The sequence below is a fragment of the Hemiscyllium ocellatum genome, chromosome 18, assembly GCF_020745735.1.
Source record: "Hemiscyllium ocellatum isolate sHemOce1 chromosome 18, sHemOce1.pat.X.cur, whole genome shotgun sequence".
NCBI classification, from domain to species: domain Eukaryota; kingdom Metazoa; phylum Chordata; class Chondrichthyes; order Orectolobiformes; family Hemiscylliidae; genus Hemiscyllium; species Hemiscyllium ocellatum.
In genome coordinates this window covers 49,547,167-49,673,127 of record NC_083418.1, presented here as the reverse complement: position 1 = coordinate 49,673,127, position 125,961 = coordinate 49,547,167, and the positions used below count along the sequence as shown (strand labels likewise).

Genomic DNA, 125,961 nt, shown 5'->3' with positions numbered 1-125,961 from the left:
GGACAGAGGAAATTTGTAGCGGTGTTCAGTAAAGGAACAATGCGACTATAGAAATCAGGGAGAAGGACTGTGATATACTTGAAGAAATTAGCATAGCCAGAAAGGTGGTTCTAAGTGTCCGGCAGTGTTAAAAATAGATAGGTCTCCAGGGTTAGACCATAAGACATAGGAGTGGAAGTAAGGCCATTCGGCCCATCGAGTCCACTCCGCCATTCAATCATGGCTGATGGGCATTTCAACTCCACTTACCCGCATTCTCCCCGTACCCCTTAATTCCTCGTGACATCAAGAATCTATCAACCTCTGCCTTGAAGACATTTAGCGTCCCGGCCTCCACTGCACTCTGCGGCAATGAATTCCACAGGCCCACCACTCTCTGGCTGAAGAAATGTCTCCGCATTTCTGTTCTGAATTGACCCCCTCTAATTTTAAGGCTGTGTCCAAGGGTCCTAGTCTCCTCGCCTAGCGGAAAAAAATTCCTAGCGTCCACCCTTTCCAAGCCATGTATTATCTTGTAAGTTTCTATTAAGTCTCCCCTCAACCTTCTAAACTCCAATGAATACAATCCCAGGATCCTCAGCCGTTCCCCGTATGTTAGACCAACCATTCCAGGGATCATCCGTGTGAATCTCCGCTGGACACGTTCCAGTGCCAGTATGTCCTTCCTGAGGTGTGGGGACCAAAACTGGACACATTACTCCAAATGGGGCCTAACCAGAGCTTTATAAAGTCTCAGTAGCACAACGGTGCTTTTGTATTGTTGGATGAAATGTATCCTGGACTGTTGAGTGCGGCAAATGAGGAAATAGTAGGGGTGCTGGCAATAATTTTCCCTTTCTTTCTAGCTACGGAAAGGTGCCAGAGGTCAGGAGGACAGCCAGGGTGATACCATTACTCAGGAAGATAACAGGATCTCATCCAGAAATCTGCAAGATAGTCAGTCTCACCTCTGTGGCAAGGAAACTTTTGGAAGCAATTCCAAAGAGCAGAATTAATCTGCACTTGGAGAGTCAGAGATTAATCAAGGACAGTCATGATTCTGTTAAGGACTGGTTATAGCTGACCAACTTCATTCAATTTTCGAAGAGGTGATAAAGTGTGAGGTTGAGGGCAATTCATTCAACATAGTCTAATTGGACTTCAACAAAGCTTTTGATAAGGGTCCACATTGAAGATTGATAATTAAGGTAAGGGGTCATTGGTGCCAAAGAAATTTGGCACATTGGATCCAGAATTGGCTGAGTGGCAGGAGGCGGATGGTGATGGTGAAGGGGTGTTTTTGTGATTGGAAGCCTATGTGTCCAGCGAGATTCTGCAGAGATTAGTGTTGGGGTCCTTGCTGTATGTAGTATCTATAACAATTTAGACTTGAAGATAGGAGAGTTGATCAGTCCATTCACAGATGAAGCAAACATAGTTGAGATGATAAATAGTGAGGAGGATTGCCTCAGTAAAGGAGGATATAGGTGGACTGGTCAATTTCAAATGGAGAAAAGCAAATTACTGCGGATGCAGGAATCTGAAACCAAAAGAGAAAATGCTGGAAAATCTCAGCAGGTCTGGTAGCATCTGTAAGGAGAGAAAAGAGCTGACATTTCGAGTCTTACTGACCCTTTGTCAAAGCTTTGACAAAGCGTCAGTTAGATTTGAAACGTCAGCTCTTTTCTCTCCTTACAGATGCTGCCAGACCTGCTGAGATTTTCCAGTTTCAAATGGAATTCAGTCCAGATAAATGTGAAGTCACTCACTTGGACAGTGCAAAGAAAGCAAGGCAATACATGACAAACAGCAGGATCCTGGCAAACACAGAAAATCAGAGGGACCTTGATCTGCATGTACATCGGTCCCTTAAGGTAACAGACAGGTAAATAAAGTGGTTAAGGAAGCATTTAGGATACTTGGTCTATGGTTCCTTTATGGTGATCAGTAGCAGGATTCTGAAGGATCAAGAAATGGAAGATGCACCCCTTCTTTCCTGGAGGAGCTAAACTGGAGACCTCATAGCCAGCAGTGGAGGTCAACAATCTGGAACATTTGAATATTCTCCACAAATGCAGAAGCGATTTGTACTGGAGCTCCAACAATGCAGCTTGGTTGCACAGGGGATCTGACTTGTGTTGAAAGAGTTTAGTAAGGACAAATGGAACATTACCCTCACCAATCCAGTACCTGGATTGATACCAGGTGCTCTGCCCAGTTTCATTTCCTGTTTGAAATTTTGTAGTAATAGCTTGCTAGGCCATCTCAGAGAGTGGTTAAGAGTCAACCACATTGCAGAGAGTCTGGAGTCATATGTCAGCCATACTAAGTAGGGACACAGATTTCCTTCCCTAGACAGTATTAATGAAGTAGTTGGGTTTTTCTGACAGCAAACAGTGGTTTATTGGTCATTGTTAGATTCCTAATTCCAGATTTTTAAATTTAAATTCCAATATCTATCATGGCAGAATTCAAACCTAGAATTAATGGTCTAGCAATAATACACATTGCCTCCCTGTGCATTGCATTAGAGTGATTATTTATGAATTTAGTGAATCCCTGGAGCCAAGAATATCTTCTTTAGTTGTTGAGTTTAAAGTGTTTAGTCCCTGATATTGTCTGCAGAGAGAACACTCAGTAAGGTGCCATCTTGTTTGTCCCTCTCCACAAATGCAGAAGGGATTTGAACTGGAGCTCCAGCACTGCAGCTTGATTGAACGGAGGATCTGACTTGTATTGAAACAATTTAGCTACCACCCCCACCTTAATTGAAAATCTGCCATTTGACAGATGACATCTGTGAAAGGAACTTGCAGTGACCACCTGTGTCTCCCATTCCTCCATTCAGAAGATAGCTGGTGGAGCATGCTCAAGAAGGTTGCTCCATATGGGCCACTGAGATATTTTTAAAAAATGGGTGGTGGGTTCTTCATGCAGTATCTTCTCAAGGTATCGGTTCTTTCTGCATGTCATAAATACTTTTCTGGGTAAATTGATTCCTCTGCAGTTGTTGCCTTTACTCCAGTCTCATTTCACAAGGTTACTGCTGATCATCATTTTGGCCCTTCTTTACTATAGTTACAAGCAGCTTTTCCACGGAAAGCCCCTCCCGTGATGACAGCAACCCAAGAATGATTTCCTGACCAGGAATTTTGTTCCCCAAGATTTCCGATTCTGAAGGCTGTAAGCTTCATGCTTTTCAATTCTGAATGACCTTAACCATGTTATGGCATGGCTCTGTCAGTATGATGTATGTACAGCCAAATGCACTTTGCATCTGAGCAAAGCCAGCCATGTTGCTAAATCCTACTGCCCAGGCTGCAGCACTGACCTCATCATAAGGATATGTGATGAAACAGCGCAATCTGGCACAAATAGCTTTGGTAACAGCCTTAATAAATTCCTGATTGGATGGTTGAGAGATCCAACAGGACCTCAGTGGTTCCTTGGAAGGAGACAGTCACATAAAAGTGCAACACAGCTTACACCTTGATTGTCACCCATTCTGTCAGGTTAAAGGTCCCAGTTCTGTAGTAGCCATAAATCTTTGGCAGTGACCTGGGAAATGGTTAGTCTGTGCCAACACTTTAACTTGCTTATCTGGAGGAAATGGCCTTGAGAATAATTAGCTCTGGGCCTCCGGTAACTCCTCTGTATTCTGAGGGACCCTTCAGCTGTGACCTGTTCTTGTGAAGGCTGGAGGATGCTGTTGGTCCTGGGTTTCATGATACATCTGTTCCTCCTCCATTTCTCTGTACCTTCTTTGCACTGCAGCAACAGTGATGAAACCTCTGCTGTGGCTCAGTCCATCAGTTATGCTGCCAGTGAATCTGTGTGGGGAGCTGGAGAAGTAGAACAGATCCTTAGTTATGTAAACTGTCAACATTCACATCACTCACAAATGATATACTCCTCCTTACAGTGCGATGTGGAACATTCTGACAAGGAATTACTCACATTAAGGTCTCATTCTGATTAATTCATCTCTGACTATATCATAAAATTACAGATTAAAAGGGTGACATGAGGACAGAACCTTTCTCCTCCCAGTCCTACATCACGGATTAAAAACATCATAGCATATAACAGCCAGTTGCATTCTACTTACAATTCAAATTGAGATGGATTCAGTTCCTTTCCCTGTGCAACCTCTGAGGTCTTGCTATGGTTTTGTGTTCTTTGGCCCACAACAGTCTCTTTTGAGGTCACCTGGAATTATTTTGGTTTCACAGAGATGTTTACCTTCAGTCTACAAGGACCAGTAACATGGTCAAGATTCTTTGGGACCAGTATTTGCGCCGCACACAGCGGTACGCTGCGTGCATTTCACATGCATGACGCTATGATTGTAAATGACTACAACCAGCACTTCATAGGTACATGGTTGATGCAATTACCCATTGAAGGGCCTCCCATTGCTCAGAAACAGAGTCTGCGCTTTTGGACAGATAACAAACAATGACTGTCCACTGTAGGTGCAGCCACAACCATTTCCCACTGTAGGTCACATCTGGGAATCCAGAGATCATGGATGGCAATGCAGGTCATACGTGGCACAGGATTCCCTATGATCATCAGGTTTCCCTTCTCTCCCAGAGCACCATGTCCCTTTCCATCTGGAATTCCATGGACAGCCTATCAAGACTTGTCAGAGAATTGAGCCCAATTGAACAGAGACCACACAAGCACAGATCGGGTAAAATTGACACAGTTTATTACAAGCGATATCATTGTCTACAGATTTAGTACCTGAGGACTGGAGGATTGCAAACGTTGTGCCCTTATTCAAGAAGGGCAGTAGAGATGACCCAGGTAATTATAGACCAGTGAGCCTCACTTCTGTTGTAGGAAAGGTTTTGGAAAGGATTATAAGAGATAAGATTTATAATCATCTAGCAAGCAACAATTTAATTTCAGATAGTCAACATGGTTTTGTAAAGGGCAGGTTTTTTTTTCCTTTCTCCTCTCCATTATTTCTCCCCTCCCAATATCCTTTGTTTTTCTATCATTCCCTTTTCGTTTCTCTTTCTTAGTATGGGATGGAGGGGGATGGGTTGGGGAGGTGGTGGGCGGGGGGGGGGGCTGTTTCACCAGGATTGACTTGGCTCAAATTATGGTTGGGAACGGCTGAATGCCCACGTCTAATTTTCTTGCTATAAGATGCATGTTGTTTTTTTTACTTGTTTTGCCTGGGTTTTGGATGTGGCTTCAGCTAGAAGGGTTAGTGGGTAGTATGAGCGCCCCCTGTCTGCTCTTATTTGTTTTATATGTTGGTTCATTGTAGTAGTTGTTGTTAGAAGTTTTGATTTGGCAGTTTTTGTAGTTGTATTTTCAAGTGTACGCAAATTGTTTATTGTTTTCACTCAGCGCGCTATGAGTGGGGTTCTTCCTCCAAGGGAGTCACGGATTGTCTCACACGGCTTTGACTAATAGTTTGTTTAAATGAATCTCCCATTTCAGCTGTTAGACCAAATTAAGGACCAATATGGGTGGTTTGTGATGCTTAAGGCTTTAATACATGGAGAGGAGTAGAGGATTTTGAACATATGTTGCTCCCTGGCACACCCTCTCAAGTGCTTAACAAATGCACTTTCCAGGTTGATGGCCCTTGGAGTGTGTCATACGATTATAGGGGGAGACTTTAACCGACCAATGGACCCCAAGGTGGACAAGATGCCTCAGGATCTCATGGGCATATACCCGCAATCTAGGCAACTGGTGGACCAGAGTGGGGACCTGGGGTTGGTAGATGTGTGGAGATGTCTCGAGGGTAGGGACTTCACCTTTTTCTCTAATCCACACAGGTTCTACACTAGGATTGACATGTTTTTTACTCCATCGGCCTTTTTGGATTTGGTGCTGTCCTACACAATTGGGAACATAGCCATTTCTGATCATGCGGCAGTGCACATGGAGGTTAAGGCCGATGGTGATGGGACAGGCTTGTGACATTGGTGCATGGATCCTATCCTCCTGAAGGACAGTAAGTTTACTGAGTATTTTCTGCGGGAGTTTAAAATTTTTTGGGATATTAATTCGGGTCCGGCCAGTAACCTGTTGGTGCTCTGGGAGACTTGCCTATGCAAGGGGTTCGATTATATCTTACTCGGTGACCTGGAAACAGCAGAGGGGAGAGTAGCAGTGTATGCTTGAGGCCCGGCTGAAGACAGCTGAGACAGCATACTTTAACAGACCATCTGTAACCATGTTACAGTGGATTACAGCCCTCAGGGCTGCCCTGAATGCTGAGCTCACCCAGACAGCAAAGGGGGAGATTTCCTTTGTGAAACAATGATTATTTGACTTTGGTGATAAACCAGGGAGATATCTGGTGCGCCTGACCAGAAAGAAGAGTGCCCCCCATTCTATCACATCCATCAGAGAGTGTGCTGGTACTCTCACTTACGATTACAAAAAGATTAACGCTGCATTCAGGAAGTTCTACTCTGAGTTGTACCGGTCGGAGGGCTGTGAGGATAGATTGACGAAGATGGAGTCCTTTTTTAAGACCTTGGACCTCCCAGGTGTAACTTCAGAGCAGGTGTCTCTTTTGAATGCCCCTCTGACAATCCAAGAGATACAGGAGGCAGTGATGCAGCTCTAGAGTGGTAAAGGGCCCAGCCCAGATGGATTTCAGAGCGAGCTTAATAAGGAGTTCATAGACATGCTGGCTGGGCCAATGTTGGATATATACAATTATTCATGCAGCCAACACTGCCTTTCATCCTCTCTGGGAGAAGCAAATATCTCCCTTATTCTCAAGAAAGGAAAAGCCCCAGAGGATTGTACTTAATTGCTATAAAACATGGATTTTAAAATTTTGTTGAAAATGCTGGTGTTGAGGTTGGAGAAGGTCTTTCCGTCCATCGTAAAGGAGGACCAGGCAGGTTTTATTAGGGGTCACAGGTCCTCTAATAATATTAGAAGAGTATTAAATATGGTTCAGGTATGCCAACAAGGGTCAATTCTGGGCGTGGTAGTCTCCCTAGATGCAGAGGAGAAAGTGAGGACTGCAGATGCTGGAGATCAGAGCTAAAAATGTGTTGCTGGAAAAGTGCAGCAGGTCAGGCAGCATCCCAGGAGCAGGAGAATCAACGTTTCTGGCATGAGCCCTTCTTCAGGAATCATGGAAGTATGGTTTCTGAAGAAGGGCTCATGCCTGAAACATTGATTCTCCTGCTCCTTGGATGCTGCCTGACCTGCTACGCTTTTCCAGCAACATATTTTCAGCTCCCTAGATGCAGAGAAAGCCTTTGACTGGAGTGACTGTACCTCTTTTATGTCTTGGAACGGTTTGGTCTTGGAGGGGTCTTTGCCAGGTGGGTGTTAGTGTTATATAGTGACCCTAAGACCCTCTCACTAATGGAATAAAGTCTGACAATTTTAGCATTGGTGGAGGCAGCCTACAAGGGTGCCCCCTTTCACCACTGCTGTTTACATTGCTGATTGAGCCATTGGCAGAAGCTATCTGGAGGGACCCCAACATAATTGCCCCAGAGGTAGGATCAGGAAGACATAAGATCACCCTTTATGCAGATGACATTCTTCTTTTTCTAGCTAAGCTGATGATATCTGTGCCCTGTTTAATATAAGTGATTAAGCTATTTGGCTCTTTCTCAGGGTATAAAATCAATTTTATAAAGTTGGAGGCCATGCCTGTGGAGGATCTTGTCAGAGTACCTGATCTTTGGAGTGGAATCCAATTCCTTTTCAGGTGGCCACAGGGAGGTTTCCTGTATCTGGCATTTTTATAGCTCTGGCCTTTGATCAAATATACAAAGCTAATTTTGTGAATATGCTAGAGAAGATCATTCAGGACTTTCAGCCCTAGGAGGATCTTCCGATATCCTGGTTGGATAGAATAGCTCTGGTCCAAAATGAATGTTCTTTTTCGTTTATTATATCCCATGCAAATGCTCCCTTTGAAGTTGCCAAGGGAAGCAGTTAGGCTTAGCAGTTGGCTCAGTTCTTTTATCTGGCGTCATAGGTGGCCTCTTATTAACCTTTTTGGGTAAAAAGTGAGGTCTGCAGATGCTGGAGATCACAGTTGAAAATGTGTTGCTGGTTAAAGCACAGCAGGTTAGGCAGCATCCAAGGAACAGGAAATTCGACATTTCGGGCATAAGCCCTTCATCAGGAATGAGGAGAGTGTGCCAGGCAGGCTTGCCAAATTGCACCTCCTCCAGGGGATGGGGGTTGTGGACTTTCCAGATTGTAAGAAATGGATGTAGGATTGCTCGCTGAACTGGAAGGTTCATTTTCAGATGTTTCATCCAGGTAACATCTTCAGTGAACCTCCAGATGAAGCACTGCTGATGATTCCTGTTTACACTGCATTCCAATGTAGTGTTTGGATAAACAGACAGAAAACTAGCTACAAAACGACATGACCCTCTCTCACTAATATCCTTTATACCGATAAGGAAGGACACCACATTAACTGGGACAACACATCCACCCTAGTTCAAGCCAAACAGAGACACGCACAAGAATTCTTAGAAGCATAGCATCCCAAACGGAACTCTATCAACAACATTGAGTTGGACTCCATTTACCACCCCCTAAGAAAAAGAACAGGAAATGACATCATCACAGGAAATGACATCATGAACCCAAAGAAACCTAAACATATAAATAGAAAGCAGGAATCATCAGCAGTGCTTCATCTGGAGACTCACTGAAGATGTTACCTAGTATGGTGATGAAACATCTGAAAATGAACCTTCTAGCTTAGCGAGCAAATCTACATCCAGAACCTCAACCTTAGCTACAAATCTTCTCAAAACTCACTACTTTTAAGAAATATTAATTAAGTTCCCTATTATCCTATGTGGCTGATTGGGCTTGCCAGGAACTGTGATCAATTTGGCTGGACATCGAGGCCTCCTAAGCAAAATGGCCCCTCATTAATTTGTTGTATATGGACAAGATGAGGGCTGGAATGGAGCATTGCAGAAATCCGATTGTCCTTAACACAGTTTAAGCTTGGAAAATGATGCAACAAAGCGAGGGCAATTTACAAAAACTTCCCCTTTTACTGCCATAATAGGAATGTTAGGATTCTGGTTAGGATTGATGGATTCTGGCTTTAGGGTTTGGGAGCCTAAAAGAGTCTCCTGTTTGGGAGATTTATTTGATGGGGAGGTCCTGATGTCTTTCCAGCAGCTGAGCCAGAAGTATGAACTGTCTAGGAGGGTCCTTTTTTGTTATTTTCAGATTAGGGACTTTATACAGAAAAAGACTACATTAATGGTTAGTCCCTGTAAGTCTGATGTGGAGAGAAGAGTACTTCAATTTGCGGGTAGTCTCTCGGTCAGCACCCTCTATCATTTATTGGGAGGTAGTATATCGAAGGACATTGAGCAGCTGTGCAGGATCTGGACTCAGGAATTGGGGGAAGAGATCTTGCCAGAGGCATGGGAGGATATTTAGGAGAATGGAAGGAAGATTTCAATTTGTAATAGGACACAGGCTATGCAACTGAACGGGGCTTATCTGGCACCAGAGTGGCTTGCGAAATTTAAGACAGGAGCATCTCTGATGTGCCCTAAATGTAAAACAGATAAATGGTACTCTTATTCATTGCTTGTGGTCATGCCTCAAGCTTCGTAGCTATTGGGGCACTATAGCGAGTGTTTTGGAAAGGATCTTGGGAACCGAGGTCAAAATAGATCCAGTCTCCTTCCTCTTGGGTCTGCCAAGTCTCCGCTCTTTGGATGCGCATGGGAAGAAACTGTTTAATCTTCTTTCATACTGTGCGAGGAAGAACACCCTGATGAGTTGGGTGTCAGAAAACCCCCCAGGACTCTCTGGGTGCCGTAACTTAGTTATGGAGCACATCCCCCTGGACTTCCTTACAAGTATGGTGCACCAGAAAACGGAACTCTTCTGTAAGACATGGTGGCCCTTTTTGAACTATATAGACGCAGACTTGTCCGCTATATTGGTCAGGGCCTTTGTGAGCCATAAGGACTGTGTCTGACAGGCCGGGGACCCCTGGGCGGACGAATCCCAAACAAATATGGGTATGCCAACTGATGCTCCTGGTGATGGGCAGCTTGGGTGCGGTTGCGCTGAATGTTGTAACTAAATTTAATTCACCTTGGTTCAATCCGATTTAATTTAGTTATTTTTGTTTAATATATTTATTGAATTGTAGTATGGGTAAGTTTTTGTTTCTTTATCCCTTTTTTAAAAATTGGTTTGTGGAGTAGTGTAGTAGTTTGTTTACAGTTATTGTTGTTATATTATAAAATTGTTATATTATTTTGTAGTAATTTTACAATTTTGTAAAAGATTCAAAATCTTTTTTTGCAGTAAAACTATTTACAAGAAAACAAGGAAGTAGAAGGATCGCAGGAGATTTGAAACTGGAGCAGGTCTGCTCGATGTCGAAGGTCTGTGATCACTGTTTCTAATGTGGACATGTGAGCATTTATAAAGGAAATTTCAGATCATTTATTAAACTTGTTAAGAAGAGATATTTAAATGTGAAATGTTAATAAATTAGACAAAGAGGATTGGGGAGCTTCAGTGAGCCAATGAAATAACAGGCTGTTGGTGCAGAGGTGTCAATCTCAGTCAGGTTATGAAGGCAGCTTATGTTCTTTATCTTAAGTGTTATTCTTTTTAGTTTCTTGCCTCAGTAATTTCTGGTCCATGTTCTTTCTGAGGAAGACAACTCCCTGCTGAGAACTGTCACCTGGCCCTGACCACTTGCTGATATGCCCTTTATGTAGGGGCTGCTTATTTATGCTGTATTGGAGCAATGATCACTGGGCAGCTACTCATGATATCAGGATGACAGTTGTCCCCCGATCCACCTTCATCTGAAAGCTGATTGTCATTCTTTCTGAGACCAAAACATTGGTCTCCAGACATTGTGTTGATAGTAAGGAGTATATGGCACCAGGTAATTCTTTGACATTCGTTCAATGGCACAACATGAACTCAGTGATTCCTGTGGCCTTACTTGTACTTTCTCTTTATCTTTATTTACGAGAAATGTGAAAAACTGCTGTAACCAGCAGTGAAATGAGAATTCATGGTACACAGGAAATTGGAAGACAGATTAGTTTTAAAGGGATGTCAATTTGCAGAGAGGGTTCCAGAAAGGTTATAAATTACAGAAACAAGGACATATAAAACTACAGAAGGACTTGAAATGAGGGAAAATAATTTTAAAATCAATACTTTCCCAATTTTGTAGCTAACATAGATCAATGAGTACAAGATTAAAAGGTGATTACACTTCAATAGACAACAGGATGCCCGAAATGTCATTTCTCATGCTCCTCGGATGCTGCCTGTTCTTCTCAAAACAGAATTCTGGAGCTTGTCTCCATGTAACATCTAAAGACAGCTAACAGTTTTTTTGCTTGAAAAACAATATGAGACCAAGATATGATTTAACAATAAAGGTAACACCACTGCCAGTACTCAACACCTTGCGCAATCCAATTCCTAAGTTGGTTATTTTGTCAAATGAATATTCAATATTGTAAAATCACTGGATATTTGGTTGGCTGTGAGACAGGATCATTGATAGTTACAAAGACATAACATTGAATACAAGGCTATCATGCATTCATAATGAACCAAAGAAAGATGCCCTGGCAAACTTTACCATCTGCAATCTGAGCTGTACACTGAAAATCTTCTTAATTGGTGCTAAATGAGAATATAATATCACAGCACACATCAGTACAGTGTAATTTAAAGCAGCCCAAGCCAGCCCAGTATCACACATCAAACCATTGGTTTCAAATTGGTTTCTAACCCCTTCATGTGGATTGCTGGAAGGGCAAAACACAAGCATGCTTTTCATTCAGGACTGTCTTTCTTTTGACTTAGATAATGTCCACAGTCTGGGCCACAAACTACAGGAGATCACAGTTCAGTGTTTTGAATACCATCTCTCCCTTGAAATATTGTCTGCCGAAGTTCTTTTGACCACCTTTAGGTGAAACATCCCATGGTTTCTTCTCAGAATCACAGAGCTGTACAGCACAGAAGCAGACCCTTAGGTCCAACTCATCCATGCTGACCATATACAGTACCATTTGCCAGCACTTGGCCCATATCCCTCTAAATCCTTCCTATTCATACATCCATCCTGATGTCTTTTAAATGTTGCAATCATACTAGCATCCACTACTTCCTCTGGCAGCTCATTTTCCATACACATACCATCCTCTGCGTAAAAAAGTTGACTGTTAGGTCTGTTTTAAATCTTTCCCCTTTCACCTAAACCTGTGCTCTCTAGTTTTGGAGGGGAAAAGACTTTGTCTATTTACTCTATCCATGCCCCTTATGATTTTATAAACTTCCACAAGGTCACCCCTCAGCCACGAATGCTCCAGAGAAAATAGCCCCACCTATTTAGTCTCTCTGTATAGCTCAAACATTTGAACAGTGGCAACATCCTCAGGAAACCTTTCTGAGCCCTTTCAAGTTTCACAACATCTTTCCGATAGCAGGGAGACTTGAGTTGCACACAGTATTCTTACAGTAGCCTGACAAATGTCATATACAACCACAACATGACCTCCCAACTCCTATACACAATGCACTGACCAATAAAGGCAGGCATACCAAACGCCTTCATCACTATCCAATCTACTTGCGACTCCACTTTAAAGAACAATGAACCTGCACTCCAAGGTTTCTTTGTTCAGCAACACTCCTTGTCTTAAACAAGAACATAAGGCTGAAAAGCTCAGAGATGTGTGGTGAAAGTTCAGTGAACTGATGGTGTGTAAGCTGCTGATTGTTACAATACCTTTTATGCTTTCAATAAAACTCTGGCAGATATGAGAAGCTGCAACACTCTGGTGCCGGTGGTACTACATTAGTAACTGCAAAGACCTGATCTTTAGAACACAAGCCCAAATAGTTAGGGTAAACAGGTCATTAGCAGGATGTGAGGTGCTGACATTATGAAATGAAAAATATAAGCTTGACACAAGATGTGATAGTCCCATTAGCTTCTATTGGACTGTTTCTCAGGCAATGTTTAAAACAAGCATTTCACAGAACCATCTGTAGTTCAAAATGTTTGAAGCATTTCCAAGTACTTAATGAGTTAAATTTTAATGTCAGTTCACTTCTGTCTTACTTCAGTCTTAAAACAGTTCACTGACCCTTGGAATGCTAAACATTTCCGTGCTGAATTGACACAGCCATTCATCCATAAAATTGTAGAGCGGAGACAGCATGTCATATCCTTCAGCTTCTACTTCTATTTGTTCTCAGAGAGCAGCGTGTAATCCACACTGGAAATTTAGATAGCCATGAAATTACATCCTTAGCTATCTTTTGATATGTTTGTCTTTCTTTTACATTTTGTACTTAAATGTCTGAAATGTCAGCAACTAATTCTGGATATTGATCCATTTTTGTGATCATATTAGCTTTCCGGTCAAGAAGGATATTTTACATATTAAGCATTAGGTCCACAGCAGACTCAAACTGTAAAATCCAAATGTTGCTGATAAGGTCACAAGTTCAGGCATAAATATTAAATCTGGTTGTAGTCTCTTGTAAAGTTAAGACCTTCAAGTTAAAGCCCTTGTAAGGAACTTAAAAGATATAAAACATATTTCAGGAGATCAATATTATTCTGAAATACACTTTCAAAGTTTATTTTGTACAAATTCTTAGAAATATTGAAGCATGTATGTACTAAAATGCAATAGATTGTTTGAAATTGATAGGCTTGCCTTATGTCATACGCTTACACTAATATTTGGTGTTGTTCCTATTTATCAGTGGTTCAAACTGCCTCTCAATTTTTTGAGAAATTTAATTATTATTTTTATTCTTTTCACTGACTGGAAATACTGGGAGGAACTTAATGAGGCTGGTGGCTGAACTCAACGACAGAGTTTATTGTACTAGGGAGAGAAAGACACTAACAGCACAATAGTCGGCTGTGATCCTTCTCTTCCCCCTGAAGCACATATCAAGATACTTTTATACATTTTATGATATAATAGGTCAGTGATGAGGTTATTGTCTCTATAACATGGTTTATTGTAAACATTGCAGAACCGTTAATAGTTCTGGTGCAGTCATTGTCAGTTCCAGCACAGCCTTTGTTAATTTCAATGCAGTCGTTGTCAGTTTCAATGTCTGCGCGGAAGTCTATTGCTATAATAATGGGCGCTAATCGTTCTTCCTGAGAAGGACTATTATGGCAGCCCTGTGTATTATCGCTCTATATAGAATCCATATCAAACTGTTAACATTTCTTTTAGAGGTATTGGCTAGACAGACACTTCATAGGGCAGTGTATGCTACTGATGTGTATTCTCTCTCCCCTACCTGCCTTAAACTAATCAACTGGGTTGTGAGTGCATTGTGCTGGCATTCTTGCGGCCCCAGGCATGTCTGTGTTTGCTCTGCTATCTCTCTCCATATTGTGGTCCAGTGGCCATCTGTTGTGTCAAGTGGCCAACTTACGGCTCAGTGGCCATCTTGTGTGTCCATGTGCCTGGTGTCACCCTGCTCCATACCATCTCCTACTTCAGTTTTATGTAGAAAGATTTGCTCAACAGCAAAGAATTAATGGTGTTAAGATTTAATAGGAAGTTGTGTGGTTGGAGGAGATTCAAACAGTAAGATGTTTTAAGACCATGCAAGGATTTAAAAAGGAAGAATAAGAATTTGAGAACATGGATCGAGTAAATAGGCTAGGTCTTTTCCCTGGGGTGGGGAAGGCTGGAACTAGAGGGCATAGGTTTAAGGTGCGAAGGGAAAGATATAAAAGAGATGTAAGGGGCAACCTTTTCACACAGAGGATGGTGCGTGTGTGGAATGGGCTACCAGAGGAAGTGGTGGAAGCTAGTACAATTGCAACATTTAAAGGCATCTGGATGGATATATAAATAGGAAGGATTTAGAGGGATATGGGCCGGGTGCTGGCAGCTGGGACTAGATTGGGTTGGGATATCTGGTCAGCATAGATGAGTTGGACCGAAGGGTCTGTTTCCGTGCTGTACATTGCTATGACTCTGACTGAACAATTTTAGGGAGTATGGTGGAGGTGGGTGAAAAGGATTCGGAACATGTTATGGTGCAGGTAACAGAGTTAGATGTCTTGGATGTTGACAAGGACTTTCAAATAATAGACATATCTGCAGATAATAAAGGCATTGATCAGAGTTTCAGTGGCAGATCAACTGAGTTACGGGTTAGTCAGAAGACGTTATTGAGATAGAAATAGAAAGTCTTCATGAAGATGTGATATGAGGTAGGATGCTCATCTCAAAATTAAATATGAGACTAAGGTTGTAAAAGACCTGAGTCAGTCTCAGACAGTTGACAGGGGAAGAGATGTGATCAGTGGCTAGGGAATGGATTTTATGGCAGGGAAGATCGACAATGGGACGAGTCTTACATGTTTTAGGCTGCGTCATGATCACAGAAAGATTTTGCTGCAAAACTTAGGAAGATTTCCCACCGCATCTTACCAAACCTACCTTAATATCTCAACAGGTCTGGCAGCATCTGGTATTGCTATCTTACCACATGCCTTTCCCAGAACAAATTGCCACGGTAGATATCTGCTCAAAGACAACCGATGAATTTACACCCTTACCCATCCCTTTCACCTGCACCATCATTCACCTGAACAATTATTGGCAATCCAGTGTTGTTCTTCACTGGTATTATCATGGCACAGTAGCCACAAAGGCACAATGCCCATGGCAGATAGCAGCAAGGCTGATACTCCCTTGCAAATGCCACCCCATTCTTTCACCCTAGTCACTGTTTAATCACCACACCACTCTCCATTGTTGCATTCTAAGTACCCTATTCTCAATGCCCACTGGAAACCCACAACCTGTCACTGTCCAGTAGAGAAGCATCACATCCAGGCAAACAATTGGGCAAATCTGAATGTGAGCACTTTCATCTGTCAAACTGAAAATTACTCTGCCCACCTAGCCATTTTCTAATAGCATTTCACATCTAGAGAATAGAAAACAAGCTGGGCTCCATCTGGTCATGACACGCAATCTGTCTGTGTGCTTGCATTAAAGGGACTTTGATACAGCAATACTGATAGCCTTTGGCTCATGTTGAAATGTCAATGTACTAACAGGCATTGACAAGGCAATGCTAGGAATGGACGGCATGAGTATGTGGGTGAGACTGAATGAGTGCTAATACAGCAAGTGAACAGCCCAGAGATGCAGCCAGCTTCAATCTATAATTTGGGTGCCTGGCCGTGGGTAGCCAGCTTTGCAGCTTTTCAATGCTTGATGCCAGTGTGCCCCTGCAATGAGAGTCAGTCGTAAGCTTCCTAAGCAGCTTACAAATGTATTGAAAGATGGTCATGTGGATTTGACACATGCTAAATGCCAATGTCCATGGCTGAGGCCTTTGGTGACAGGTGTGTAAAGAACTGAGCCGCCGTTCGGGTGGAAGTAACATGGAGGTTATTTGGAGTAAGTAGCGAGCTGCCTGGCATCTACTCTAGTGTCCATGTCAAGTTTTCTTGATGTCTAGCTTGTTTGTTGAGTTTGGTAAGACAGGAATCTGAATATTAATGAGAAAATAGTCTGAATATTAATGAGAAAAGTTGGGTCATCAACAAGGTATTTAACAATCAATTGTCCTCTTAATTGACATGTCAGCACCACTCAGTGAGAAACTTACCACATCTCTTGTGACAAGTGTAAAAGGCAACAAGGAGTGTTCCCACCATTAAGCTGGGTCTCACTGGATTTCTTGTCCGATTCTGCCACACGTCTCACTGGAACCCACATTGCTCTGGCTATGATTCTGACCAATGGCATTGCTTTTCCCAAAACCTACATTCATGTGAGGGAAATTTCTGCTCTGCATCATGAATCTGACAACAAGCCTTGGCAAAAGAATGGTGACACTGGAAAAGATTTTCCTGCAGTAAGTGTTAGGACCTGGATTACATAGCCTGAGACTTGGGGTGGAAGCAGGGTCAACCAAGATTGTCAAGGTGAATGCAATCAGTATCTGAAGAGATGATAGGTGAAATGGCCTAATTCTGAGCTGCATACAGTCTATAGTTCTGTCCAATACAAAGAATATTCAGAACACTTTAAACTTTAAATAATCCACTTTGAAACTCAGAATTGTTCCAACAACCTCTGTAGATTGGCCAGTAGCTCGCATAGACAGGATCTCCTCCCACTGAAGGACAGAGGTACAAATCTTACCTCACAGGGCTAGGTGCAGTGAGGTTTGTGCTGGTGATGGAGGAGTGGGGTACTACTGACCTAAAGGTGATGGCTGATTAGGATCAAATTTATTCTGTTGGTGGAGGGGTGAGGGTTGTTGGGCGAATGATATGTCCCTTTTCTCATTCCTGTGAAATTCTGCTCTGTAACTGTAATGTCACTGCCCAGAGATGGGACTGACCTGATCACCCTGCCATTAGAGAAAAGTAATTGATTGGCACTGTTTCCTTTATCGTTGCTCCTGACAATCAATTTATGCTCCTCGGAGTAGCTGTGGTGACTTACATCATACAATCGACCAGAGAGAGGATTGTTAACACAAAATGGGTAATATAAATTAATCAAAGTAAATTTTTCATTATGGCCAGTAACTTCTGCCAATGAAGATCCATCTGAAGCTTCTTCAATAGCAGCAGAAGGATAGCATGACTCATCTGGTGCAGTTTGAGGTCTCTTCACATCCATGAGCTCAACATGCTTTTACAGCAGAAGAATATCTTGATGTGGCTGAAATGTCACGAATGACTTGAACTCTCTATGGAAAGAAAACTGAATTCAATTATTGTAATCCAATAATTCAATTCTATCATCTAAAAAATACCACATCTTCCAGTAATTAAGTGGGGAGCTAATTCTGAGTAATTTTCCAGCCAATTATCCTCATAAAGTTAGTCTAAGCAGGAAGGCTTGCTGTCAGCACCATCTGTGTACGTTAACAAACTCCGCACTCATGGCAGTATATGTGTTCCATTGTAGGACATGAAAAAACATTCAGTAAGTAATAGAGATGTAATAACAATTTAAAAGAATGAAATTCCATAATTTAGTTTTGTTTATTTGTGCATGGGATGTGGATGTCACAGGCATGGCCAGTATCTATTGCCAATTTCTACTTGTCTTCAGCAATGGGGAGCTAACTTCCCCAAACTGCTGAAGTCAGTTTGATATAGGTATAATAGGAGTGCTGTCACACTCTCCAGAGCTCCAAAATTTACAGCTGGTTAAAGAATTGTAGTTGTGATTCCAAGTCAGGATGGTGTGAACTTAAAGGGGAACTTGTATGATGGTGTTCCCCCAAATCTGCTGTCATTGTGCTTTGAAGTAATGGAGGTTACTCAGGAATCTCAGTGAACCACCGTAGCGCATCTTTTAGATAGTACACAGTGCTGCCAATACGCACGAAAGGTGGGTGTGAATGTTTAAGATGGTGGATAAGCAAAGGTGGAAATCAAGCAGTTGCTTTGTTGTGGATGCTAGTGAATTGTCAACATAGTTGGAACTGCACTGGTTCAGGCCTGTAGGGACTATTCTATTGGAGTCATAATTCCATCTTGCAGATAGTAGAAAGGTTCTGGGGAGTTAGCATGTGAGTTATAGAATCATAGAGATGTACAGTCCAACCTATCCATGCCGACCAGATATCCCAACCCAATCTAATCCCACCTGCCAGCACCCGGCCCATATCCTTCCAAACCCTTCCTATTCATATACCCATCCAAATGCCTCTTAAATGTTGCAATTGTACCAGCCTCCACCACTTCCTCTGGCAGCTCATTTCATACCCCTACCACCCTCTGTGTGAAAAAGTTGCCCCTTAGGTCTCTTTTATCTTAAGTATTCAGCCTCTAACCTGCTCATTCAACCAAGATTCTGGATGGTGGCAGAACCACAATTAGGGAATTCAGCAATGGGAATGCCATTGAATGTCAAGGGAAAGCACTGAAATTGTCTCTATAAGGGGCAAGAAATTTTTAGAGCAATAAATATATGTAATTACTGTTTTATAAATTGTTGCATTGTTTTGGAACTTTGGGAAAAATGATCTAAACAATAGCACTTTAAAAAGGAGGAAGAGAGACGTAGGTTGTGACCACAGTGAAGTGAATCAAATGGAAAAATAAACCTGCACTGCTGTCTGATTCAGCAGTGAATTTTCCAGCTGACTGCCTCGGCTGTTTGATTTTAAGTATCTCTGACATCAGAATTGGTTCTAAGAAAAATGAACAAATAGCAAAATTCACAGCTGACCTTGGAGAAACTTGTGTGGGGGAGCTCACAGCAGGAGAGCAGTTAAATATCTAATTTTAAAGTATAGCCTTACTTTTTATTTTGTAAATTTACAATAGTGAGTAAAATGGGTTCTTTTTTGATTATATGTTTTTATTGAGATCTGTGTTTTAAACTTTAAAAAATATAAAAACATAGATACTAAGTTAGTCCGGAGCAGTGTTTTTTAGCACAGCAAAACTATGCTATTTTTTGTGTATGAAGATTGTTAAGATGAAAAAATGACCTTTAGTACCGTGATGTGCTCTTCCTGTTGCATGTGGGAGATGAGGGAGAATTTCCATGTTACTGATGATTATGTCTACAGCAAGTGTGTTTGGTTGCAAATCCTAGTGGATGATATGGAGCAGTTGAAGCGGTAATGGAGAGTTTACAGGATTTAGGAGGGGTGATGGATGGCAGTTGCAAGAAGAGAGATAAACTGAAGATACAGTCAGGAAGATGGCTTACCTCCAGGAAAGATAAGATGGGGAGACAGGTAGTGCGGAAGTCTCCTGTGGCTATCCCTATCTCAAACAAGTGTGCTGTTTGGAAAATGTAGGGGTGATGGACTCCCAGGGGAATGTAGCATGAACAGCCAGGTATCTGGTATGGAGACTGTGATTGTGATAGGGGACTCTCTAGTCAAAGGCACAGACAGGCCTGCAGCTGACTGTGAGAAATCAGATGATGTGCTACCTCGCTGGTGCCCAGATTAAGGATACATCGGAAAGGGTGCAGAATATTCTCAAAGGGGAGAGGGACTAGAAAAGGTCATTGTACACATTAGAACTAATGACATATGAAGAGATAAGGATGAAATTCTGAGGAGAGAATATAGGCAGATAGGAAGGAATTTAAAAAGGAGGTCCTTGAGGGTAGTAATATCTGGATTACTCCCGGTGTCACAAACTGGTGAGGATAGAAATATGAGGACAGAGCAAATGAATGTATGGCTGAGGAGCTGGTGCAGGGGAGAAGGTTTCACATTTTTAGATCATTGAATCTCTTCTGGGAAAGAAGTGACTGGTATAAGAAGGATGGATTGCACCTGAATTGGAAGGGGACTAATATTTACTAATGGGGAAATTTGCTAGGGCTGCTCAGGATGATTTAAACTAGCATGGAGGGGTGGGGGTAGAACCCAGGGAGATAATCAGGAAAGGGATCAGTCTGAGACTAGTGCAGTTGGGAAAAGGAGCAAGTTAAACAGTCAGGGCAGGCAGGAACAAAGCAGAGACTCAGATTGGACTGATCAATTAAACTGCATTTATTTCAATGCCAGAGGCCTAACAGGCAAGGCAGATGAACTGAAGGCATGATTGGGAATTTGGAAGTGGTTCACTAGGTTGATTCTGGAGTTGAAAAGGTTGGCTTATGATGAAAGATAGAGGAGACTGAGACTATATTCATTGGGAAATCTGGAGGGCAAAAAAGGGAGATTTGGCAAATGGGGTTAAGAGAATCCAAAGAGATTCTATAATACATAAAGGACAAAAAGGTAATTAAGGAAGGAATACTGCCTGTTAAAGATTAGCCAATGTGTGGAACCTCAGGACATGCGGGAGATATTAAATGAGTATTTTGTATTGGTGTTTACTGTGGAAAAGGATATGGAAGACATAGAACATGGGGAAATAAATAATGACATCTTCAAAAATGTCTATAACATAGAGGAAGAGGTGCTGGACATCTTAAAAATCATAAAGGTGGATAAATCCTTGGGACCTGATCAGGTGTATCCTAAAGCTCTGTGGGAAGCAAAGGAAGATATTATTGAGCCCCTTGCTGAGATATTTTTATCATCGATAGTCACAGGTGAGGTGCTAACAGACTGGAGATTGGCTAATGTGGTGCCACTATCTGAGAAAGGTGGTAAGGAAAAGCTAGGGAACTATAGACCGGTGAGCCTGACATTGATGGTGGGCAAGTTGTTGGAGGGAATCCTGAGGGAAAGGATGTACATATATTTGGAAAGTCAAGAACTGATTAGGAATAGTCAAGATGGCTTTTTTTTTAATGGAATACCCACTGCATGGAAACAAGCCCACACAACCCTCTGATGAGTTTCCCATTCAGACCCATCCTCATCGCCTATTCTTGTAACCCTGCATTTCCCAAGGTTAACACACCTAACCTACACATCCCTAAACAACACGGGTAATTTAGCATGGCCAATCCACCTAGCTTGCACACCTTTAGATTGTGAGAGGAAACCAGAGCAACCTGGGGGAAACCCACGCAGACACAGGGAGAATGAGCAAACTCTACACAGAGAGTCACCTGAGGCTGAAATCAAACCTGGGTCCCTGGTATTGTGAGGCAGCAGTGCTAACCACTGAGCTGCCATGCCTGCAAAATTATGTCTCACTAATTTGATTGAGTTTTTTGAAGAAGCAACAAAGAGGATTTATGCAAGCAGAGAGGTGGATGTGATCTATGTGGACTTCAGTAAGGCATTCAACAAGGTTCCTCATGGTAGACTGGTTCACAAGGCTAGATTTCATGGAATATAGGGTGAAAAGCCATTTGGATACAGAACTGGCTTGAAGGGAGAAGACACAGGGTGGTGGTGGAGGATTGCTTTGCAAACCGAAGGTCTGAGACCAATGATGTGCCACAACGGTTAGTGCTGGATCCATTACTTTTCGTCATTTATATAAATAATTTGGATGTGAACATAGGAGGTATAGTTAGTAAGTTTGCAGATGACACCCAAAGTTGGAGGTGTAGTGGACAGCGAAGAAGGTAACCTCAGAGTACCATGGGATCGTGATCAAATGGGCCATTGGGCCAAGGAGTGGCAGATGGAGTTTAATTTTGGTAAATGTGAGGAGCTGCATTTTGGAAAAGCAAATCAGGGCAGGGCTTACACACATAACAGTAAGGCCTGAGTGAATATTGTTGAACAAAAAGACCATGGAGTCACAGGTTCATAGTTCCTTGAAATTGGAGTCACAGGTAGATAGGACAGTGAAGAAGGCATTTGGAATGCTTGCCTTTATTGGTCAACGCATTGAGTATAGGAGTTAGAAGGTCATGTTGCAGCAGAACAGGACATTGGTTAGGCCATCTTTGGAATACTGCACGCAATTCTGGTCTCCAGAAACACATTTTCAGCTCTGATCTCCAGAATTATAGGAAGGATGTTGTGAAACTTGAAAGGGTTCAGAAAAGATTTACAAAGTTGTTGCCAGGGCTGGAGGGTTTGACCTATAGGGAGAGGCTGAATAGGCTGGGGTTATTTTCTCTGGAAAATTGGAGGCTGAGAGGTGACCATTTGGAGATTTATAAAATCATGAGGGTCATGGTTCGGGGAAGTAGACAATGTCTTTTTCCTGGGATGGGGGAGTCCAAAAAGTAGAGGGTGTAGATTTAAGGTGAGAGGGGAAAGATTTAAAAGGGACCTAAGGCTCAACGTTTTCACACAGAGGGTGGTGAGTGTATGGAATGAGCTGCCAAAGGAAGTGGTAGAGGCTGATACAATTACAACATTTAGAAGACATTTGGATGGGTATTTGGGTATAGGACGGGTTTAGAGGGTATGGGCCAAATGCTGGCAAAAGGGACCAGAATAATTCAGGAAATCTGGTCAGCATGGATGAGTTGGACCAAGGGATCTGTTTCCATGCTGTACAGGTCTATAACTCTATGAGTCTAGGTGTGTTGGGCAAGTAATCTGGGGGAGACTTGGAATGAGCTGTTGGAAATGCAAAGGGAAAATGTCATTGAATTTCAATTTGCATTCATCACAGATATTCTTGGAAAAATGAAGGTCTTAAATACCATACTGAAGTAGATCTGGGATGTTTTCCATATAGATTTAAAACAATTTGAATCTAAATTATCTACCCCAGCCTCCCCTTCCTTTAAAGTTTAAAACAGAGTCATGTTACTGTACTCCTTTCCTGTATCTCCAAATTATATTGTACAAATTTTTTTTAATTGTCCTGAGATTATTACCTTCTGGATTAATTCCACCGTCAGCTTCCTGGTTATGTTCATCTTGCAACTGATCTTGGGTGCTGCAATCAGTGACCTGCATTGTCCTGTCCTCATGGCTGTCTTTGTCTGTGCGGATTTCCTGTGTTTCTGCATTCATGCAAAGTAAATAACAGTGTCAACAACGTAAACCTCAGACTGGAGAGGTACTGTTGGCTAATGCCCAAAGATACTACATGCACTACTGGCTAAAATACAACTTGTGAAACAGTTGTGAAACACTGCTAAAATACATATCTAGGCTTTTGTCACTTGTAGGGTTGAGGGTTGGTTTTAATGGAGCCAAAGACAACAAATCTCGAGGTGTGGGTATGGCTGAGCAGTTCAGCACGTTCAGAAATGTCATGATGAATAGATGGTCAAAAGCTAAGCAGTGGGAATTTGATAACATCACTGCAAGTGATTTGAGATAGACACAGTAAGGTTGAAGGAGGGATTGAGAGTTGAGAATGGTACAAGGTAATGATCAGAGATGGCATTATTTACAGCTGAGAAGATGGGAGTAGCAACAGTAAGGGTGGATGTGTGTTAGAGTAGTTTATATGAAGGCGAGAATGTGAGTATAGATTGGCAGTGAACTCAGAAAAGGGACAGACCATAATAAATTGAAATAATTGTTCAAATCACCAAAGATGAGAAGTTGCTCCAGGGAGGAACTGAGAGAAGAAAACAATCAACATGTCCTTGAGAAATATGGTATGTTCGAAAATTGGAAACCATAGAAAGGGGATTTTAAATTAGAATTGAGAGGGGTGGAAAAAGATCCTTATAAGTGGTGAACCTGCCAGAGTTAGCAACGAAAGGACTACACTGCCATCAGATGGCGGTGGAGAACACAAACAATTTGAGAAGCTTCATTAACAGGAAGTTGTCATCCTCAATTGGGTTTCCAACAAAAACATGATGTCAATAATATCATTCACAAAGTACTTATGGATGTAAGGCCATTTAGAGGGACATTTGGAGTCAAGCATTTGTAGCCAATTTGCTGATAGGGTCTAAAGTGTCAGTGCTGGGAGTGGGTGGGGAATTAGATAGGCAGGCTAAACCCCATTCGGTAGAGATGTGTGTGGGGGAGCTCACAGGGAAGCAGCTAACTGGCTCTTTAAAGTGTAACCTTACTGTTTGTTTATGTAAACCTACATTAATGAGTAGAATGAGTTCTGTTTTGATTTTGTTATTATTGAAATCCTTCACTTGATTAAACTTTTAAGTTAATGAAAATAGGTACTAAGTTATCCTGAAGCAATGTTTTTTAGTGCAGTGTTTTTTAGTGCAGTATTTTTCTGGGTCTGAAGATTGTTGAGCTGCACAGATGGCCTTCAGTGGAGTGATGTGCTTTTCCTGTCAGATGTGGGAGATTAGCAAGAGTTTCCATGTTACTGATGAGTGTGTCTGCAGTAAGTGTGTATGGTCGCAAGTCCTATTGCATTGCATGGATTGGTTGGAGCGGCAGTTAGACGCAGTGAGGAATTTGTTGGAGTTGGGGGATGAAATGTATGGCCATTGGAGGAAATAAGTAAAACTGATGATACAGGCAGGTAGATGGGTTGCCTCCTGGAAAGGTAGGAGAGGAAGGCAGGTAGTGTAGGAGAGTCCAGTTTATGTTCGGGTGAAAGGCAAGAGCAGTAGATGTTGGGAATGCTGGATGATGAGAGAAATTGAGGTTTTGGTCAAGAATAGGAAGGAAGCATGTATCAGGCATAGACAGCAGTGATCAAGTTAATTCCTCAAATATTATAAATGCAGTAGAGAAAACTTCTGAGAGGAAATCTGGAGGGGAAAGAGGGGATATGAGACAGCTTTGGCAAATTGAGTTAAGGAGAATTGAAAGGGATTCTCCAAAAATGAAGGACAAAAAAGTAATGAGGGAGAGAATAGGGCCTCCAAGAGATCAGCAACGCCAGCTATGTCTGGAACTGCATGAAACGAGGGAGATACTAAATGAGTCTTTTATTGTGGAGAAGGATATGGAAAATAGAGAACCTGGGGCTATAAATATTGAAAAAGTTTGAAAAATATCCATATTACAGAGGAGGTGGTGCTAGATGTCTTAAAACGCACAAAGGTGGATAAATCCTCAAGGCCTCATCAAGTGTACGCAAGACTTCTGTGCGCAGATATGGAAGTGATTGCAGAGTCCCTTGCTGAGATATTTGTATCATCAATAGTCACCGGTGAGGTGACGGAAGATAGGAGGTTGTCAAACCTGCTGCCAGTATTTAAGAAAGGTGGTCAGGAAAAGCGAGAGAACTATTGATGGTGAGCCTGCTATTGGTGATGGGCAAGTTGTTGGAGGGAAACCTGAGGGACAGAATTTACATGAATTTGGAAAGTCAAAGTCTGATTAGGGATAGTCAACATGGCTTTGTGTGTGGGAAATCATGTCTCCCTAACTTGCTGCAGTTTTCTGAAGAAGTAACAAAGAGGATTGATGAGGGTGGTGCACATGATCTGTATGGATTTCAGTAATACGTTAGACAAGGTTCCTCATGGTAGAATGGTTAGCAAGAATAGATAACGTGGAATATGGTGAGAACTAGCCATTTGGAAACAGAACTGGCTTGAAGATTGAAGACAGAGAGGGGTGGTGGAAGGTTGCTTTTCAGACTGGAGGCCTGTGACCAGTGGTGTGCACAAGGATTGATGCTGGGTCCAGTGCTTTTTGGCATTTTTGTAAAATTATTTGCATGTGAACATAGGAGTTATGGTTAGTAAGTTTGCAGATGACACCAAAATTGGAGGTGTAGTGGACAGAGGAGAAGGTTACCTCATAATACAACAGGCCATCAATAAAATGGGCTGATGGGGTGAGGAGTGTCAGATGGAGTTTAATTTAGACAAATGCGCGGTGCTGCATTTTGGAAAGGCAAATCAGGGCAGGACCAACGCACTTAATGGTCAGGTCCTGAGGAGCGTTGCTGAACAAACAGACCTTGGAGTCACAGATTCATAGTTCCCTGAAAGTAGAATCCCACAAGACAGGACAGTGAAGAAGGCAATTGGTATGCTTGCCTTCATAGTCAGTGCAGAGTTTAGGAGTTGGGAGGTGATGTTGTGGCTGTATTGTTGTGATCACTTTTGGAATACTGCATTCAATTCTGATCTACCTGTTGTGGGAAGGATTTTGTGAAACTTGAAAGGGTTCAGAAAAGATTTACAAGGATGTTGTTGGGGTCAGCAACTTTTCAGCAATAGGGAAAGGCTAAATAGGCTGGGGCTACTTTCCATGGAGTGTCAGAGGCCGAAGGGTGACCTTCTAAAGGTTTGTAAAGTCATGAGGGGCATAGATAGAGTGCATATCCAAGATCTTTTTCCTGTGCTGGTGGAATCCAAAACTAGAGGGCATCAGTTTAAGGTGAGAGGGGAAAGGTTTAAAAGGGATCTAAGAGTCAACTTGTTCACGCAGAGATTGGTGCATGTATGGAATGAGCCTCCAGAGGAGGTGGTGGAGGCAGGTACAATTACAACATTTAAAAGGCATCTGAATAGGTATATGAATAGGAAGGATTAGGAAGGACATGGGTGAAATACTGGCAGATGGGACTAGAATAATTCAGGATATCTGGTCGGCATGGATGAGTTGGACCAAATGGTCTGTATCCATGCTGTACAGCTCCATAACTCTATGAGTCTAGGTGTGCTGGGCAAGAAATTTGGAAGAGTCTTGGATTGAGCAGTTGGAAATGCAAAAGGAAAATGCCATTGAATTTCAAGTTGCATTCATCACATATATTCTTGGAATGAGGAAAATCTGGAAAATCTTAAATATTGTCAATTTGAGAGCGTTTTACTTTATGAATTTAAAATAATTCGGACACAAAGCATCTCTACCAGACTGTCTACTATTTTTGCATTAAAGTTTTAAACAGAGTGATGTTACTGTATCCTTTCCTGTATCTCCAAATTGTACTGTGCAATTTTTTTAATCGTCCTGAGATTATTACCTTCTTGATTAATTCCACCTTCAGCTTCCTGGTTATGTTCATCTTGCAACTGATCTTGGGTGAGGTGATCAGTGACCTGCATTGTCCTGTCCTCATGGCTGTCTTTGCCTGTGCGGATTTCCTGTATTTCTACATTCATGCAACGTAGGTAACAGTGTCAACTGTGTAAACACTGGTGTCAGGAAATTACACACATGAAACTCAGTTAAGGATATACAAGATAGGATTTGCAGCATTTACATAGAAGGAAACCTTGGGGATATATTGGGGTGAAGTATTCCTTTGTCTATCTGTTCCTCTTTTTGCACCTTGTTTTTCCCCCAAGAGAGACTCTGTTTCACTGCTCCAGCTGATGTCCCTCACTGTCATGACCTGCTGATGGAGCATGTCCCAACAACCTGCTGAGCTCTCTTGCTCAGTGCTCTCCAACACCATCATGACCTGAAGCTGGAGGGTCCATCACTCACAAGTTTGGTAAATGAAGCAGTTAAGAAGGATTTTAAGAGTTAGGTAGAGGCAGAGAGAAATATGTCAAAAATATTCGACCTTAGAATCTAGGCAACTGAAGGTACAACCATCAGTGGTAGAACAATTTCCTAGGTTTTTGCAAGATTCCAAGATGGATAGAAGGTGGAGCTCTAAAACGGACAGAGAGAGCTTACAATAAAGGGTGCATTGTCACAATGGGAGGAAGTGGAAACAGGTTTGAAAATTACCAGGCCTGCAGCCAAAAGTAAGCAATGGGGTAATGGGCAACAGACATTGGTATGAGTTATGGACTGGTGCAGATTTTATATGAGCTTACATTTCAAGAGGGTGGAAGATGGGAAGCTGGATGAAAGTACAAGAGAATAGTCAACCCCTACGAGTGACAAAAGCATGGATGAGTGTTTTAGCAGCAAGCAAATTGACATAGAGAAAGATTTGGACAATGTTTCAGATATAGAGGTTGGTAGCCTTGGTGATGAAGTGCATGTTTGGAAAGCTTATCTTGATGTCGGCTTGAGACAGTTATCAGAGAGAGGATTGGAGGTGATGTCTAGGGAATCAAACCTTCTCAATATTTAGTTGGGGCAAATTTCTGCTCCTCTAGTACTGACCAATCAATGTGACAAAGCGGTAAAAGTAGTTCTTGCATGAAGTTGCTGTAGACAAAAACAACTGGAGGAGGATAATGATAGATCCTTGGGAAACTCCAGAGATAACAGTATAGGAGCATGAAGAAGTAGGTGACTCCCTGGCTACAAATGGACAGACATAAATGAAACCAAGTGACCTCAGTCCCACACAGTTGTGTGAGCGAGCACAGGGAGATAGTGTGTCCAATCCTGACAAAGGCAGCCAGCAAATCAGGGAAGAGAGATTGTTTACCCTTGTCACAATCACACTGGAAATCCTTGTGACTCAACCTCCGTGCCAAAGATAACTATGAAAGTCTTGCACATGTTTCTGGAGGTGAAAATGAAGAAGGGGGTGATGGTTTAAACAGACATTTTGCAGTGACAGGAACCCACAGGTTATCTTTGAATTTTAGGATGTACCTAAAATGCAGTCTACACAGTGCAAGAGAAAGCAGGATCACCTAGTGCTCTGTATGGTCCAACCACACCAGGTAGTGAATTGTTAAACCAAGTGTCCATCAGGCCTACGAATTAAAGAAACTGAGGTAAGAGGCATGTTACAGATGGGGCATAGTTGGTTTCAATCCAGCCAAAGACATCTCACCTCGAGCTGTGGGTATGGCTGAGAAGATCTGCACGTTCAGAAATGTCATGATGAATAGATGGTCAAAAGCTAAGCAGTGGGAATTTGATAACATCACTGCAAGTGACTTGAGATAGACACAGTAAGGTTGAAAGAGGGCTTATGAGTTGAGAATGATACAAGGAAATGATCAGTGATGGCATTATTTACAGCTGAGAAGATGGGAGTAGCGACAGTAAGGGTGGATGTGTGTTAGAGTAGTTTATATGAAGGCGAAAGTGTGAGTGTAGATTGGCAGTGAACTCAGAAAAGGGAGAGACCATAATAAATTGAAATAATAGTTCAAATCACCAAAGATGAGAAGTTGCTCCAGGGAGAAATTGAGGGAAGAAAATAATCATGATGTCCTTGAGAAATATGGTATGTTCGAAAATTGGAAACCATAGAAAGGGGATTTTAAATAAGAATTGAGTGGGGTGGAAAACGATATTTACAAGTGGTGAACCTGCCAGAGTTAGATACGACAAGGACTACATTGCCACCAGATGGCAGTGGAGAACATCGACAGTTTGAGAGGCTTCATTAACGGGAAGCTGTCATCCTCAGTCGGGATTCCATCAAAACCATGATGTCAATAATATCATTCACAAAGTGCTTATGGAGCTCAGGCCATTTGGAATCAAGCAGTTGTAGCTAATCTGCTTAAAAGGATCTAAAGTGTCAGTGCTGGGAGTGGGTGGGGAATTAGATTGGAAAGCTAAACCCCATTTGGTATAGACCTATGTGGGGGAGCTCACAGCAGGGAAGCAGCTAAGTGGCTCTTGAAAGTGTAACCTTACTGTTTGTTTATGTAAATCTACATTACTGAGTAGAGTGAGTTCTGTTTTGATTTTATGTTATTAAAGTTTTAAAATAATGAAAATAGGTAAGAGGTTATCCTGGAGCAGTGTTTTTTTAGAGCAGTATGACTCAGCTATTTTTCTGGGTCTGAGGATTGTTGAGGTGCACAAATGGCCTTCAGTGGAGTGATGTGCCCTTCCTGTTGGATGTGGGAGATTAGGGAGAGGTTCCATGTTACTGATGAGTATGTCTGCAGTTAGTGTGCATGGTCGCAAGTCCTATTTCATTGCATGGATTGGTTGGTGCGGCAGTTTGAGGCAGTAAGGAATTTATCGGAGCTGGAGGTTGAAATGATGACCACTGGAGGATGAGAGAAAAACCGAAGATACAGTCAGGTGGATGGGTTTCCTCCAAGCAAGGTAGGAGAGGAAGATAGGTAGTGTAGGAGAGTCCTGTTCCTGTTCGGGTGAAAGGCAAGACCAGTAGGGGTAGGGAATATTGGATGATGAGAGAAATTGAGGTCTTGGTCAAGAATAAGAAGGAAGCATGTGTCAAGCATAGTCAGCAGAGATCTACTAAACCTCTTAAAGATTATAAAGGCAGGAGAGAAAACTTATGAGAGGAAATGCGGAGGGGAAAGCGGGGACATGAGACAGCTTTGGCAAATCGGGTTAAGGAGAATCCAAAGGGATTCCATAAAATATGAAAGAGTAACTAGGGAGACAACATGGCCCCTGAAAAATCAGCAAGGCCAGCTATGTCTGGAACTGCAAGAGATGAGGGAGATACTAAATGAGTCTTTTACTGTGGAGAAGGATATGAAAGAGAAAATGGGGCTATAAATATTGAAAATTCTTGAAAAATGTCCATAATACAGAGGAGGTGGTGCTAGACATCTTAAAACGCACAAAGGTGAATAAATCCCCAAACCTGGTCAGGTGTACCCGAGAATTCTGTGGGAAGCTATGTAAGTGATTGCAGGGTCCCTTGCTGAGATATTTGTATCATCGATAGTCACAAGTGAGGTGACGGAAGACAGGAGGTTGGCAAACCTGGTGCCACTATTTAAGAAAGGTGGTCAGGAGAAGCCATGGAGCTATTGGCATTGAGCCTGACATTGGTGGTGGGCAAGGTGTTGGAGGGAAACCTGAGGGACAGGATTTACATGTATTTGGAAAGGCAAAGATTGATTAGGGATAGTCAACATGGCTTTGTGCATGGAAAATCATATCTCCCTAATTTGATGCAATTTTCTGAAGAAGTAACAAAGAGGATTGATGACAGTGGTGCACGTGATCTATATGGATTTCAATTAGGTGATGGACAAGGTTCATCATGGTAGAATGATTAGCAGAATTAGATGACATGGAATACAGGGAGAACTAGCCATTTGGATACAGAACTGGCTTGACAACTGAAGATAGAAAGTGGTGGTGGAGGGTTGCGTTTCAGACTGTAGGCATGTGATCAGCGGTGTACCACAAGAGTTAATGCTGGGTCCGCTACTTTTCGTTATTTTTAAAATTATTTGCATCTGAACACAGGGAGTATGGTTAGTAAGTTTGCAGATGACACCAAAATTGAAGGTGTAGTGGACAGCGAAGAAGGTTACGTCATAGTACAATAGAACATTGATCAGATAGGCCAATGGGCCAAGGAGTGGCAGATGGAATGTAATTCAGACAAATGCGCAATGCTACATTTTGATAAGGCAAATCAGGGCAGGACCTCTACACTTAATGGCAAGGTCCTGAGGAGCATTGCTGAACAAACAGACCTTGGAATCACAGATTCATAGTTCCCTGAAAGTGGAATCATACAAGACAGGATAGTGAAGAAGGCATTTGGTATGCTTGCCTTTATGGTCAGTACATAGTACAGGAGTTGGGAGGTCATGCTTTAGCTGTATTTTTGAGATCACCTTTGGGATATTGCATTCAAATCTGATCTACCTCTTGTATGGGAAGTATTTTGTGAAACTTGTAAGGGTTAAGAAAAGATTTATAAGGATGTTGTTGGGGTTGGAGGCTTTTTAGCAAAAGGGAAAGGGTGTAGAGGCTGGGGCTATTTTCCCTGGAGTGTCGGAGGGTGAGAGGTAACCTTCTAAAGGTTTATAAACTCATGAGTGGCATGGATAGAGTGCAAAGCCAAGATCTTTTTTCCTGGGTTGGAGGGATCCTAAACTTGAGGGCATCAGATTAAGGTGAAATGATTTAAAAAGGACCTAAGAGTCAACTTGTTCACGCAGAGAGTGGTAAGTGTATGGAATGAGCTGGTAGAGGAGGTGGTGGAAGCTGGTACAATTACAACCATTTAAAAGGCATCTGGACGGGTATACGAATAGGAAGGGTTAGGAGGGACATGGGCCAAGTGCTGGCAAATGGGATGAGAATAATTCAGGAAATCTGGTGAGGATGGGTGAATTGGACCAAACAAACTGTTTCCATGCTACACAGCTCCGTAACTCTATGAGTGTCGGTGTGCTAGGCAAGTAATTTGGGGGAGACTTGGAATGAACTGTTGGAAATGCAAACAATAAAACGCCATTGAATTTCAAGTTGCATTCATCAAAGATATTCTTGGAAAGTTGAAAATCTCGAACATCTTAAATACTGCACACAAGTAGATCTGAGAGACATTCGCTATATAAATTTAAAATAATTTTCAGTTCAAGTATCTCTCCCAGACTATTTTCTACCTTCCCCTTACAGTTTTAAATAGAGTCATGTTACTGTACTCCTTTCCTGTATCTCAAAATTATATGACAATTTTTAAAAAAACTATCCTGAGGTTATTACCTTCTTGATTAATTCCATCTTCAGCTTCCTGGTTATGTTCATCTTGCAACTGATCTTGGGTTCTGCGATCAGTGACCTGCATTGTCCTGTCCTCATGGCTGTCTTTGTCTGTGTGGATTTCCTCTGTTTCTATATTCATGCAAAGTAAATAACAGTGTCAACAGTGTAAACCTCAGACTGGAGAAGGAGGACCAGTAATCGTGCTGTTAGCTAATGAAATACCACTTGTGAAGAAAATGCAACAACTTCCATTAATACACCACTTTAAAGCAGTAAAATGAGCCAAGGTACTTTACAAGGGGAAATGGTAATCATCATTTGACACCAATTAATACATGACATTAGTAAGGCAGATGACCATAAGTAATATGAAATTTGAATTTACTGATGACCGAAAGGTGGTGAAGCAGAGTTCTTTATTCCACAGGTGTCAGTTAATTACAAACATGAAAATAATTAAGGATATGCAAGAAACTATATATGGCATTTACATGGAAGGATGTCTGTGGAATAATTTTGAGCTGAGGAGAGCTTTTGCCTCTCTTCTCCTACTTTTACCAAAGACCCCTTGTCTTTTTTTCCCCAGTGAGACTCCATTTAACTGCTCCACCTCACGTCCCTCACTGTCATGACCTGCTGGTGGAGCATTTCACAACAAAGTGCTCAGTTCCGTTGGTCAGTGCTCTCCATCACCTGCTGCTAGAGGGTCCAACTGATGGACAAACTGACCACTGCACCATGGTACAAGAAGCTACTCAAGTAGGGGGAGCAAGAAGAAGTGATAATAGTAGTGTGCTGTATAGTAAGGGATACACATAGCATCCATTGTCAGCAAGATGCAAAGTTGCGCTTGGTGTGTTGCCTGCCTGGTGCCAAGGTGAGAGACATCTTAAAGCAGCTTGAAAGGATATTGGAACGAGACAAGGAGGATCCAGTTGTTGTAGTCCATGTTGAGACCAACACAGGCACTGGTTCCTGTTTGGGGAATATCAGGTATTCAGAGCAAATTAAAAAAACTGAACCTCAAGTGTTACAATTTCTGGATTATTAACCATGCCATGTCCGAATTGACGTAGACATAAGAAAATGATGGAAGTAAACACATGGTTAAAGGAGTGACAGAGGAAAGAAGGATTTCATTTCATGGGGCACTAACCCCAGTATTGGGACAGAAAAGACCTGTAATACTGGAATGGACTGTACCTGAACCAACCTGGGATCAATGCCTTATCTGAAAGGCTAAATAGGGTAGTCATGGGTATTTCAAAATATTCAGTGTGCTTGGAAGAAGTTATTACTGTTTCTAATTCAAGGAACATGACAGAGAGCCAAGAAACTGTCAGGAATCCTAATTCAGGCATGAGAGCGAATGGCAATATTATAAGATGTTTCCTCATTAAATTGCATTAGACTGAAATAATAAATAGGTGACTTAAGCATCAGTGCTGAGGGACAGGCTATAGGGTTTGGTCCAAATCAGAGTTTATTATCTGAATACACTGAGAATAAGGAATAAGTTAAACAAGCTGCAGGCACAGATACAAACTGTAGTTATGATGTAATGGTCATGACTGAGACATGGCTGTGTGATGGTCAGGCAGCATCCAAGGAACAAGAAATTCGATGTTTCGGGCATAAGCCCTTCTTCAGGAATGAGGAAAGTGTGTCCAGCAGGCTAAGATAAAAGGTAGGGAGGAGGGACTTGGTGGAGGGCGATGGAGATGTGATAGGTGGAAGGAGGTCAAGGTGAGGGTGATAGGCCGGAGTGGGGTGGTGGGGCGAAGAGGTCAGGAAGAAGATTGCAGGTTAGGAAGGCGGTGCTGAGTTCGAGGGATTCAACTGAGACAAGGTGGGGGAGGGGAAATGAGGAAACTGGAGAAATCTAAGTTCATCCCTTGTGGTTGGAGGGTTCCCAAGCGGAAGATGAGGCCTCACCTTCCACCTGGGAACCCTCCAACCACAAGGGATGAACTCAGATTTCTCCAGTTTCCTCATTTCCCCTCCCCCACCTTGTCTCAGTTGAATCCCTCGAACTCAGCACCGCCTTCCTAACCTGCAATCTTCTTCCTGACCTCTTCACCCCCCCACCCCACTCCGGCCTATCACCCTCACCTTGACCTCCTTCCACCTATCACATCTCCATCGCCCTCCACCAAGTCCCTCCTCCCTACCTTTTATCTTAGCCTGGTGGACACACTTTTCTCATTCCTGAAGAAGGGCTTATGCCCGAAACATCGAATTTCTTGTTCCTTGGATGCTGCCTGACCTGCTGCGCTTTTCCAGCAACACATTTTCAGCTCTGATCTCCAGCATCTGCAGACCTCACTTTCTCCTCCTGTGTGATGGTCAGGATGGGAACAAAATATTCTGGGTTATAAGCTTACAGAACAGACAGAAAAATGACAGAGGCTGTGGAGGAGCCTACTGATTAGAAGCAAAATTACTTCAAATGGGAAGGGAGGATACAGTAAGGGAAAGTGGGTGGCACAGTGGCACAGTGGTTAGCACTGCTGCCTCACAGTGTCAGAGACCTGGGTTCAATTCCCACTTCGGGCAACCGTCTGTGTGGAATTTGCACATTCTCTGTGTGTCTGTGTGGGTTTCCTCCCACAATTCAAAGATGTGTAGGTTAGGTGAATTGGCCATGCTAAATTGCCCATAGTGTTAGGTGAATGGGTAAATGTAGGGAAATGGGTCTGGGTGGGTTGCTCTTCAGTGGGTCGGTGTGGACTTGTTGGGCCGAAGGGCTTGTTTCCACACTGTAAGTAATCTAAAGCATTCAGTGGAGACTGAAGATTGAGCAGATTGCGACCATAAGAAAAGATCCATTCCAGAAGAACAGTTTTTTTTGTCAATGAATACATTCAGGCCATCTGAGCGGGAATTAAATCTTGAGCAATTTTGCAGCGACAAGTAGTGAGGTCACAGCAAAGTCGGTCAGTTAACCTGTCCCTGTGTCTTGGAGAAGAATGGAGAGAATGACATTCAGTGAATAAGCACAGAGACACCTAAAGGCTTTATTTGCATCTTTGTCAGGTTAGTTTTTAAGTTTTAAAGGGATTGTAGGAGTGATACTTCCCTGAGTCGGTGTCTGTGAAGGATATTGCTCGGAAAAGGGTTGCATATTTCTTTCAGCTATTTTTTGACAGAATCTTTTAAAAAAAATTAAAAACTTGGTTTTATTTTCCTTTCAGTTATAATTAACTTCTGCTCTTTTGTTAAAAGTGCATTAGTGGATTCAAAATGACAGCGACCCATTAGGTCTGAGTCTGCTGAGCTCTGCCCAGGCCCCAGACAAAGTGGGGTACCAACTTCCTCCATTTTTAAACTACTAAAAATAGCTTTTACCCAGCTGCTATAGCCATTTTGCACCAAACTTTAGCAGTTTGTTACATTCTAAAATGACTAAAGGAAAAGGATCACAGAGTTTGCAACAGGCAGGGACCCCCTCCCCAGCAACAGATGTATCCGTGCTGCTCTGGGGGACTTACCTGCAGAGACAGGCCTGATCTTGGAGTTTGTCAAGTTCCAAGAGAAGATTGAAGCATGATCGAGAGATTGAGAAACTCGGGCAGTGTGTTGGAGGGGCGGAGCAACAAGCTGCGGCCTCCAAGACCACTGCTGAATCTTCTGTGGGTCAGGTCCAGGCTCTGGAACCTCAAATCCAGGGCTTAGAAGAGCAGATTGATGACCTCGAAAATTGAAGTCATCAGGAGGATATTCAGTTGCTCGGCCTTCCCGAACAGGAGGAAGATGCCCAGCTTGTGGATTTTTTGGAGCAATAGCTCCCACAACTGCTGATGCTGGAGTCTGGGTTGGGCTGGGTGCGGCTGGGTGTGTCTCTGCCCGGTCCGAGTGCAACTCCAGCACTACAGGGAAAAGCAAATGTTGCTGGAGGCCTCCAGAGCTTTGGGGATGATAGATAAAGGATCGAAAATAATGCTATTCCAAGACTTGTCTCCAGTTGTGGTATACAAGAGGAAGGCATTTGACGAGGTAAAGAAGCATCTGGGGGATATAAAAATTCAATATTCCATACGATACCCAGCAACGCTGTGCTTCAGTCACAGAGGGTCTGTGTATAACTTCGGATTGCAGGAATAAGCAAAAGAATTTTTGGATGCTCTCAAATAGTATGGAGGACTTGAACTATATGGACAATTATTTAATTTTACCCCATTTTTCCTCCTCCTTCCCCCTTTCTCTTTTACATCTTTCCTGGGGGCGGGGTGGGGGGTGGTTTCCTTTAACTCTTATTTAGAACTTGCTTGGTTTATCTAGTTATTGCGGAATGTTTTTGAGTTTTCCTTTAATATTTGCTGGGATTGTAATTTTATATAATTTTATATATCTTATTTCATGTTTCTGCTTTGTCAAGAATGCCCAGGGTAATAATATGGAGGGGGCGGGTTGGTTGCACGTTTTAATTTCTGTGTCATAAGACATTGGTATTTGTTTAGCTTACTTTGTGATGTCTGGACCTGGGGCACGGATCTAGCTGGAAAGCGTCGTGGTGGGATTATTGGATGGTAGGAGTGCTCCCTGTGGACAAGGGGGAAAGTCTCCTTTTAGTTATATCCTGTTATTTCTTAGGAATAGTTCTTAGTAGTTTTGATTTAGTTGTTTCAAAGGTTGTATTTTTAAATTTATGTGAATTGTTTACAGTCTCTACTTAATGCTTTTTGAGCAGGCTTCTTCCTCTTGGGGGGGTCTCAGACTTTCTTGAATGATCATGGCTAGTTGTTCGTTTAAATGGTGCACCTGGAATGTTAAAGGGAGCCACTCACCAATTCAAAGGAAAAATATACTATCAAGAGTTAAAAAAGAGAGAGGGTTGATGCAGCCCTTTTACAGGAGACACATTTAATTGATAAGGAGCATTCGAAGCTGCAGCAAGGAGGATTTGGTCAGGTGTTTATTCCGTCTTTCAATTTGAAAAGTAGGGGAGTGGCCATTCTTATCCGGGAGAATCTTGCGTTCCAAATGTTAAGCCAGCTAAAACATGAGTCCGGATGGTTTATAATACTTAAAACTCTAGTATATGGTGAGGAGTATGGGGTTTTGAATGTATATTGCCTCCTGGCACATCCTTTGAAATTCATAACTGATGTGCTCTCCAGGTTTATAGCTCTTGGGGTGCGTCACATAATTAGAGGGGGAGATTTTAATTATATTATCGATTCCAAGGTGGACAGGATACCTCGGAGCTCTGAGTACTAGGCAGTTGACTGATCTGAATAGGGAGTTGGGGCTGGTAGATGTGTGGAGATGTCTTCACCCTGAGGGTGGAGATTTTACTTTTTATTCTAACCCGCTCAAGTGCCCATATCAGAATCAATATGCTTTTTGTCCCTGCGGCCTTTCTGAATTGGATATTGTCCTGTAAAATAGGGAAGATAGCTATTTCCGACCATGTAGCAGTGTATATGGAGGTCAAAACTAGTGGTAACAAGATGGGCTCCCGACATTGGCATATGGACCCTTTGCTATTGAAGGATAGTAAATTTATAAAATACTTCTCGCAGGAATTTAACGTTTTCTGGGACATTAACTCAGGTACAGCCAGTGACCCATCGGTGATATGGTGAACTCATAAGGCATAAGCACGTGGCTTGATTATCTCATATTCTGTGTCCTGGAAACGACAGAGGGGAGACCAACAAGCTTGTGGCTTGCCTGTTGTATGTTGATAGGCCGTCTGTTACTAAATTACAGTGGATTACAGCCCTCAGGGCTACTTTGGATGCCGCACTTACTCAAACAACAAAGAGGGAGATACTATTTGTGAAGCAGAGATTGTTTGAGCATGGCGATAAGCCGGGCAGGTATCCAGCATACCTTGCCAGAAAGAAAACGGCTCCAATCCATTACATCTATTAGAGAGAGGGTGCTGGTACCCTTATTTGTGATTCTAAAAAGACCAATGCAGCTTTTAGCAAGTTCTATTTTGAGCTGTATCAGTTGGAGGGCTATGAGGATAGAGTGAGGAAGATTGAATCTTTTTTTAAGAGTCTGGTCCTTCTGGGCATAACCTCAGAGGAGGTGTCTCTTTTGAATGCCCCCCCTTACAACTCAGGAAGTGCAGGAGGCAGTGAGGCAGCTCCAGAGCGGTAAAGTGCCTGGGCCAGATGGATTTTCAGGTTGTGTTCTATAAAGAGTTTACAGATGAGTTGGCTGGACCACTTGACTACTCATATAGTCAGTGTAGTCTCCCGCCCTCTCTGAGAGAAGCAAATATCTCTCCCATTCTCAAGAAAGGAAAAACCCCAGATGTCTGTACTTTGTACGGGCTTATATCCTTACTGAATGTGGACTTTAAAATCCTCTCAAAAATGTTGTCATAGTGACTGGAGAGGGTTTTACAATTTATAATAAAACAGGATCAGACGGGGTTTATTAAGGGTCGCAGATCTATTAATAATACCAGAAGAGTGTTAAATATGGTACAAGTCTGCCAGCAAAGAGCTACACCGAGATTAGTCATCTCCCTCGATGCAGAGAAGACATTTGACCTTGGAATGGCCATACCTTTTTTACACTTTGGAGCGGTTTGGCACTGGAGAGGTTTTTACCAAATAGGTCGCAGTGTTATATAACGACCCAAAGGCAGCGGTGATTACCAACGGCATAAGATCGGATAGTTTCAGTGTTGGCAGGGGTTGTCGTCAAGGGTGCCCTCTCTCACCACTACTATTTACACTAGTGATGGAACCGCTGGTGGAAGCAATCCAAACTGACCCCAATAAAACGGCCCCGGAGGTAGGATCAGGCAAGTACAAAATTACTCTTTATGCGGATGACGTCCATTTTCCCTTAAATAATCTATTGACATCTGTGCCCTGCTTAATTCAAGTGGTTAATTTATTTGTTATGTTTTCAGGGTACAAAATTAATTTTATGAAATCAGAGGCCATGCTGCTACGAGGTCTTACCAGCATATCCAACTTTGAGGATGGATCCCGCTTCCCATTTCAGTGGTCACTGGGGGGTTTTCTCTACTTAGGCATTTTTATTACCCCGGCATTTGGTCAACTCTATAAAGCTAATTATACGCATTTATTAGAGAAAATAAGGCAGGACCTCCAATGTTGGAAAGATCTCCTGATATCTTGGCTAGGAAGAATAGCTTTGATCAAGATGAAAATTCTACCTCGTCTTTTATACCCAACGAGAATGCTCCCCTTGTTGCTGCTGAGACAGGTGCTACCTAAGCTCTATGGTTGGCTCAGCTCCTTTATTTGGAGTCATAGATGGCCCCTTATTAAATTAGTTAAGTTGCAGCTTCCACAAGTAAGGTGAGGTCTAGTTTTTCCAGATTTTAGGAAGTACCTGCTGAGTTCCCTGCTATCATATGTGGCTGATTGGGTTTGTTGTGATCCAAAATCAATTTGCCTGGATATTGAGGCTTCCCAAGCAAAATTCCCCCTTATCAATCCATTATTTATGGATACAATGAGAATTGTCATGGATCATTGTAAAAACCCGATTGTACTAAACACAATCAAAGCTTGGAGTATGATACGACAGGATGAGGGTGATTTACAAAAAACCTTCCCTTTTACTCCTATCGTGGGAACATTGGGATTTCAGCCAGGTTTGACAGATGCTGGATTTAAGATTTGGGAGCCCAGAGGAATCTCCTGCTTGGGAGATCTGTTCAATGAGGAGGTCATGATGTCCTTCGAACAGAAGTCGGGTTGCCTAGCAAGGATCTCTTTCGATATTTTCAAGTACGAGATTGGATATGGAAAGGATATGGAAAGGAGAGAGCTTCGGCCGAAGGGCGCACCCTCTGTCAGTCCTCTCTATCACTCGCTAGGTAATAAAGTATCAAAGGACACGGAATGGTTATATAAAACCTGGAATCAAGAATTGGGGACGGAAATGTCCTTGGAGATGTTGGATATCTGGGAAATTGCAGGAAGATCTCTAACAGTAATAGGACTCAAACTATTCAATTGAAGATAATTCATAGGGCTCATATAGCACCAGAGCGGCTTGCAAGGTTTAAGGTTGAAGCGTCCCCAGTGTGCCCTAAATGTAAACTAGAAGTTGATACTCTCACTCATTGTTTGTGGACATGCCATAAGATTTGTAGGTATTGGGACAGTATAGTGAATGCCTTGGCAAAGGTTTTAGGAGTGAAGATTAGATTGGACTTGGTGTCTTTCCTTTTGAGCTTTCCAAATCTTCCTTCTCTAGATGTTTATGGGAAGAAACTGTTTACTATTCTCTACTTTTGTGTGAGGAAAAACATTTTAGCAAGCTGGATATCGGAAAGTCCCTGAAGGCTTTCGAACTGACATAGGATATTTATGGAACATATTCCCCTGGAATTGCTTACGAATATGATGCACCAAAAAATGGAATTGTTTTATAGAACATGGTGGCCCTTCTTGAACTACACCGACGTTAATAAATCGGCCATACTGCCCAGGGCCTTTGATTAGCCCCGAGGATGATGTTTGTCAGTTTGGGGGGCCCTAGGAGGAAGAATCCCGTATAAATAGGTGTCTTGTCATGACTTGATATAATTTTATGTTGAATGCTTATTTATTCATGTACCTTTGTTGTTGTTGTTAGTTAAGTACTATACTGTAGTTTTTTTTATATATATATATAATGTCTTCTTTCTTATATCTTACTTTGTGTTTTGGTCATCTGTGGAGCAGATTAGCAGTTAGTTTTCTTAATTTATATTGTTGTTGTTATTATATTGTAAACTATCTTGTATTAGTTTTGTAATTTTATTTAAAAAAACCCAGAAACCTTTTCCTTTTCAATAAAAATGTCTACAAAACAAAAGCATATTAGCAGTCTCATGTTATTATGTTTACTACCTGGCCAACACAGTACCCAAAACAGAAAAATAAATCATATGTTCTGTCAAGTTAGTTTTCACACTGGAATCTGAGTCATTCAGGCAACAACCAACTCATTGATGTTCAGTTTCTGCAAAGGCCATATAGTTCCTGACCTCAATAAAATTTTCATCAAGCATGGAGGAAAAGAACTGAACTCAAGAGATAATGTGAGAGTGATTGTCCTTGACAACATGGCAATATTTCACCAAGGATGGTATCAAAGAGTCTGCCAAATGTGGTTACATTGTGAAATGGAGAACAAATCTCCACTGGTTGGAGTCTGAAAGGAGGATGGCTGCTTCTTGGAGGCTAATCGTTTCAGCTTTAGGATATCCCTGCAGGCTGATGTCAAGGCAGTGTCCCACACCCAACCACCTTCAGCTGCTTCACTAATGACCTGGCTCCATCATAAGGTCAGAAGTGAGAATGATTGTCGATGATTGCACAATGTTCAGTCCCAATCAAGACTCTGCGATACTGAAACAGACTGTGTTTGTAAGCAACAAGACTGATAATAGGCAAGATGTGGAGGTGCCAGTGTTGGACTGGGGTGGACAAAATTAAAATTCACACAACACCAGGTTATAGTCCAACAGCTTTATAGGCATGTAACATTGGCACTACACAAACGTCAAATATTAATGTCTCCAGCAAGGGAGGATCTAATCTTTTTCTCTCTTGTCATCTAAGGACATTAGCTGAATCCATCACTGTCAAGATTCTGGGAGTAACTTTTGACCAGAAATTGATCTAAACCAAGAATTAGTCATAGGCTTTCAATTCTGTGATGAGTAACTCCTCTCCTGACTACCCTGACCTGAGCTGAAAATGTGTTGCTGGAAAAGCGCAGTAGGTCAGGCAGCATCCAAGGAACAGGAGATTCGACGTTTCGGGCATAAACCCTTCTTCAGGAATCAGCCCTGAAGAAGGGCTTATGCCCGAAACGTCGGATCTCCTGTTCCTTGGATGCTGCCTGACCTGCTGCGCTTTTCCAGCAACACATTTTCAGCTCTGATCTCCAGCATCTGCAGACCTCACTTTCTCCCCTACCCTGACCTGATTCACCATTAACAAGGCAAAAGTCAGGAGAAGGACACAATAATCTCCTATTTCCTGGATAGTGTGATTCTAACTACACTCAAGCACCAGGACAACATTCAGCACAAAGCAGCCCACCTGAATGGCAGCTTAGCCCTCAGCTTAATCTTAAGCTCCCTCCATCAGGAGAAAGTGAGGACTGCAGATGCTGAAGATCAGAGCTGAAAATGTGTTGCTGGAAAAGCGCAGGAGGTCAGGCAGCATCCAAGGAGCAGGAGAGTTGACGTTTCAGGCATGAGCCCTTCTTCAGGAAAAACTACGCTTTTCCAGCAACACATTTTCAACTCCCTCCATCACCAATATACAGTGGCAGCAGTGTGCACCCTGTAGAAAATGCACTGCAATAACTCACATGGGGACTCCTCGTGATCTTGCTGCAGCAGATCTTACTCTTGGATATCTTAGAGTTGAAGATGCTGATTTTTAATACTTGCACTGAACAAGGGACCCATCTGACTGCTCAGGTGCGTGTAATAGTTCCCTGAGATCAACATGAGGATGAGGAGAATGGTCTCTGCTTACAGTGAAAAGTATTCTCCTCAAACAAAGCCACCACAAACACTTCTATAATGAAAACAGCTTGAAATACTGAGCAATCTCTATGGAGACAAACAGGACGAGTGCTTTGGTCTAATGTCTACGGAAACAACGAGAATGAGTGCTTTGATCCAATGATCCTTCATTAGAACAGGTGAAATGTCCTCACCTTAAAAATTAATTTTGTTCCTCACCACAGATTTAACCTTACCTGCTGAATGTTTCTGGATTGTCCTGTGGTTATTTTAGGTTTCCAGCATCTGTATTCATTTTCTTTTGTGTTTGTAATAATTTTATCCATTGTTGACAATGCTTTCCATCACACAAATACTTCCTCAAGTATATGGTATTGGATTCTATTCTGTGATACTGCACAAAGCCTTGAGACTAGGAATAGTTTGCAAGTTCCTTTCCAATTGAAATGCACCCTGAGATTATTTGGAAGCTTGTTGTAATAGAATATATGACTGAGTACACAAGTCAGAATGGAAGTTATGTTTTTGACATGAATACTTACTTCTTCTGGAGGAAGTAACTGCTTGACCGATATTGTTTTCATTTTTCTTCGGTATTGGTTGTCCTTTACTCACTGCAAAAAATGTACATTTGCGAGCTGACGAAGATTCGGATTTTTCTGAATGTGATGTTATTATAAGCAAACGATTCAAAACTATTGTTGAAGTTCCTTCTATAATGAAGTTATGATAACATTTCAACAAAACATTTATCTGACGTCTTTCACTGCTCATTATAATGTTGCAGAACCAAACATTGAAGTATTGTACATATTAAAGTGAAACTTTTAATATAATTGTTATTAGTAATTAGATTGCCAATGTTCAATTATGCTTAATTTGTTAAAATTAATTTTGTTCCTTGCCACAGATTTAACCTTACCTGCTGTGTATTACTGGACCTGTTTTGATTTTAGGTTTCCAGCATGTGTAATCATTTTTCTTTTGTATTTGAAATAATTTTCTTCATTATTGACAATAACACAAATACTTCCCAAGTACATTTGCAATTCTGACATGGTCCTGTAGTCTATTCTGTGATACTGCACAAAGCTTTGAGGCTGGGTAAAGTTAGTAAATTCCTTTACAATTGAAGAGCACGCTGTGATTATTTGGAAGCTAATTGTAGGAGAATATATGACTGAATACTTGAGTAAGAATGGAAGTTGTGTTTTTGGCATTAATACTTACTTTGTTCAAAGGCAGCAGCCCTGTGACGAACTGATTTTCGATAATTTTCACTTTCTTCAGGTGATGGTGATCCTTTAATAACAATGGAGAATATTGATATTAGTGAGCTGACAAAGATTTGGATTCTTAATGTGATACTTTTACAAGCAAACCATTCTACATTATCGTTGAATTTCCATCTACAATGAAATTCTGATAACATTCCAACAAAACATTTATTTCAAGTCTTTCACTGATGAAGCATAATATCACAGAACCAAACGTTGAAGTATTGTAAATATTAAAGTGAAATATTTTATCTAATTGCTATTGCTAATTTGTTTGCCACTGTTCAATGATGCTTAATTTGTTTTAATTGTACAAAATTCAGGATCAAAAAGTGTGGCACTGGAAAAGCCCAGCCAGTCAGGCAGCATCCGCAGAGCAGGAGAGGCAACGTTTTGAGCACAGAGAATGTGGTGGGCTCCGAGGGGGCTGAGTGATAAATCAGAGGAGGGAGGGTCTGTGGTACGATAGCTTAGAATGCAATAGGTGGAGAAAGGTGGGGGGTGATGTGATAGGTCAGAGTGGAGAGGGCAGCGGATGGGTGGGAAGGAAGTTGGACAGGTTAGACAGTTCAAGAGGGCGGACATGCAAGTCCTGGTCCTCCTCCACCACCAAATCCTAGCAACATGATGACTGGAGGATGAACATCTCATCCCCACCCCCCCTCCATCTTATCACAGATTCAGCCCTCCCACTCAGCACCACACTCTTGAATTGTCCTACTGTCCATCTTCCTTCCACCTATCTGCTCCATCCTGCACTCCAACCTATCACAATCACAACCCACCTTCATCCACCTAATGCCTTCCTAGTTACCTTCCCCAGCTTCACTTCCCCTCCCTTGAGATTTCCACATTCCGATGAAGGACTTATGCTCAAAACGTCAACTCTCCTGTTCTTCGAATGTTGTCTGACTGGCTGTACTTTTTAAGCGCCATATCTTTTATCTTTGATCTCCAGCATCTGCAGTCCTCACTTTCTCCAAAATTGCAGGATCACACTGAAAGCAATAATCTTTAAAGCAACATTAATAACAGCAGAGACAACTACTGTAGTTTCTATGATAAAGTTTAAGGACTATCACAATATTTACTGGAATTAGTCCAGTAAATGTTATAGAAAATGATTGTCAGGGACTAAATTAATCTGTTCAGGAATTTTGATTCCTTCAAGAAAACCATTCTTTTCCCACCATTGTGAATAATATCCTCAGGCTGAAGAGAAGCAAAAAATAACTCCTTTAACAGACCCCATTAGCTTGACTGCCTGTTATTATGATTATTATTAATATTATTATTATGCAATAGATTATGCAAGAATTCAAACATTGCCTGCCGGCATCTCTCAAAGTTTATTAGTTGACTGTAAAGTGTTAAATGACTGTAAAGTGTCATAAAATAAATCAATAAAGAAACTGGGAGTAGAAAATTAGGAAATGGCTAAGGTATTAGTTTTGGGGAACAAAATGAAATAAAAACAGGAAGGTGAATGACCAGAACCTAGAAGTGAACTGAAGGACGGTTGGACTACACCTGACAGTTCTGAAGGTGCGAGTTGAGAAGACTGTCATGGTATTGGTGATGATCTTTCGGGAACACTGCAATCATCACAGATATTCTTCGAATGATGAAATCTTGAAGATCTTACATACCAAACACAAGTAAATTTAAATTAATTCGAACTTAAAGTATCTCCCTCAGAATATCTTTCTTTTAAAGTTGTAAATAGAGTCATGTTACTGTACTCCTTTGCTGTGTCTCCAAATTATATGGTACAATTTTTTTAATAGTCCTGAAGTTATTACCTTCTTGCTTAATTCCACCTTCTGCTTCCTGGTTATGTTCATCTTGCAACTGATCTTGGGTGAGGTGATCAGTGAGCTGCATTGTCCTGTCCTCATGGCTGTCTTTGCCTGTGTGGATTTCCTGTGTTTCTACATTCATGCAAAGTAAATAACAGGGTCAACAGTGTAAACACTGGTGTCAGGAAATTACATACATGAAAATCAATTAAGGATATACAAGTGAGCTGTCAGAGGAAGTTGTGGAGGCTGGTACAATTACAACTCTTAAAAGATTGGACATATGACCAGGAAGGGTTGAGAGGGACATGGGCCAAATGATGACAAATGGGACGAGAATAATTCAGGATATCTGGTCGGCATGGATGAGTTGGACCAAATGGTCTGTATCCATGCTGTACAGCTCCATAACTCTATGAGTCTAGGTGTGCTGGGCAAGAAATTTGGAAGAGTCTTGGATTGAGCAGTGGGAAATGCAAAAGGAAAATGCCATTGAATTTCAAGTTGCATTCATCACGTATATTCTTGGAATGATGAAAATCTGGAAAATCTTAAATATTGTCAATTTGAGAGCGTTTTACTTTATGAATTTAAAATAATTCGGACACAAAGCATCTCTACCAGACTGTCTACTATTTTTGCATTAAAGTTTTAAACAGAGTGATGTTACTGTATCTCCAAATTGTACTGTGCAATTTTTTTAATCGTCCTGAGATTATTACCTTCTTGATTAATTCCACCTTCAGCTTCCTGGTTATGTTCATCTTGCAACTGATCTTGGGTGAGGTGATCAGTGACCTGCATTGTCCTGTCCTCATGGCTGTCTTTGCCTGTGCGGATTTCCTGTATTTCTACATTCATGCAACGTAGGTAACAGTGTCAACTGTGTAAACACTGGTGTCAGGAAATTACACACATGAAACTCAGTTAAGGATATACAAGATAGGATTTGCAGCATTTACATAGAAGGAAACCTTGGGGATATATTGGGGTGAAGTATTCCTTTGTCTATCTGTTCCCCTTTTTACACCTTGTTTTTCCCCCAAAAGAGACTCTGTTTCACTGCTCCAGCTGATGTCCCACACTGTCATGACCTGCTGATGGAGCATGTCCCAACAACCTGCTGAGCTCTCTTGCTCAGTGCTCTCCAACACCATCATGACCTGAAGCTGGAGGGTCCATCACTCACAAGTTTGGTGAATGAAGCAGTTAAGAAGGATTTTAAGAGTTAGGTAGAGGCAGAGAGAAATATGTCAAAAATATTCGACCTTAGAATCTAGGCAACTGAAGGTACAACCATCAGTGGTAGAACAATTTCCTAGGTTTTGCAAGATTCCAAGATGGATAGAAGGTGGAGCTCTAAAACGGACAGAGAGAGCTTACAATACAGGGTGCATTGTCACAATGGGAGGAAGTGGAAACAGGTTTGAAAATTACCAGGCCTGCAGCCAAAAGTAAGCAATGGGGTAATGGGCAAACAGACATTGGTATGAGTTATGGACTGGTTCAGATTTTATATGAGCTTACATTTCAAGAGGGTGGAAGATGGGAAGCTGGATGAAAGTACAAGAGAATAGTCAACCCCTACGAGTGACAAAAGCATGGATGAGTGTTTTAGCAGCAAACAAATTGACATAGAGAAAGATTTGGACAATGTTTCAGATATAGAGGTTGGTAGCCTTGGTGATGAAGTGCATGTTTGGAAAGCTTATCTTGATGTCGGCTTGAGACAGTTATCAGAGAGAGGATTGGAGGTGATGTCTAGGGAATCAAAACTTCTCAATATTTAGTTGGGGCAAATTTCTGCTCCTCTAGTATTGACCAATCAATGTGACAAAGCGGTAAAAGTAGTTCTTGCATGAAGTTGCTGTAGACAAAAACAACTGGAGGAGGATAATGATAGATCCTTGGGAAACTCCAGAGATAACAGTATAGGAGCATGAAGAAGTAGGTGACTCCCTGGCTACAAATGGACAGACATAAATGAAACCAAGTGACCTCAGTCCCACACAGTTGTGTGAGCGAGCACAGGGAGATAGTGTGTCCAATCCTGACAAAGGCAGCCGGCAAATCAGGGAAGAGAGATTGTTTACCCTTGTCACAATCACACTGGAAATCCTTGTGACTCAACCTCCATGCCAAAGATAACTATGAAAGTCTTGCACATGTTTCTGGAGGTGAAAATGAAGAAGGGGGTGATGGTTTAAACAGACATTTTGCAGTGACAGGAACCCACAGGTTATCTTTGAATTTTAGGATGTACCTAAAATGCAGTCTACACAGTGCAAGAGAAAGCAGGATCACCTAGTGCTCTGTATGGTCCAACCACACCAGGTAGTGAATTGTTAAACCAAGTGTCCATCAGGCCTACGAATTAAAGAAACTGAGGTAAGAGGCATGTTACAAATGGGGCATAGTTGGTTTCAATCCAGCCAAAGACATCTCACCTCGAGCTGTGGGTATGGCTGAGAAGATCTGCACGTTCAGAAATGTCATGATGAATAGATGGTCAAAAGCTAAGCAGTGGGAATTTGATAACATCACTGCAAGTGACTTGAGATAGACACAGTAAGGTTGAAAGAGGGATTGTGAGTTGAGAATGATACAAGGAAATGATCAGTGATGGCATTATTTACAGCTGAGAAGATGGGAGTAGCGACGGTAAGGGTGGATGTGTGTTAGAGTAGTTTATATGAAGGCGAAAGTGTGAGTGTAGATCGGCGGTGAACTCAGAAAAGGGAGAGACCATAATAATTTGAAATAATAGTTCAAATCACCAAAGAGGAGAAGTTGCTCAAGGGAGAAATTGAGGGAAGAAAATAATCATGATGTCCTTGAGAAATATGGTATGTTCGAAAATTGGAAACCATAGAAAGGGGATTTTAAATAAGAATTGAGTGGGGTGGAAAATGATATTTACAAGTGGTGAACCTGCCAGAGTTAGATACGACAAGGACTACACTGCCACCAGATGGCAGTGGAGAACATCGACAGTTTGAGAGGCTTCATTAACGGGAAGCTGTCATCCTCAGTCGGGATTCCATCAAAACCATGATGTCAATAATATCATTCACAAAGTGCTTATGGAGCTCAGGCCATTTGGAATCAAGCAGTTGTAGCTAATCTGCTTAAAAGGATCTAAAGTGTCAGTGCTGGGAGTGGGTGGGGAATTAGATTGGAAAGCTAAACCCCATTTGGTATAGACCTATGTGGGGGAGCTCACAGCAGGGAAGCAGCTAAGTGGCTCTTGAAAGTGTAACCTTACTGTTTGTTTATGTAAATCTACATTACTGAGTAGAGTGAGTTCTGTTTTGATTTTATGTTATTAAAGTTTTAAAATAATGAAAATAGGTAAGAGGTTATCCTGGAGCAGTGTTTTTTTAGAGCAGTATGATTCAGCTATTTTTCTGCGTCTGAAGATTGTTGAGGTGCACAAATGGCCTTCAGTGGAGTGATGTGCCCTTCCTGTTGGATGTGGGAGATTAGGGAGAGGTTCCATGTTACTGATGAGTATGTCTACAGTTAGTGTGCATGGTCGCAAGTCCTATTGCATTGCATGGATTGGTTGGTGCAGCAGTTTGAGGCAGTAAGGAATTTATCGGAGCTGGAGGATGAAATGATGACCACTGGAGGATGAGAGAAAAACCGAAGATACAGTCAGGTGGATGGGTTTCCTCCAAGCAAGGTAGGAGAGGAAGATAGGTAGTGTAGGAGAGTCACGTTCCTGTTCGGGTGAAAGGCAAGACCAGTAGGTGTAGGGAATATTGGATGATGAGAGAAATTGAGGTCTTGGTCAAGAATAAGAAGGAAGCATGTGTCAAGCATTGACAGCAGAGATCTACCAAATCTCTTAAAGATTATAAAGGCAGGAGAGAAAACTTATGAGAGGAAACGCGGAGGGGAAAGCGGGGACATGAGACAGCTTTGGCAAATCGGGTTAAGGAGAATCCAAAGGGATTCCATAAAATATGAAAGAGTAACTAGGGAGACAACATGGCCCCTGAAAAATCAGCAAGGCCAGCTATGTCTGGAACTGCAAGAGATGAGGGAGATACTAAATGAGTCTTTTACTGTGGAGAAGGATATGAAAGAGAAAATGGGGCTATAAATATTGAAAATTCTTGAAAAATGTCCATAATACAGAGGAGGTGGTGCTAGACATCTTAAAACGCACAAAGGTGAATAAATCCCCAAACCTGGTCAGGTGTACCCGAGAATTCTGTGGGAAGCTATGGAAGTGATTGCAGGGTCCCTTGCTGAGATATTTGTATCATCGATAGTCACAAGTGAGGTGACAGAAGACAGGAGGTTGACAAACCTGGTGCCACTATTTAAGAAAGGTGGTCAGGAGAAGCCATGGAGCTATTGGCATTGAGCCTGACATTGGTGGTAGGCAAGGTGTTGGAGGGAAACCTGAGGGACAGGACTTACATGTATTCGGAAAGGCAAAGATTGATTAGGGATAGTCAACATGGCTTTGTGCATGGAAAATCATATCTCCCTAATTTGATGCAATTTTCTGAAGAAGTAACAAAGAGGATTGATGACGGTGGTGCACGTGATCTATATGGATTTCAATTAGGCGCTTGACAAGGTTCCTCATGGTAGAATGATTAGCAGGATTAGATGACATGGAATACAGGGAGAACTAGCCATTTGGATACAGAACTGGCTTGACAACTGAAGATAGAAAGTGGTGGTGGAGGGTTGCGTTTCAGACTGTAGGCCTGTGATCAGCGGTGTACCACAAGAGTTAATGCTGGGTCCACTACTTTTCGTTATTTTTAAAATTATTTGCATCTGAACACAGGAAGTATGGTTAGTAAGTTTGCAGATGACACCAAAATTGAAGGTGTAGTGGACAGCGAAGAAGGTTACCTCATAGTACAATAGAACATTGATCAGATAGGCCAATGGGCCAAGGAGTGGCAGATGGAATGTAATTCAGACAAATGCGCAATGCTACATTTTGATAAGGCAAATCAGGGCAGGACCTCTACACTTAATGGCAAGGTCCTGAGGAGCATTGCTGAACAAACAGACCTTGGAATCACAGATTCATAGTTCCCTGAAAGTGGAATCATACAAGACAGGATAGTGAAGAAGGCATTTGGTATGCTTGCCTTTATGGTCAGTACATAGTACAGGAGTTGGGAGGTCATGCTTTAGCTGTATTTTTGAGATCACCTTTGGAATATTGCATTCAAGTCTGATCTACCTCTTGTATGGGAAGTATTTTGTGAAACTTGTAAGGGTTAAGAAAAGATTTATAAGGATGTTGTTGGGGTTGGAGGCTTTTTAGCAAAAGGGAAAGGGTGTAGAGGCTGGGGCTATTTTCCCTGGAGTGTCGGAGGGTGAGAGGTAACCTTCTAAAGGTTTATAAACTCATGAGTGGCATGGATAGAGTGCAAAGCCAAGATCTTTTTTCCTGGGTTGGAGGGATCCTAAACTTGAGGGCATCAGATTAAGGTGAAATGATTTAAAAAGGACCTAAGAGTCAACTTGTTCACGCAGAGAGTGGTAAGTGTATGGAATGAGCTGGTAGAGGAGGTGGTGGAGGCTGGTACAATTACAACCATTTAAAAGGCATCTGGACGGGTATATGAATAGGAAGGGTTAGGAGGGACATGGGCCAAGTGCTGGCAAATGGGATGAGAATAATTCAGGAAATCTGGTGAGCATGGGTGAATTGGACCAAACAAACTGTTTCCATGCTATACAGCTCCGTAACTCTATGAGTGTCAGTGTGCTAGGCAAGTAATTTGGGGGAGACTTGGAATGAACTGTTGGAAATGCAAACAATAAAACGCCATTGAATTTCAAGTTGCATTCATCAAAGATATTCTTGGAAAGTTGAAAATCTCGAACATCTTAAATACTGCACATAAGTAGATCTGAGAGACATTTGCTATATAAATTTAAAATAATTTTCAGTTCAAGTATCTCTCCCAGGCTATTTTCTACCTTCCCCTTACAGTTTTAAATAGAGTCATGTTACTGTACTCCTTTCCTGTATCTCAAAATTATATGACAATTTTTTTAAAAACCATCCTGAGGTTATTACCTTCTTGATTAATTCCACCTTCAGCTTCCTGGTTATGTTCATCTTGCAACTGATCTTGGGTTCTGCGATCAGTGACCTGCATTGTCCTGTCCTCATGGCTGTCTTTGTCTGTGCGGATTTCCTCTGTTTCTATATTCATGCAAAGTAAATAACAGTGTCAACAGTGTAAACCTCAGACTGGAGAAGGAGGACCAGTAATCGTGCTGTTAGCTAATGAAATACCACTTGTGAAGAAAATGCAACAACTTCCATTAATACACCACTTTAAAGCCGTAAAATGAGCCAAGGTACTTTACAAGGGGAAATGGTAATCATCATTTGACACCAATTAATACATGACATTAGTAAGGCAGATGACCATAAGTAATATGAAATTTGAATTTACTGATGACCGAAAGGTGGTGAAGCAGAGTTCTTTATTCCACAGGTATCAGTTAATTACAAACATGAAAATAATTAAGGATATGCAAGAAACTATATATGGCATTTACATGGAAGGATGTCTGTGGAATAATTTTGAGCTGAGGAGAGCTTTTGCCTCTCTTCTCCTACTTTTACCAAAGACCCCTTGTCTTTTTTTCCCCAGTGAGACTCCATTTAACTGCTCCACCTCACGTCCCTCACTGTCATGACCTGCTGGTGGAGCATTTCACAACAAAGTGCTCAGTTCCGTTGGTCAGTGCTCTCCATCACCTGCTGCTAGAGGGTCCAACTGATGGACAAACTGACCACTGCACCATGGTACAAGAGGCTACTCAAGTAGGGGGAGCAAGAAGTGATAATAGTAGTGTGCTGTATAGTAAGGGCATAGCATCCATTGTCAGCAAGATGCAAAGTTGCGCTTGGTGTGTTGCCTGCCTGGTGCCAAGGTGAGAGACATCTTAAAGCAGCTTGAAAGGATATTGGAACGAGACAAGGAGGATCCAGTTGTTGTAGTCCATGTTGAGACCAACACAGGCACTGGTTCCTGTTTGGGGAATATCAGGTATTCAGAGCAAATTAAAAAAACTGAACCTCAAGCGTTACAATTTCTGGATTATTAACCATGCCACGTCCGAATTGACGTAGACATAAGAAAATTATGGAAGTAAACACATGGTTAAAGGAGTGACAGAGGAAAGAAGGATTTCATTTCATGGGGCACTAACCCCAGTATTGGGACAGAAAAGACCTGTAATACTGGAATGGACTGTACCTGAACCAACCTGGGATCAATGCCTTATCTGAAAGGCTAAATAGGGTAGTCATGGGTATTTCAAAATATTCAGTGTGCTTGGAAGAAGTTATTACTGTTTCTAATTCAAGGAACATGACAGAGAGCCAAGAAACTGTCAGGAATCCTAATTCAGGCATGAGAGCGAATGGCAATATTATAAGATGTTTCCTCATTAAATTGCATTAGACTGAAATAATAAATAGGTGACTTAAGCATCAGTGCTGAGGGACAGGCTATAGGGTTTGGTCCAAATCAGAGTTTATTATCTGAATACACTGAGAATAAGGAATAAGTTAAACAAGCTGCAGGCACAGATACAAACTGTAGTTATGATGTAATGGTCATGACTGAGACATGGCTGTGTGATGGTCAGGCAGCATCCAAGGAACAAGAAATTCGATGTTTCGGGCATAAGCCCTTCTTCAGGAATGAGGAAAGTGTGTCCAGCAGGCTAAGATAAAAGGTAGGGAGGAGGGACTTGGTGGAGGGCGATGGAGATGTGATAGGTGGAAGGAGGTCAAGGTGAGGGTGATAGGCCGGAGTGGGGTGGTGGGGCGAAGAGGTCAGGAAGAAGATTGCAGGTTAGGAAGGCGGTGCTGAGTTCGAGGGATTCAACTGAGACAAGGTGGGGGAGGGGAAATGAGGAAACTGGAGAAATCTAAGTTCATCCCTTGTGGTTGGAGGGTTCCCAAGCGGAAGATGAGGCCTCACCTTCCACCTGGGAACCCTCCAACCACAAGGGATGAACTCAGATTTCTCCAGTTTCCACATTTCCCCTCCCCCACCTTGTCTCAGTTGAATCCCTCGAACTCAGCACCGCCTTCCTAACCTGCAATCTTCTTCCTGACCTCTTCACCCCCCCACCCCACTCCGGCCTATCACCCTCACCTTGACCTCCTTCCACCTATCACATCTCCATCGCCCTCCACCAAGTCCCTCCTCCCTACCTTTTATCTTAGCCTGGTGGACACACTTTTCTCATTCCTGAAGAAGGGCTTATGCCCGAAACATCGAATTTCTTGTTCCTTGGATGCTGCCTGACCTGCTGCGCTTTTCCAGCAACACATTTTCAGCTCTGATCTCCAGCATCTGCAGACCTCACTTTCTCCTCCTGTGTGATGGTCAGGATGGGAACAAAATATTCTGGGTTATAAGCTTACAGAACAGACAGAAAAATGACAGAGGCTGTGGAGGAGCCTACTGATTAGAAGCAAAATTACTTCAAATGGGAAGGGAGGATACAGTAAGGGAAAGTGGGTGGCACAGTGGCACAGTGGTTAGCACTGCTGCCTCACAGTGTCAGAGACCTGGGTTCAATTCCCACTTCGGGCAACCGTCTGTGTGGAATTTGCACATTCTCTGTGTGTCTGTGTGGGTTTCCTCCCACAATTCAAAGATGTGTAGGTTAGGTGAATTGGCCATGCTAAATTGCCCGTAGTGTTAGGTGAATGGGTAAATGTAGGGAAATGGGTCTGGGTGGGTTGCTCTTCAGTGGGTCGGTGTGGACTTGTTGGGCCGAAGGGCTTGTTTCCACACTGTAAGTAATCTAAAGCATTCAGTGGAGACTGAAGATTGAGCAGATTGCGACCATAAGAAAAGATCCATTCCAGAAGAACAGTTTTTTTTGTCAATGAATACATTCAGGCCATCTGAGCGGGAATTAAATCTTGAGCAATTTTGCAGCGACAAGTAGTGAGGTCACAGCAAAGTCGGTCAGTTAACCTGTCCCTGTGTCTTGGAGAAGAATGGAGAGAATGACATTCAGTGAATAAGCACAGAGACACCTAAAGGCTTTATTTGCATCTTTGTCAGGTTAGTTTTTAAGTTTTAAAGGGATTGTAGGAGTGATACTTCCCTGAGTCGGTGTCTGTGAAGGATATTGCTCGGAAAAGGGTTGCATATTTCTTTCAGCTATTTTTTGACAGAATCTTTTAAAAAAAATTAAAAACTTGGTTTTATTTTCCTTTCAGTTATAATTAACTTCTGCTCTTTTGTTAAAAGTGCATTAGTGGATTCAAGATGACAGCGACCCATTAGGTCTGAGTCTGCTGAGCTCTGCCCAGGCCCCAGACAAAGTGGGGTACCAACTTCCTCCATTTTTAAACTATTAAAAATAGCTTTTACCCAGCTGCTATAGCCATTTTGCACCAAACTTTAGCAGTTTGTTACATTCTAAAATGACTAAAGGAAAAGGATCACAGAGTTTGCAACAGGCAGGGACCCCCTCCCCAGCAACAGATGTATCCGTGCTGCTCTGGGGGACTTACCTGCAGAGACAGGCCTGATCTTGGAGTTTGTCAAGTTCCAAGAGAAGATTGAAGCATGATTGAGAGATCGAGAAACTCGGGCAGTGTGTTGGAGGGGCGGAGCAACAAGCTGCGGTCTCCAAGACCACTGCTGAATCTTCTGTGGGTCAGGTCCAGGCTCTGGAACCTCAAATCCAGGGCTTAGAAGAGCAGATTGATGACCTCGAAAATTGAAGTCATCAGGAGGATATTCAGTTGCTCGGCCTTCCCGAACAGGAGGAAGATGCCCAGCTTGTGGATTTTTTGGAGCAATAGCTCCCACAACTGCTGATGCTGGAGTCTGGGTTGGGCTGGGTGCGGCTAGGTGTGTCTCTGCCCGGTCCGAGTGCAACTCCAGCACTACAGGGAAAAGCAAATGTTGCTGGAGGCCTCCAGAGCTTTGGGGATGATAGATAAAGGATCGAAAATAATGCTATTCCAAGACTTGTCTCCAGTTGTGGTATACACGAGGAAGGCATTTGACGAGGTAAAGAAGCATCTGGGGGATATAAAAATTCAGTATTCCATACGATACCCAGCAACGCTGTGCTTCAGTCACAGAGGGTCTGTGTATAACTTCGGATTGCAGGAATAAGCAAAAGAATTTTTGGATGCTCTCAAATAGAATGGAGGACTTGAACTATATGGACAATTATTTAATTTTACCCCATTTTTCCTCCTCCTTCCCCCTTTCTCTTTTACATCTTTCCTGGGGGTGGGGTGGGGGGTGGTTTCCTTTAACTCTTATTTAGAACTTGCTTGGTTTATCTGGTCATTGCGGAATGTTTTTGAGTTTTCCTTTAATATTTGCTGGGATTGTAATTTTATATAATTTTATATATCTTATTTCATGTTTCTGCTTTGTCAAGAATGCCCAGGGTAATAATATGGAAGGGTCGGGTTGGTTGCACATTTTAATTTCTGTGTCATAAGACATTGGTATTTGTTTATCTTACTTTGCGATGTCTGGACCTGGGGCACGGATCTAGCTGGAAGGAGTCACGGTGGGATTATTGGATGGTAGGAGTGCTCCCTGTGGACAAGGGGGAAAGTCTCCTTTTAGTTATATCCTATTATTTCTTAGGAATAGTTCTTAGTAGTTTTGATTTAGTTGTTTCAAAGGTTGTATTTTTAAATTTATGTGAATTGTTTACAGTCTCTACTTAATGCTTTTTGAGCAGGGTTCTTCCTCCTGGGGGGGGGTCTCAGACTTTCTCAAATGATCAAGCCATTCGTTTAAATGGTGCACCTGGAATGTTAAAGGGAGCCACTCACCAATTCAAAGGAAAAATATACTATCAAGAGTTAAAAAAGAGAGAGGGTTGATGCAGCCCTTTTACAGGAGACACATTTAATTGATAAGGAGCATTCGAAGCTGCAGCAGGGAGGATTTGGTCAGGTGTTTATTCCGTCTTTCAATTTGAAAAGTAGGGGAGTGGCCATTCTTATCCGGGAGAATCTTGCGTTCCAAATGTTAAGCCAGCTAAAACATGAGTCCGGATGGTTTATAATACTTAAAACTCTAGTATATGGTGAGGAGTATGGGGTTTTGAATGTATATTGCCTCCTGGCACATCCTTTGAAATTCATAACTGATGTGCTCTCCAGGTTTATAGCCCTTGGGGTGCGTCACATAATTATAGGGGGAGATTTTAATTATATTATCGATTCCAAGGTGGACAGGATACCTCGGAGCTCTGAGTACTAGGCAGTTGACTGATCTGAATAGGGAGTTGGGGCTGGTAGATGTGTGGAGATGTCTTCACCCTGAGGGTGGAGATTTTACTTTTTATTCTAACCCACTCAAGTGCCCATATCAGAATCAATATGCTTTTTGTCCCTGCGACCTTTCTGAATTGGATATTGTCCTGTAAAATAGGGAAGATAGCTATTTCCGACCATGTAGCAGTGTATATGGAGGTCAAAACTAGTGGTAACAAGATGGACTCCCGACATTGGCATATGGACTCTTTGCTATTGAAGGATAGTAAATTCATAAAATACTTGTCGCAGGAATTTAACGTTTTCTGGGACATTAACTCAGGTACAGCCAGTGACCCATCGGTGATATGGTGAACTCATAAGGCATAAGCACGTGGCTTGATTATCTCATATTCTGTGTCCTGGAAACGACAGAGGGGAGACCAACAAGCTTGTGGCTTGCCTGTTGTATGTTGATAGGCCGTCTGTTACTAAATTACAGTGGATTACAGCCCTCAGGGCTACTTTGGATGCCGCACTTACTCAAACAACAAAGAGGGAGATACTATTTGTGAAGCAGAGATTGTTTGAGCATGGCGATAAGCCGGGCAGGTATCCAGCATACCTTGCCAGAAAGAAAACGGCTCCAATCCATTACATCTATTAGAGAGAGGGTGCTGGTACCCTTATTTGTGATTCTAAAAAGACCAATGCAGCTTTTAGCAAGTTCTATTTTGAGCTGTATCAGTTGGAGGGCTATGAGGATAGAGTGAGGAAGATTGAATCTTTTTTTAAGAGTCTGGTCCTTCTGGGCATAACCTCAGAGGAGGTGTCTCTTTTGAATGCCCCCCCTTACAACTCAGGAAGTGCAGGAGTCGGTGAGGCAGCTCCAGAGCGGTAAAGTGACCGGGCCAGATGGATTTTCAGGTTGTGTTCTATAAAGAGTTTACAGATGAGTTGGCTGGACCACTTGACTACTCAAATAGTCAGTGTAGTCTCCCGCCCTCTCTGAGAGAAGCAAATATCTCTCCCATTCTCAAGAAAGGAAAAACCCCAGATGTCTGTACTTTGTACAGGCTTATATCCTTACTGAATGTGGACTTTAAAATCCTCTCAAAAATGTTGGCATAGTGACTGGAGAGGGTTTTACAATTTATAATAAAACAGGATCAGACGGGGTTTATTAAGGGTCGCAGATCTATTAATAATACCAGAAGAGTGTTAAATATGGTACAAGTCTGCCAGCAAAGAGCTACACCGAGATTAGTCATCTCCCTCGATGCAGAGAAGACATTTGACCTTGGAATGGCCATACCTTTTTTACACTATAGAGCGGTTTGGCACTGGAGAGGTTTTTACCAAATAGGTCGCAGTGTTATATAACGACCCAAAGGCAGCGGTGATTACCAACGGCATAAGATCGGATAGTTTCAGCGTTGGCAGGGGTTGTCGTCAAGGATGCCCTCTCTCACCACTACTATTTACACTAGTGATGGAACCGCTGGTGGAAGCTATCTGAACTGACCCCAATAAAACGGCCCCGGAGGTAGGATCAGGCAAGTACAAAATTACTCTTTATGCAGACGACGTCCATTTTCCCTTAAATAATCTATTGACATCTGTGCCCTGCTTAATTCAAGTGGTTAATTTATTTGTTATGTTTTCAGGGTACAAAATTAATTTTATGAAATCAGAGGCCATGCTGCTACGAGGTCTTACCAGCATATCCAACTTTGAGGATGGATCCCGCTTCCCATTTCAGTGGTCACTGGGGGGTTTTCTCTACTTAGGCATTTTTATTACCCCGGCATTTGGTCAACTCTATAAAGCTAATTATACGCATTTATTAGAGAAAATAAGGCAGGACCTCCAATGTTGGAAAGATCTCCTGATATCTTGGCTAGGAAGAATAGCTTTGATCAAGATGAAAATTCTACCTCGTCTTTTATACCCAACGAGAATGCTCCCCTTGTTGCTGCTGAGACAGGTGCTACCTAAGCTCTATGGTTGGCTCAGCTCCTTTATTTGGAGTCATAGATGGCCCCTTATTAAATTAGTTAAGTTGCAGCTTCCACAAGTAAGGTGAGGTCTAGTTTTTCCAGATTTTAGGATGTACCTGCTGAGTTCCCTGCTATCATATGTGGCTGATTGGGTTTGTTGTGATTCAAAATCAATTTGCCTGGATATTGAGGCTTCCCAAGCAAAATCCCCCCTTATCAATCCATTATTTATGGATACAATGAGAATTGTCATGGATCATTGTAAAAACCCGATTGTACTAAACACAATCAAAGCTTGGAGTATGATACGACAGGATGAGGGTGATTTACAAAAAACCTTCCCTTTTACTCCTATCGTGGGAACATTGGGATTTCAGCCAGGCTTGACAGATGCTGGATTTAAGATTTGGGAGCCCAGAGAAATCTCCTGCTTGGGAGATCTGTTCAATGGGGAGGTCATGATGTCCTTCGAACAGAAGTCGGGTTGCCTAGCAAGGATCTCTTTCGATATTTTCAAGTACGAGATTGGATATGGAAAGGATATGGAAAGGAGAGAGCTTCGGCCGAAGGGCGCACCCTCTGTCAGTCCTCTCTATCACTCGCTAGGTAATAAAGTATCAAAGGACACGGAATGGTTATATAAAACCTGGAATCAGGAATTGGGGATGGAAATGTCCTTAGAGATGTTGGATATCTGGGAAATTGCTGGAAGATCTCTAACAGTAATAGGACTCAAACTATTCAATTGAAGATATTTCATAGGGCTCATATAGCACCAGAGCGGCTTGCAAGGTTTAAGGTTGAAGCGTCCCCAGTGTGCCCTAAATGTAAACTAGAAGTTGATACTCTCACTCATTGTTTGTGGACATGCCATAAGATTTGTAGGTATTGGGACAGTATAGTGAATGCCTTGGCAAAGGTTTTAGGAGTGAAGATTAGATTGGACTTGGTGTCTTTCCTTTTGAGCTTTCCAAATCTTCCTTCTCTAGATGTTTATGGGAAGAAACTGTTTACTATTCTCTACTTTTGTGTGAGGAAAAACATTTTAGCAAGCTGGATATCGGAAAGTCCCTGAGGGCTTTCGAACTGACATAGGATATTTATGCAACATATTCCCCTGGAATTGCTTACGAATATAATGCACCAAAAAATGGAATTGTTTTATAGAACATGGTGGCCCTTCTTGAACTACACCGATGTTAATAAATCGGCCATACTGCCCAGGGCCTTTGATTAGCCCCGAGGATGATGTTTGTCAGTTTGGGGGGCCCTAGGAGGAAGAATCCCGTATAAATAGGTGTCTTGTCATGACTTGATATAATTTTATGTTGAATGCTTATTTATTCATGTACCTTTGTTGTTGTTGTTAGTTAAGTACTATACTGTAGTTTTTTTTATATATATATATAATGTCTTCTTTCTTATATCTTACTTTGTGTTTTGGTCGTCTGTGGAGCAGATTAGCAGTTAGTTTTCTTAATTTATATTGTTGTTGTTATTATATTGTAAACTATCTTGTATTAGTTTTGTAATTTTATTAAAAAAAACCCAGAAACCTTTTCCTTTTCAATAAAAATGTCTACAAAACAAAAGCATATTAGCAGTCTCATGTTATTATGTTTACTACCTGGCCAACACAGTACCCAAAACAGAAAAATAAATCATATCTTCTGTCAAGTTAGTTTTCACACTGGAATCTGAGTCATTCAGGCAACAACCAACTCATTGATGTTCAGTTTCTGCAAAGGCCATATAGTTCCTGACCTCAATAAAATTTTCATCAAGCATGGAGGAAAAGAACTGAACTCAAGAGATAATGTGAGAGTGATTGTCCTTGACAACATGGCAATATTTCACCAAGGATGGTATCAAAGAGTCCTGCCAAATGTGGTTACATTGTGAAATGGAGAACAAATCTCCACTGGTTGGAGTCTGAAAGGAGGATGGCTGCTTCTTGGAGGCTAATCGTTTCAGCTTTAGGATATCCCTGCAGGCTGATGTCAAGGCAGTGTCCCACACCCAACCACCTTCAGCTGCTTCACTAATGACCTGGCTCCATCATAAGGTCAGAAGTGAGAATGATTGTCGATGATTGCACAATGTTCAGTCCCAATCAAGACTCTGTGATACTGTAACAGACTGTGTTTGTAAGCCACAAGACTGATAATAGGCAAGATGTGGAGGTGCCAGTGTTGGACTGGGGTGGACAAAATTAAAATTCACACAACACCAGGTTATAGTCCAACAGCTTTATAGGCATGTAACATTGGCACTACACAAATGTCAAATATTAATGTCTCCAGCAAGGGAGGATCTAATCTTTTTCTCTCTTGTCATCTAAGGACATTAGCTGAATCCATCACTGTCAAGATTCTGGGAGTAACTTTTGACCAGAAATTGATCTAAACCAAGAATTAGTCATAGGCTTTCAATTCTGTGATGAGTAACTCCTCTCCTGACTACCCTGACCTGAGCTGAAAATGTGTTGCTGGAAAAGCGCAGTAGGTCAGGCAGCATCCAAGGAACAGGAGATTCGACGTTTCGGGCATAAGCCCTTCTTCAGGAATCAGCCCTGAAGAAGGGCTTATGCCCAAAACGTCGAATCTCCTGTTCCTTGGATGCTGCCTGACCTGCTGCGCTTTTCCAGCAACACATTTTCAGCTCTGATCTCCAGCATCTGCAGACCTCACTTTCTCCCCTACCCTGATCTGATTCACCATTAACAAGGCAAAAGTCAGGAGAAGGACACAATAATCTCCTATTTCCTGGATAGTGTGATTCTAACTACACTCAAGCACCAGGACAACATCCAGCACAAAGCAGCCCACCTGAATGGCAGCTTAGCCCTCAGCTTAATCTTAAACTCCCTCCATCAGGAGAAAGTGAGGACTGCAGATGCTGAAGATCAGAGCTGAAAATGTGTTCCTGGAAAAGCGCAGGAGGTCAGGCAGCATCCAAGGAGCAGGAGAGTCGACGTTTCAGGCATGAGCCCTTCTTCAGGAAAAACTGCGCTTTTCCAGCAACACATTTTCAACTCCCTCCATCACCAATATACAGTGGCAGCAGTGTGCACCCTGTAGAAAATGCGCTGCAATAACTCACATGGTGACTCCTCGTGATCTTGCTGCAGCAGATCTTACTCTTGGATATCTTAAGAGTTGAAGATGCTGATTTTTAATACTTGCACTGAACAAGGGACCCATCTGACTGCTCAGGTGCGTGTAATAGTTCCCTGAGATCAACATGAGGATGAGGAGAATGGTCTCTGCTTACAGTGAAAAGTATTCTCCTCAAACAAAGCCACCACAAACACTTTTAAAATGAAAACAGCTTGAAATACTGAGCAATCTCTATGGAGACAAACAGGATGAGTGCTTTGGTCTAATGTCTATGGAAACAGCGAGAATGAGTGCTTTGATCCAATGGTCCTTCATTAGAAGAGGTGAAATGTCCTCACCTTAAAAATTAATTTTGTTCCTCACCACAGATTTAACCTTACCTGCTGAATGTTTCTGGATTGTCCTGTGGTTATTTTAGGTTTCCAGCATCTGTATTCATTTTCTTTTGTGTTTGTAATAATTTTATCCATTGTTGACAATGCTTTCCATCACACAAATACTTCCTCAAGTATATGGTATTGGATTCTATTCTGTGATACTGCACAAAGCCTTGAGACTAGGAATAGTTTGCAAGTTCTTTTCCAATTGAAATGCACCCTGAGATTATTTGGAAGCTTGTTGTAATAGAATATATGACTGAGTACACAAGTCAGAATGGAAGTTATGTTTTTGACATGAATACTTACTTCTTCTGGAGGAAGTAACTGCTTGACCGATATTGTTTTCATTTTTCTTCGGTATTGGTTGTCCTTTACTCACTGCAGAAAATGTACATTTGCGAGCTGACGAAGATTCGGATTTTTCTGAATGTGATGTTATTATAAGCAAACGATTCAAAACTATTGTTGAAGTTCCTTCTATGATGAAGTTATGATAACATTTCAACAAAACATTTATCTGAAGTCTTTCACTGCTCATTATAATGTTGCAGAACCAAACATTGAAGTATTGTACATATTAAAGTGAAACTTTTAATATAATTGTTATTAGTAATTAGATTGCCAATGTTCAATTATGCTTAATTTGTTAAAATTAATTTTGTTCCTTGCCACAGATTTAACCTTACCTGCTGTGTATTACTGGACCTGTTTTGATTTTAGGTTTCCAGCATGTGTAATCATTTTTCTTTTGTATTTGAAATAATTTTCTTCATTATTAACAATAACACAAATACTTCCCAAGTACATTTGCAATTCTGACATGGTCCTGTAGTCTATTCTGTGATACTGCACAAAGCTTTGAGGCTGGGTAAAGTTAGTAAATTCCTTTACAATTGAAGAGCACGCTGAGATTATTTGGAAGCTAATTGTAGGAGAATATATGACTGAATACTTGAGTAAGAATGGAAGTTGTGTTTTTGGCATTAATACTTACTTTGTTCAAAGGCAGCAGCCCTGTGACGAACTGATTTTCGATAATTTTCACTTTCTTCAGGTGATGGTGATCCTTTAATAACAATGGAGAATATTGATATTAGTGAGCTGACAAAGATTTGGATTCTAAATGTGATACTTTTACAAGCAAACCATTCTACATTATCGTTGAATTTCCATCTACAATGAAATTCTGATAACATTCCAACAAAACATTTATTTCAAGTCTTTCACTGATGAAGCATAATATCACAGAACCAAACGTTGAAGTATTGTAAATATTAAAGTGAAATATTTTATCTAATTGCTATTGCTAATTTGTTTGCCACTGTTCAATGATGCTTAATTTGTTTTAATTGTACAAAATTCAGGATCAAAAAGTGTGGCACTGGAAAAGCCCAGCCAGTCAGGCAGCATCCGCAGAGCAGGAGAGGCAACGTTTTGAGCACAAAGAATGTGGTGGGCTCCGAGGGGGCTGAGTGATAAATCAGAGGAGGGAGGGTCTGTGGTACGATAGCTTAGAATGCAATAGGTGGAGAAAGGTGGGGGGTGATGTGATAGGTCAGAGTGGAGAGGGCAGCGGATGGGTGGGAAGGAAGTTGGACAGGTTAGACAGTTCAAGAGGGCGGACATGCAAGTCCTGGTCCTCCTCCACCACCAAATCCTAGCAACATGACGACTGGAGGATGAACATCTCATCCTCAGCCTTGGAACCCTCCAATCACATGGAATCAATGTCGATTTCGTCAGTTTCCTAATCCCCCCGCCCCCCCCCCCAATCTTATCACAGATTCAGCCCTCCCACTCAGCACCACACTCTTGAATTGTCCTACTGTCCATCTTCCTTCCACCTATTTGCTCCATCCTGCACTCCAACCTATCACAATCACACCCCACCTTCATCCACCTAATGCCTTCCTAGTTACCTTCCCCAGCTCCACTCCCCCTCCCTTGAGATTTCCACATTCCCGATGAAGGACTTATGCTCAAAATGTCAACTCTCCTGTTCTTCGAATGTTGTCTGACTGGCTGTACGTTTTAAGCGCCACATCTTTTATCTTTGATCTCCAGCATCTGCAGTCCTCACTTTCTCCAAAATTGCAGGATCACACTGAAAGCAATAATCTTTAAAGCAACATTAATAACAGCAGAGACAACTACTGTAGTTTCTATGATAGAGTTTAAGGACTATCACAATATTTACTGGAATTAGTCCAGTAAATGTTATAGAAAATGATTGTCAGGGACTAAATTAATCTGTACAGGAATTTTGATTCCTTCAAGAAAACCATTCTTTTCCCACCATTGTGAATAATATCCTCAGGCTGAAGAGAAGCAAAAAATAACTCCTTTAACAGACCCCATTAGCTTGACTGCCTGTTATTATGATTATTATTAATATTATTATTATTATTATGCAATAGATTATGCAAGAATTCCAACATTGCATGCCGGCATCTCTCAAAGTTTGTTAGTTGACTGTAAAGTGTTAAATGACTGTAAAGTGTCATAAAATAAATCAATAAAGAAACTGGGAGTAGAAAATTAGGAAATGGCTAAGGTATTAGTTTTGGGGAACAAAATGGAATAAAAACAGAAAGGTGAATGACCAGAACCTAGAAGTGAAATGAAGGATGGGTGGACTACACCTAACAGTTCTGAAGGTGCGAGTTGAGAAGACTGTCATGGTATTGGTGATGATCTTTCGGGAACACTGCAATCATCACAGATATTCTTCGAATGATGAAATCTTGAAGATCTTACATACCAAACACAAGTAAATTTAAATTAATTTGAACTTAAAGTATCTCCCTCAGAATATCTTTCCTTTAAAGTTGTAAATAGAGTCATGTTACTGTACTCCTTTGCTGTGTCTCCAAATTATATGGTACAATTTTTTTAATAGTCCTGAAGTTATTACCTTCTTGCTTAATTCCACCTTCTGCTTCCTGGTTATGTTCATCTTGCAACTGATCTTGGGTGAGGTGATCAGTGATCTGCATTGTCCTGTCCTCATGGCTGTCTTTGCCTGTGTGAATTTCCTGTGTTTCTGCATTCATGAAAAGTAAATAACAGTGTCAACAACGTAAACCTCAGACTGGAGAGGTACTGTTGGCTAATGTCCAAAGATAATACATGCTCAGCAGGCTAAAATACAACTCGTGAAACAGTTGTGAAACAATGCTAAAATACATATCTATGCTTTTGCCACTTGTAGGGTTGAGGGTTGGTTTTAATGGAGCCAAAGACAACAAACCTCGAGGCGTGGGTATGAGAAGATCAGCACATTCAGAAATGTCATGATCAATAGATGGTCAAAAGCTAAGCAGTGGGAATTTGATAACATCACTGCAAATGACTTGAGATAGACACAGTAAGGTTGAAAGAGGGATTATGAATTGAGAATAATACAAGGAAATGATCAGAGATGGCATTATTTACAGCTGAGAAGATGGGAGTAGTGACAGCAAGGGTGAATGCGTGTTAGGGTAGTTTATATGAAGATAAAAGTGTGAGAATAAATTGGTAGTGAACTCAGAAAAGGGACAGACCATAATAAATTGAAATAATAGTTCAAATTACCAAAGATGAGAAGTTGCTCCAGGGCGAAGCTGAGGGAAGAAAACAATCATGATGCCCTTGAGAAATATGGTATGTTCGAAAATTGGAAACCATAGAAAAGGGGTTTTAAATAAGAATTGAGAGGGGTGGAAAAAAGATATTTATAAGTGGTGAACCTGCCAGAGTTAGTTACGACAAGGACTACACTGTCACCAGATGGCGGTGGAGAACACAAACAATTTGAGAAGCTTCATTAACGGGAAGTTGTCATCCTCAATTGGGTTTCCACCAAGAACATGATGTCAATAATATCATTCACAAAGTACTTACGGATGTAAAGACATTTGGAGTCAAGCAGTTGTAGCCAATCTGTTGATAGGGTCTAAAATGTCAGTGCTGGGAGTGGGTGGGGAATTAGATTGGCAGGCTGAACCCCATTCGGTAGAGATGTGTGTGGGGGAGCTCACAGCAGGGAAGCAGCTAAGTGGCTCTTTAAAGTGTAAGCTTACTGTTTGTTTATGTAAATCTATATTAGTGAGTAGAGTGAGTTCTGTTTTGATTTTGTTATTATTGAAATCCGTCACTTGATTAAACTTTTAAGTTAATGAAAATAGGTACTAAGTTATCCTGGAGCAGTGTTTTTTAGTGCAGTATTTTTCTAGGTCTGAAGATTGTTGAGGTGCACAGATGGCCTTCAGTGGAGTGATGTGCTCTTCCTGTCAGATGTGGGAGATTAGCGAAAGTTTCCATGTTATTGATGAGTGTGTCTGCAGTAAATGTGTATGGTCGCAAGTCCTATTGCATTGCATGGATTGGTTAGAGTGGCAGTTAGATGCATTGAGGAATTTGTTGGAGTTGGGGGATGAAATGGATGGCCATTGGAGGAAATGAGTAAAACTGATGATACAGGCAAGGTAGGAGAGGAAGGCCGGTAGTGTAGGAGAGTCCAGTTTATGTTTGGGTGAAAGGCAAGACCGGTAGATGTAGGGAATGCTGGATGATGAGAGAAATAGAGGTTTTGGTCAAGAATAGGAAGGATGCATGTATCAGGCACAGACAGCAGAGATCTAGTTAATTGCTCATAGAGTATAAATGCAGTAGAGAAAACTTCTGAGACGAAATCTGGAGGGGAAAGAGGAGATATGAGAGATTTGGCAAATTGGGTGAAGGAGAATCGAAAGAGATTCTCCAAAAATGAAGGACAAAAAAGTAACGAGGGAGAGAATAGGGCCTCCAAGAGATCAGCAACGCCAGCTATGTCTGGAACTGCACGAAATGAGGGAGATACTAAATGAGTCTTTTATTGTGGAGAAGGATATGGAAGATAGAGAACATGGGGCTATACATATTGAAAAATTTTGAAAAATATCCATATTACAGAGGAGGTGGTGCTAGATGTCTTAATATGCACAAAAGTGGGTAAATCCTCAAGGCCTCAACAGGTGTACGCAAGACTTCTGTGCGCAGCTATGGAAGTGATTGCAGAATCCCTTGCTGAGACTTTTGTATCATCAATAGTCACAGGTGAGGTGACAGAAGATAGGAGGTTGTCAAACCTAATGCCACTATTTAAGAAAGGTGGTCAGGAAAAGCGAGAGAACTATTGATGGTGAGCCTGCTTTGGTGGTGGGCAAGTTGTTGGAGGGAAACCTGAGGGACAGGATTTACATGTATTTGGAATGTCAAAGTCTGATTAGGGATAGTCAGCATGGCTTTGTGTGTGGGAAATCATGTCTCCCTAACTTGCTGCAGTTTTCTGAAGAAGTAACAAAGAGGATTGATGAGGGTGGTGCACATGATCTGTATGGATTTCAGTAATACGTTAGACAAGGTTCCTCATGGTAGAATGGTTAGCAAGAATAGATAACGTGGAATATGGTGAGAACTAGCCATTTGGAAACAGAACTGGCTTGAAGATTGAAGACAGAGAGGGGTGGTGGAAGGTTGCTTTTCAGACTGGAGGCCTGTGACCAGCGGTGTGCACAAGAATTGATGCTGGGTCCAGTGCTTTTTGGCATTTTTGTAAAATTATTTGCATGTGAACATAGGAGTTATGGTTAGTAAGTTTGCAGATGACACCAAAATTGGAGGTGTAGTGGACAGAGGAGAAGGTTACCTCATAGTACAACAGGCCATCGATAAAATGGGCTGATGGGGTGAGGAGTGTCAGATGGAGTTTAATTTAGACAAATGCGCGATGCTGCATTTTGGAAAGGCAAATCAGGGCAGGACCAACACACTTAATGGTAAGCTCCTGAGGAGCGTTGCTGAACAAACAGACCTTGGAGTCACAGATTCATAGTTCCCTGAAAGTAGAATCCCACAAGACAGGTCAGTGAAGAAGGCAATTGGTATGCTTGCCTTTATAGTCAGTGCAGAGTTTAGGAGTTGGGAGGTGATGTTGTGGCTGTATTGTTGTGATCACTTTTGGAATACTGCATTCAATTCTGATCTACCTGTTGTGGGGAGGATTTTGTGAAATTTGAAAGGGTTCAGAAAAGATTTATAAGGACCTTGTTGGGGTCAGCAACTTTTCAGCAATAGGGAAAGGCTGAATAGGCTGGGGCTACTTTCCATGGAGTGTCAGAGGCTGAAGGGTGACCTTCTAAAGGTTTATAAAATCATGAGGGGCATAGATAGAGTGCATATCCAAGATTTTTTTCCTGGGCTGGTGGAATCCAAAACTATAGGGCATCAGTTTAAGGTGAGAGGGGAAAGATTTAAAAGGGACCTAAGGGAACTTGTTCACGCAGAGATTGGTGCATGTATGGAATGAGCCTCCAGAGGAGGTGGTGGAGGCTGATACAATTACAACATTTAAAAGGCATCTGAATAGGTATATGAATAGGAAGGATTAGGAAGGACATGGGTGAAATACTGGCAGATGGGACTAGAATAATTCAGGATATCTGGTCAGTATGGATGAGTTGGACCAAAAGGTCTGTTTCCATGTTGTACAGGTCAATAACTCTATGAGTGCAGGTGTACTGGGCAAGTAATTTGGGGGAGACTTGGAATGAGCTGTTGGAAACGAGAAAATGCAATTGAATTTCAAGTTGTATTCATCATAGATATTCTTGGAAAGAAGAAATTCTCGAGCTGCCTAAATACCATACATGAGTAGATCTGAGAGACATTTTCTGTATCAACGTCAAATAATTTGCAGCTTGAGTCTTTCTCCCAGACTATCTTCTACATTTCCTTTAAAGTTTCAAATAGAGTCATGTTACTGCCCTCCTTTGCTGTATCTCCAAATTATATTTTACAATTTTTTTTTAATCATCCTGAGGCTATTACCTTCTTGATTAATTCCACCTTCAGCCTCCTGTTTATTTTCCCCTTGTGACTGGTCTTGGTTGATGTGATCAGTGACCTCCATTGTCCCGTCCTCATGGCTGTCTTTGCCTGTGTGGATTTTCTGTGTTTCTGCATTCATGCAAAGTAAATAACAGGGTCAACAGTGTAAACACTGGTGTCAGGAAATTACACACATGAAAATCAATTAAGGATATACAAGTGAGCTGTCAGAGGAAGTTGTGGAGGCTGGTACAATTACAACACTTAAAAGATTGGACATATGACCCAGGAAGGGTTGAGAGGGACATGGGCCAAATGATGACAAATGGGATGAGAATAATTCAGGATATCTGGTCGGCATGGATGAGTTGGACCAAATGGTCTGTATCCATGCTGTACAGCTCCATAACTCTATGAGTCGAGGTGTGCTGCGCAAGAAATTTGGAAGAGTCTTGGATTGAGCAGTTGGAAATGCAAAAGGAAAATGCCATTGAATTTCAAGTTGCATTCATCACATATATTCTTGGAATGAGGAAAATCTGGAAAATCTTAAATACCATGCACATTGTCAATTTGGAAGAGTTTTACTTTATGAATTTAAAATAATTCGGACACAGAGCATCTTTACCAGACTCTCTATTATTTTTGCATTAAAGTTTTAAACAGAGTCATGTTACTGTATCCTTTCCTGTATCTCCAAATTCTATTGTACAATTTTTTTAAATCGTCCTGAGGTTATTACCTTCTTGATTAATTCCACCTTCAGCTTCAGTTGCAAAATGTTCATCTTGCGACTGATCTTGGGTTCTGCGATCAGGGACCTGCATTGTCCTGTCCTCATGGCTGTCTTTGTCTGTGCGGATTACCTGTGTTTCTACTTTCATGCAAAGTAAGTAACAGGGTCAACAGTGTAAACCTCAGACTGGAGAAGGAGGACCAGTAATCGTGCTGTTAGCTAATGAAATACCACTTGTGAAGAAAATGCAACAACTTCCATTAATACACCACTTTAAAGCAGTAAAGTGAGCCAAGGTACTTTCCAAGGGGAAATGGTAAATAGGCAAAGTCTTTTCCCTGGGTTCGGGGAGTCCAGGCCTAGAGGGTATAGGTTTAAGGTGAGAGGGGAAAGATATAAAAGAGATCTAAGGGGCAACTTTTTCACGCAGAGGGTGGTAGGTGTATGGAATGAGCTGCCAGAGGATGTGGTGGAGGCTGGTACAATTGTAACATTTAAGTGGCTTTTGGATGGGTATATGAATAGGAAGGGTTTGGCGGGATATGGGCCGGGTGCTGGCAGGTGGGACTAGATTGGGTTGGGATATCTGATCGGCATGGACAGGTTGGACCAAACTGCCTTGTCCATGCTGTACATCTCTATGACTCTAATTGACACCAAGTCGTACATGACATAAGTAAGGCTGACGACCATAAGTAATATGAAATTTGAATTTACTGATGACAGAAAGATGGTGAAGCATAGTTCATTGTTCCACAGGTGTCGGGTAATTACAAACATGAATATTAATTAACAATATGCAAGAAATTATTTACAGCATTTACATGGAAGGATGTCTGTGGGATAATTTTTTTGCTTACCTTCTCCTCCTTTTACCAAAGACCCCTTGTTTTATTTTCCCCCAGTGAGACTTCATTTAACTGATCCACCTCATGTCCCTCACTGTCATGACCTGCTGGTGGAGCATGTCCCAACAAACCACTCAGTTCCGTTGGTCAGTGCTCGCCACCACCTGCTGCTACAGGGTCCAACTGATGGGCAAACTGACCACTGCTCCATGGTACAAGAGGCTATTCAAGTAGGGGGAAGTGATAATATTAGAAGAAGAAGAAGAAGAAGAGAGATAAGAAGAAAAGCCATAATACTGGTGTATTCTATAATAAGGCATATACATAGCATCCATTGACAGCAAAGTTGTGCTTGGTGTGTTGCCTGCGTGGTGCCAAGGTAAGAGACATCTTCAAGCGGCTTGAAAGGATATTGGAATGAGACAAGGAGGATCCAGTTGTCGTAGTCCATGTTGAGACCAACAATTGGCACTACGTCCTGTTCGGGGAATATCAGGAATTCGGAGCAAATTAATGAACTGAACCTCAAGCGAATTGACATAGACATAAGAAAATGATGGAAGTAAACACATGGTTAAAGGAGAGATAGAGGAAAGAGGGCTTTCATTTTGTGGGTCACTGGCCCCAGTATTGGGACAGAAAGGACTTGTAATACTGGGATAGGCTGCACCTGAACCAACCTGGGACCAATATCTTATCTGAAAGGCTAAATAGGGTAGTCATGGGCACTTTAAAATATTCAGTGTTGTTTGGAAATGTTATTATAGTTTCTAATTCAAGGAAAATGACAGAGACCCAAGAATCTGTCAGGAATCCTAATTCAGGCATGAGAGCGAATGGCAATATTATAAGATGTTTCTTCTTTAAACTTCATTGGACTGAAATAATAAACAGGTGATTTAAGCATCAGTGCTGAGGGTCAGGTTATAGTGTTTGGTCCAAATCAGAGTTTATTATATGAATACATCGAGAATAAGGAATCAATTAAACAAGCTGTAGGCACAGATACAAATTGTAGATTATGATATAAGAGCCATGACTGAGACATGGCTGTGTGATGGTCACGACTGGGAACAAAATATTCCAGGTTACAAGGTTACAGAACAGAGAGAAAAATGACAGAGGCTGTGGAGAAGTAGAAGTAAGATTACTTCAAATGGGAAGGGAGGATATGGTGAGGGGAAGCACTCAGTGGAGACTGAAGGTTGAGCAGATTTTGTCCATAAGAAATGAATCATTCCAGCAGAACAGTCTTTTTTTGTCAGTGAATACATTCAGGCCATCTGAGCGGGAGTGAAATCTTGAGCTATTTTTGCAGTGACAAGTAATGAGTTCAGAACAAAGTCCATCAGTTAACCTGTTCCTGTGTCTTGGAGAAGGATGGAGAGAATGATATCCAGTGAATAAGCACAAAGACACCAAAAGGCTTCATTGGCAACTTTGCCAGTTCAGTTTTAAATTTTAAAGGGAAAGTAGAAGTGATACTTCCCTGGAGTTCAGTGTCTGTGAAGGATATTGCTAGGAAAAGGGTTGCATTTTCTTTCAGCTATCTTTTGACAGAATCTTTAAAAAATTAAAGGCATTGTTTGATTTTCCTTTCAGTTAAAATTAACTTTTGTTCTTTTGTCAAAACAACATTAGCAGTCTCATATGAATATGTTTAGTGCCTGGCCAACACAGTACCCAAAACGGAAAAATAAACCTTATCTTCTACCAAGTGAGTGTTCACACTGGAATCTAAGTTGTTCAGGCAACAACCAACTCACTGATGTTTAGTTTCTGTTAAGGCTATGCAGTTCCTGACCTCAATAAAATCTTCATCAAGCATGGAGAAAAGAACTGAACTCAAGAGATCATGTGAGAGTGACTGTCTTCGACAACATGGCAACATTTCACCAAGGATGGTATCAAGGAACCCTGCCAAATGTGGAGACGTTGTGAAATGGAGAACAAATCTCCACTGGTTGGAGTCTGAAAGGAGGATGGCTGCTTCTTCGAGGCTAATCATTTCAGCTTTAGGACATCACTGCAGACTGATGTCAAGGCAGTGTCCCACACCCAACCACCTTCAGCTGCTTCATCAAAGATCTGGCTCCATCATAAGTGAGAATGATTGTCAATGTTTGCACAATGTTCAGTCCCAATCAAGACTCTGTGATACTGAAACAGACTGTGCCTGTAAGCAGCAAGTCAGATAATAGGCAAGATGTGGAAGTGCCTGTGTTGGACTGGGCTGGACAAAATTAAAATTCACACAACAGCAGGTTATAGCCCAACAGCTTTATCGGCATGTAACATTGGCACTACATAAATGTCAAACATTTACTATCTCCAGCCATAGAGGATCTAACCTTCTTCCTCCTGGACATCTAATGACACTAGCTGAATCCATCACTGTCAAGACTCTGGGAGTAATGTTTGACCAGAAAATGATCAGAATCACGAATTAGTCACAAGCTTTCAATTCTATGGCAAGCAAATCCTCTACTGATTACCCTGACTTGATTCACCATTAACAAGGCCGAAGACAGGAGAATGAAACAATACTCTCCCATTTCCTGGATAGTCTGATTCTAACCACACTCGAGCACCAGGACAATATCCTGCACAAAGCAGCCCACCTGAATGGCAGCTTAGCCCTCAGCTTAACGTTAAACTCCCTCAATCACAAATATACAGTGGCAGCAGTGTGCACCATGTACAAGATGCACTGCAATATCTTGCCAAGTCTCCTTTGACAACATCTTCTGGGCTTGCAATCTGTACCATATGTACAAAGACAATAGGACCAACATCCTTGGATACATCACCATATAGTAAAAATTTGCAGAAATGTGTAAGGATGTTGCATTGTTGTCATGGTTACTCAGTGCCAAGGGCTCATCTTTGTTTGCATGAAACTGATATATTTGTGATGTTTTTGTGATAATTTCTGTTCTCCTGTGAATATCTCCACTGGAATCTACCAGTGAAATAGCTTATTTGCTCTTGCTCCCCCTCCTTTCCACTGTTATATAAAACATTCAACACATCAAGACTAACCACTGTAACTTCCCAACTCAGAGTTGGTTTGCTGACATGTAAAATTTCATGGGGTATTTCTTGATATCACTAATTGTCAGCAGAGCTACAAAACAGATAAATACAAACATGATGCAGAGACGTTTTTTCATGTTTCCCTTCAGTATTCTTGATAAAATTCTAAACTGAATTCACAGCAACAGTTATTGCTCAATCAAACTTGGGTAATTTGGTTCTGATTTGCTGTTGTAAATTACACAGAGTGTATTCTCAAATTGACTTAGTTTCTTGGTTGCAATCTGCTTAATTAAGAATGAACACACACACACACACTCTCTCTCTTCCCTGTTTAATATTTACTGAGACTGGGAATATCAGGATCTCCAGACCGTTCTAGAAGAGATCTTGAGGTCATTACTATTCTGCAGCCTAAATGTAATGGTAGGATATTGCATTCACCATTGTGACTACTTTGCTTAAAGGTTGTCTCTGCGACATATCTACTGGCACCTCAGTTATTCAGCTGGTTCTGCTTATTGCAATTACTTTGTGTTTATGAGTAATAGGAGTTTGCATTCAAGCTTCACCCCATGATGTCAGCATTCAATTCAGGTGCGTTTTCAGTATCCTACTGAAGGAGTACTATGAATGGCCTTATCATGGTTCTGTCACATGATGACTCTTTGTGAGCTCGCTGCAACAGATCTTACTCTTACATATCTTACAGAATTAAAGATGTTGATTTTTAAAATTGCATTGAACGAGGGATCCATCCGACTGCTCAGGTGCATGTAATAGTTCCCTGAGATCATCATAAGGATGAGGAGAATGGTCTCTGCCTACAGTGAAAATTATTCTCCTCAAACAAAGCCACCGCAAAACACTGTTAAATGAAAGCAGTAACAGCTTGAAATACTGAGCAGTCTCTATGGAGACAAACAGAACGAGTGCTTTGGTCCAATGATCCTTCATTAAAAGAGGTGAAATGTCCTAATGCTAAAAATTAACTTTGTTCCTCATCACAGATTTAACCTTACCTGCTGAATGTTTCTGGATTGTCCTGTGGTTCTTTTAGGTTTTTCCAGCATCTGTAATCATTTTCTTTTGTATTTGTAATAATTTTATCCATTATTGTCAATGCTTTCCATCACACAAATACTTCCTCAATTACATGGTCGTGGATTCTATTCTGTGATCCTGCACAAAGCTTTGAGACGAGGAATAGTTTGCAAGTTCCTTTCCAATTGAAGTGCACCCTGAGATTATTTGGAAGCTCATTGTAACAGAATATATGACTGAGTACACAAGTTAGAATGGAAGTTATGTTTTTGGCATGAATACTTACTTCTTCTGGGGGAAGTAACTGCTTGACCGATATTGTTTTCATTTTGCTTTGGTATTGGTTGTCCTTTACTCACTGCAAAAAATGTACATTAGCGAGCTGATGAAGATTCGGATTTTTCTGAATGTGATGTTATTACAAGCAAACCATTCAAAACTATTGCTGAAGTTCCTTCTATGATGAAGTTGTGATAACATTTCAACAAAACATTTTTCTCAAGTCTTTCACCGCTCATTATAATGTTGTGGAACCAAACATTGAAATGTTGTAAATATTAAAGTGAAACCTTTAATATAAATGTTATTTCTAATTAGATTGCCACTGTTCAATTATGTTTAATTTGTTAATGAATTAATCTGTTAAAATTAATTTAGTTCCTCACTACAGATTTAACCTTACCTGGTGAGTGTTTCTGGACTGTCTTGTTTTTATTTTAGGTTTATAGCATTTTCTTTTGTATTTGAAATAATTTTCCTCATTATTGACAATAACACAAATACTTCCTAAGTACATTTGCAATTCTGACATAGTTCGATATACTGCGCAAAGCTTTGAGGCTGGGTAAAGTTTGCAAATTCCTTTACAATTGCAAAGCACGTGAGATTATTTGGAATCTAATTGTAGGAAAATGTAGAACTGAATTCTTGAGTAAGAATGGAAGTTGTGTTTTTGGCATTAATACTTACTTTGTTCAATGGCAGCAACCCTCTGCTGTATTGGTATTAGAGGACAATTTTCACTTTCTTCAGGTGATGGTGGTCCTTTAATAACAATGGAGAATATTGATATTTATGAGCTGACAGAGATTTGGATTCTAAATGTGATACTTTGAGAAGCAAACCATTCTACGTTATTGTTGAATTTCCTTCTACAATGAAATTTTGATAACATTCCAACAAAACATTTGTCTCAAGTCTTTCACTGGTGAAGGATAATATAGCAGAACCAAACATTGAAGTATTGTAAATATTAAAGTGAAACCTTTAATCTAATTGCTATTGTTAATTTGTTTGCCACTGTTCAATGATGTTTAATTTGTTTTAATTGTGCACAATTGCAGAGTCAAAACGTGTAGCACTGGAAAAGCACAGCCGGTCAGACAGCATGCGAGGAGCAGGAGAAGCAACATTTTGAGCATAACCTCTTCATCACTTTCTCCAAAATTGCAGGATCACAGCGGCAAGTAATAATCTTTAAGCAACAATAATAACAGCAGGGGCCATATATTTGGCAGAGACAATTGCTGCAGTTTCTACAATTGATATAGATATTTATAATGAAAGAGTTTAAGGACTATAGCAATATTCACCGGAATTAGTCCAGTAAATGTTATTGAAAATGATTGTCAGGAACTAAATTAATCTGTACAGGAATTTTAGTTCCTTCAAGAAAACCATTCTTTTCCCACCATTGTGAATAATATCCCCAGGCTGAAGAGAAGCAAAAAATAACTCCTTTAACACACCCCGTTAGCTTGACTGCCTGTTATTATGATCATTATTAATATTAATATTATTATGCAAAAGATTATGCAAGAATTCCAACATTGCATTCCAGTAACTCTCAAAGTTTATTAGATGACTGTAAAGTATTAAATGGCTGTAAAGTGTCATAAATAAATCAATAACGAAACTTGGAGGAGAAAATTACGAAATGGTTCAGGTATTCGTTTTGGGGAACAAAATGGCTACCAAAAAAGTAAGGCAACTGACCAGAACCTAGAAGTGAAACGAAGGATAGATGGACTACGCCTGACAGTTCTGAAGGTGCGAGTTGAGAAGACTGTAATGGTATTGGTGATGATCTTTCAGAATCACTGCAATCATCACAGATATTCTTCGAATGATGAAATCTTGAAGATCTTACATACCATACACAAGTAAATTTGAGAGACTTTTTCCATATAAAGTTAAACTAATTTTAACTTAAAGTATCTCCCCTGGAATATCTTTCCTTTTAAGTTGTAAATAGAGTCATGTTACTGTACTCCTTTCCTCTGTCTCCAAGTTATATTGTACATTTTTTTTAATCGTCCTGAGATTATTACCTTCTTGATTAATTCCACCTTCAGCTTCCTGGTTATGTTCATCTTGCAACTGATCTTGGGTGCTGCGATCAGGGACCTGCATTGTCCTGTCCTCATGGCTGTCTTTGCCTGTGCGGATTTCCTGGGTTTCTACATTCATGCAACGTAGGTAACAGTGTCAACAACGTAAACCTCAGACTGGAGAAGTACTGTTGGCTAATGTCAAAAGATAACACATGCACAACAGGCTAAAATACAATTGTGAAATAGTTGTGAAACACTGCTAAAATACATATCTATTCTTCTGTCACTTGTAGGGTTGAGGGTTGGTTTTAATGGAGCCAAAGACAACAAACCTCGAGGTGTGGGGATGAGAAGATCAGCACGTGCAGAAATGTCATGATGAATAGATGGACGAAGGCTAAGCAGTGGGAATTTGATAACATCACTGCAAGTGACTTGAGATAGACACAGTAAGGTTGAAAGAGGGATTGTGAATTGAGAATAATACAAGGAAATGATCAGTGATGGCATTATTTACAGCTGAGAAGATGGGAGTAGCGACAGTAAGGGTAGATGTGTGTTAGAGTAGTTTATATGAAGGCAAAAGTGAGAGAATAGATTGGCAGTGAACTCATAAAAGGGACAGACCTTAATAAATTGAAATAATAGTTCAAATCATCAAAGATGAGAGGTTGCTCCAGGCGAAGCTGAGGGAAAAAAACAATCATGATGTCCTTGAGAAATATGGTATGTTCGAAAATTGGAAACCATAGAAAGGGGATTTTAAATAAGAATTGAAAGGGGTGGAAAAAAATCCTTATAAATGGTGAACCTGCCAGAGTTAGTTACGACAAGGACTACACTGCCACCAGATGGCGGTGGAGAACACAAACAATTTGAGAAGCTTCATTAACAGGAAGTTGTCATCCTCAATTGGGTTTCCACCAAAAACATGATGTCAATAATATCATTCACAAAGTACTAATGGATGTAAGGCCATTTGGAGGGACATTTGGAGTCAAGCATTTGTAGCCAATCTGCTGATAGGGTCTAAAGTGTCAGTGCTGAGAGTGAGTGGGGAATCAGATAGGCAGGCTAAACCCCATTTGGTAGAGACGTGTATGGGGGAACTCACAGGGAAGCAGCTAAGTGGCTCTTTAAAGTGTAACCTTACTGTTTGTTTATGTAAATCTATATTAGTGAGTAGAGTGAGTTCTGTTTTGATTTTGTTATTATTGAAATCCATCACTTGATTAAACTTTTAAGTTAATGAAAATAGGTGCTAAGTTATCCTGGAGCAGTGTTTTTTACCTGATGTGGGAAGGATGTTGTGGAATTTGAAAGGGTTCAGAAAAGATTTACAAGGATGTTGTTGGGGCCAGAGGTTTTTCAGCAATAGGGAAAGGCTGAATAGGTTGGGGCATTTTCCCTGGAGTGTTAGAGGGTGAGAGGTGATCTTCAAAAGGTTTATAAAATCATGAGGGTCATAGATAGAGTGCAAAGCCTAGATCTTTTTCCTGGGCTGGAGGAATCCAAAACTCGAGGGCATCAGTTTAAGGTGAGAGGGGAGAGATTTAAAAGGGATCTAACAGTCAACTTGTTCACGCAGAGAATGGTGAATGTATGGAATGAGCTGCCAGAGGAGGTGGTGGACGCTGGTGCAATTACAACATTTAAAAAGCATCTGAATAGGTATATGAATAGGAAGGGTTAGGAGGGACATGGGCCAAATACTGGCAGCTGGGACTAGAATAATTCAGGATATCTGCTTAGCATGGATGAGTTGGACCAAAGAGTCTGTTTCCATGTTGTACAGCTCCTTAACGCTATGAGTCTGGGTGTGCTGGGCAAGTAATTTGGGGGAGACTTGGAATGAGCTGTTGGAAATACAAATGGGAAAATGCCATTGAATTTCAAGTTGCATTCATCACAGATATTCTTGGAAAGATGAAAATCTCAAACAGCTTAAATACTACACACAAGTAGACCTGAGAGACGAGGGTAAAGCAGTAGATGTAGTGTATATGGATTTTAGCAAGGCATTCCCCATGGTAGGCTACTGCAAAAATTATGGAGGTATGGCATTGAGGGTGCATTAGAGGTTTGGATTAGGAATTGGCTGGCTGGAAGGAGACAGAGGGTAGTAGTTGATGGTATAGGTTCATCTCGGAGTGCAGTTACTAGCGGTGTTCCGCAAGGATCTGTTTTGGGACCATTGCTGTTTGTCATTTTTATAAATGACCTGGAGGAGGGGCTTGAAGGCTGGGTGAGCAAGTTTGCAGATGATACGAAAGTCGGTGGAATTGTGGACAGCGAAGAAGGATGTGGCAGGTTACAGCGGGATATATATAAGTTGCAGAGCTGGGCAGAAAGGTGGCAAATGTAGTTCAATGTAGCTAAGTGTGAAGTCATTCACTTTGATAGGAGTAACAAGAAGATGGATTACTGGGCTAATGGTAGGCTACTTGGTAGTGTGGATGAGCAGAGGGATCTTGGTGTCCATGTACACAGATCTCTGAAAGTTGCCACCCAGGTAAATAGTGCTGTGAAGAAGGCATATGGCGTACTGGGCTTTATTGGTAGAGGAATTGAGTTCCGGAGTCCTGAGGTCATGTTGCAGTTGTATAAGACTCTGGTGTGGCCTCATCTGGAGTATTGTGTGCAGTTTTGGTCGCCATACTATAGGAAGGATGTGGAGGTATTAGAATGGGTGCAGAGGAGGTTTACCAGGATGTTGCCTGGCATGGTAGGAAGATCGTATGAGGAAAGGCTGAGGCATTTGGGGCTGTTCTCATTGGAGATAGGAAGGTTTAGGGGAGATTTGATAGAGGTGTACAAGATGATTAGGGGTTTAGATAGGGTAGACACTGAGAACCTTTTTCCACTAATGGAGTCAGCTGTTACTAGGGGACACAGCTTTAAATTAAGGGGAGATTGGTATAGGACAGATGTTAGGGGTAGATACTTTACTCAGCGGGTTGTGAGTTCATGGAATGCCCTGCCAGTAGCAGTGGTGGACTCTCCCTCTTTATGGTCATTTAAGCGGGCATTGGATAAGCATATGGAGGTTATTGGGTTAGTGTAGGTTAGGTAGGCTTCGGTCGGCGCAACATCGAGGGCCGAAGGGCCTGTACTGCGCTGTATTTTTCTATGTTCTATGTTCTGTATAAATTTAAAACAATCCGAAACTTGAGTATCTCTCCCAGATGATCTTCTACCTTCCCCTTACAGTTTTAATTGGAGTCATATTACTGTACTCTTTTCCTGTATCTCCAAATTATATTTTTAATCATCCTGCGATTATTACCTTTTTGATAAATTCCACCTTCAGCTTCCTGGTTATGTTCATCTTGTAACTGATCTTGTGTGCTGCGATCAGTGAGCTGCATTGTCCTGTCCTCATGGCTGCCTTTGCCTGTGTGGACTTCCTGTGTTTCTACATTCATGAAAAGTGAATAACAGGGTCAACAGTGTAAACTTCAGACTGGAGAAGGAGGACCAGTAATTGTGCTGTTAGCTAATGAAATACCACTTGTGAAGCAAATGCAACAACTTCCATTAATACACCACTTTAAAGCAGTAAAATGAGCCAAGGTATTTTACAAGGGGAAATGGTAATCATCATTTGACACCAAGTAGTGCATAACATTAGTAAGGCAGATGACCATAAGTAAGATGAAATTTGAATTTATGATGACCAAAAGGTGGTGAAGCAGAGTTCTTTATTCAACTGGTGCCAGGTCATTACAAATATGAAAATAAATTAAGGATATACAAGAAACTATTTACAGCATTTACATGGAAGGATGTCTGTGGGATAATTTTGAGCTGAGTGCTTTTGCCTCTCTTCTCCTCCTTTTACCAGACATCTTGTCTTTTTTTCCCCAGTGAGACTCCATTTAACTGCTCCACATCACGTCCCTCACTGTCATGACCTGCTGGTGGAACATGTCTCAACAAACTGCACAGTTCCATTGGTCAGTGCTCTCCATTACCTGCTGCTAAAGGGTCCGACTGATGGGCAAACTGACCACTGCTCCATGGTACAAGAGGCTATTCAAGTAGGGGGATCAAGAAGAAAAGTAATAATAGTAGTGTATTCTATTATAAGGGATACACATAGCATCCATTGTCAGTAAGATGCAAAGTTGCATTTGGTGTGTTGCCTGCCTGGTGCCAAGCTAAGAGACATCTTCAAGCAGCTTGAAAGGATATTGGAACGAGACAAGGAGGATCCAGTTATTGTAGTTCATGTTGAGACCAACATTGGCACCAGGCCCTGTTTGGGGAATATCAGGAATTCGGAGCAAATTAAAGAACTGGACCTCAAGCGTTACAATTTCTGGATTATTAATTGAGCCACGTCCGAATTGACATAGACATAAGAAAATTATGGAGATAAACACATGGTTAAAGGAGGGATAGAGGAAAGAGGGATTTCATTATGTGGGCACTGACTTCAGTATTGGGACAGGAGAGACCTGTAATACTGGGATGGCCTTCACCTGAACCAATCCGGAACCAATGTCTTATCTGAAAGGCTAAATAGCGTAGTCAGTCACAGGTACTTTAAAATCATCAAGGGAGTGGCAGATTCGAGGGGTGTTGGCAGGGAAGGGGAGGCTGATGTTGCTTGGAGGAGGTTATTACAGTTTCTAATTCAAGGAACATGACAGCGAGCAAAGAAATTGTCAGGAATCCTAATTCAAACATTAGACCTACTGGCAAAATTATAACATGTTTCTTCTTTAAACTTCATTAGACTGAAATAATAAACAGATGATTTAAGCATCAGTGCTGAGGGACAGGTTATAATGTTTGGTCCAAATCAGAGTTTATTACATGAACACACAGCGAGTAAGGAATAAATTAAACAAGCTGCAAGATATAGTGAGGGAAAGCATTCAGTGGGGACTGAAGGTTGAGCAGACTGAGTCCATAAGAAAAGATCCATTCCAACAGAACAGTCTTTTTTTGTCAATGAATACATTCAGGCCACCTGAGCCGGAATGAAACCTTGAGCTATTTTTGCAGCAACAAGTAGTGAAATCAGAGCAAAGTCAGTCAGTTAACCTGTCCCTGTGTCTTGGGATGGATGGAGAAAATGACATCCAGTGAATAAGCACAAAGACACTAAAGGCTTCATATGTAACCTTGTCAGTTTAGTTTTAAGTTTTAAAGGAATAGTAGGAGTGATACTTCCCTGGAGTTCAGTGTCTGTAAAGGATATTGTTTTGAAATGGTTTGCATATTTATTTCAGCTATTTTTAACAGAATCTTTAAAAAAATTAAAATCGTGGTTTTATTTTCCTTTCAGTTAAAATTAACTTCTATTCTTTTGTTAGAAGCACATTCGCAGTCTCTGAATGTGTTTAGTGCCTGGCCAACACAGTAACCAAAATGTAATCTGAGTTGTTCAGACACCAACCAATTCATTGATGTTCAGTTGCTGGAGAAAAGAACTGAACTCAAGAGAGAATGTGAGAGTGATTGTCCTTGACAACATGGCAACATTTCACCAAGGATGGTATCAAGCAGCCCTGCCAAATGTGGAGACATTGTGAAATGGAGAACAAATCTCCACTGGTTGGAGTCTGAAAGGAGGATGGCTGCTTCTTGGAGGCTAATCGTTTCAGCTTTAGGACTTCACTGCAGGCTGATGTCAAGGCAGTGTCCCACACCCAACCACCTTCAGCTGCTTCACTAATGACCTGGCTCCATCATGAGGTCAGAAGTGAGAATGATTGTCGATGATTGCACAATGTTCAGTCCCAATCAAGACTCTGTGATACTGAAACAGACTGTGTTTGTAAGCAGCAAGACTGATAATAGGCAAAATGTGGAGATGCCAGTGTTGGACTGGAGTGGGCAAAATCAAAACTCACACAACAGCAGGTTACAGCCCAACAGCTTTATAGGCATGTAACATTGGCACTACACAAATGTCAAACATTTACTATCTCCAGCCATAGAGGATCTAACCTTCTTCCTCCTTGACATCTAATAACATTAGCTGAATCCATCACTGTCAAGACTCTGGGAGTAACGTTTGTCCAGAAATTGATTAGAATCACGAATTAGTCAGCAGCTTTCAATTCTATGGCGAGTAAATCCTCTCCTGATTACCCTAACTTGATTCACCATTAACAAGGCCAAAGCCAGGAGAATGATATAGTACTCTCCTATTTCCTGGATGGTGTGATTCTAACTACACTCAAGCACCAGGACAATATCCAGCACAAAGCAGCCCACCTGAATGGCAGCTTAACCCTCAGCTTAAAGTTAAACTCCCTCAATCACAAATATACAGTGGCAGCAGTGTGCACCCTGTACAAGACACACTGCAATAACTCACATGGTGACTCTTTGTGAGCTCGCTGCAATACAAGTTACTCTTACATATCTTACAGAGTTGAAGGCGCTGATTTCTAAAACTGCACTGAACAAGCGACCCATCCAACTGCTGAGGTGCATGTAATAGTTCCCTGAAATTATCATGAGGATGAGGAGAATGGTCTCTGCCTACAGTGAAAATTATTCTCCTCAAACAAAGCCACCACAAAACACTTTTATAATGAAAGCAGCTTGAAATACTGAGCAGTCTCTATGGAGACAAACAGAACAAGTGCTTTGGTCCAATGATCCTTCATTAAAAGAGGTGAAATGTCCTAACGTTAAAAATTAACTTTGTTCCTCACCACAGATTTAACCTTACCTGCTGAATGTTTCTGGATTGTCCTGTGGTTCTTTTAGGTTTTTCCAGCATCTGTAATCATTTTCTTTTGTGTTTGTAATAATTTTATCCATTATTGTCAATGCTTTCCATCACACAAATACTTCCTCAAGTACATGGTCATGGATTCTATTCTGTGATACTGCACAAAGCCTTGTGACTAGGAATAGTTTGCAAGTTCCTTTCCAATTGAAGTGCACCCTCAGATTATTTGGAAGCTTATTGTAATAGAATATATGACTGAGTACACAAGTCTGAATGTAAGTTATGTTTTTGACATGAGTACTTACTTCTTCTGGGGGAAGTAACTGCTTGACCGATATTGTTTTCATTTTTCTTCGGTATTGGTTGTCCTTTACTCACTGCAAAAAATGTACATTTGCGAGCTGACGAAGATTAGGATTTTTCTGAATGTGATGTTATTACAAGCAAACCATTCGAAACTATTGTTGAAGTTCCTTCTATGATGAAGTTCTGATAACATTTCAACAAAACATTTATCTCAAGTCTTTCACTGCTCATTATAATGTTGCGGAACCAAACATTGAAGTGTCGTAAATATTAACGTGAAACCTTTAATATAATTGTTATTACTAATTAGATTGCCACTGTTCAATTATGTTTAATTTGTTAATGAATTAATCTGTTAAAATTAATTTAGTTCCTCACTACAGATTTAACCTTACCTGGTGAGTGTTTCTGGACTGTCTTGTTTTTATTTTACGTTTATAGCTTTTTTTTTGTATTTGAAATAATTTTCTTCATTATTGACAATAACACAAATACTTCCTAAGTGCATTTGCAATTCTGACATAGTCCTATATACTATTCTGTGATACTGCACTTGAGGCTGGGAAAAGTTTGCAAGTTCCTTTACAATTGAACATGAAATTACTTGGAATCTAATTGTAGGAGAATGTATGACTGAATACTTGAGTAAGAATGGAAGTTGTGTTTTTGGCATTAATACTTACTTTGTTCAATGGCAGCAACCCTCTGCTGTACTGGTATTAGAGGACAATTTTCACTTTCTTCAGGTGGTCCTTTAATAACAATGGAGAATATTGATATTAGTGAGCTGACAAAGATTTGGATTCTGAATGTGATATTTTGAGAAGCAAACCGTTCTACATTATTGTTGAAGTTCCTTCTACAATGAAGTTTTGATAACTTACCAACAAAACATTTATCTCAACTCTTTCACTGAAGATGTATAATATAGCAGAACCAAACATTGAAGTATTGTAAATATTAAAGTGAAACATCTTATCCAATTGTTATTGCTAATTTGTTTGCCACTGTTCAATTACGGTTAATTTGGTTTAAGTGGACATTATTTCAGAATCAATGTATGTGGCTTTGGAAAAGCACAGCCGGTCAGGCAGCTTCCGAGGAGCAGGCGAGGCAACATTTTGAGTATAACCTCTTCATCAGGAATGTAAGAGGGCATCCGAGAGGACTGAGAGATAAATGTCTTGTTTTTGTAAATCTACATGAGTGAGTAGTTCTGTTTTGATCTCATGTTTTTATTGAGATCTGCCTCTTGATTAAACTATAAAAATAAAGAATATACATAGTAAGTTAGCCTTGCGCTGCAAGTTTTAGAGCAGTATGATTTAGCTATTTTTTTGGGTCTGCAAAGATGGCATTTCAGTGGAGTGATGTGCTCTTCCTGTCCGATGTGGGAGATTAGGCAGAGTTTCCATGTTACTGATGACTATGGCTGCAGGAAGTGTGTTTGGTTGCAAGTCCTATCGGATTGCATGGATAGGTTAGAAAGGCTGTTAGAGGCAGTGAGGAATTTGTAGCAGCTGAGGATGAATGGATGGCCATTGCAGGAAAGGAGAAAAACCGAAGATACAGTCAAATAGATGGGTTGCCCCCGGGAAAGGTAGGAGAGGAAGACAGGTAGTGCAGGAGCATCTACTTCTTATTTGGGGTGAAAGACAAGGCTGGTAGGTGTACGGAATGCTGGATGGCTCGAGAAATTGAGGTTTTCATCAAGAGTAAGAAGGAAGCATGTGTCATCCATAGACAGCAGAGACCTAGTGAATCCCTAGAAAAGTATAAAGACAGTGAAGTATACTTTAGAGAGAAATCCAGAGGGCAAAGAGGGGACACCATATAGCTTTGGCAAATAGGGTTAAGGAGAATACAAATGATTTCTGCAAAACATGAAGGATAAAAGAGTAACTAGGGAGAGAATAGGGCCTTGTAAAAATCCGCAAGGCCACCAGTGTGTGGAAGCACAGGAGTTGGGGGAGATGTGAAATGAATATTTCACTGAGGAGAAGGATATGGAAGGTGGAGCACGAGGTGTATTAAATATTGAAAAATCTTGAAAAATGTCCATATTACACAGGAGGTGGTGCTGGACATCTTAAAGCGCACCAAGGTGGATAAATTCCCAAAGGCTGATCTGGCGTACCATAGAACTCTGTGGGGAAGTGATTGCTGGGCTCCTTGCTGAGATATTTATACAATCGATAGTCACAGGTGAGGTGCCATATGACTGAAGGTTGGCTAATGTGGTGCCACTGTTTAAGAAATGCGGTAAGGAAAAGGCAGGTGTGCCTGACATTAGTGGTGGGCAAATTGTTGGACGGAATCCTGAGGGATAGGATGTACATGCATTTGGAACTGCAAGGACTGATCAGGGATAGTCACCATGGCTTTGTGCATGGGAAATGGTGTCTCCCTAACTTGAGATGGTTTTTTTGAAGAAGTAACAAAGATGATTGATGACAGTGGTGAACATAATCTATATGAACTTCAATCAGGTGTTCGACAAGGTTCCCCATGGGAGACTGGTTAGCCAGATTAGATGACATGGAATATAGGGAGAACTAGCCATTTGGATACAGAATTGGCTTGAAGATTGAAGACAGAGGGTATTGGTGGAAGGGTGCTTGTCAGACTGGAGGCCTGTGACCAGCGATGTGCCAAAAAGGTTGGTGCTGGGTCCACTGCTTTCCATCACTTATATACATGATTTGGATGTGAACATAGAAGGTATGAGTAGTAAGTTTACAGATGACACCAAAATTGGAGGTGTAGTGGACAGCGAAGAACGTTACCTCATAGTACAACAGGACATTAATCAAATGGGCCGATGGGCTGAGGAGTGGCAGATGGAGTTCAATTTAGATAAATGTGAGGAGCTACATTTTGGAAAGGCAAACCAGGGCATGACGTTCACACTTAATGGGAAGGTGCTGAACACACGGACCGTGGAGTCACAGGTTTATAGTTCCTTGAAAGTGGAATCTCAGTAGATAGGATAGTGAAGAAGAACCTTGGTCAGTACATTGAGTATAAGAGTTGGGAGGTCATGTTGTGGTTAGGTCACTTTTGGAATACTGTATTCAGTTCTGATCTACCTGCTATAGGAAGGATGTTGTGAAACTTGAAAGGGTTCAGAAAATATTTACAAGAATGTTGCCAGGTTTGGAGGGTTTGAGCTACTGGAATAGGCTGAATGGGCTGGGGCTATTTTCCTGAGATTATTGGCAGATGAGATGAGATATAAAATCATGACAGCCATGGATAAAGTGAATAGCCAAAGTCTTTTTCCTGGACTGGGCGAGTCCAGAACTAGAGGGTATAGGTTTAAGTTGAGAGGGAAAAGATTTAAAAGGGAGGTACGATGCAACTTTTTCACACAGAGAATGAGTGTATAAAATTTGCTGCCAGAGGAGATGGTGGAGGCTGGTACAATTACAATATTTTAAAGACATCTGGATGGGTATATGATTAGAAAGGATTGAGAGGGACATGAGCCAAATGATAGCAAATGGGACCAGAATACTTTAGGATATCTCGTCAGCAAGGACGAGTTGGATCAAAGAGTCTGTTTCCATGCTGTGAGTCTATGAGTCTCGGTGTGCTGGGCAAGACATTTGGGAGAGACTTGGAATGAGCTATTGGAAATGCAAACGGGAAAATGCCATTGAATTTCAACTTGCATTCGTCACAGACATTCTTGGAATGATGAAAATCTTGAAGACCTTAAATACCATGCATAAGTAAATTTGAGATAATTTTTCCATATAAATTTAAATAATTTGAAACTGAAGCATCTTCCCCAGAATATCTTTCCTTTTAAGTTTTAAATAGAGTCATGTTACTGTACTCCTTTCCTCTGTCTCCAAATTATACAGTACCATATTTTAAAATTGTCCTGAGGTTATTACCTTCTTGATTATTTCCACCTTCAGCTTCCTGGTTATGTTCATCTTGCAACTGATCTTGGGTTCTGCGATCAGGGACCTGCATTGTCCTGTCCTCATGGCTGTCTTTGTCTGTGCGGATTTCCTCTGTTTCTATATTCATGCAAAGTAAATAACAGGGTCAACAGTGTAAACCTCAGACTGGAGAAGGAGGACCAGTAATCGTGCTGTTAGCTAATGAAATACCACTTGTGAAGCAAATGCAACAACTTCCATTAATACACCACTTTAAAGCAGTAAAGTGAGCCAAGGTACTTTACAAGGGGAAATGGTAATCATCATTTGACACCAAGTAGTGCATAACATTAGTAAGGCAGATGACCATAAGTAATATGAAATTTGAATATACTGATGACTGAAAGATGGTGAAGTAGAGTTCTTTATTCAACTGGTGCCAGGTCATTACAAACATGAAAATAAATTAAGGATATACAAGAAACTATTTACATCATGTACATTAAAGGATGTCTGTGGGATAATTTTGAGCTGAGTGCTTTTGCCTCTCTTCTCCTCCTTTTACCAGACATCTTGTCTTTTTTTCCCCAGTGAGACTCCATTTAACTGCTCCACCTCACATCCCTCACTGTCATGACCTGCTGGTGGAACATGTCTCAACAAACTGCTCAGTTCCGTTGGTCAGTGCTCTCCATCACCTGCTGCTAGAGGGTCCAATTGATGGGCAAACTGACCACTGCACCATGGTACAAGAGGCTATTCAAGTAGGGGGATCAAGAAGAAGTGATAATAGTAGTGTATTGTATAATAAGGGACACACATAGCATCCATTGTCAGCAAGATGCAAAGTTGTGCTTGGTGTGTTGCCTGCCTGGTGCCAAGGTAAGAGACATCTTCAAGCAGCTTGAAAGGATATTGGAACGAGACAAGGAGGATCCAGTTGTCGTAGTCCATGTTGAGACCAACATAGGCACCAGGTCCTGTTTGGGGAATATTAGGAATTTGGAGTAAATTAAAGAACTAGATCTCAACCATTACCATTTCTGAATTATTAATTGAGCCATATCCGAATTGACATAGACATAAGAAAATTATGGAAGTAAACACATGGTTAAAGGAGTGATACAGGAAAAAAGGATTTCATTATGTGAGGCACTGGCCTCAGTATTGGGACAGGAAGGACCTGTAATACTGGGATAAGCTGCACCTGAACTGACCTGGGTCCAATGTCTTATCTGAAAGGCTAAATAGGGTAGTCACGGGTACTTTAAAATAGTCAATGTGGTGGTGGTGGAGTTGGGGAGTGGGTAACATTGCTTGGAGGATGTCATTACAGTTTATAATTCAAGGAACATGACAGATTGCCAAGAAACTGTCAGGAATCCTAATTCAGGCATGAGAGCAAATGGCAAAATTTTAAGGTGTTTCTTCATTAAACTTCATCAGACTGAAATAATAAATAGGTGACTTATGCATCAGTGCTGAGGGACAGGTTATAGTGTTTGGTCCAAATCAGAGTTCATTACATGAATACACTGAGAATAAGGAATGAATTAAACAAGCTGCAGGCACAGATACAAACTGTAGATATGATATAATGGTCATGACTGAGACATGGCTGTGTGATGGTCAGGACTGGGAACTAAATATTCTGGGTTATAAGGTTACAGAACAGACAGAAAAATGACAGAGGCTGTGGAGGAGCCTTACTGATTAGAGGCAAAATTCCTTCAAATGGGAAGGGAAGATATAGTGAGGGAAAGCATTCAGTAGAGACAGTGGTTGGAATGATGAAGCAGGGTTCTTTACTTGACTATTGTCAGGTAATTACAAACATGAAAATACATTAAGGACATACAAGGAACTATTTACAGTAAATAATTTAAAATAAATGCTGTGTCCAGACCCCCTGGTAGCAGCTCCAAAGTGTTGACATTAGCAAAGCCAGAGCATAATTAATGGGGATTTTAACTTTAACTTGGATTGTCAGAAAAATAGTGAATGTTTGGAAACTGACTGAGATAATTTTCTACAGTGATATGTACTGGATGCAATTCTGGATTTAGTGATGAGTAATGAGCTAGATTTAATTAGTAACATAATTGTGCATGAACATTTCTCAAATAATGATCATAATATAATCAAGTTCAATGTAGTGTTTGAAAGTGAAAAGCATAAATCATGAATGTAAACTGGATTTGAGTTCTCAGTGTTGTGAAGAGACCTGACCTGCTTTTCAAAATAATGATCAGCTTTCCATTTGAAAGAAATGATAGCCTTTCCATGAAGTCACTGTATCTGCTGTGCTTTTCCAGCACCACACTCTCGAATCTGCCCTCCAGCATCTGCAGTCCTCTCTTTCTCCTAATTAGCCGTGAGATATGTTCTTCTTATTGTTATCTAGAGTTTTTATGTACCATAGCGAGACAGATGACTAGAAGACACAAGCAGTTTGAGTCTGAGAATAGATCCATTCCAGCAGAACAGTTTTTTTTGCCCATGAATACATTCAGGCTATCAGAACTGGAAAGAAATCTTAAGCTATTTTCATAGCCACAAGTTGTGAAGTCAGAGTAGTCAGTCAGTTAGCCTGTCCCTGTGTCTTGGAGAAGGATGGAGTGAATGACATTCAGTAAATAAGCACAAAGTCACCAAAAGCCTTCATTGGCAACTTTGTCAGTTCAGCTTGAAGTTTTAAAGGGAATGCAGAAGTGATACTTCCCTGGAGTTCAATATCTGTTAAGGATATTGCTCAGAGAAGGGTTGCATATTTCTTTTAGCTATTTTTGAGGTTCTTAAAAAAAGTTAAAAGCCTGGTTTTATTTTCCTTTCGCTAAACTTAACTTCCATTCTTTTGTTGAAAGCACATTAGCAGTCTCAAGTGAGTATGTTCAGTGCCTGGCCAACGCAGAACCCAAAATGGAAAAATAAACCTTATGGTCTACCAAGTTAGGTTTCACTCTGGAACCTGAGTTGTCCAGTATTAACAACAGCTGGGATCATAACGAAGTGGGAAGTCTTAGCAGGATAGAAATCTGTGAAACTTAACAGGGATTTGTGAATTTTTAAAGAGACAAGTAAATGGAGATACTGGTCATAAAATCGAAGTTGCTGTGAAATTTATTACACAGATTGTAATTTGAAAATGGCTTTGGCTGCTGCTATGATTTTTTTTCTGGAAGTAGAAAGTATCACAGTGGATTCTTGGATTGTTAACTAAGACTGCACTGAAAGAGTTAGAACATAATTTGAGGTTTGAAATTAAAAGAGGAAATTCAAATAATGAGATGCTTAGAGGGATTATCCACCAATTCCAACTGAGATTTCACCACCAGAATCAACTATAATTCAGATAGAAATGGAAAAAAGCTTGATTTGGAGAGATGTGGAGAAATGAGAAGCTTTGAGAGAGAGGAAGAGAGACAGAAAAGCGAAATAAAAATTTACAATGGAAGAAATACAGAGGAAATGAGCATTGAAAGAGAAATGGAAGTTGAAAATCTTGAAATGGAGAGAAGTAAAAAACAAAGCCACATTTGCTGACACTGATGCATACACACTTTAAATCGTACGTACGCAAATTCAGAGAGTGCACTGAAGGGAAACAGTGAAGGATATGGCCTCCCAGCACTTGGGCCACTCTTGTACTACTCTCTCCCAGATCCTGGGCTCTCCTTGTTGTCCACTGCCCTCAAGCTGATTCTATGCTAATTCCCTTCTCACTTTGGAGGCCCCTCTAGCACTAAAGAGCCCCTGTTCAAAATTTTGCATGCATCCTTGTGCACACATGGAACTGCATTTATTGTTCATATCATACCTAAAGTCTACATGATGATGTAAGAAGTTGGAACGATGCGTTCCTGAATGAGCACACACGCATAGTTAGGTGCAGTTGCCAATGACAGCAAGTACTGCCAAAAAACAAAGAGAAATGGAATTTGAATTACAACAGCTTGAACTCCAAAGTGAAAAAGAAACCAACTGACATGACTTGGCCAAAGAAATGTTGAAGATAAAGGAAGAAAGATTTGGTTGTCACTCAGAGGATTATTTTGATTTCAATGAGTCATTTGACTCAATTAGTGCCTGAATTTACAGAGAATGGTCTTGAAACATTTGGAGATGCCGATGTTGGACTGAGTGGACAAAGTTAAAAAATCACACAACACCAGGTTATAGTCCAACAGGTTTAATTGGAAGCACTAACTTTTGGAGCGCTGCTCCTTTATCAACCATCTGATGACAGAGCAGCGCTCCGAAAGCTAGTACTTCCAATTAAACCTGTTGGACTATAAGCTGGTGTTGTGTGATTTCTAACTTTGGTCTTGAAAGAGACATCATCCTGTATGAAAGGGTAGCTGTGAAGATGAAGTGGCCAAAAGCTAATTGGACCTTAATGTTACAGGGTTTCCTGAGAATACAGCTATGAATAAACACAGCAGTCGACAGGTTATGAAGGTGTTAAAGGTGGAACTGTCAATGTTTACTGGCTTGTGCCTGAAGTCTATCCATTAAAATTTAAGAATTTAAGGAAGAAACTGAATTCAAAAATGAAATGTTGCAAGATCAGTGATTTTAATCACTGAAGTTAGAGAAAGACTTTGAGAACCTGATGAAATTCATGAGAGAATTCCAAAATAGCAATCCAGTAACTCTCAAGATTTATTTAGATCACTGAACAGTATCAGGAATACAAGAAGGGAGTTCTTGTCTATGGTAACTCTCACAGACAATTAAAATTGGGGAAATGGTTGTCTTGTATTCAACAAAGAAACTGGAGGAGTAAAAAATTAGGAAATTGATAAGGTATTAGTTTTAGGGAATAAAAAGGATGCCAAAAGAGAATGGCAAATAACCAGAAGCTAAAAGCGAAATGAAGCAATACACCCTAGAGTTCTGAAGGAGATAGTTGAGACGATTGTAGAGGCATCGCTGGTGATCTTTCAGGAATCACTGCAGTCAGAGGAGGCCCTAGAGGACTGGAAAATGACTAATATAACACCCCTGTTAAAGAGTAGGGAGGCAGAAGGCAGGAGATTATAGACTGGTCAGCCTGACCTCTGTCATTGATAAGATTTGCGAGTCCATTAATAAGGATGACATTGCGGAGTACATAGAAGTGCACAGTAATAATATGGCTTAGTCAGCACATGCTTCGTCAAAGGGAGGTCATGCCTGACAAAGATGTTAGAATTCTTTGAGGAGGTAATGAGTAAGTTAGGCAAAGGAGAGCCAGTGGATGTGATCCATTTAGATTTCTTTAAGGCCTTTGACAAGGTGCAGCACAGGAGGCTGCTAAATAAAATAAGAGCCTACAGGGCTAGGGGCTAGGGTTACTGGCATAAATAGAGGATTGGTTGACTGGTAGGAGACAGAGAGTTGGGATAAAGAGGTCTTTTTTAGGATAGAAGCCAGTGACAAGTGGAGTTCCTCAGGGGTTAGTGTTGGGACCACAACTTTTCATGATTCACCATTCATCATGGTCATGGCTGATCATCCAACTTAATAGCCTAATCCTGCTTTCTTCCCTTAACCTTTGATCCCATTCACTCCAAGTATTATATCTAGTTGGCTACTGAATACATTCAATGTTTTGGCATCAACTACTTCCTGTGGTAATGAATTCCACAGGCTCATCACTCCAGCGAAAACAATCCTAACCTGGTCATTCTATTCTCATACGTCAGTCCTGCAATCCCCAGAATCAGCCTGGTAAACCTTTGCTGTAATCCCTTCAGAGCAACAGCATCCTCCCTCAGCAAAGGATACCAAAACTGCATACAATATTCTAGGTGTGGTCTCATCAAGGCCCTGTAATAACAGCAATAACACATCCCCATTCCTCTACTCGAAACCTCTCGCAAAGAAGGCCAACATACCATTTGCCTTCTCTACGATCTGCATTCTCATCTTTAGCAACTGGTGCACAAGGACACCCAGGTCCCGCTGCACACTCCCCTTTCCCAACTCTGCCTTCTTGATATTGCTTCCAAAGTGAATAACCTCACATTATACAGCATTTGCCATTGATATGCCCACTTACCCAACTGTCCTTTAAACATTTACCCTCTTAGTTTACTGACAAATGGGACCAGATCTATTTCGGATATCTGGTCGGCATGGACAAGATGGACTGAAAGGTCTGTTTCTCTGATGTATGTCTCTATGACTCTATGATCTATATCTTTCTGTATCCTTTGACAATTTTCCTTACTATTCACAACTGTCGTCTGCACACCTATCACTTACATTTTCATCCAAATAGTTTAGATATATTACAAACAATAGAGGTCCATGTACTGATATTTACAGAACACCACTGATCACAGACCTCCAAGAGAAAATTACCTTGCCATAGCTATACAATTTTGTATCCAAATTATAAACTCGCCATGGATGTCATACAACTAACCTTCTGGATCAACCTACCATGAGGAACATTGTCAAATGTTTTGGTAAAATGCATGTAGATAACATTCTCTGCACTTCCCTCATCAACAATTTTTGTTACTTCCTCAAAAATCTCTAAAATTTATGAGACAAAATCTCCCTGCATTAAAACATGCTGGCTATCCCTAGAAAGTTCATTCTTCTCCAAATGCAAGTAAATCCTGCTCCTAAGATTTTTTTCCAATAATTTTCCAATCCCTAATGTAAAGTTTACTGGCCTATAATTTCCTGGATTATCCCTGTTGGCATTCTTCAAGAAAGGAACAACACTGGCTTTTGTTCTGTGATCTGGGACCTCACCTGTGGCTAAAGAGGACACAAATATCCTTGTCAAGACTCCAGCAATTTCCTTCCTTGCCTCCTTCAGTGTTCTGGGATAGCTCCCATCAGGCCCTGAGAACTTACCTACTTTCATGTTTTTCCAACATTGCCTCGTCCTTAATATCAACATGCCCAGAGTATCACCAAACCCCGTCTCCAATCTCACCATTATCCATGTTCATCTTCTTGGTGAATAACAATGCAATATACTCAACTACTGCCTCTGTCTCTACACATAATTTTCTTCCTTTGTCCGAGAGCAGATCACCCCTTTCCCTCATTACCCGCTTGCTCCTAATATACATATAAAATGCCTAGGGATTCTCCTTAAACTAACTTGCCAAAGACACTTCATGGCACCTCTAACCCTCCTCATTTCTTTTTTATGTTTTTTCCTGTTTCCTTTCTATTCCTCAAGAGCTATGTTTGATTTCAGCTTCCTAAACCTTCCTATGCCTCATTTTTTTGATGAACCTTTCAATATCTGTTGTCATCTAATGTTTCTGAAGCTAGTCATCCTTATTTTTCAACCTCACAAGAACATATCCGTCCTGAATTCTGGAATAGTGGTGCTGGAAGAGCACAGCAGTTCAGGCAGCATCCAAAGTGCAGCAAAATCGATGTTTCGGGCAAAAGCCCTTCATCATGAATAAAGGGAGTGAGCCTGAAGCGTGGAGAGATAAGCTAGGGGAGGGTGAGGGTGGGGAGAAAGTAGCATAGAGTACAATGGGTGAGTGGGGGAGGGGATGAAGGTGATAGGTCAGGGAGGAGAGGGTGGAGTGGATAGGTGGAAAAGGAGATAGGCAGGTAGGACAAATCCGGACAAGTCATGGGGACAGCGTTGAGCTAGAAGTTTGGAACTAGGGTGAGATGGGGGAAGGGGAAATGGGGAAACTGTTGAAATCCACATTGATGCCCTGGGGTTGAAGTATTCTGAGGCAGAAGATGAGGCGTTCTTCCTCCAGGCGTCTGGTGGTGAGGGAGCGGCGGTGAATTGAACTCTAATCAACTGGCCTTTATCCTAAACATCAAATGTGGATTTACCTTCAAACAGCCACCCCCCAATCTAATTTCTCTACTGCCTGCCTAATATTGTTATAATCAGCCTTATCCCAAATTAGCACTTTCACCTGAGGACCAGTCTTATCCTTATCCATAATTATCTTTAAAACTTATAGAATTATGATTGTCATTCCCAAAATGCTCCTCATTTAAACTCTGATTGTCTGGCCAGTCTCATTCCCCAATACAAGGTCTAGTACAGTCCCTTCCCTAGTTGGATTATCTATATATTGTTTCAAGAAATCCACATGGATGCACCGAACAAATTCCTGTCCCATCTAAACCTCTGGCACTAAGAGATTGCCAGTCAATATTGGGGACGTTAAAATCATCCACTACAACCCTTTGTTGCTCTTACATCATTCAATGATCTGCTTACATATCTGTTCCACGACCTTCCACTGGCTATTTGGAAATTGATGGCATAACTCCATCATAGTGACTGCACTTTTCTTATTCCTGAGTTCTACCCAAATGGCCTTGCCCGATGAGCCCTCCAAGACATCCTGTCTTAGTCCAGCTGACATTCTCCATAATCAGTGACAGAACTCCCCCGATACCTTTCACATTCCTCTTTATTCTCACCTGAAATATCTAAACACTGGAACATGGAGCTGGCGGTCATGCCCTTCTCTCAACCAAGTTTCTGTAATGGCTACCACATCATAGTCCCATGTTCTAATCCAGGCTTTAAACTCATTTGCCTTACCTGTTATACTCCTTGCATTAATATAAATACACTTCAGACCACTAGTCCCACTCTGTTCATTATCCTGGCCCAGCTTGCTCTTCCTGTTGGACTACTTGACTTAATAGTGGTCTTTTCCTCAAACACACCACACGGATTCGGAAAAGATTTACAAGGATGTTGCCAAGGTTGGAGGATTTGAGATGTAGGTAGAGGTTGAATAGGATGGGGCTGTTTTCCCTGGACAGTCAGAGGCTGAAGGCTGATCTTATAGAAGTTTATAAAATCATGAAGGGCATGGATAGGACAAAAAGACAAAGTATTTTTTCCTGAGATGGGGAGTCCAGAACTAGAGAGGGTGAGAGGGGAAAGATATAAAAGAAACCCAAGGGGCAACTTTTTCACGCAGAAGGTGGTACATGTATAGGATGAGCTGCCAGAGGAAGTGGTGGAGGCTGGTACAAATACAAGATTTAAAAGACATCTGGATGGGTATATGAATAGGAAGAGTTTAGGGGGATATGGGCCAATATTGAAGGTGTGAGATAGAGTGAATACAGACAAATTGTCTTTGGTTGATTAACAAAGGGTACCAATGTAAAGTGATAGGCCAGAGATGACATTAGGAACCATTTTTTCCCCCATAATGAATAGTTAGGGTTTGGAGTGGACCACCTTAGAGGCTGGTTGGTATGGCTTCAATCCTGGCTTTCTGAAGGGAATTGAATTGGAACATAAATGTCAGGGGTATGGAGAAATAGCTCTGTGGTGAGACTAACTGGATTGCTGTTTGAAAGCACTGCCATAGACCTGAACACTAGAATGACCTCCAAATCTGCTGTAGCATTCTACGATTCTATTAAGCTAATTGGAGGGAAATCAATTTATGCAGAACATCGCTGAAGCTTTGAATCAACCACTTCTTTGTTAAATCACATACTAATGTAGAACTTTCTGCACAAAAAAAGGACATTTGACCCAACGTTATAGAGGTTTATAGAATCATGAGAGGCATGGATAGGGTAAATAGACAAGGTCTTTTCAATGGGGTGGGGTAGTCCAGAACTAGAGAGCATAGGTTTAGGGTGTGAGGGAAAAGATTTAAAAGGGATCTAAGGGGCAACTTTTTTACGCAGAGGATTGTGCGGGTATGGAATGAGCTGCCAGAGGAAGTGGTGGAGGCTGGCATGTTTACAACATTTAAAAGGCATCTGGATAAGTACAGGAATAGGAAGGGTGTTGAGGGATATGGGCCGGGTGCTGGCAACTAAGACTAGATTATGTTAGGATATCTGGTCGGCATGGATGAGTTGGACTGAAGGGCCTGTTTCCATGCTGTACATTTCTATGACTCAAGGTTGACTGACTGCTTCGCACCCTCCCGCCACATTTCTTTAAACTCTCCCAAGTGGCACCAGTAAGCCTCCCTGCAAGGAAAGAGGTGCCTCTCCTGCTTAGGTCATAACTATAGGTATTGAGTAAAAAAGTAAAACAGCAATGATGAATTGTTAAGGCATAATAAAGAAAAGCTGATTGTATAAGGACTAGATAACATAGATTTATTGTTTCATTTGGAGATACAGGGACGACAATGATAAGAATTATTTAGTGAATTGAATGGCACTGCCTTGGAACTTACCCTTGGCAGCCCGTTGGAAGTGGAGGTAACCAATGATTTTAAAAAGTAATCCAATGTGTACAGGGAAATAAACCTGCAAGGATATAGCAGATGAATGGGACTAACTGGATTCCTCCTCATGGACTAGGTATAATGAATGACTCTGTAACTTGTAATGAAACAGTCTTGCAGTGAAACCAATAATGATGATAATGGGACTGACCAATGTTATTCAAAACCACTGTCAGAACAATAAAGCTACCCATACATTGTAACTACTTGCCAAGAAATAATTCCCTTTTCACATTATGACAAATACTCAACATTTTTACAAAAGTTGCCATGCAAAGATCTAATAACTAAATAGCTCTCACCTGAGAGTACATAGCTCATCTCTATGAATGCAAAAAATACTTTACCTTTCGATTTTTTGTACCAGATAAGAAGTCCCACACAAAGTCCTAAACCTATTGCACACATAATAGAGCCAACGATGCCTCCAATAATTTGGTACTCTGCTGATATTTTATCTGTTAAAGGAAAGAACACACGGAACTCTTTCAAAACCTGACACCAGTCAAATTGTAGCATTTGCATATTTCATTACAAGCTTAATTGTTCTGTTCTGCTGATCAGATCAATTTATTTTCAAGAAAATATGGCTGAACTGAAACAATTTATGTAAACGTGTGATATCTGCTCAACATAGTGCATTGCTTGAAACCAATCTTGTGTGCATTTAGTGTTATGCTAAATTAATTAGTGCTTTTTGGTCATCAGGCAGATACCTAAAACAGGCATCTGGCTTTTGGATATGTACCTTAGAGTCTACTCTTGGCTGGAAGAGCCCACACTGGAAAATGAGTCAAGGACTTGCTTTGTCCTGAATAAAAATTCTTCAGTAACCCCAACAACAAAAATTTACATTTTCAAAATCAAACTTTCCAAAGAACTCAAGAGCAGCAACAATGCATATCAAATTCCAACCACACCCCACCATGCTCAATGATCAGTTACAGTGCAGAGACCAAAGTTCATACAATGGAGCTGCATGTTTGTGTTTGACACACTCTATTTTGACTTTAGCATGACAAGCTGTGGCATGTGGATGTCACCTGCTTCGCAAAGAATAGCGGCCTGTATTGGGGTGATGCTAATATGTTGAACAGCTGGGCATGGCAAATAAAAAGATAGAAATACAAATTTAGGGGAAGGCAGTAACAAAGTGCTAATTTCACTGCAGATCCTCAGACTAATGTTGAGGTTTCAAATCCTGGTGAAATTTGAAATTAATAAAAATCTGGAATCCAAAATCGCCAAATAGCAACCATGGAACCAATGCCAATTTTGTAAAAAAATTCCTCTAGTTCACTTATGTCCACTACAGGAGGAAATCTGCCAACCTTACCCAGCCTATCCTACATTTGATTCCAGACCAACAGTGATGTGTTGGCTCTTATCTACTCTCAGGGCAATTAGAGATGGGCAATGGATGCTGGCCAAGCCAGTAATGCCCACATTCCATGAGTGAATAAAAAAACTGGAAAGGCCATATAAACAACTAAATATTACAAGGTTATAAAATTACAAATTATAAGCAAACTCTGTACTCTCACTAGGACTTACCTGCAACACTGTCAGCGTCCAGTGTAAAATTATCAAAAATGGTTTTATGTTCCACTGCACATCTGTAGTCAGTTTGTTCATCCCACGTTGGTTCAGTTTTTATTTTAGTGGAAACACTGAATGTTCCATCACTGTTCGTAACTATATCCTCAGTGGACTGGCTTGTTGAAACATATTCCATTTTTCCATCTGATAATTTGAACCAACTAACTTTGATTGGCTTAGGATAAAATTCCTTAACATCACATTGCAAAAAGTGTTCTGTACCATTTGCAGTACGAATTTCTTGCACAGACATGCTGACCTTCGGTTGGACTATGTAAAAGAGAATGAGACATGTAAATTGTTAACATATCATTACAAACATTTGACTAATTCTTGCTCTAAGAACCTAGCAGTGCTTCAGTTCTTTGCTTCTTTTGTTATTTTCATTTGTTTTGACCTGCGGGATGATCAGTTGAAATGTGAACATTGGTGGAGTGGGAAGGTAAGGATTACAGGACCCTACAATAGTTGTGGAAAGCAGGGAAAGAGTGAGAGGAGAAGTGCATAAAATGGATTGGACATATTGGAGCACCCTGCCAATCACATGGGGGTTGACTCTTTGGTTGACAAAAAGGATGCCATAACTAGAAATGCTCATCTGGCAGGTTACATTATTGAAATAGGCCTGACAGAGAAATTGGAAGAATACAATGGAGTCCTTTCAGGAAGCTGGAGGTGAGAAGTGTGGTCAAGATCATCCTCTACAATTCTGCCTCTGTCAGCATAATGCCACTGCCAAACACATCTTCCCTTGCCATCTTCAATATTCTTAAAGTATCATTCACTCTGCAACGCCCTGGTCCACTCTGTAAATATTTGTAAACTCAACTTCTCCACTTCCAATTTCCATGGGATACCTTTCCATGCAAGTGCAGTGGATGCAAGACTTAGCCTTTAGATCTGCCTTTCACATCATCTAAGTTTCAAAAGACTTCTTCAAAGGCGCTCAGTGCCTGGTCAAGGGACCCGGCATCAGAAGGCATGGGACCCACTAGACCAAATTCACACTCACTCTCCTGTGATACCCCCATCCCACCTTCGCAAACATTTGGCCTTAGGTCCATTGTTGATCTTCAGACAAGTACGTCACTGATAACTAAGTGGTGCAGTTGGCAATGGACGACTGCTGGCCCTTGATGAGTCTAATATGCATTGAAAATTGGAAGGCCTTCACTAATGGAGCTGATGTGGGCTCCTGCCAGGTCTTCATCCATCAAACAAGACCCTATTGCAAAGAGTAAATTATGCTGTTACTTCTATTTCTTTCCACAACTGAGAAATAAGAAAGGGATGATAACTTTATTGGGATTGTAGACCCCCTAACAGTCAGAGAGAAATTGAGAAACAAACTTGTAAGAAAATAGGGTGTTTATGGTAGGGGATTTTAACTTTCCAAACATCGACTGGGACTGCCATAGTGATAAGGGTTTAGGTGGAGAGGAATTTCTTAAGTGTGCACAAGACAATTTTCTGATTCAGCATGTGGATCTACCTACTCTAGTACAAAACTTGACTTACTGTTGGGAAATAAGGCAGGGCAGGTGACTGAGGTGTCAGTGGTGGAGCACTTTGGGGCCAGCAACCATAATTCAATTAGATTTAAAATAATGATGGAAAAGAATCGACCAGATCTAAAAGTTGAAGTTCTAAATTGGAGAAAAGCCAATTTTGACGGTATTAGGCAAGAACTTTCAAAAGTTGATTGGGGGCAGTTGTTCGCAAGTGGAAATGGGAAGCCTTCAGAAATGAGATAATGAGAATCCAAAGAAATATATTCCTGTTAGGGTGAAAGGAAAGGCTGGTGGGTATAGGCAATGCTGGATGACTAAAGAAATTAAAGGTTTGGTTAAGAAAAAGAAAGAAGCATATATAAGGTATAGACAGGATAGAACGATTGAATCCTTTGAAGAGTGTAAAGAAAGTAGGAGTCTACTTAAGAGGGAAATCAGGAGGGCAAAACTGGGGCATGAGATAGCTTTGGCAAACAGAATTAAGGACAAAGGGGTTTTACAAATATATTAAGGACAAAAGGGTAACTATGGAGAGAATAGGGCCCCTCAAAGATCAGCAAGGCGGCCTTTATGTGGAGCCACAGAAAATGGGGGAGATACTAAATGAATATTTTGCATCAGTATTTACTGTGGAAAAGGATATGGAAGATATAGACTGTAGGGAAATAGATGATGACATCTTTCAAAATGTCCAGATTACAGAGGAGGAAGTGCTGGATGTCTTGAAATGGTTAAAAGTGGATAAATCCCCAGGACCTGATCAGGTGTACCCGAGAACTCTATGGGAAGCTAGAGAAGTGATTGCTGGCCCTCTTGCTGAGATATTTGTATCATCGATAGTCACAGGTGAAGTGCCGGAAGACTGGAGGTTGGCAAATGTGGTGCCACTGCTTAAGAAAGGTGATAAGAACAAGCCAGGGAACTATAGACCAGTGAGCTTGACCTCGGTGGTGGGCAAGTTGTTGGAGGGAATCCTGAGGGACAGAATGTACAAGTATTTGGAAAGGCAAGGACTGATTCGGGATAGTCAACATGGCTTTGTGCGTTGGAAATCATGTCTCACAAACTTGATTGAGTTTTTTGATGAAGTAACAAAGAAGATTGATGAGGGCAAAGTAGTAGATGTGATCTATATGGACTTCAGTAAGGCGTTTGACAGGGTTCCCCATGGGAGACTTATTAGCAAGGTTAAATCTCATGGAATTAGAACTAGCCATTTGGAAACAGAACTGGCTCGAAGATAGAAGACAGAGGGTAGTGGTGGAGGGTTGTTTTTCAGACTGGAGGCCTGTGACCAGTGGAGTGCCACAAGGATCGGTGCTGGGTCCTCTACTTTTTGTCATTTCCATAAATGATTTGGATGCGAGCATAAGGGGTACAGTTAGTAAGTTTGCAGATGACACCAAAATTGGAGGTATAGTGGACAACGAAGAGAGTTACCTCAGATTACAACAGGATCTTGACCAGATGGGCCAATGGGCTGAGAAGTGACAGATGGAGTTTAATTCAGATAAACGCGAGGTGCTGCATTTTGGGAAAACAAATCTTAGCAGGACTTATACACTTAATGGTAAGGTCCTAGGGAGTGTTGCTGAACAAAGAGATCTTGGAGTGCAGGTTCATAGTTTCTTGAACGTGGAGTCACAGGTAGATAGGATAGTGAAGAAGGCGTTTGGTATGCTTTCCTTTATTGGGTCAGAGTATTGAGTACAGGAGTTTGGAGGTCATGTTGCAGCTGTACAGGACATTGGTTAGGCCACTGTTAGAATATTGTGTGCAATTCTGGTCTCCTTCCTATCGGAAAGATGTTGTGAAACTTGAAAGGGTTCAGAATAGAGTTACAAGGATGTTGCGAGGGTTGGAGGATCTGAGCTATAGGGAGAGGCTGAACAGGCTGGGGCTGTTTTCCCTGGAACATTGGAAGCTGAGGGGTGACCTTATAGAGGTTTACAAAATTATAAGGGGCATGGATACGATAAATAGGCAAGGTCTTTTCCCTGGGGTTGGAGAGTCCAGAACTAGAGGGCATAGGTTTAGGGTGAGATGGGAAAGATATAAAAGAGACCTAAGGGGCAACTTTTTTCACGCAGAGGGTGGTACGTGTATGGAATGAGCTGCCAGAGGATGTGGTGGAGGCTGGTACAATTGCAACATTTAAGAGGCATTTGGAAGGGTTTATGAATAGGAAGGGTTTGGAGGGATATGGGTCGGGTACTGGCAGGTGGGACTAGATTGGGTTGGGATATCTGGTCAGCATGGACGGGTTGGACCGAATGGTCTGTTTTCATGCTGTACATCTCTATTACTATGACTGTAAATGCTCTCTGGTGTATTGAGTATTTCCAGCATTTTTCATTTTTATTCCATTACCACTTTTTGATTCCTTTTCATAATATTTCAATTACCTTTGTGCCTGGAAGCCAATTTGTTAGCACTCCAAATGCCTCTAGTTTTTCATCATTTAGAAATTACACTGATCTAAGTATATTTAGGTTGTAAGTCGATGATTTCATTTTTGCCCCTTCTTGAAATCCATTTGTCACAGTTTTGACCATTCACTTAAACCAATAAATTTCAGGCTTCAATCCACACTGTTGACAATGTTACAATTTTTGTGCCATCAGCAATTTTGAATGCATGCCTCTTTATCTGATTAAGTGCAGCTTTTGTGTATTTTTTGGCAGTACAGAATCAATGGGCCAAAGGGCTTCTTCTGAACTGTCTGATTCTATGAATATAAAGTAGATAATATTTATAGTAAATGCCTATGGTCCAGTTGGACACCTTTAACCATATTCTGTCAAATGGACTATCTGAGCATTACACCATTCATTCTGTTTGCTATTGCGCAGTCAATTTCTTAATATGGACAATAATTTAACATTAATTCCATCAGCTTCAACTTTAGTAAATTGCCCTTTATCAAACTTCTTCTTGAAGGTTGTAGCGAGAACATATTTAGAACTTCCCATGGTTACTACTTAAGTTGCTTCACTGTGACTTTATAACTCGATACCGACCCTCTCTATGATCTACTGAAAGTTTTCAAGGTGTTCAGCTATTTTATCTTTAAATATATGATGTTCAAAAACCAAAGTAACATCTAACAGATTTATTATTTTCTGGTTTCCATGTATCAACTATCCAAGTTGTGAAATTACATGAAGAATATTTTTAAATTCTGGATATAGGCATCGCTGGGACTATTGCTGTTATCAGTTATACATTTTCACAGTTAAATTGTTCCTGGGCTCTTTTTTAATTATCAAGATTTTTGTGTGTTTTTGATATCCAATGTTTCGCTTCACACTTTCTTTTTTGATACCACTTACTATTACTGTTCCAACCAAGATCAGTTAGCTTTATAAAAACTGCAAAATTGATGGCTGTTATTAATTGGAATGCTTACTTAGTCATCAGCTGAGTCAGAAGTTTAATGCTTTTACAGATGGAAATAAATATTTTTGCATATACCAGTAAATACCCAGTACTGTGAGTAAAATCACATGTTATGGGGCTGAAATTGATTTTGTCTCTCCTACCTGACACTTGCATCACTGAACTCTTTTCTTCTTTATGGGGAGTAACAAAAACAATGCACGTGTATGTTCCTTCTTCATAACGTTGCACATTTGGAAGGTAGAGTGAAGCATTCCCTTTCTGTAAAGCATTGTCAAACATCTTTGCTCCATTTCGGATTGGTTGATGCTTTCCTCCATTGAATATATACACATCTTTCTTGGCTGTTTGTGATGTAAAAGTCCATCGAACAGCTACATGTGAGAGGTCAGATTCTGGTTCTTTATATTTGCATTTTAAAAGAGCATCTTCATTTGCTAAAACTTCCAGTGGTGCAGGAAATATCTCCACTTCTAAAGGTCCTAGAAAATAATTTAATATTTTAAAATAGTAAAATGCATAAACATGCCTCAATATTGCAAATAGGTGGAGAACTATTGTTATAATCTCAGCAGGGATCAGTATCAATTTTCTAAAAAGAACTTTGAAATTTTCAAAACATACAAAGTCACAAGATTTCATGGTTAAAACAGATACATTTTTATTATACAGGAATCAAATAAAGCATACACTAAATACTTTCATTAGCCTCTATGCTCTATACCCAGAATTAGTATTAGTTAATTGTGAAGTAATAGACAAATTATGGTTGGTTATAAACTAAACATTACACATTAAAGGCACTTTCAGAAGTTATGACTTGGTATGGCAATCCACTCAGCATAAGTCTAATCAGTTTCAGTGACAGAGCATTTTTAAAACTATGTCTTCCTCATAAGATGTTCAGGTATTCTCCTCTTAGTTCTTCAACACTATAGTTCCAAACAAATTAATCTCCAAACTCTGAGACCTGCCCTCTGCAACCAGATCCTCAGCTTCCTGATCCACAGACTGCAATCAGTGAGAATAAACACGATAATCCTCAATACCAGCACCCTCATGGCTGCGTACTCAGCCTCATAGTATACTCCCAATACACTCATGCCAATGAGGCCAAATTTGATCTTTAACTCCATCTATAAGTTCGTTGACAACATAACTTTTGTAAGCCTGACTTCAAACAATGATGAGACAGAATACAGAAGAGACACAGTACTTGGTGGTGTGGTATAAAGATAACAATCTCTCTCTCAATGTCAGCAAAATGAAAGAGCTGATCATTGACATTAGGATGCAAGATGGAGGGTATGCCCTTATCTACATCAATGGAGCTGAGGTGGAGATAGTTGAGAGAATCACATTCCCAGGAGTGATGATCACCAACAATCTGTCCTAGTCGAACCGCACTGAGGTGATGGTCAAGAAAGCACAACAAGAGGCTACTTCCTCAGAGACTAAGGAAATTCAGCATATCCATAAAGACACTGACCAATTTTTATAGATGCACTTGTGAGATATTGTGTTATGACACATTGTGTTATGGGTTATCTTTATTAACCCATGCACCAGCTCGCTATATTCATTAATACCGAGTTCCTGTTCGTTCATTCATAACCTTTTACTTCCCTATTATTTACTATATTTATTCATTCATTCATTCATAAAACTACAGTTCTGCAGTATCCAAATTTTAAAACAACCCTTTCAAACTCATTAGTGCATTTCCACACCTTATCATCTCTTGCCACAAGCAGTGTTTTCCTCTGAATAAATGAAGCATACAGAACAATACCATCCCCATCAAACATTATAATATTAATCAGCACTTACTAACCATCTTCTGGACCTGAATAGATTAGGTACCTGTTAAATACCTTTTAACTTGGCCATTGTCCCTTTAAGAAGCTAACTGCCAAATCAGCAATTCTATGAAATTGCATGAATGAATGAAACTCATACCAGCAAATAGTAAATAAATATCACAACCCAACTACAGTAATCAGCTTAATACCCTTTATTATTTTATTACATATAGGTACAATTTTTAACTAATTTCGAGCATACAGGCCTAGCATATTTACTAATATTTACTAACTTAAAAGACAAAAAGACTGACACCTCCCAATTATGCAAGCAGACCGGACAGTTGTCCCATCAGAAGTAGCAGGCCAGCACTTAGCAGATGTTTTAACCCGTCTCCAGTCTCCCAGGTCAGAAGCCCTTCAAAACTTTGTGTACTAGAGATAAAAATTGTAACACCATGGTAATGGAATTTTACGAAATGTAAGAACTGTGTATAAAGGGTCTCTTGTAAGAACTGTACCTCGAGGTTTTTTGCTGCCTCAGACTTGTACTGTGAGTGCTGACTAAAAGAGGCTGTTTCCGCCACTCACCAACTCCAGTCATTATATGATCACAACACAGAAAGCATTCTATCCAGATGCATCACAACTTGGTGTTGCAAATGCACTGCCCAGGGCCATAAAAAAGCTACAGAGGGAAATGAACGCAACTCAGTCCATTACACAAGCCAATGTTTCATACATTTACTCTATCCATCAATCAGGCTGCCTGGGGAAGACAGCCAACATAATCAAGACTGCTGTCACCCTGATATACTGTAACCTCTTCCAAACTCTTCCATCAAGCAGAAGAGACAAAAGCTTAAGAACAGCTTCTTCCTTGCAGTTGTTAGACTTCTGAATGGTCCTTTCAAATCTTAAATTTGATGTTGATCTTAATCTTTGTGCACCTTCTCTGCAGTTATAGAGTCATAAAGGTAAACAGCACAGAAACAGATGCTTCAGTTTAACTCATCCATGCCGGTCAGATGTCCTATATAAATCTAGTCCCATGTGCCAGCATTTGGTCCATGTCTCTCTAAACCCTTCCTCTTCATATACCCATTCGGATCCATCGTACCAGCCTCCACCACATCCTCTGGCAGTTCATTCCATTTGTACACTAGCGTCTGCTTGACAAAGTTGCTCCTTAGGTCCTTTTTAAATCTTTCTCCTCTCATTTTAAACTCATACCCTTTAGTTTTGGACTCACCCATTCCGGGGAAAAGACCTTGCCTATTTATCCAATCCTTGCCCCTAATGATTTAATAAACCTCTGTAACATCACCCCTCAGCATCCAATGCTCCAACCTATGCAGCCTCTCCCTATAGTTCAAACCCTACAACCCTGGCAACATCCTCATAAATCTTTTCTGGACCCTTTAAAGTTTCACAACGTCCTTCTTAAAGCAGGGAGATCAGAATTGCATACAGTACTCCAAACCTGACCTAACCAATGTCCTGTATAGCCACAACATGATCTCACAACCCCTATACTCAATGCACTGACCAATAAAGGCAACCTGTGACTCCATTTTCAAGGATCTATGAACCTGCACTCCAAGGTCGCTTTGTTCAGCAACACGCCCCATCCTTACCATTAAGTGTTTAAGCCCTGCCCTGATTTGCCTTTCAAAATCAGCACCTAACATTTGTCTAAATTAAACTCCATCTGCCAATCCTTGATCTATTGACCTACCTAATCAAGATCCTGTTGTCCTGTGAGGTACCCTTCTTCGCTGTCCACTACACCTCCAATTTTAGTGTCATCTGCAAACTTACTAACTCTACCTCCTGTGTTCACATCCCATCTGAAAGGGAACATAAAACAGTTTTGGCAAATAAGGTTTTGGAGAATTCAAAAGGATTCTACAAAAACATTAAGGACAAAAGACTAAGTAGGGAGAGAATTGGGTCCCTTAAAGATTAGCAAGGCAGCCGATGTGTGGAACCACAGGAGATGGGTGATATACTAAATGACTATTTGTGCATCAGTGTTTCCTGTGGAGAAGGATATGGAAGGTATAGAATGTGAGGAAATAAATAGCAACATCTTGAAAAATGTCCATATTACAGAGAAGGAATGCTGGATGTCTTAAAATGCATACCGGTGGATAAATCCCTGGGACCTGATCAGGTGTACCCTAAAACTCTGTGGGCAGAGAGAGAAGAGATTGCTGGGCCCCTTGTTGAGACATTTGTATTATTGATAGCCATAGGTGAGGTGCCAGAAAAATGGAGATTGGCTATCATTGTGCCACTATTCAAGAAAGGTGAATAGGAAAAGCCAAGGAACAATAGACTGGTGACCCTGACATCAATGGTGGGCACGTTGTTGGAGGGAATCCTGTGGGACAGAATTTACATGTATTTGGAAAGATAAGGACTGATTAGGGATAGTCAATGTGGCTTTGTGTATGGGAAATCATGTTTCACTAACTTGAATGAGTTTTCTGAAGATGTAATGAAGGGGTTTGATGAGCATCAGACGTTCATCTTGATAGACTGGTTAGCAAGGCTAAATCACATGGAATACAGGAAGAACTAGCCATTTGGATATGGAATTAGCTCAAAAGTAGAAGACAGAGGGTGGTGGTGGAGAGTTGCTTTTCAGACTGGAGGCCAGTGACCAGTGGTGTTCCACAAAGTTTGGTGCTGCGTCTATCCATGGTATTGTATTACTCGTTCTGTTCTATTACCCTTATGCACTTTGTATGGTATGATCTGCTGGCACTGCGGGCCAAACAAAACTTTCCACTGTGCCTAGGTAGATGTGAATAATCAATCAAATCTCATCAAATCCTAGGATTTAGCCTCATCTCTAGCCAACAGGTGGGTTTAACCAAAACAAGTTCAATGGTATGGTCTTCATTAAAAATGGCTTATGTATGCAGAACATCCTCAATTCTAATTGGATGATAAAATGCCACTATCTTGAAGTAATGGAAACAGTTGAGCAATCATTATCATTGCTTATTAACAGTTTCTGGATCTAAATTCTTCAACCTGCCTGCCTGTACTGCATAGCTGGCCTCATCATTATCCATTACTGAAATCAGGTAGCAGTTTTCAGTATTCCATAACTATAAATCAAGCTGTTTTGCCTGTAGGAGGATGGGACATTGTGATACTGTCGCTGAACTAAAAATGAAGAGACCGAGGCTAATGCTCTGGGGACGTGGGTTCAACTCCCAACTCACAGCAGCTGGAATTTAAAGTTAATGATGAGCTGAAGCTTAAAGACTGGCAACTGTAAAAATCCATCTGGTTTACTGATGTCCTTCATAGGGAAGACAATCTACATTCTACAGTCAGGGCTTCATGTGACTCCAGATCCACAGTAATATGGTTGATTCTGTCGTACTGATCAAAAGGTATTCACTGATAGGCAACAAATGCTGACATTGCCAGAGATATCCCTAGGCCATTAAGAAATATTTAATAAGAACTTTCCAACCATATCCAGTATTCTTAGAAAGTTTCCTATTGGTTTCAGTCTCAATTTCTGTAGAAACTGGAAGGGTCAGTTTCCTTTCTTCATTTCCCTCTTCAATAACAAGTTGAAGCCACCATAGTCCATGCTTTCATTAAAGGGAGTTAACTGGTGATGGTTTAAGCAAGAGGCAAAGTTAAGAAGGTGGGGCCTCATGGCCACTTTAACCAGAGTGGGGATTGAATCCATGCTGTTGAGAACACTCTGCATCACAAACCAGCTGTTCAGCCCCTCTCTTCAATGAAGGCAGTGACAAAAATACAAGCTTTGAAACCTCAGATTTGACCACACTATTAAATGCTAAACTTTTATTCATACATCAAAAACAGATATATGAGAAACGTTTGCTACAAAATCCAACTTCTAAAAGGGGAATATAAAATAGTTCCTTCTGATTTTCATATGTGTGTCAATGATCAGAATGATGTAGAATAGAAGGGTTAAATTATTGCAAGTTAAGTAAATCTAGCTTAGGTTCTTTTGAGAAATGAACTTGAATTATCTGAAGTGTTCAAAATGATTAAAGGACTCAGTAAAGTAAATGTCAAAAAGTGAGGCGTGATATTAGGAACTACTTTTTCACACAAAAGGTAGTGTGAGAGCAGAATGTCAAATGGAAATGGCTGTGAATACTGGGTCAGTTGATATTTTCCAGATTGTGAATGACATTTTACAATGATACGGAGATGCCGGTGTTGGACTGGGGTGTATGAAGTTAAAAAATCACACAACATCAGGTTATAATCCAACAGGTTTAATTGGAAGCACTAGCTTTTGGAGCGCTGCTCCTTCATCACCTGAAGCTAGTGCTCCGAAAGCTAGTGCGTCCAATTAAACCTGTTGAATTGTAACCTGGTGTTGTGTAATTTTTAACATTTTACAATGTAAGTGTATCAATGGATAGTGATCAAGGCTTACAAATTTTGCTAAGGAACAGGTCAACAATGATCTCACTGACTTGTGGAAAAGTCTTGAAGTGCTGAAGGATCAACATTTTCACTGACTGCTCCAGGGTTACCTCATGCCAAATGTATCAAGAATTGATACATTCCATGACTTAGACAAATAATACACCGAATGGCCACCCCATGTGCTGTAAACAACAATTTAACACATTCTCTCACTTTTTATAAAAGGAAAAATGGCACAAATTCCACAGAAATCAACTTTTTTTCAGTGAATTTCCTGTGCTGTTACTTATCTTTCCCCCTTTGTAATGCTCTGGATGTTGCAGAAGCAAAACGGTCAGCAATCAGCATTATTATTCCTCCAAAGGAATTCAGCGTATGATGCCAAATCTAGAATGCATACAGTCAGAATAATGTATGCAGTTTTGGGATCCATGATATCGAAAGGGAACAGCCAAATATTAATTCATTAATTTGCTTCCTATTTGCATAATCTCAACTACAAAGACTTGGACAATTATGCCTGTTTTCGTTGGATTTCAGGTTTTGAAATGGTGATTTGGTAAACATTTTCAAGTTAGAAACACAGTGTATGTAGGAAGATTTTCTACTGCATCAATGAGAATGCAACAACACAAAATACATTTAAGTGACTTTGGATGGTGATAAAGTTTTTTTTGAAGTACAAATCTTAGAAATATATAATGGTTGAGGCAGAGAACATTTCAGCATTCAAAACATTAGATAGATGGTTGATGGATAAAGGAATCTGGAAACAAAGCAAGTGCATGGGATTAGGACAATGCTTGAATAGAAGATAAACTTGAACATGCACTGATTAAATGGCCTGCTCATGAACAAAGAGATCTTGGAGTGCAGGCTGAAAGTAGAGTTGCAGGTAGATAGGATTGTGAAGAAGGTATTTGGTATGCTTTCCTTTATTGGTCAGAGCACTGAGTACAGGAGTTGGGAGGCCATGTTGCGGCTGTACAGGACATTGGTTAGGCCACTGTTGGAATATTGCATGCAATTCTGGTCTCCTTCCTATTGGAAGAATGCTGTGAAACTTGAAAGGGTTCAGAAAAGATTTACAAAGATGTTGCCAGGGTTGCAGGATTTGAGCTATAGGGAGAGCCTGAATAGGCTGAGGCTGTTTTCCCTAGACCACCGGGACAAAGGGGTGTGCTTACAGTGGTTTATAAAATCATGAGGGGCATGGATAGGATAAATAGACAGATGTTTTCCCTGGGGTGGGGCAGTCTAAAACTGGAAGGCATATGTTTAGCGTTGGAGGGGAAAGGTATAAAAGGGACTTAAGGGGCAACTTTTTCATGCAGAGGGTGGTGTGTGTATGGAATGAGCTTCCAGAGGAAGTGGTGGAGGCTGGTACAATTACAGATTTAAAAGTCGTCTGGGTGGATACATGAATACGGACCGTTTAGAGGGATATGAGCCAAGTGCTGGCAAATGGGACTAGATTACTTTAGGGTATCTGGTCAGTATGGAGAAGTTGGACCAAAGGGTCTGTTTCTGTGCTGTCCGTCTCACTGACTCTATGACTCTATGACTTAGGTGAACTGGCCATGCAAAATTGCCCATGGTGTCAGGGATATGTAGTTTAGGTGGATTAGTCATGGGAAATGCAGGTTGCAGGGATAAGGGATGTGTCTGAATGGGATACTCTTTGGAGGGTTGGTGTGGACTTGATAGGCTGAATGGCCTGCTTCCACACTGTAGAGATTCTAACCTAAACTGGCAGATTAGATTAAGGGATATGCAAGAGAGATGTGGTGACAAGCATTTAAGAGAATATTACAAATACAGAGGATAGTTACATTTGAAAAGAAGGACAAATTTCAAGGCAAGATCAACATTCTATGGTTAACTAGAAAAATTATGTCAAACTTTATGAAAAAGCATATAATTATGCAAAGTTGATTTGCAAGTCAGAAGCATGGACGGAATATTATAAAAGGTAAAAAAGACAAAAAGTTGAATAAGGAAGGGGAAAGTAGAGTCTGAGAGAAAGTTAGGTTAAACATTAAAATAGCACAGAAAATTTGAATATGAGAAAAAGTGAGCAAATATAAAAATAGAGATTTCTATAAACATTTTCAAAAGAATAAAGTTAATAAAGCGTGCATTGGTTCTTGAAAAAGTGAATCTGGTGCGCTAATAATGGATAATAAAAGAGCAAAATGTCCAGATTACAGAGGAGGAAGTGCTGGATGTCTTGAAATGGGCAAAGGTGGATAAATCCCCAGGACCTGATCAGGTGTACCCGAGAATTCTGTGGGAAGCTAGAGAAGTGATTGCTGGGCCTCTTGCTGAGATATTTGTATCATCAATAGTCACAAGAGGTGCCAGAAGACTGGAGGTTGGCAAACGTGGTGCCACTGTTTAAGAAGGGTGGTAAGGACAAGCCAGGGAACTATAGACCAGTAAGCCTGACACCAGTGGTGGGCAAGTTGTTGGAGGGAATCCTGAGGGGCAGGATGTACACGTATTCCTGATGAAGGGCATTTGCCCGAAACGTCGATTTTACTGCTCCTCAGATGCTGCATGAACTGCTGTGCTTTTCCAGCACCACTCTAATCTAGACTCTAGTTTCCAGCATCTGCAGTCATTGTTTTTACCTATGTATTTGGAAAGGCAAGGACTGATAGTCAACATGGCTTTGTGCATGGGAAATCAAGTCTCACAAGTTTGATTGAGTTTTTTGAGGAAGTAACAAAGAGGATTGATGAGGGCAGAGCAGTAGATGTGATCTATATCGACTTCAGTAAGGCATTCGACAAGGTTCCCCATGGGAGACTGATTAGCGAGGTTAGATCTCATGGAATACTGGAAGAACTAGCCATTAGGATACAGAAATGGCTCAAAGATAGAAGACAGAAGGTAGTTGTGGAGTTTGTTTTTCAGATTGGAGGCCTGTGACCAGTGGAGTGCTACAAGGATTGATGCCAGGTCCTCTACCTTTTGTCATTTACATAAATGATTTGGATGCGAGCATAAGAGGGACTGTTAGTAAGTTTGCAGATGACACTAAAATTGGAGATGTAGTGGACAGTGAAGAGGGTTACCTCAGATTACGACAGGATCTTGATCAGATGGACCAAAGGACTGAGAAGTGGCAGATGGAGTTTAATTCAGATAAACGCGAGGTGCTGCATTTTGGGAATGCAAATCTTAGCAGGACTTATACACTTAATGGTAAGGTCCTGGGGAGTGTTGCTGAACAAAGAGATCTTGCAGTGCAGGTTCATAGCTCCTTGAAAGTGGAGTCGCAGGTAGATAGGATAGTGAAGAAGGTGTTTGGTATGCTTTCCTTTATTGGTCAGAGTATTGAATACAGGAGTTTGGAGGTCATGTTGCGGCTGTACAGGACATTGGTTAGGCCACTGTTGGAATACTGAGTGCAAGTCTGGCCTCCTTCCTATCGGAAAGATGTTGTGAAACTTGAAAGGGTTCAGAAAAGATTTACAAGGATGTTGCCAGGGATGGAGGATTTGAGCTATAGGGAGAGGCTGAATAGGCTGGGGCTGTTTTCCCTGGAGCGTCGGAGGCTGAGAGGTGACCGTATAGAGGTTTACAAAATTATGAGGGGCATGGATAGAGTAAACAGGCAAAGTCTTTTCCCTGGGGTCAGGGAGTCCAGAACTAGAGGGCATAGGTTTAGGGTGTGAAGGGAAAGATATAAAACAAACCTAACGGGCAACTTTTTCACACAGAGGGTGGTACGTGTATAGAATGAGCTGCCAGAGGAAGTGGTGGAGGCTGGTACAATTGCAACATTTAAGAGGCATTTGAGTGGGTATATGAATAGGAAGGGTTTGGAGGGATATGGGCCGGGTGCTGGCAGGTGGGACTAGATTGGGTTGGGATATCTGGTCGGCATGGACAGGTTGGACCGAAGGGTCTGTTTCCATGCTGTACATCTCTATGACTCTAGATGACAGATGAACTGAACAGGCATTTTGCAATTGGTCTTCACTTTTGGTCTACAATTAATATCCTGGAAATTACTGTAAATCTGGAAATGGAAGTGAGTAAGGCAGTCAAGAAAATTATAGTTGCCAGTGAATTGGTACTCAGCAAATTTTTGGAACTGAGACTGACATGTCCCTGGGTCCTTGGTAGGTCAAACCTTGATCTTAAAAGAGATGGCTAGTAATATAGTGGATATGTGGTTTTAGCATTCCAAAACTTTTTAGATTAAGGAAAAATTCTATTAGATTGGAAATGTAAATGCAACTCCTTTACTCAAAAAAAAGAGTAAGACAGAAAATAAGAAACACCAATGCAATTAGTCTGACGTGTCATGGGAAAGATGACAGAAGCTTCAACTAAAGTGACAGCAGGACTGTTTAGGAAAGTTTGCGTTAATCAGACAGGATTAACAAGATTTCGTGAAAGAGAATTCAGGTTTAACGTGTTTATTGGGCTTGGTTAAAGAAGACTTACTGCAGATAAAAGGGAACCTCGATGTACTGAAATTAGATTTCAAGAAAGCAACAATCAAGTCAGCCAGTTATTGAATGGTGAAGTATTGTAGTCTCAAAGGGTTGCTCTTGACCGGTCATGTTCACGTTTGTACGTACAACGTTAAAAATCACACAACACCAGGTCATAGTCCAACAGGTTTATCTGGAAGCACAAACCAGTGCATCCAAATAAATCTGTTGAACTATAACATGCTGTTGTATGATTTTTAACCTTATCCGCCCTAGTTTAGCAACGGCGCCTCCAAATTGTACGCACAGCGGGCTGAGAACACTTCTTGAAATCACGGTCACGTGAAGGCTTAAAAAGTCGTGAGAATGTTCAATGTAGAAAATAATATAAACTATTTAACCTCGTTTCAACAAACAAAAACTATGTTCACACTGTTGCATTTATGACTTCAGTTTACAACGTGGGATGTTAGGACAAATCACTTCAGTAATATTATTTGAATGAAAGCAAGTTCTGAAGACTTATACCAAAGTGGAAACATTAACTCGGGCTCTCTGCCCACAGATGCTGCCACATTTTCTGGGGAGTTTCAGCAGTGCGCTCGCTCTATGTTTACTTCAATAATGTTTACTGGATGGACACAGTCAAAACAAGATGACCACACATAAAGCTGAAACTTCTGGGTGGAAGGAGAAGTGCCGTCATCTCAATTATATTTTTCCAAGAGGTCACATATCTCTGAAAACTTGATGTTTACCAGCAGTTCCAAGTTTATGATTTTATTACTTCCCTCATTACACAGCCACGTATTTATTCTGACTGCGAAAGGTCAATTGAGAATCAAACGGTACGATCCTGTCACATTTGACATTCAAATAAATATTTCGATTCCTGAAAAAACGTTGTAAAACATCGTCATTAAAAGCTAAATCCACGCAGTAGAGCAAAAACCATAGAACCCTCCCCGCGTATTGGCGTGAGGCAGAATTGAAGGTCGGACTTAGTCCTAACAGGCGTATTTGTTTAGAGTTTCCGAAGCCTACGATCAAGAGACACCAAAACTCGTATCCTCTTACCTACTAATGAAGTGCAAAATATGAGGACAACACAGAAAAGTAAGATTTCCATCCTTTTAAACCGGAAAATACAAACATTTTCATTCAGAGAATCGATTCTTCAGGCTTCCAAACCAGATATTATTTTTACTTTCTGTTCATCGAACACGCCCAGTTTTATGGAATCAAATGACAAGTTTACTGCAATTCGGGATATTAGCCGCACAGTGACACGGATTTTCTTCGAAATATAAAACAATATTTTTGTTTACCCTCAAGCGAAGTGATTATTTAGGATTTTACACAAGATTGTTTTTTTTGTGCATGGACATGCAATCGAATTCTTGAATCCATTCAATGAGCAGCTGGCGGGAAAACAAGATTTTAAAAAGCGATTTGTGAAATTCAGCCTCAAAGGAACGACAGCAGCACCCTGCTTGTTACACTCTCGCTCAATGGGTCATGTATTTGAACATTCAAACAAATTCCACAGATATTGCATGGAAGGCTTTGCAAAGTACCCCACGCCGCTCAGAAACTGCAGTTCTAATGAAGAAAACTATGATTGTGTTTTTGCACCTCTATGTACAGGCATTTAGCTATTTCTCGAGCACACCCCTACCCTTCCATCACTGCTCAGCTGATTGTGACGAGTGTGCCAACAGTAAACCTCTCAGAGGCTCAGACGCTGTGAAATCATGGTAGAAATCAGCGTGGTCAGTGTCGTGGAGAAAATACAGAAAATCACCAGGAGACAAAGCGAATTCTTCAAGAAGTAGGTCTTTTATTTGCAAAGAAAAAAACCGTAACACTGAGAAAGCAGATTCTCGACTGCCCACGTGCCTCAGGGTCCTTGGATTTTTTAAACTCATGTTTCTGTTAGCTTATCAGCATGTCCAACAATATATTAATCAAAGTACCTCACTCCAGCTACACAATAAACCAGTGATGTTAGTTTCCATTATCTCTTTAGTTGTATATTCTACTTAATGTTATTCTAATGTCACGGTTAGATATTTATTGCTAACTCTGCTACAGTGATCTTCCATTCCAGACTAACCTTTCATGATAGATATTGAGCTATTCCAATCTATTACAATAGTCTCCTGTCTCAAGCTGACTCTACTAACTATTAGTTAGATATTTTAATGTCATGTCCCAAATATTTTGGTCCCAATCCTGTCATAATAACACTTAACAGAGAAACTTGTTTTTTTACTTGTGTTATCTCATCTCGCAATAGTGACCTTTTAGCTTTAAACTTACTCTGCTAATTGGTGTAAGAGCATTCCACTATTCTTATCCCATCCTGCCACAGTGACCTTTTGACTAGCGTAGCATTCCACAGACTCCTTGTAACAGATCACCAGTAGTCTTTATGCTTTAACCCTTCCCATGTTTTCATGTTCTTTATTTTCCAAATTCCCCCCTTAGAGACCTACTAGTCTCACCTAGAGAAAGAAGACAATAAACTCAGCCCCTCTTGTGCCCAATACAAATAATGTAGGTCCCAACACGGACTAAATAATTTTAGGTGTCTAAGACTTAAAGGGTTCTTCGTCCATTCCTGGGGTCCCTTGGGCCAAAAACCTTTCCTCCGATAACCAGAACAGGAAAAAAGACCCAAGATCCCTCACAATCTAGGACCCGCGTGTTCTTCAAAAGTATCATCAATGTCCCCACGTGGACATATTCTTTGCACCGTGGTGGTTGTTAGGTCATAATAGTAGAGCGGTGGGGTTCCATCAGAGGAGTAAGTGCTTCCTGGGGTAGCTGAAATGACCACAAGTTGCTGTGTAGTGACGCAAACTAAAAAGGACTCATAAAAGGTAAAGCACAACAAAAGATGAAGGCGACAACAAGCAAAACCACATCTACAATAAGACCAATCTTGACAAACCATTGCTCTCCAAGACCCTAATATATTATCCAGCCAATCAAAAGCCTGATGACCAAACCCCAAATTGTCTTTTAGCTCCCATCTTAGATTCTTTAGTTTTTCCATTGCTTTAGTAAAAGATCCCCCAGGGATAGTGTTGTTAGGTATAAAGGTACAGCAATGTTCCCGAAACATCACACAAACCCCATCTTTCTCTGCCAGTATCCAATCTAAGGCCTGTCTGTTTTGCCATGTCATTTTGATAGTAATATCCAATTGTTCTCCCAAGGCCACAGTATAATTGATAAATCTGTGCTGGTTGTAATAAATGTAAATAATCCATTCAGTATTCTTGCTAACACCCTATCACTGGGATAAGAGCCTCCCAGCCCGCAGCAATCTCATTGTGGGCCTTAAACTCATTAGGAATACCTCTTGGCTGTCCTATGCTATCAATCCGAATCATCGGATCAGCGAAATACAGTCACTTAGTTTGGCGCAAAGTTGACTGTGATGTAGCATCAATCTGCATGTGTGGCGATATAGCTACCTTGTATAGGAGCATTACATGGGCACAGCTGCCACTCCAGTCAGCGGGCAGTGTCAGGCACAACCCTCCTTTCTTACCACACAGCTACCAAGTATCTGCCAGTGGGAAATATTGAGAATTTAAAACAGCCCCAAATGTGGTGTCCACCTCTAGTTCAATTGTATTCCTGCAAAGACCCTTAAAATAGCCTACTAGTGTGCACCCATTTCGCTTAAAGCAATCAAAACTCAACCCTTCCCATATCCTGAAAGCAACCACAGGGAATGTGTAATTAGTCTTACAGATGGACCATGGGGTACTATAGCCACACCATCGTTGGAGTTGCTGCCTGCCTACATTATCCTGCTGATAGAATGTAGAGGTCTGAAGTAGGAGGCACTAAAAGGAGCAACGGGATTGCCTGTAAGTTGATGGATCATCCGGGTTAAGAGGTCGGCTAGAATGCTGCAGACATCATTGAGTACAGGTGGTCAAGTTATAAGGCATAAGTCCTCGTCTGCTGTTCATTCCTTCCATTTACCTGAGTCAATTATTGTATGAAGAATTCTATAAGTTGGTGATTGAAATGGTCCTGGCATGCACTTGTTAAATGTCTGGAAGCGATTAAACCATTGAATAAAGCATTTAGTTTGGCATAAGGATAGATCCCTGTAGTCCACAAGTGAAAATGCAATCAGTTCTTGAATTTGAGAAGGCAGATGATTACCTAGGCCACATGCTGACAACTATGAAACTATGTCTTTTCAAAAATGATATTCTGGCATTTCCAAGATGGAATTTGCTCAAGACTTGGCATGTGGAGTGAGTACACAAAAATCTGGCATATTGAAGTTGTGCTGAATAATGTACGCTGGATTTGCAACAATAGTGCAAAGGATGAAAAGAGGAGATGCTTTCTGAAGGCTGTTTAAGTTTGAATATTTTGCAAAACAAGGAGGAACTCCACCAGGTACAATGTGGTAAGTAGACCTGCTTTGGTGCAACGTAGAAACCAGTGTTGCTGATGGATGTAGTTGTCATTTCAAAAGCAGACCAATCTGTCCCTCTTTCGCCTCCAGGCATCTTAGTGGGCTAAGGTTCCCTTGAGTGTTAATGCTATTGCAGACACAAAGGTGACTTTTGCCATCACGTCATGGGTTACGTGGAAGTTGTACATATATCCCTTTGAGTCCATGCATTCTGACACTCATCAAACATCACTGTACAGTGCGGCTCAGACTTAGGTGGTCTTGCTTTAGTCAACATCGTCAACACTTCTGGTTCCCACATCCCCCAAATATCTTGAATATCACTTGCTTTATCCCCTATCCAATAAACATTAACATCTTTAACTTCTTGCATCACCAATTGTGTATTGGCCTTTTCTAAGACCTCTAACTGCAGTAAAGCATCCCTTTAGACACTAATATTGGCAGAACTGTTTCCCTACCTTCCATTTCTAATCTTACTGGAGCTGTAAATTGAGTTAACTGTGATTTCCTTGAGAACCCTACAGTTTTAACAGATTTACTTGATATGGGAAGGTGAGAGGCATACCCTGGCTGTACACAAGTGTATGTAGCTCCAGTATCTATCTTCACCACCCTCCTGTATTAACTTGTATTACTGGTTCTTGATCAGCCTCCCATGCTATTACAGGGTAGTGCTCCTTCCCACCCAGGTTCTCGGGGCATCCCTAACCCATCCCACATGGGTTAAGAGGTCCAGCTAGGCCTGTAGATGTCTGGAAAATGGCCGCTGGGGATTCCTGCTGTCTAGGCGCACTGTAGGCAGAGAGGACCCGCTCCAATAAGGACAATTCCTCCTAAAGTGGCCTGGTTGATGGCATCCCCAGCACATCATTTCTGGCCCCCCGCCTTGAGCCTGATTATTTATCATGTACCTTAGTTCCCCATTCCTCCGTCCCTATCCTTGGGGACTCCAGTTCTGTGTCGGCTGTTGTTTAAATCTGTCCTGCCCCTGATACCTCACCTACAGGAAAGCTTCTCTAAAAACCTCCATTGCTGGTATGGGACTTTCTGGCCCCTGTCTGGCTACCTGATAGGACCCCCGCCCTGTGCCGGCACTTGGTTCATGTCGGTGTTGATTCATGTGTCGGTTCTTACTGGCAACACCTTTGTAGCCTCTTTTTTGTTCTTTTTAAGCTCTTTGAGCTGCATTTGTGCCAGCTTCCTTTGCACCTCCTCCAGCTTTGAACTCTCCTTCAGACAGTTTCTCTTGGGCTTTTTGAAACCTTTCAACTACATGATCTACATGATCTCTAAGTTCCTGGTGACTCATCAATGATGTCAGACCCACCACCTTCTCCAGTCTTGACCTGACTTGGGAAGGCATTGCCTCAATGATGGAATTTCGAAACATTGTGGTCAGCAACTGATTAGTCTCCATGTCTTGCTCTGTTTCCAGCCTCCACTTCTTCAACTGTTTCTCCAAATTGACAGCCAGGTTTTCACTGTCTCCCAAGAGACCCCCTCTCAGAGCCTGAGGGTCCATTTTGGGTGTATAACGGTCTCTTAAGGCCTGTCATACATTCTGTCGCACTCAATCAAACCCAACCCCATCAGTCTGCCACATTTTTCAAACAGGCTCAGAAAATTATTTCCTTTAACTTCGGGAATCCTACCAATCTCACCAGCAGTGCCTTCAAGTCTTCTATAGCCAGCAATCGCCCCGCGGTTTCATCTTCAAAAGCCCTCATCCACCTTCCTGCTCCCTCATGTAAAATGGACAGCACATTCTTCAGCCCTTCCAGATCCTGAGTTCCTCAAGGAATGTATTGTGGGTTTCTCCCCTCTTTTATAAGGAGCAGTAGCATCCTTCCCTATTGACCCTTTTTTCCTTTTACCGACACTACATCTTAATAATTCACCCTCGAGCTCTGAGTCCGATGCTATTTCTAATTCTTTAGGTACTGGGGTCTTTTTCTTTCCTTGTCTCATCGTCCCTTTTTGCTTGCGCTGTGTCACTTTCAATGCTTTTCTCTTCAGCCCTTCTTTCGTATCGCAATGGGTATTCCTCAATTGTTTTTTGTTTCCTTAGCCCATGGAGCACACTAATCTCATGTTTCAGCTTTTCTTGCCCTCATTGTATAGCTTCTATTTGCTCCTGGCTGTCCCTTTTCTCTCTTTCTCTTCTTTCCCTCAGTTCATTTTTGTTTTCCGCAATTCCATCCCATTCTAACTGTCCCTCTATTTCTACTGTTCCCTTTATTACTGGACACTGCTACAATGCCTCTTCATTCGAGTAGGGAGGAGGTCTATTCAACCCCTTCACATCTGGGCATGGGGTGGTGGGGGGAGGTGGCTGATTCCTCCCTTTCCTGTTGCCCATAATTGCTCAGCTTGTTCTTTTGCACCTTTCCTAGTCACCATGGTGCCTGACAAGCTTCCTTCAGGCCCTCACCCTCTTCCTGAAAAGCTTCAGTATTTCCATCTCCTGTTCCCTTTTTTGGTTTCTATTTTTAGATTTATCTTTCAGATGGCCCCCCATCTTGAGCATGATTATTTATCATGTACCTTAGTCCCCCATTCATACATTTTTAGTTAGTCCTTCCATCTCATTGCACATATATGCCAAAAGTACCTTCCTTTGGCCATTAGTTCTTAGTTCTTTTTTCCCATTTCTCAGAAATTTTTACAATATCATTTCTTGCTACTGGAAATTTCTTACTCAGGATCTCAACTGCAGTCCCTTTATCCATCCTACAATATATTTCAGTCCAACTAATGTATTATCTTTGCTCTCATAAATCACTTGTCAACGGAGGGGGTGGTGGGTCTGACATCATTGATGTAAACCCCTAACTTTATAACTTGCAATTGTCCCTTACCAATCTATCAATTCCTAAATGTCCTCAATTGCAGCTAGTTAATACAAACAACCTATTCTCATTCATTCAGCCTAAACCAACCTAGGACTGCACTTTCGAAATGCACCAATCACTAACAGTTTCTTGAGAAATTTCTCTCTCAGAAAAAAAAAACTATCTTAAATTCTTACAGTGCAAAATAAAATCAAAATACCCCTGGATCTTGAGTTCCAGGGAAACAAAACACAAACATTTAACCACCAACAAACAATTATGCATACAAATCAGACCACAATGATTAAACTATAAAAACACACATACACACAAACAAAATCAGCTGTAAATCAATCTGTCGCAGCCACATCCTTACTTAAACAGACCCTTTGTTCATTTCAAAAAGTTTCATTATCCTACAGGCCTTATCTAAAACATTTAACAGTCTAGTAATACGATAACACTATAACTATTCTCTGCTATTTTACTTTTACTCATCCACTACCAATCTGCCAGCTTTCTAAACAGGTCTATCAGTGCTTCCAGTAAAACAATTTCCCCTTATTTATGATTTGGAGATGCCACTGTTGGACTGGGGTGTACAAAGTTAAAAATCACACAACACCAGGTTATAGTCCTACAGGTTTAATTAGAAGTACACTAGCTTTCGGAGCGACACTCCTTCATCAGGTGATCCCCTTATTTATTCTGCCCTATGTGTCTATGGGTCTTATAAAAGAATTTCCCCTTATTTATTCTGCCCTATTTATCCATAGGGTCTTATATACACCGTGGATTTTTACTCAGACAATTGCTACATTCTATTCTCACTCACCCCTTACCCCACTGCACAGTTTTCTTGACCAATTCTCCACGTCTCCTTCAGCAGCAATTTACCTCTCACTTTTGGATCTTGGATCGGAGAGACCCTCCAGCAGGTTCCTGCACCTCCAAGTTCCTAAGGACCACTCTAAGCCAACAGAATATAGTCTGAATTCCACAGCAAAAATGCTAACTTTATTTTTGTTGGGTACCCTGATTCTGTCAGTCTCGGGAGTGCCGCCGATGGACCAAGAAGCGCCCTCTCACTGCCGCCCTCCTTCCAGGTGAGTCTCTGCACGACCCAGCTCGCAGCGCCAAATTTGTTGTGGAGAAAATATAGAGAATCACCAGGAGACACAGACAGTTTTTCCAGAAGTAGGACTTTTATTTGCAAACAAAAAACCGTGACTCAGATAAAGCTGATTCTTGAATGCCCATGAAGCTCAGGGTTCGTGGATTTTTGTATTTTTTTTATCATGTTTCTGTTAGCTTATCAGCATGTCCAACTATATTAGTCATAGTACCTCACTCGAGCTACACAATAAACCAGTGATGTTAGTTCCCATTATCTCTTTAGTTATACATTCTACTTAATGTTATTCTGATGTCACGGTTAGATATTTATTGCTAACTCTGCTACAGTGATCTTCCATTTTCTGTAATCTATTCAGGTCCGTGAAATGATTTGTAAGGGCTGATTAACATTATCATCTTTTGTGGAGACTTGATGGGGATGGTATTGTTTACAATAATGACATGTATTCTGAGGTAGTTTTTAATGTAGAAGTAGGCCTGATAAGGGTTTAAGGTGAAAGTGATGTTTTAATTTCAGTCCATATTGTAGTAGCAACATATATTATGGTTCCATGGCTTTATGAATGAATGAATAAAACTGAGTTATTATGGGTTAGCAAAGGGTTTTGTATGAATGAACAGGAATCTGGTATTAATGAATATAGTGAGCTGGCGAGTGAGTTAGTAAGGATAACGTAAAACACAATATCTCCCACCAAAGCCACTCACTATCCTGACTTGGAAACATATCACCGTTTCTTCAGTCTGGCTTGGATTAACTCACCAGCACCGTCTCAAACAGGAAAATTGACATTTTGGGCAGGAGCCCTTCATCAGGAATCAGATTTTAAGTATCCAAATGTCAATAGGGCATTAATTATCCCCCATGTGGCTCTACTTTTTTTTTCCCCTATTGCCATTTGGACACTTAAAATCTGATTCCTGATGGAGGGCTTCTGCCCGAAATGTCAATTTTCCTGCTCCTCGGATGCAGCCTTACCTGCTGTACTTTTCCAGCATCACTCTAATCTAGGCTCTGATCTTCAGCATCTGCAGCCATCACCGTCTCAAGGTCAACTTTAGAACATAGAACATAGAACAGTATAGCTCAGAACAGGCCCTTCAGCCCACGATGTTGTGCCGACCACTGATCCTCATGTATGCACCCTCAAATTTCTGTGACCATATGCATGTCCAATCGTCTGTTAAATGTCCCCAATGACCTTGCTTCCACAACTGCTGCTGGCAATGCACTCCATGCTCTCACAACTCTCTGTGTAAAGAACCCGCCTCTGACATCCCCTCTATACTTTCCTCTAACCAGCTTAAAACTATGACCCCTCGTGTTAGTCATTTCTGCTCTGGGAAATAGTCTCTGGCTATCGACTCTATCTATGCCTCTCATTATCTTGTATACCTCAATTAAGTCCCCTCTCCTCCTCCTTTTCTCCAATGAAAAAAGCCCTCCAGTCCAGGCAGCATCCTGGTAAACCTCCTCTGAACCCTCTCAAACGCATCCACATCTTTTCTATAATAGGGCG

General features: G+C 41.1%; 1 protein-coding gene across 6 annotated transcripts; it reads right to left on the bottom strand.

Moving 5' to 3' along the window:
• Positions 1–13,661: 13,661 nt before the first annotated feature.
• On the bottom strand, positions 13,662–117,199 carry LOC132824447 (midasin-like). Of its 6 annotated transcripts, none has more exons than XM_060838958.1 (25): positions 117,095–117,199; positions 105,465–105,803; positions 100,367–100,681; positions 99,160–99,270; positions 88,611–88,739; positions 85,392–85,460; positions 84,708–84,779; positions 80,992–81,120; positions 77,703–77,831; positions 76,342–76,416; positions 75,659–75,730; positions 70,451–70,585; positions 69,709–69,837; positions 65,771–65,899; positions 63,851–63,922; positions 63,163–63,279; positions 52,156–52,284; positions 46,814–46,942; positions 46,095–46,223; positions 44,246–44,317; positions 43,558–43,674; positions 32,542–32,670; positions 27,200–27,328; positions 23,214–23,342; positions 13,662–17,739 (listed from the first exon to the last, which is right to left on the bottom strand). In XM_060838958.1, exons 1-25 carry the CDS (start codon positions 117,144–117,146, stop codon positions 17,720–17,722), a joined length of 3,057 nt encoding a protein of 1,018 aa, XP_060694941.1. In that variant the 5' UTR covers positions 117,147–117,199; the 3' UTR covers positions 13,662–17,719. The 6 variants fall into 6 exon arrangements, with proteins under 6 accessions (XP_060694941.1, XP_060694943.1, XP_060694944.1 ...); XM_060838960.1 differs by having other exon boundaries at positions 43,558–43,629; XM_060838961.1 differs by having other exon boundaries at positions 63,163–63,234.
• Positions 117,200–125,961: the final 8,762 nt, after the last annotated feature.

What these genes read in the sequence shown, in the direction of transcription:
- LOC132824447 (XM_060838958.1), bottom strand. Translation starts at nt 117,146, where the DNA reads ATGGAAATCTTACTTTTCTGTGTTGTCCTCATATTTTGCACTTCATTA. An exon ending in ATTTTGCACTTCATTAGTAG is followed by an intron (nt 105,804 to 117,094) that starts GTAAGAGGATAC and finishes ATTATTTTCTAG; the next exon opens with GACCTTTAGAAGTGGAGATA. An exon ending in AGTTACTTCCTCCAGAAGAA is followed by an intron (nt 32,671 to 43,557) that starts GTAAGTATTCAT and finishes GCATGAATATAG; the next exon opens with AAACAGAGGAAATCCACACA.